Source organism: Bombina bombina, chromosome 8 (assembly GCF_027579735.1).
Source record: "Bombina bombina isolate aBomBom1 chromosome 8, aBomBom1.pri, whole genome shotgun sequence".
In the NCBI taxonomy this organism is placed as follows: Eukaryota; Metazoa; Chordata; class Amphibia; order Anura; family Bombinatoridae; genus Bombina; species Bombina bombina.
The window spans coordinates 130,316,228-130,460,406 of NC_069506.1; the positions used below are offsets into that span (position 1 = coordinate 130,316,228).

At 38.9% G+C, this 144,179-nt stretch overlaps 1 protein-coding gene across 1 annotated transcript; it reads left to right on the forward strand.

Annotated features, from left to right (window-relative positions):
- The first annotated feature begins 19,172 nt into the window (after window positions 1–19,172).
- LOC128638551 (zinc finger and BTB domain-containing protein 40) lies at window positions 19,173–97,220 on the forward strand. Its single transcript, XM_053690577.1, has 18 exons — window positions 19,173–19,280; window positions 23,439–24,490; window positions 29,674–29,807; window positions 34,689–34,869; window positions 41,213–41,355; window positions 42,997–43,189; window positions 45,266–45,402; window positions 48,492–48,690; window positions 48,794–48,924; window positions 70,226–70,394; window positions 71,561–72,022; window positions 74,519–74,725; window positions 74,894–75,058; window positions 78,942–79,156; window positions 79,254–79,413; window positions 80,886–80,972; window positions 82,865–83,091; window positions 96,912–97,220. The coding sequence occupies exons 2-18, from the start codon at window positions 23,500–23,502 to the stop codon at window positions 97,125–97,127; spliced, it is 4,017 nt and encodes a 1,338-aa protein (XP_053546552.1). The 5' UTR covers window positions 19,173–19,280; window positions 23,439–23,499; the 3' UTR covers window positions 97,128–97,220.
- The last annotated feature ends 46,959 nt before the right edge of the window (window positions 97,221–144,179 follow it).

Here is a 144,179-nt window from a genome sequence, read left to right on the forward strand (position 1 = left end):
CAAAATCATTACTATTGAGATAGTCAACAAAGGAAATATATTGTTGCTCTGATCCTGTCCAAACAAAAATCAAATCATCAATATACCGTTTGTACATTGAGATATACTGTTTGAATGTATTTTCCTCTGCAAAGATGTGGGACAGCTCCCACCACCCCATAAAGAGGTTGGCATAAGAGGGGGCAAATTTCTCCCCCATAGCTGTCCCACACCTCTGCAGAAAGAAAGATCCATCAAATTCAAAATAATTATGGGTAAGCAAAAATTCTAAAGCATATACAATAAATTCTGAAAGCTCCAGGGAATAGTTAGAGAACTTGCTGAGGAAGAACCTGATGGCATCAATCCCTTATTTGTGGGGAATGGATGTATACAGGCTTGTTACATCTACTGTCAGCCACGACATATTAGTGGTCCAAATGATGTTTTCAGTAAAGGAAAGAAGATGTTTGGTATCACACAGGTAAGATGGAAGTAATTTAACTCATGGTTTTATCACTGAATCAATCCAATTGGATAGGTTTTCAAAAATAGAGCCAATACCTGCTACTATAGGTCTACCAGTGACATTAATGAGCGATTTATGGACTTTTGGAAAAAGATGAAAAATTGGGACTACTGGAGACTGCACATATAGATACTCAAAAGTAGACTGGTCAATAATATTAAGGTAAACGGCTTCATCTAGTACATTAAGTAACTCTTTCTGATATTTTATTGTTGGGTCATTTGGTAGTGCGACATAGGCCTCATTATCATTTAGCTGTCTAAGTGCCTCAGTAATATAGTCAGTTTTGTTCATTATGACTATAGAGCCACCCTAATTAGGCTGTCGTATCACCAAATGGTTCTTTTTAAGCAAAGATTGGATAGCATCTTTTTCAACTTTCGTAAGATTAGAAGGGGTAATGGTAGGTTGCTCTGAGAGTGATATTAAATCTTGTTCTACTCGAACAGCCAAGGGGGTCACATCCCTGCTCTGTACGTGTGTTACTGGCAACCAAGGGGATAAAATAACTGCTAAGTTGTAAAAATATATGTGGTGGGATCAAGGGTGGGGCCTAAGGTTGAGCTTTTGTGGAGATATAGGGGCTGATCAGGGGGTGTCAATCAACCCGATTGTAAGAGATCGGGCGGATTGATGTCCACCACCTCAGAGGAGGCATACGGGTGAAGGAGCAGCTGTCTTCTTCTTAACTCCATTTAGGCTGTGATAAATTGGCCCCATTGTGTGAACCCAGCTTTATCCCATATCCAATCACCTATAGGTCGTCAGAATTTTTATGAAGCACAGCTGGCAACCCTAGTATGGATGCATATTACATAAAATAAAACATGTATGAAAAACATGTAAGATCTTGTATATTTGCGTGAAAACAATATTGTATGCACGTAGGACATTGTGAGAAAAAACCAAGGCCACTGTTTCTTGCAATATTTGATGCTCCTGGGGAAGTCATGTGACACTAGCCACGTGTTTATTTTGCTATAACGCAAGATTCTAAATGGTGGGTGCCGATATTTTAATAATTTTCACTCATATTTCCCTTTGTGTTTGATTTTAAATAGTGCTGATAGTGTTAAAGGGATGTGAAACACAACATGTTTCAGATAAAGAATACAATTTTAAACAACATTCCAATTTACTTCTTTTATCTAATTTGCCTCATTCTTTAGATATCCTTTCTTGAAGAAATAGCAATGCACATGGGTGAGCCAATCACACAAGGAATCTATGTGCAGCCACCAATAAGCAGCTGCTGAGCCTATTTAGATATGCTTTTCAACAAAGGATATCAAGATAATGACTCAAATTACATAATAGAAGTAAATTGGAAAGTTGATTAATGCTTATTCTAAAGCATAAAAGAAAAACAAAATTGTGTTTCATGACCCTTTAAAGGGACAGTCAAGTCCCAAATAAACTTTCATGATTCAAATAGGGTATGTAATTTTAAACAACTTTCTAATTTACTTTTATCACCAATTTTGCTTTGTTCTCTTAGTATTCTTAGTTGAAAGCTAAACCTAGGTAGGCTCATATGCTAATTTCTCAGACCTTGAAGGCCGCCTCTAATCTGAATGCATTTTGACTGTTTTTCACCACTAGAGGGCATTAGTTCATGTGTGTCATATAGAAAACATTGAGCTCACTCACTTGAAGTTTACCTAGGAGTCACTGATTGGCTAAAATGCAAGTCTGTCAAAAGAACTGAAATAAGGGGGCAGTTTGCAGAGGCATAGATACAAGGTAATTACAGAGGTAAAATGTGTATAATTATAACTGTGTTGATTATAATAGGTAATAAATGGATTATCTATCTTTTTAAACAACAAAAATGCAGGTGTTGACTGTCCCTTTAAGAATAGGGGGGTAAAGTAAAATTGAATTCACTCTAAAATGTTTAATTACTTCAAATTCACAAAAAGATGATTGTTTTATCACCTCAGCCCCCCCCCCCCCCCAAATTAAAATTTTAAAACAAACTTCATTCATTTGGTTAGATCTTTGTTTAGATCAGGTTTGATCAATTGTTGTTTTCGTTAGATCTAGCATACAAGGAGCGGTATTAAAGGGACAGTCTACACCAGAATTTTTATTATTTAAAAAGATAGATAATCCCTTTATTACCCATTCCCTAGTTTTGCACAACCAACACAGTTATATAAATACACTTTTTACCTCTGTGATTACCTTGTATCTAAGCCTCTGCAAACCGCCTCCTTATTTCAGTTCTTTTGACAGACATCAATTGTAGCCAATCAGAGCTGGCTCACCTGAACTCCACGTGCATGAGCACAGTGTTATCTATATGACACACATGAACTAACACCCTCTAGTGGTGAAAAACTGTCAAAATGCCCTGAGAGAAGAGGCGGCCTTCAAAGGCTTAGAAATTAGCATATGAACCTCCTAGGTTTAGCTTTTAACTAAGAATACCAAGATAACAAAGCACAATTGGTCATAAAAGTAAATTGGAAAATTGTTTAAAATTACATTCTCTATCTGAATCATGAAAGTTTATTTTGGACTAGACTGTCCCTTTAACAATTTATTTGGAGGGGGAGCTAACCTGTCATCAGCCCCCCCCCCCCTTATCAAAAAATTGGACAACATTGTATTTAATTTGAAAGAAATTTGCTAGATCAGATATAATCAGCGATTTGTTTTGTTAGATCTAATATAATTACAAAGATATTATGTATTAACTTAGTGGGGGGCTGCCCCCTCCAAATCAAAGTTTCATTCAAAAAATAATTTAGACTAATAGATATTTGTTAGATCAGGTTTGAGCAAGTTTTTCTAAAGTTAGATCTAACAAACTAAAGCTGGTATTAACAATTATTTGGAAGGGGGGCTAACCCGTCATCAGCCCCCCCCCCTTTAACAAAAATTGGATGAAAAGTTATTTAAAGGGACAGTAAACCTAGCAAATAATGCTTTATAATTCTGCACATAGTGCAGAATTATATAACATTAGCTTAGCACCAGCTTTCTAAAGCAAAGGGTTAGAGAGATATTTTACTACGAAAACAGAACACTGGCTCCTGACTCTACTGAGCGGGTGTTTTTTTCACCTAAGCGCATCGCAGCACGCTGTCTAATCACAGCTGGCCCAATCATGCTATTAAACTCAATGTAGCTCCCTCTGGTCTGGTAGCGGGAGTAAGCTACATTTAGTTTAATAGGGCGATCGGGCGTGCTGTGATTAGACAGCATGCCCGCGATGCGCTTAGGAGAAAATAACAGACCCGCTCAGCTGAGCCAGGAGCGGCGTTCTGCTTTCGTAGTAAAATATCTCTCTAACCCTTTGCTTTAGAAAGCTGGCGCTAAGCTAATGTTATATAATTCTGCACTATGTGCAGAATTATTTAAATTAAAATAGTTCTTTATTGAAAATTTTTACCATGTACATATAAGGTGAATTTATCATTACATTCTCATTACCTCTGAAACAAAGGCATTCAAGTCACATTAGTAGATAATACTCCTGTATGAATACCTTCTTGAATATCCATTATTTTCAGTGTGGAACTGATACATCCTAGCGTATTTGCCGTTTAAATTTTATCATACTTCACACACCAAAAAACAACGTAATTGTGGGATGAGTTGTAATAAGATTAAACACAACAAATTGCAATCCAAACAGAACAGAAGTCTCTCAGTCCTCAAGTTCTGGTAACGAAAACACAAAACAACAAAAACAAAAAAGGAAAAGAAACAGAACTCCCCCCCCCCCCCCACACACACACACACACATACAAAACAGTGGCTCTTTTTGTGGATCGTACAATACCTGATAAATAAAGACACTTGTTCCACGGCGCACCCCTACCATCCCAGAATCGGCTCCAGCTAAGTTAAAGGGACATTATACACTCAAAACAAGATGGGGTATTTCAATAAAGGATATAAAGATAATAAACTTTGTCATTGACATGTATTATCAATTTTGCCTCTAAAGCTGCTAAAAATGATAATAAAGTTGGAAGTTAGGTAACTACATAAGAATATGTCCGTAATACGGCTAGGCTATTGAGCAAACATTTGTCCCTCACTCCCTAACAAGTACAAGCCCTGCAGGGACAGCTGTGAGCTGAGCGCTATACGTGATTCATAGGGATAATAAAAGCCTATACCTATATGTAATGTGTGGGACTGACACATCGCACCGAGCAGCAGTTTACAGTGCAGTATAGGGCTATATTATGTGCGCTCTAACTATCCCAGCATAACGCTCACAGCTCTCCCTGCAGGGCTTGTACATGCCTCTGCTTTATCGCCAGCGTCTCCCTAAGCGGGTTGTCTGCTCTCACTAGGCGGGAGCTCGGCTGCACCGCCATCAATCAGCTGGGATTAGCTTGCTTGCCCATGCTGTGTTCTGTGTATGCTCAATTATTTTATAGGTTATTTGTACAGCCTGGGATTTTACATCTGCAACGGTAAATGCTGGTTGGGCTGATGATGGATTCTGCAATAGTGTTATGAAATGACGTAACAAACACAAACCAATGGCTATGTTTTCACTTTCAAGACGGACTAAAAAAACTATAATTTTTCAGCTCAGACTTTGAACTATTTGCAGGATGGAATTACGTGATTGCATTAGTATGACGTTTCAACAATATCCTGCAACTAGTTCATAGTCTGAGCTGAAAAATTATAGTTTTTTTTTAGTCCGTCTTGAAAGTGAAAACATAGCCATTGGTTTGTGTTTATTACTTCATTTCATAACACTATTGCAGAATCCATCATCAGCCGCAACCAGCATTTACCGTTGCAGATGTAAAATCCCTGTACAAATAGCCTATAAAATAATTGAGCATACACAGAACACAGCATGGGCAAGCAAGCTAATCCCAGCTGATTGATGGCGGTGGAGCCGAGCTCCCGCCTAGTGAGAGCAGACAACCCGCTTAGGGAGACGCTGGCGATAAAGCAGAGGCATGTACATGCCCTGCAGGGAGAGCTGTGAGCGTTATGCTGGGATATTTAGAGCGCACATAATATAGCCCTATACTGCACTGTAAACTGCTGCTCGGTGCGATGTGTCAGTCCCACACATTACATATAGGTATAGGCTTTTATTATCCCTATGAATCACGTATAGCGCTCAGCTCACAGCTGTCCCTGCAGGGCTTGTACTTGTTAGGGAGTGAGGGACAAATGCTTGCTCAATAGCCTAGCCGTATTACGGACGTATTCTTATGTAGTTACCTTACTTTCAACTTTATTATCATTTTTAGCAGCTTTAGAGGCAAAATTGATAATACATGTCAATGACAAAGTTTATTATCTTTATATCCTTTATTGAAATACCCCATCTTGTTTTGAGTGTATAATGTCCCTTTAAGACCCTAGATGATTGTTCCTGTCTACTTATCCAATAGAACCATACCTTTTGCATTGCCTCCCTATTATTTAGAATTCCTGCTGCTTCTTCATACATAGTATATGTGAGTTGTATTTTATTGTATATCTCCGTCCATGTTGGGGCCCCTATTTTCCAGTATCTCACGATACATATTCTGGTAAATGTACATAGAATTCTAATGAAGGTGTTCAAGTGTCTATGGTAAATTTCTATGGGTTCGTGTAGCAATGCCTGTTGTATGGTGAGGGTAAACTCCTCCTCCACCAATTGACCTATAAATGATGAGAGCCTTCTCCACACCTCTTGGATAACCCCACAATCCCACCACATGTGTTTGTATGTACCTCTCTTTCCACAACCTCTGTAACATAGGTTGCTTCCCTGAGGGTTCATATGAGAGGTCCTGACTCGGGTTAAATACCATCGGAAAGCTGTTTTCAGTGTGTTTTCCTTCAGATCAACGCTTAATAAGCCCTTATCTCCCGATTGGAATATTGTTTCCCATTCCTGTCTATCTTTTACTATGCCTAGTTCCCGTTCCCATGCTAACATTATGTGAGTTTTAGGCGCATTTGGGGGGGATTGAATGGCCACATAGAGCCTGGATATAGAGTGTTTGGGCCTATGTGGGCTGATGCTGGAGACTTCTAAAACCGTGGACACTCTGCCTGGTGCATTTTTGAGAAATTCTCGAAGAGAGGACTGCAGCTGTAAATATATAAACCAGTGTAGCTTGAGGGGTGCAATCCTCTCTTGTAAGTGAGAGAACGACAAGATTGTTCCACTCTCTAGAATGTCTGCCACTCTATAGAGGCCCTTATTTTCCCATTTCTTTAAATGTTTACGTGTATCCCCCTGCAAAAGGTACCTAATGGGCATCAACAAGGAGTTTTGTGGAAAAATATCTTCTCTCTTCCTCATTTTCAACCATAAATTAATTGTAAGGTCTCTTGTGTGTGTATCTGGGTAATGGTCATTAGCTCTAGTCTGTTGTGTGTTCCACAAAATGGAGTCCAAATATACCCTCCCTTCTAGTTCTGCCTCTAAGGCGTTCCAAATGGTTTCCTCCTTTTTCTTCAGTAACATTGCATCCTGCGCTTTTCTAGCAGCCTTGTAATAGTCCATCAAATTAGGACTCCCTACCCCTCCTAGTGATCTATGTCAGTGTACTAAGGACTTAGAAATCCTAGCTGATTTTGTCCCTCTAATAAAAGCTGATAGATCTGTCTACAGCCTTTCTATATCTGCTTTGATAATTGTTATTGGCAATGCTCTGAATAGATAAAGTAACCAGGGTAAAATTGTCATTTTGACTGCTGCCAGCCTTCCCAACCAAGAGAAGTTGTGTTTACTCCATTATGTAATGTCTTGTCTAATTTTTCGGAATAAAGGAGGATAATTGTATTTGTACAAATGTTGTATCTGTTGTGGAAGGTTAATCCCCAGGTATTTAAGTGTATGTTTGACCCACTTGAAGTCAAAGTTTAACTCCAATAGTTTCTGAGTTTGATAGGGAATGGCAATGGGAAGAACTTCACATTTATCCAAATTAATTTTATAGCCTGAGATGTCCGAGAAAGAGGCTAACACCGCATAATTGGGTAAGGATATGAGAGGTTTTGTAATTGTTAATAGAATACCATCTGCAAACAGGGCAAGTTTGTATTCTGATTGTGCTATTTTAACTCCCTCTATGTCTAGGTGTGTTCTTATTCTAGCTGCCAGTGGCTCGATACAGAGCGCGAATAACAGAGGCGACAGGGGGCACCCCTGTCTCGTGCCATTGAGTATGGGGAAGGTGGCCGACCTATAGCCTCCCGCAGTTACTTGGGCCTGGGGCATCGAGTAGATTGCGCAAATAGCTGTCATAAAGGAACCGTCAAAGCCCATCTTTTGTAAAATCAAGATCATGTATCTCCAGTCAATTATATCGAACGCCTTCTCTGCATCCAGCGACAATAACAGAGAAGGTGTCCTCTGTCTCTCTAGATGATGAATAAGGTTAGTAATTCTATGTATATTGTCTGGGGCTTCCCTATCTTTAATAAATCCCACCTGATCTGGGTGTATCAAGCTAGGGAGAATTTCCTTAAGTCTATTTGCCAATACCTTAGTAAAAAGTTTCAAATCCTGATTTATTAATGAAATTGGTCGGTAGTTTTTACATCTTTTATGATCTCTCTCGGGTTTGGGGATTACCGCTATTTTTGCTAGCAGCAGCTCTCTCGGGATAGGATTCCCTTCCAGGATATAGTTACAAAATTTGGTCAGATGTGGAATTAAGGTGCCACAAAACAATTTATAGTATTCTCCCGAAAAGCCGTCAGGGCCTGCTGCTTTACCGGGTTTAAGGTCCCTCACTGCTCTCAACACTTCCAGGTTGGTAATTGGGGCATTAAGGCTATTAGTTTGGTCTTTAGTAAGTAATGATAAGGGGCAATTTGCGAGGAACTTGTAGGTGCGTTTGTCTGTCTCTGTACTATGGATAACTTTTTGTCCGTCGTATAATTTGCTGTAAAAAGTTGCAAATGTGTCCACTATCGTTTGTGGGTCGGACGTCAGTGTCCCCTGTTCTGTCTCTATAAGAGGGATAGATGAAGCTTTGCATCTCTCCCTAATTTTGTAACCCATATATTTATCCGGCTTGTTAGCGTAAATTAAATAGTGTGCTTTCAATTTTTGGATTGCTCTCGCAGCTTGAGAATTTAGTATCTTTGCTAGCATGGCCTTCTTAGTCTGAAGAGCCTGCAGTATCGCCCCCCTCCCTGTCAGTTTGTGTTGTCTCTCCAGTTTTTCTATCTCTTCATGTAAATGTCCTAATTGATTTCTGTGTTGTCGATTTAGTCTGGCTTTCTCCTGTATAAGCCGTCCCCATATTACCACTTTATGTGCTGCCCAGGTGTTTATAGGGTTGGTTGTAGTGTCCATATTTATCCCCCAGAACTCAACTAATGACTGCAAAATGTTATCATGGCTCTGTGGATTTTTCACCAGAGTTGGATCAAAAGTCCATGTCCTAGTACGTTGAGTATCTTGCATCCCACTCAATCGCAATGATAAGACAGAGTGGTTCGACCATATGCAAGTGTGTATAGTGGAGCCTTGTAGCAATGGATAAAGAGTCTGGCTAACATAAATATAGTCCAACCGTGTGTAAGTTTTATGTGCTGCAGAGTAAAACATTCGTCACCCCATACAGTGTGTGCCAGGTGTCAATCATAGCATGTGGCGCAAGAGAGTCTTGTATCGACTTGACTAACCGATTATGCCTGTGTTGTTTACTGGATAAGGGAGCATTGTTAACCGCTGCATGTGGGGCTATAGTTATATTAAAGTCTCCCGCTAGTATAATTTTAGTTTGAGACCATTGAGTTAAAAGATGGGAAATGTGTCTGAAGAAATCATGTTGATTTTCATTGGGGGCGTAGATATTGCATAAGGTAACCTCGGTATCCAGCATCCGCCCTCTCACTATTAGGTATTGGCCTCCCGGGTCCGCTATGGTGTTTTCATGTGTGAAGTGAATATAGGAATGAATTAGAATTGAGACCCCTCTTTTTTTTGTATCCGTTGTGGCGTGGTAGTGTGTGTTAAAATGCTTTGCCCAGTATTTAGGAATGTTAGTTTTAAGGAGGTGTGTCTCCTGCAAGAACAGAATATTGGCGTTTAGGCGTGTGTACTGGGACATAGCTACCCTCCCTTTGGTATCAGTGTTGAGTCCTCTGACATTATGTGATACTAAATGTATGTTAGTGGGCATTGTCATCTTCACTTTCTCTCGTCCCTGCTCTGGATGTGTTATAAATATAGGTATTTACCCTTAGATGAGAAGTCTTACTCGTTGTGTTGCTAGTCTTCGGAGCCTGGATCTTGCAGGAGTGCACCGTGGAGATGCCACTGGGAAGAAAAAAAACATTTGGGGGAGGAAAACATATCACACTAGTGGGAACAATAACCAAAACCTTATCCCCAACATTGGAGTAATACATTTGAAAAGAATAACTTGTTAACTTTTGCATTTTCCCTATTTATCCCTTTATAAAGGGGAGGGCTGGGAGAGCCCGTCTAGACATATCAACATTATCCTAATAGAAAAGCATTAGAAAACATTAGTCGTATAACAATAACATAAACATTGCCTATAGAATCCAGAGTAAACATCTGTATAATAATTTGCCTATATCTCTACAATGTCAGTTGTGAATTATAGATAGCCTGGTTCACTTCTTTCATTATCTTCTTCCACTTATTTGTCCCGGAGTTAGAGCCCAGTTGGAAAAGTCTCTTTCCCCTGAGTTCCCGGGGGGACAAGGAGAAGTCTTTAGTTAGAGTTCTTTATCTCTGGGCTCTTTCGTCTTCAACTTCTTGTGTCTTGGTTTGTGCTACTTTGATTGGTCTTCTGTTCATGTAGATGTCAGCCTCTGTGCTGAAATTGGTTCTTTCTCAGGTAGCGGAGGGGTCTCCAAACTCAACATCTCACACACTTCAGGGATATCTTTTGGTTCCTTGATAGTTATGACTTTAGTGTCTTTTGTTATAAATAGTGCAAAAGGGAAACCCCATCTGTATTGTATCTGCTGTTTCCTTTAACAAAGAGGTAAGGGGTCATAGGGCACTTCGCCTTTGCAAAGTCCGAAGGCTCAGGTCTTGGTAGAATTGGATCACATTGCCTTGAAATTTCAAAGTGGGTTGTTTTCTAGCAGCCTGGAGGATCCTCTCTTTGTCCGGAAAGAAAGACATTTTAATCACTATATCTCTTGGCAGGAGGCCAGCCTTTGGTTCGGCTTTTAGAGCTCTATGAGCCCTCTCGACATGGAAGGTATAATCTGAAGGCGATCTTGTAATCTGGGTGAAAAGTTGCGCTAGATATGTTGGTAACTCCGTAGTGGTTATTTCTTCTGGGACTCCTTTCAACCTGAGATTATTCCTCCTGCTCCTATTCTCCAGGTCATCTAGCTTATCCTGGAATTCCAGTAGTTGTTTTTGTTGTGTTGAGACCGCCTGCGATATTTCATCCACATTCTCCACCATGGAATCTTTCTGGTCCTCAAGTATATCTATCCTATTCCCCATATCTGTCAAATCAGATTTAATCTCAGACAGGCTGTTGGTAACTGAGGAATGAATGGAATTAATTTTCTCCCATAATTTCTCAAAGTTGTCGGCAATGTCTTTTTTTGAAACCAGGGTCCGCAAGTCAGCTTTAGTTAATGGAGTGTTATCTTCTTTTTTTTTTTTTTTAAATGAATTTTTTATTGATTTTTAAACATACAAATAATATTGACAAAACTAAACCGGTATATACAAGATAATAAATAATAATAAGAAAAAAAAAAAAAAAAAAAAAAAAAAAAGGGGCAATTTTGAGATATCATGCTTATTCTTGCATAAGAATGATTACAAACAATACACATGTTCCTATGTATTCGTCAACACAAGCATACATAGTTACCTTCCTTAATCCCTTACAAATTTATACAGCAAATACACTTTAAGTCTCGCTACCAGATTTGCCGTTTAATTCACCTTCTCTTGTATCACTACGGCAGAGAGAAGGAAAAAAAAAAAAAAGGGAAAAAAAAAATCCCCTCTCCTCTCACTCCCCGTCTCCTCTCCCCCACCAAAACCCTGCAATAACTTCTTATATTTGTTTATGCTTAGATTAAGCATTACATTGGTTATTTATTTCCCTTTCCTCCTCTGTCTACATTGCCAGTCAATACCATTCAGTTGGAAAGACATTTGACAGAATCAAAGTCTCAAAAAATTCCGTTCTACGGAAATTACGAATAAGGAGAAATTGAATAGCCAGTGGATAAGTTAAAATAACTCTTAGCCATTTCAGAAAGAAATCTTTGATCTTTTTCTCCTCTTGGGGGGGTATATTCATTTGTTCAAAAATTATCTGGGCGTATATGGCATTTATAAAACATGGCAGTGTAGGGGCTTTTTTATTCTTCCAGTCTTTTAATATGAGGTTACGACCAAGCATAATTACAGTATTAATAAGATTGGTATTAGCTCTGTTCTGCTCTGTATTAAGAAGAAAAAAAATATGTTTGGAGTAAATTTTTAATCTAAAGTCTAATACCTTGTTAAGCCAGAATTCTACTTTGCTCCAAAACTGATTTATTTTAGGGCAATTCCAGAAACAGTGAATTATATCTGCACGTGAGTTATTACATCTTGGACACTTATCTACAGAGTTCGTATACCATTTGGCTATTTTCCAGGGTGTCAGGTACGCATTGTTAAGTAATTTTATGTGTGATTCTTTCCAAACTGTAGAGATATTCGCTCCCTGGACCCATTTGAAACTTGCAATCAAAGTTTCTGGTGAGATATCCGTAAAGTAGGGGTTCCAATTCTGGATTAGGTTATCCCTTAGCAGTTGGCCCTGCTTTGCCAGCATAATTTTATATAAAAGAGCTATACTGTGTTTACCTAACTTATAGCTTGTTATATATTTTTCGATTTCCCCCCATCCGATCCTATCTGAGTTTGTTTTTTTAATTCCTGTAATAAAATGTCTGACCTGAAGGTAAGCAAAATTTTTTTTATTAGGAAGGCAAAATTCTCCAGCAATGTCCTCAAAAGTTCTTATTTGGGACATATTATTTAGACATTGATGTACATAAAGCAAACCTTTTTGCATCCAACTTTTATAAATTTCATGGCATAGACCAGGGATAAATTTTGGGTTACCTCGTATCGGAAGAAATGGAGAGATCTCAAAATTAACTTTAAACATTATATTAAGTTTTTGCCATGCCTCAATAGTATTAAATAATGTCTTTATATTTTTAATATGGCTTGGTAATTGTGATGATGGACAATGTAACAAGGCTTTCAGTGAAAATGGTGCAATCAAGTATTCCTCCATTGATAGGAGTGTGAGATGGTTGGCTTCTGTTAGCCAGTCAACTGCAAAACGGGCTAAAATAGCGATATTATACTTTTTGATATCTGGAAAAGATAGACCTCCTTCGTCTAATCTAGATGTTAATTTTGCTATAGAAAGCATGTGTGTTTTATTGTTCCAAAGGAATTTGGCACACTCTACATTAAAACCTTTAATATCTTGACTCAATATAAACAGTGGAATATTTTGCATAATATACATCAATTGTGGGAATAGAGTAAATTTAATGATCATTACTTTAGCAGAAAGAGAGATGGGGAAGGTACTCCATCGTTGTAATTTTTCTGTTGCTTTTTTAAAAAAAGCAGTGTAATTTAATCTGTACTATTGTTTTGGATCAGCATGAAAATATATTCCTAAATATTTAATGCTAGGGGACTCTAGAAAAGGGTGTTCTTGTAGGCTATTTTTATTTTTATGTATCCATAAGATTTCAGATTTGTTGGCATTAATTTTATAGCCCGAAAAGTAACTAAACACATCAATAATATTTAGGGCCTGAGGTATATTTTTCTTGGTATTATTAACAAATAGTAGCAAATCATCTGCATATAAGGATAGTACTAATTTTTGTTCCCCAAATCGGATTCCTTGTAACTCTTGACGTAACATTATAGCAAGAGGCTCTATAGCCACATTAAATAATAGCGGGGAGAGTGGGCATCCTTGCCTCGTCCCCCTATATAATGTTAGATTCGCAGTATAGCTACCATTTATTAGTATGTTGGACCTCGGATGGTTGTATATAATTTTGATGAATTGAAGAAAATGCCCTGTAAAGCCAAATTGGTTTAATGCAGAGACCAGATGGTCCCAGATTATGGCATCAAATGCCTTTTCAGCATCGATTGTGATTAGCGCAAAATCCTGCTTAATTGTTATTTTTTCAGAGAATTTATTCCGGAAATATTCTAGTACTAAAGCTACCTTCCGTATATTTTTAGTTGAGGATCTCCGGTGCATAAATCCCGACTGATCAAGGTGTATAATGGAGTCTAGACATGGTTTCAATCGATTGGAAATAATATGAGTTAATAGCTTATAGTCTACATTAAGCAATGAGATAGGTCTGTATGACTTAGGATCTAATGCACATTTCCCTTTTTTCAATATCAGTGATATAGTAGACTCAGAAAAATATTTTGACATATTTTTGCCATCAATAAAATATCCATTAAACAATTGTACTAGAACATCGACTAACTCTATTTTGAGTATTTTGTACATTTCAGCAGGTATCTGGTCCGGACCAGGGGCTTTATTAGACTTGGCATTTTTAATAGCTTCCAATACTTCCTCTCTAGTTATTGGCCTATTTAGGTCATTAACCATTTCTTGCGAGATCTTAGGGAGTGTGATTTTATGTCAAAAATTGGTCTTGTTATCAGTGTTGATTTCTTTAGCCGAATATAACTTTTGATAATATTCTAAAAAAACGCTTTTAATTTTGGCTTGGTCAGTAACTCTATCTGTCCCATGGAGTGTTATCTTCTATTTGTGGTGTAGAGTCGTGATCCGAATCCCCCTCTGTCTCCATATCTTTGTTGGATTTGTTAGATTGCGAAGACTTAAAGAAGGAGGACACTGTAGAAGGTTTATTAGCTGGCTTATCTCCCTTCACTACTCTCCTAGAGGCCATTTTATTGTCAAGGGGTATGTACAATCCCTTTGTAGTAGATGTTTAGGACCCACCTGCGAGAGAGCTTAATTAGTATCTTGGTCGGTTGGTCCTTTGCTAGTGGCGATAATTGGAGAGACAGTAGTTAGTGGTTATTGTGGCATCACAATATCTCTAATCTTCCTTGTTGTGGTCACATATTGTGGTGTTGTGGAGTGAGGGAGGGTACCATCATCCCATAGGCTGGGAAAGTTCAGTTTGTTCTGCTTATTGGCTTGCTAGACGGACTTCCCCATGTGGCTCCGCCATGCAGACTACATGCCAGCACTCACATTCGGAGGTGTGGGTTAAGTGGTGTTGTGGAGTCGCCTTTATTTGTGAGTCTGAGATATCCTATAAGCAAAGTTTGTAAACTGTATGGCTCCTGATATGTCCCTCTCACTACCTTTAAGGCCCAATGTTCTGGAAATACCCTTCTCCCCAGGGCAGTTGTCCTCACAGGACGATCACGGGAAAAGGTGTAGGGGATATGACCTGTCGCCCCTAAAGGCTGGCAGGAAAAGGAAGGGGAGAGAGTATTAAGAGCGGTCTTTACTGTAGTGTTTGGGTTGTGTTAAGCTGTATTGCTGGCCCAGACTGTTTTTCTGTTCCCTATGGGAACTATATCACTGCTGTGCGAAGGAGGGACTGAGTATAATGTCCATTCAAACCTCCTCTCCCAGTCTGCTGGTGTGTTTTTAACAGCTATTTCCCAGCCCCACACTCAGTGGTAATCTGCAATGATTTTTGTATGTACCACTCTGTGGGTGCTAAGGTGGATGGGCAATCTCCTTTTGATTGTGGGTCCCTGATAAAGTGCCAACCTGCTTTCTGCTTCACATATAGAATTCCCCTGTTGTCACAATAGGTCAGCCATTTCTTCTACCGTACGTAATGTTTTTATGGCCTAACTTAAAGGTAAATATGGCCCAACACCCTCCTAGGGCAGGGAGCAGTCTTTCTCTATGACCCCTGTGTAGCGGTGAGGTCTGGGGCCACTATTATTGGGTTATATAGCCAGCGCTGCAGATTGTATGTATGGTGCTTTTTACCCTGACGCACTTACAATTGAGGCAAGATGGCGGCGCTTTCCCGGGAGGATCACAAGATAGCGGGTCCCTCTGAGGTATGTCTGTGTCCTCACTTGGTTGTCGAGAGCTCCGGGCACTGCTAGGTCTGTCCTCACACCGGGGGGTTTATCACTGCAGTACAAGTGTGACCCGCTGTTTGTTTGTCCGATAATGGTGTTTGCAGGTGTTATGGCACTTCGCCATCTGTGGTGGCTCCCGGGTAGCTCCCTCGTTTGTTCCGTCTCCTCTTGAGTCTCTCACAGCCCACAGAGATTGATAGTGGGTCCCGGTTAGTGTAAGGGAAGGACTCCCAGTCGCGATTTAAGGTGTAGGCCTCTGTCAGCCACCGCCACTATCCAGCCTGTTGCGGGCATACAACTGTCCGGTCTCCAAAGTTGTGTTGCTCTGGCCCCAGCTGCACTCTTAGGTTATTGTCCCAGTTCTTATGGGCCATTTTTAGTTATTTTATCTAGCATATACACTTTTTTATGTTAACATTTTACGGAGCTTAGCTCTGGCACGTCTGCTCTCACTGATCTCTAGCTCCGCTTCCAATGTGCAGAATTATTTAAAGGGACACTAAAACCAATTTATTTCTTTTGTGATTCAGATAGAGCATGCAATTTTAAGCAACTTTCTAATTTACTTCTTTTATCAATTTTTCTTTCTTGTCTTGCTATCTTTATTTGAAAAAGAATGCATCTAAGCTTTTTTTTTTGTTTAGTACTCTGGACAGCACTTTTTTATTGGTGGATGATTTTATCCACCAATCAGCAAGAACAACCCAGGTTGTTCACCAAAAATGGGCCAGCATCTAAACTTACATTCTTGCATTTCAAATAAAGATACTAAGAGAATGAAGAAAATTTGATATTAGGAGTAAATTAGAAAGTTGCTTAAAATTTCATACTCAGGATCAGGAAAGAAAAATGTTGGGTTCAGTGTCCATTTAACATTATTTGCTAGGTTTACTGCCCCTTTAATTTGATATTTATTAGATCAGGTATGATCAGTCAGTTGATTTGTTAGATCTAACATAATTGCAGTGATATTATATACTACATTAGGGGGGCTGATAGATATTTGTTAGATCAGTTTAGTTTAAAGGGACACTGAACCCAAATTTTTTTCTTTCGTGATTCAGATAGAGCATGAAATTTTGAGCAACTATTATCCTATTATCAAATTTTCTTTGTTTTCTTGCTATCTTTATTTGAAATGCAGGAATGTAAGTTTAGATGCCGGCCCATTTTTGGTGAACAACCTGGGTTGTCCTTGCTGATTGGTGGATAAATTCATCCACCAATAAAAAAAATTGCTGTCCAGAGGTCTGAACCAAAAAAAAAGTTTAGATGCCTTCTTTTTCAAATAAAGATAGCAAGAGAACTAAGAAAAAAATATAATAGGAGTAAATTAGAAAGTTGGATAAAATTGCATGCTCTATCTGAATCACGAAAGGAAAATTCTGGGTTCAGTGTCCCTTTAAGTGTTTAAAGTGTTAGATCTAACTTGCAAAAAGTGGTATTAATAATCATATAATGGGAGCTTCGGTGCGCGATAATTAACCAGCCATTACAAGCATCTTTATTTTTTAATAAAATAACTGCACTAGGCAGTATTTTGGGGGTAAAGTTGGTGGGAGTGGGGTATTAGAAAAAAAGACAGTACTGAAAAGTGCCTTTACATTGCGGTCTATGGGAACTGTTTGATGCCAGTAAATATGTAATTGTATATGCTTATATACATATATATTTATTTGTTATACGTGTATTAATACATATTAATACATAAAAGTATACAGTATGTATATAAGCATATACATATATACAGGTATACCTCACTTTACACGCTTCACTTTACAGTGCTTCGCTAATACAGCGCTTTGTGGGGCTGAAGTTCAACCTCCAAGGATTTTGAAACAGTGCTGTAATCATCATGAGATTGCAAGAAAAGTGACTGGCACCATTTTGTTATGCGCAGTTCACTCTGTTTACAGTATTACAGTGCAATCTGTGTCTCAGTGCTATAGTCTGGCAAATTTCACTACTAATTGAGAACTTCTTGCCTCTTGGATGAAGACTTCTCCCGGCTTTGTTGAGGATGGATTTTGATAGGGCTATTAGATTAGGTGTAATTAGTTTAAATATTTGATCATTTCTTTTTTATTTTGTGTAATTTAGCGTTTTTTTTCTTTCTAATTTAGTTAATTGTATTTAATTAATGTAATTTATTTAATTGTAGTGTAAGGTTAGGTGTTAGTGTAACTCAGGTTAGGTTTTATTTTACAGGTAAATTTGTATTTATTTTAGCTAGGTAGTTAGTAAATAGTTAATAACTATTTACTAACTAGTCTACCTAGTTAAAATAAATACAAACTTGCCTGTGAAATAAAAATAAAACCTAAGATAGGTACAATGTAACTATTAGTTATATTGTAGCTAGCTTAGGGTTTATTTTACAGGTAAGTATTTAGTCTTAAATAGGAATTATTTAGTTAATGATAGTAATTTTTATTTAGATTTCTTTTAATTATATTAAAGTTAGTGGGTGTTAGGGTTAGAGGTTTATAACTTTAGTATAGTGGCGGCGATTTTGGGGGCAGCAGATTAGGGGTTAATAATATTTAACTAGTGTTTGCGATGCGGGAGTACGGCGGAATAGAGGTTAATAATTTATTTTAGTGGCGGCGATGTCCGGAGCGGCAGATTAGGGGTTAATAATTTTATTTTAGTGTTTGCGATGCGGGGGGGTCTCGGTTTAGGGGTTAATAGGTAGTTTATGGGTGTTAGTGTAATTTGTAGCACTTTAGTTATGTTTTATGCTACAGCTTTGTAGCACGAAACCCATAACTACAGACTTTCACTTTACGGTACGGATCTTGACGGTATAGGCTGTACTGCTCACTTTTTTGGCAGACAGGCGAACGCGTAATACCGGCGATGTGGAAGTCCCATTGAAAAAGGACTTTTTGAAAGCTGCGGTAGTTACGTTGCGTTACGGCCAAAAAAGTGTGCGGTACAGATATACCTGCAAGACTCATAATACCAGCGGTAGTGAAAAAGAGCCATAACGCTGCTTTTTCACCTATAACGCAAAACTCGTAATCTAGCCTGTTTGTTAGCAATAGTGTGTCAAAGGTTAGCTGCAAAAGTAAAGCAGACAGGTAGTATCTGATGACACCACATATGCAACTATGCAAAATATTGTTCTATTTCTCCAAGGGGCAAACATCTAGATCTCAGCAAAGTATTCTGCACTAAGTTTTACTACACAATAGTGTTGTACGACAAAGTAACTTATTTAAAACGTAAAATAAGATTTTTGTGTATAAAACAATGAACAACAAACACGTAGAACGCGATTAAATAGCAAATGAGCGTTAATTTGTGTTTATATAACCGGAAATAAAGGTAATCCGCGCACAAATATCAACCCGTAACTGTAATGCACTAATACACAATAGAATAGATCAGATGGAAACATTCTAAGCTAGCTTCGGTCCCTTATAAGAAAATGCTTTTTTTTTTTTTTTTTTTTTTTTTTTTAACCCAACTTTATTTATAACAGTGTAGACCACAATTGTCACAGCTTTGCGTCCCATTGGAGCATGCGCGGAAGAGTTCAGTACGTAGGCTTGACGGCCTCTGAGGTCGAAGGGAAGGTACGGAGGCTTTAGGCCTAGGATTAAAATGGGGGAAACATAAGGAAACACAGTTACACACTATAATAATAAAAGTAATTGCACACAACTGGTAAGTGGGTTAACCAGCAGCGTACATGATTTGGTACACAGCAGGATGTGACAATGAACCATTTTGCTCCCAGGACGTCCGGCAGATGATGTGCAGGGCTCATTTAGCAGCAAATGGGTTTAACTGTGGTAATTGTGGTTTTGCCTTTATCTTGCTATGTGTAGCTGTAAGCAGGATCGTTCCGGTAACGGTGTTTGTGTGTGTAGTTTACTTCTGAAGCATTAGTTGTCGGTATCCCGTGAAAGTAAAGTGTGTGATCTAATGTTGTGACAGGATGAGCGACATCATACACTAGCTTTACGATATCTGTGGCGTGTGCTTCATATGAAGGCATGTTTGTCACAAGCAGTACAACATTGATTGTCTTTAAATAATACCTAAACAAAAAGCAGGGGAGGCTGTATTACTATTTTTCCAGTGTGTGTAGGTTTCTTCACTCTTTTTGCCCAATTCTTGCTAAGGAGTTTGCCAGCAACCACATAGAGAATTGATTTGATGCAAATTAGTTTTGGCATGACGAACCTTATTTGTTTTAGCAATTCACACAATATATAATACGCCTGCCAGAGATGAAATAAATGCAAGCTTATATTGTTCCCTGCAACAGTGTACATGGCTGGGAAAGTGTTACACAGGTCTGTTATATATGCTACTTTGCATGATTTTGAATAGGGCTGAGGTGCGTATATATATGTGTGTACCATAGCTTAGGAGCGAAGTGGATATTTGTTGTAGACAGATGCTATAGGACAGTGCATACGAAATCCCTGGGCTTCTCAATCCTTTATGGCTTATTCTTCATATACTATCATTGGCTTCCAAGTTTATATAACATTTCCCTAAATTTGTTATTCCCCACAATTGTAATTAGAGATATAGTGCAATAAAGAGACATTCTAGTTTAATGATAAATTACTCTAAATACTTAAAGGGACAGTATACACCAATTTTAATTTAACTGCATGTAATAGACACTACTATAAAGAATGATATACACAGATGCTGATCTAAAAATCAAGTATAAAACCGTTTAAAAACTCTTAGAAGCTCCCAGTTTAGCACTGTTAAAAAAGTTAGCTGGAACACCCACTGCAAGTGGTGCTATAGCAAAAAATAAAGCAGACACCCCCTTTCTCTGCATATGAAGAGACTCTTTACACAAACAGGAGCAAGCTGGAGTAGGTATACACCAGGATTCTCTTAAAACTTTGGGGCTTGGTTAGGAGTCTGAAAATAAGCACAATGTTATTTAAAAATAAGCAAAACTATACTAAAAAAAAAAAAAAGCTGTATAGGCTATATAAATGGATCATCTACAAACATTTATGCAAAGAAAAATCTAGTGTATAATGTTCCTTTAAAGTAAGGGTTGCTTACCTATAGCACAGGTGCCTAAATTTGCTGGCACTGCTTTTCTGGGTCACCAACAAACCACTTGGTTTCATTTGCTGCAATTGTAGTACTTAAAGGGACAGATCAAAATTGAAATGTGCATTATTATTATTATTCTTTATTTATAAAGCGCCTACAGATTCCGCAGCGCTGCCCATGGGTACAAGGATAAAAGTACAATGGAGAAACAATACAATAAAAGACAAAATTTTACAGACAGAAACGGGGAATTGAGGGCCCTATTCCCGTGGGAACTTACAATCTAGATGGGTAGGAGGATGGGAAACAGGAGGTGGGGACTGCAAAGGTGGGAGATGAGGGCAACTGTTAGGTTAGTGAAGTTCATTTGTTAATCAGTCGGGTGATAGGCTTCCCTGAACAAAAAGGTCTTTAGGGAACGTTTAAAGGAGAGGTTAGGAGCAAGTCTGACAGCTCGAGGAAGTGTGTTCCAGAGGGTTGGTGCCGGACGAGAGAAGTCATGTAGTCTATCATGAAAGGAGGTGATGGTAGAGGACGCAAGGAGCAGGTCATTGTTGGATCTTAGGGGGCGGGCTGGAGTATATTTGTTGATGAGTGAGGACAGGTAGGTTGGGGCAGCATTGGTGAGGGCTTTGTAGGTCAGGGTGAGAATTTTGTATTTAATTCTGCTGTGAATGGGGAGCCAGTGAAGGGGCTCACATTGAGGTGCAGCAGAAACGGAGTGTCGAGAGTGGTGTATTAGCATGGCGGATGGATTAAAGGGGAGAGAGGGAGGCCAGTTATTAAGTTATTGCAGTAGTCAAGTCGGGAAATTACCAGGGAGTGGATAAGTAGTTTCGTCACTCAGAAACAAACGCATTGTGGAGATATTGCGCAGGTGGTTGCTGCAGGATGAAGAGAGCAGTTTAATGTGGGGAATGAAGGACAGATTTGAGTCAAGTGTGACTCCGAGGCAGCGAACTTGGGGTGATGGGGAGGTAGTAGTGCCGCCAACAGAGATGGAAAAATTAGAAACTGTAGTAGAGTTTGAGGGGGGGATTTGAAGTAGTTCGGGCATGTTTATTTTTAGGTGGTGAGAGGCCATCCAGGAGAAAATGCAAGATAAGCAGTCGCTGATGTGAGAATTGACAGAAGGTTAGAGTGCAAGGGTGGAAAGGTAGATCTGGGTATCATCAGCATAGAGGTGGTAGTTGAAGCCATAGCTGTTGATAAGTTTACCCAGTAAAGAAGTGTAAATAGAGAAGAGTAGAGGACCCAGGACAGAGCCTTAATGTGCATGGGTACATTTTGATTTTTAGATAAGCATTTTTGCAATATACTTCAGTTGGGGGGGGTTGTATTTTGTTCCTGTGAAGATTTAATTTGTGTCATACAAGCCACAACTGACTCTCTGTGAAGGAGTGGTGTATGAATACTGGGGCACGGACCCCACTGACTCTACAAAGAGTGGTGTATGAACATTGGGGCACCGGGCCATACAGCATATGTGTGTATGCTTCTGAAAAACCGTGGTAACTTTTACTAGTTCTATTTTTCCTTATGGAAATATATTGCTAAAATGTTTTTAGCTTTCAACTGAAAACTCAATTTTAGCGGTACTCTTATAAGCAGTGTGCCCACTTTCTCCTAGTGGAAACAGCCACTTACTTGATCACTCAGCAGTATTAATCACACAAGCCACTGCTGATTGGCTCAGCATCAGTTTCTGCTTGGGACCAGCAGCTTTCTGAGGATTTGTAGTGATAAATTGACATGCTTGAACAAATAAGAGCGTCATTATTTTTTTTTTTTTTGCTATAATGGGACTTAAACACTGTTGTTGCCTGCAGTCTTCGCTGTAGTTTGATTAAAGAAAGACTGAAGTAAAGTGCAAAATGTCTTTTATTTAAAGTGGCACAAAATAAAGTGAAAGTCTGGTATATGTGGCTTGTAATTCCATGCCTTTTTATTAAAGGGACATGAAACCCCAAATTTTTGTTTCATGATTCAGATACAGCATGGAATTATAAACCGCTTTCTAATTTATTTTTATTTTTGTTCACTCGGGAATCATTTGTTGAAAAGCAGGGACATAAGCTCAGGTGTGTTCATGTGTCTGGAGCACTTGGCAGCAGTTGTGCAAGAATTGTATACATTATCAAGCGCACTATTTCCTACTAAGCAGTGCTCCAGATACCTACATAGGTAACTCTTCAACCATAGAAACAAAGCACATTTGGTAATAGAAGTAAATTGGAAACTTTTTAAAAATTGTATGCTCCGTCTGGATCACAAAAGAAAATGTCTGAGTTTCATATCCTTTTAGGAGATAGCACACTAGTTCATAGCATTAAAAAAGTTGTATGATTTTAAACTGGATAATCTCCCAGCTGCTACTATAGTTGTGTGCAATATAACATAAAGCAGTTATTGGCACAGTATATTTTATTTAATTTAGAATAAAGATGTTAGAAATGATTAAGCATTTAAACTAACAACATAAGTTCTCAATGGTCAGACTTTATTAGTAAGGAAATAGTAACTATGTGTTTATACCAGGGCTCTACAAACCTGTTTAAAATGTAGGAGCCAGTAAGAATATTTAGGAGCCAGGCACACTTTTAGGAGCCAAAGAGTGCCATTTGTATATAGATATATGGAGAATAACCCAAAAACCTAGGAGCCAGGGGTACAATTCTAGGAGCCAGTGGCTCTCAGGCTCCTGGGTTTGTCGAGCCCTGGTTTATACAGAGCACTAACATCAGGTAAAGGCACAATGTAATATTTATTTTTTCTGTTTTGTTCCAGTGCCCCTGTTCTGGTCTACTGAAAACGGCTTCAGAAATTAATATATTACAATTTATAAGGGATGGAGCTCCCAAACTACAGCAGACAGGTCTTACAGCAGTTGCACACATTGTGCAAGGAGCAACATTTTTGTGACTGTACTATTTTCATAGGTTCATTGCAGTTTCGAGCACACAAGCTTGTGTTGGCAGCTGCAAGTTTACTTTTCAAATCTTTACTTGAAAATACAGAGGCTATATCTATTGATGCTTCTGTCGTAACTCCAGAGGAGTTTTCCCTTCTTCTGGAAATGATGTATTCAGGAAAGCTGCCACCTGGAAAACACAATTTAACTAAAATTATTTCTGTGGCAGACAGCTTGCAAATGTTTGATGTGGCTGTCAGCTGTAAAAATCTTTTGACTGAACTAATGAATCACTCTACTGCGAGTCAGAAATTAAAAGATGCTGCAGTTCAGCCTGTACCCCCAAATAAAACCGAAATTATTAAAAAACATGACATTGTAAATCCCAGAAATGAGATATCAAATGAAACTACAGCTACTGAAAAATTGGTGTCTCCCATCAAAACGGTACCACCTGTTGATTCGACCAATGATGGATCAGTATCGAATGCAAGCGGGGAAGCCCACCCTGTTGCCAAACCGCTGGAAAGTGCTGTAAACTTGCTATCTACAAAAAGTGTTTTACCTGACTCTACTGCAGAAAACCTTAATATGTTGGAAAATTCTGAAAGTACAGTGGATTTAAAAGATCTGAAGACGATGGTTTCACCTCCCGATACAGAAACGCACGGTGATCTTGCAAAATTAGATACAGTTGATAACACTGAAGCAACTGAGAAAGTAGCCAGTCCTCTTAAAACTGCAACAGAAGAAAGCGTTCAGGCAATACAGGAAGATAGTTCTCAGGAAGAGGTAGAACAAGAGGCTGAAGTGTCAGAGGATACTTGTGTAACACCTACACCGTGCACCTTTCCACAGCCTGAAGCATTTGGTGACAAAGAGGAGAACGCTGAGCCGGCTTCGAAGAAAAGAAGACTTGAAGAATACGGTAAGTAATATGATTTTTATTATTGTTTCAAATTAAAATCAGTGCTGTTTAAGGGGACACAACTGTTATTAGAAAATGTTGTAAAGCTTTAAAACATTTTCTAATGGCACTATTGCTTGCTCATAATTCTGTGTTAAACCCGTGGAAGAGTTAAACACATAAATAAAGTCCGCTTCTAACCAGCAATGCACCACAGGTCCAGAGTTGAAAATACAGAGCCAATCAGGATCAACATATGTAAGAAGATACCAATTACTGTCTGTGTTCATATCAGCTTTGGCAGTGTATTGCAGAATCAGAGATTTTAACTATGTGTTTAACTCTACTTGCGGGGGTTAAACACAGTTTTCTGCACGTAGCAGTGCTGTAAGAAAATGTTCTAATGCACTGCAGCATTTTAATTACTGATTTATGTCAAGTTAATGCAGGAATTGACAGATCCTTTGAGCAAAAGAGAAAATAATGTCTACAAGTTTTCTTTTTCCGAATTATTAGGATTATTCTGTGTTAAAAAAATACAAATTGCTGGATGGTTCCTCAGTGTTCCTTTAAAGTAAAAATTTCAACCCCTGGAATAAGTAAACCAGAAATTATTTGAAACGTTTCTGAATGTTTGCAAATAATGGATAAGGTTAAATATTTCTGATCCACTGTATTGTTTCTATTGTGCAAACAAGAAAACTGTTTCATAACACCATCTTATCCAGCATAATTAGCATCAAAATATATTTAAAATAACATAGATTTTAGTCCAATGCTTAAAGGGACATGAAACCCAAAAATGTTCTTTCATGATTTAGGTAGAACCATACAATTTTAAACAACTTTCCAGTTTATTTCTATTGTCAAATTTGCTTCATTCTTTTGATATGCTTTGTTAAAGGAGCAGCAATGCACTACTGGTTTCTAACTGAACACATAGTTGAGCTAATGACAATCGGTGTATATAAATGCAGCCACCAATCAGCAGATAGATCCTAGGTTCTCTGCTGCTCCTGAGCTTTCCTTGATAAACCTTTTGGCAAAAGATAACAAGTGAAGGAAGCAAATAAAATAATAGAAGTAAGTTGGAAAGTTGTTTAAAATTGTATGTTCTACCTAAATCATGAAAGAAAATGTTTGGGTTTCATGTCCCTTTAACCCTTTGAGTGCTAAGCACTTTCCCACCTGGGTGCTAAGGTGATCTAAGGTTTGTTTTATTATTTATTTAAATTTTTTTTTTTTTTTTTTTACAGATCCCCAAGACTTAAACCATTGGAAAGGTTAGGCGATTACCTTTCCAACGGTGGGTCTTGGGGGTCTGTAACTGCTTAGATTCCTGAGTTACAGGCTTCTAAGCAGCATACCTCCTTTCCCTATTCTTGTCATTGCCTTTCACTATACAGGCCTGATCACCGGGGTAGGAGCGAGTGGGAGCCCCCAGATCTCCCTCAAGGTGGGAGAGTGCTAGTGACGGCTCTGAGTGAGAAACTCTGCGACGGCTCAGAGCCGTCGATAGCACTGACAGGGTTAAGGGACATGAAACCCAATATGTTTCTTTCATAATTCAGATGGAACATACAATTTTAAACAACTTTCCAATTTACTTCTATCATCTAATTTTCCTCATTCTCTTAGTATCCTTTGTTGAAGGAGAGACAATGCACTACTGTGAGCTAGCTGAATGCATTGTGTAAGTCAATAGCATGTCATGTGTAGTCACTAATCAGCAGCTCCTGAGCCTACCTAGGTATCTCTTTCAACAAAGAATACCAATAGAACAAAACAAATTGGATAATAGAAGTAAATTGAAAAGTTGTTTAAAATCACATGCTCTATCTGAATCATGAAAAAAATAATAGAGTTTTATGCCCATTAAGTTGTTTAAGAAATCCCATAGACAACAATTTCTCAATTAGTTTATGTGCTGGGCAAAGCAGGTGAAATACGAAAAAGTGATGGCACTACTAAAGATAATCAATGGAGAAGGGCTTATAATAATATTCATTTGGCCTTATACTGTTTGAAGAAAGCCCATAGGTGCTGTGTATGGACAGAAACTGAAATACTTAATTGTTGTAAATAAGAATACACTTATAGCACTCTATTCTCCTAAATTATTGTAATGGTGTAGGAGTTTAATCATAAACCGTTAAATAAAACTTTATTAGAATTTATTAAAAATGGGTACTTAAAATCACTTGCAGATATAAGATGTGTACAGTGCTCAAAAGAGCTTTATGTCTGATAGGCACATTGCATAAATGAATTCGTCAATTTGACCGAGACTGGGGGGCTCTTGTACAGATATCCCTCATTCAGTCATTGTGAAGTGTCATAAACAATACTCTGACTTAGTATGTTCACTAAAAGCTAAATAATCTCAAATTGATCCCTAATACAATACAAGGGAGTAATTAGGAAACCGGTCTTATTTATTATATCAATGATAGATATAGTTATGAAGTAATTTGTGCGATAATGTTACAGATATGAGCACATTGATAAAGCAATTTGTTCCTCTATATACATTACTGTGAATCACATAGTGTGTGTAACAGTCAATGTATCATCATGGTTTGTATAGAAACTCTATGAATTTATGATTGAATTATATATATATATATATATATATATATATATATATATATATATATATATATATATATATATATATATATATATATATATATGGGTAGTATTGTATAACTAATGATAGAAAAGGAACAGAAAACTGAATCACTTCATAACGATCCCTTGTTGGGATTATTAGAGGTAAAATTATTAGATTAATTCACTGTAGTATTGCACAAATCTATTACAACCTATCTAAGAGGAAACTCTAATAGTTATTGGTAGCAGTAACCATTTTGGAGTGGTGAGCGTTAATGAATGTGTAAACTTGTACATATATATTTGGTGAAATCACCGTAAAAGGCTAAATATCCAAGTGATCATTAAACACTCTCCCACTAATAGTTATCGATCTTCACTGTTGTGGGGCTATATACTAATATGCTATCCCAATTATAACATGCATTAATAGTATACAAAACCTGTTGAAACCAAGTATAAATATGCGTTAGTAGTTACTGCATATCTAGGTATCAAGCAGGAGTTATAGTGCTTAGCTTAAAATACCCCATCAAATATGAAGATCCTCTGATGTATCTAGGTTTGATTGTATGTGAAAATTACTGCAACCTAAGCGGACCAAGTATCTCCTGAGAGTATAGTTGTGAATATCAGTTATACAACCTAAATACACGGCACTAATGAAACTAACCGTTTCTGTCCGTTAGTTGTATCTTGAATGTATTGCTTACTAACAAAGTCTGAGTATATACAAGTGTCAGCTGAGACATCAATAATTATAGGACTTCTACTGCATTTAGAACATTAAAATTGGAGGGTCCCAAGAGCCCTTTCCTCTAACATGTTTCGCCGACAACTCCGGCTTTTTCAAAGGCCCTAACATTATCGAAAAAAATTACTTCATAACTATATCTATCATTGATATAATAAATAAGACCGGTTTCCTAATTACTCCCTTGTATTGTATTAGGGATCCATTTGAGATTATTTAGTTTTTAGTGAACATACAAAGTCAGAGTATTGTTTATGACACTTCACAATGACTGAATGAGGGATATCTGTACAAGAGCCCCCCAGTCTCGGTCAAATTGACAAATTAATTTATACAATGTGCCTATCAGACATCAAGCTCTTCTGGGCAAAGCAGGGTCAAAGGAGTGATTTTAGAAGCTTGTGATCTTGCAGAACTATACACTGATTTGTATTGGTGGGACTGAACTGTCCCCCTTATTCGTACAAACAATATCTGTAACTCCTAAAGGACCCCTAAATACAGTAGAATGGAATAATAAACATAAACAATAATAAGACAATGCAATCACACTTTTAAATTTGAAATAAGCAGAAGAATATTTTCTGGCAAATTTCAAAGTTAATCTAATTTTCCCTCCCCCTGTATCATGTGACAGCCATCAGCCAATCACATAATGCATATATACACACACTCTCTCACACACACACACACACACACACACTGTGCACTTTTGCACATGCTCAGTAGGCTGCTAACAAACGATTATTTAAAAGTTTCATGTACTACTTACAAGCTTATAGATGTGGAACCCTTTGCAAGATGCTTGTTTGGTATGTAACAATAAGTAATAAAGAATAAGTACCGGGTCTAGATTGTCCCTTTAAAGGATACCATACACAGCCAGATAGTCAAGTTTATGTAACAGCAAAAGTAACATATTTAAAGGGACATTCTAGTGCAAACATGGCATGCTCTTATTTGTAAGACCATGTAATGTCTTGCATTACTGACTCTAGATAACTGTGCGTAAGCCACCAGTCATGTTAAACACATAGGTAAAGTATTGTAGGAGCTGCAGTGCTTTCTTATTTTTTAGTTGAACTTTACCTATGAGCTCATCCCTTTGTGGGGGTAAATAGTTATCTAGGATTATTAAACCCAAAATTCAATGCTCTAACAAATTATGTATGTTTTTTTTTTTGCATTATAATGTTGCTTTGTGGAAAGAATACAGGTAGAAAATCCTTTATCCAAACAGTTTGAGACCGAAAAGGATTGTTTTGTTTTTTTTGGAATAGTTTGGATTTTGGAATATTTGCATCTTTAAAACGGGACAGTTTGTAGATGGGATTTCGGAATAAGTTTGGACTTTAGTATTCCAGATTTGGGGATTTGTGCCTGTATAATATTAAAAATAATTGCCTGGACTCCTAAAATGTATCTTGTCTCTTCTCTACGTATTCATACTATTCCGTCTGAATGCGGAAGAATATGGCCCCTTCGTGATGTTCGGCTATTTTCGGAGCAAAGTTTATGCTTGTGAAACAGCAACACGCTAAAATCTGTGCAAATCCAGATTTTCCTGGGGTGCTGTTTTACAAGTATAAATGTGGCTCTAAAAATAGCGGAACAGCACGATGGGCCGCCACCTTCCGTATTCGGAGGTTTCGTATTCGTACTGCTACCATCCCTGACCTTTTTTAAATATATTGAATTGTTATACAGTCATACAATATCCTCTGCTAATTGTAATCAGTTACTTGTTGCTTTTCCATTGTTTGTAAAATATAGCACAGTCACTTATTAAATATCTGCTTTGAGATGCTTTGATTATATTTTCCTTTTTCATGTGTAGAAACTAAAAGTAATTCCAGTGAGTTGGATTTTCTTATCCGTTATGAAAGTATCTTCAGTGAAGCCCTTTCAGATCCTCAGAGTGTGTTAGAAAATCTTGAAAAATGCAGGCAGATCAAAGAAACTGAAAAACAGGTGAGTAATATACAATTCATGTGCCTTTAACAAGGAAACAAGGATGCCTTAAAAAAGTTTTGTCAAAGTTAGGTAGTGGGTGTTTCATGTCTTTTTTTTTTTTTTTTTTTTTTTTTCTCATGTGCAGGGTTTCCTATCTAGATATAGATATAGATATAGATATATATATATATATATATATATATATATATATATATATATATATATATATATATATATATATATATATAAACAAGAAGCACTCCAGAAGTCTTTCAATAATTTCACCTTTAATTAGTGAACGTTTTCGGGCAATAAACTGCCCGTCCTCAAACTTACAAGGTTTACAGAAAACTTACCACCCAGCTGTGTTATAAACCGCCACCAGAGAAAAGTGCGCCACGCTCTCCGCGGTAGATGCGCCGCCCCTACCGAGTGACGTCATCGCCCGCGGCAACGTGTGGAGACTGAATAAAGAAAAACAACAAAGAAACAGCATAATTATACAAGCACCAAACAAGCGCTAAGCATACAAAAGTAAGAACATAGGCAATATTGACAAAAATGGGAATATGTATTATATCGCTATATAGTAGTACACATACGGTTGCCATAGCAACCAGGTAACAGACGCCATATATGGCAAGTCAGCAAATAGCGAACAAAAAAACAAGCCAAATAGCACCAAATATCAAACCGTGTGACTCCAGAGAACAGAACATGGCAACAGAAATTAGGTACAACCACAGGGGCCAAAACTGAAATGTGGAGTCACACAATAGGATAAACAAAAGGCCAACAAACTAGAAATATTACAGATATCAAGGATACTCAAATGGAACATGTCTCTCATAAAATTGTGTACAGTAATTAGAATGACCATGGACTCCCAAAAAGGTATGCATGACCCCTATGTTCCAAAGCAAATGACAGCTAATGGAACGGGATCATAGGAACACCTGCCAATCTAGCTGTGTATTAAGCCCATAAGGCACGAGAGTGTTCAATTCAAATGTCCATTTTGCTTCTTTTTGGAGAAGCAGTCGGTTCCTATCACCTCCTCTTGACAACGGTGGCACATGGTCTATGATCGTGTACTTAAGGTCCATAACACTGTGTTTGTATTCCAAAAAGTGTCTGGCCACCGGTTGTTCTGATGTGCCGTTTTAATAGCAGATCGGTGATTTGCCATACGTGTACGCAGGTCATCGCTGGTCTTTCCTACATAATTCAGCCCGCAAATGCAGTGTAATAAGTATATTATATGTGTAGTAGTACACGTAAGGCGGAATTTGTGTTTATAAACTTTACGTTTGTGTGGATGAGTAAAGCTAGGACCAGTAATAAGACCCCCACATGTTGTGCAGCCAAGACATCGGAAGACCCCTGGTTTTTTAACATCCAACCATGTTGAAGTTCTATAACTACGTATCGGATCGGTTTTAATTAGGAGTTATCCTGTCAAACTACTGAATGAACAGCGGGATCAGGTCTGCAAGGCCAGGGATTTGGCACCCAAAAAGGAGGATAAAAGGATGACATTTATCACAACTTTTACAGGTGACAAGGGCCCCTTAAAGGACATTCTTAACAAGCATTGGGAGATCATTAACACGGACAGATCGTTACCCTTACATAAAGCTGAACCACCAAGGGTGGGCTACAAGAGGTCCAGGTCACTGCGGGACTTATTAATTAAAACCGATCCGATACGTAGTTATAGAACTTCAACATGGTTGGATGTTAAAAAACCAGGGGTCTTCCGATGTCTTGGCTGCACAACATGTGGGGGTCTTATTACTGGTCCTAGCTTTACTCATCCACACAAACGTAAAGTTTATAAACACAAATTCCGCCTTACGTGTACTACTACACATATAATATACTTATTACACTGCATTTGCGGGCTGAATTATGTAGGAAAGACCAGCGATGACCTGCGTACACGTATGGCAAATCACCGATCTGCTATTAAAACGGCACTTAATAAAGGCACATCAGAACAACCGGTGGCCAGACACCTTTTGGAATACAAACACGGTGTTATGGACCTTAAGTACACGATCATAGACCATGTGCCACCGTTGTCAAGAGGAGGTGATAGGAACCGACTGCTTCTCCAAAAAGAAGCAAAATGGACATTTGAATTGAACACTCTCGTGCCTTATGGGCTTAATACACAGCTAGATTGGCAGGTGTTCCTATGATCCCGTTCCATTAGCTGTCATTTGCTTTGGAACATAGGGGTCATGCATACCTTTTTGGGAGTCCATGGTCATTCTAATTACTGTACACAATTTTATGAGAGACATGTTCCATTTGAGTATCCTTGATATCTGTAATATTTCTAGTTTGTTGGCCTTTTGTTTATCCTATCGTGTGACTCCACATTTCAGTTTTGGCCCCTGTGGTTGTACCTAATTTCTGTTGCCATGTTCTGTTCTCTGGAGTCACAAGGTTTGATATTTGGTGCTATTTGGCTTGTTTTTTTGTTCGCTATTTGCTGACTTGCCATATATGGCGTCTGTTACCTGGTTGCTATGGCAACCGTATGTGTACTACTATATAGCGATATAATAAATATTCCCATTTTTGTCTCTATTGCCTATGTTCTTACTTTTGTATGCTTAGCGCTTGTTTGGTGCTTGTATAATTATGCTGTTTCTTTGTTGTTTTTCTTTATTCAGTCTCCACACGTTGCCGCGGGCGATGACGTCACTCGGCAGGGGCGGCGCATCTACCGCGGAGAGCGTGGCGCACTTTTCTCTGGTGGCGGTTTATAACACAGCTGGGTGGTAAGTTTTCTGTAAACCTTGTAAGTTTGAGGACGGCAGTTTATTGCCCGAAAACGTTCACTAATTAAAGGTGAAATTATTGAAAGACTTCTGGAGTGCTTCTTTTTTTCTGGTTATGTTTAGGTCTTGACTAGCACCCGAAGCCATTGTTATTCAGGATCTGGAGTGCACTTTGCGTGTGTGTGTGTATGTATGTATGTATATATATATATATATATATATATATATATATATATATATATATATATATATATATATATATATATATATATATATATATATATATATATATATATATATATATATATATATATATATATATATATATATATATATATATATATATATACATACATACATACATACATACATACATACATACATACATACATACATACATACATACATACATACATACATACATACATACATACATACATACATACATACATACATACATACATACAAGGGAACTGCACTCTCATACCGGACCGGGTACACATCCCATGACCCTGCAACATGCTCAGCCCTGGGTGCCCTTGTTTTCAGTTTGTTTGGATTTGAAAGCTTGCATTGTGTGGCTGTTTTAGGGTCTCAGGTATTGGAGAGGACCTTGACGTGGTACCTGAGCTTGTCCCATTTGGCCAGATGCGGTGACTAACCTTTCCATTTTTGCTTTTAAATCTTAGCTGAGAGCTTGTAAGTGAGTGCTGGGTTTTCTCTGTGTGTTGTATTAATTTGTTTTGTAATTTTCCCTATGGTTCTTGCACCCAGACCTGTCTGGGGTTAACTGCTTGTGGCTCTGGGGACAGCACAGCTTCCTGTGAGTGCCAGTGGCACCCAGGGCTGAGCATGTTGCAGGGTCATAGGATGTGTACCCGGTCCGGTATGAGAGTGCAGTTCCCTTCCGTGTTTTGTATATATATATATGTATGTATGTATGTATGTATATATATATATATATATATATATTTTGTGTGTGAGCTTTTCAGTTCCTGTTATAAATGGAAGTGCAGAACACTGTTATATTCCACAGTCATTGGGTGCACACTCTAGTGACCTATTTATACCTGTCCCTAATTGGCTACAGCAGAGAAGGTAACCTAAGTTACAACATGGCAGCTCCCATTGTTTTATTGACACTAAAACTTTACATTTATTTTCTCAATATTTAAACACCTAATGAAACTTTAAAAAATACATCTACATGTTATTCTCAGACTAATCTTTTCTATGAAAGCATCATTCTATCTAGCATTTGTATAGTGTTTAATATCCCTTTTAAAGTGAAACTAGGGATACCCCTTAAAAAAAAAGCGTTAAAAAGGTTCAAGTTGCACATTACGTTTTTATAGTTTTACCTCATTGTAAAATGCCACTATCTTTCAAGAATCAATTACTAGCATTTTATTGCTGCACAGTGGTGGTGTGTTTTTTTTTTTTTTTTTTAAACTTTGCATAATTAAACATTTTATGCAAAATAAGATGTAAAATGAAACTGATCTAATGCTATCTAATATTAAAGAGGAGGAAAAGTAAAAGTTAAACATTCACGATTCAGATAGACCGTGCAATTTTAAAACAACTTTTCCAGTTACCCCTTTTATCTAATTTGCTTTGTTCTCTTGATATTCAATGTTTTAAAGTATACCCAGCTAGGCTCAGGAACTGCTGATTGGTGACTGCACATAATACATGTTATTGGCTCCCCAGATGTGTTCAGCTGACTCTCTCAGTAGTGCATTTTCTCCTTCAACAAAGGATACCAAGAGAATGAAGCAAATCTGATAATTGAAGTAAATTATAGAACTTTGGTACTGTATACTCTCTGGATCCTGAAAGAATATAATTGGGTTTCATGTCCCTTTTTAAAGGCTCATTTATATTTAAATACCTTCATGTTTTGTATCATAACATAGGCTATTTATTGGCATTTCTTGAAAATCTGTAATTATTGTGTATTGTCCTCTGTGTTGTATAGATGCATAAACAAGGTTAATCTGCATCGAATGTTATTTTATTTTTTAATTTGTTCAGGATATTCAGGATTTCCTATTAAGTTATTCAAAAACCTGTTCCCATTTGATTTCTCTTTTCTTCCTTGTAGGCAGTAATGGAGTGTTGTCAAGCTGAAGAGGGGAGCTCAACATTCACCAAACTTTTAGAAAAGGTTAAAGATGGACAGAGCATTGTAGTGGAGACCGTTCTGGCTTTGCTTAAGTTGTGCAGGCACTCCAATCCTAATGTAAATAAAGTATTGCTTGAAAAGGAACCTCCAGATGAACCAGGTAATGTTCCTCAAAAAAACAATTAGAATGTGAAAAGGAATAGATGGTGGGTACAGTTTTCAACCCTACTCCAAAATATTTCTTTCCACAATTTTATTCCAATTACTAGTGGGAATTCAACTCCTGGCCAGCAGGAGGCAGCAAAGAGCACCCCAGCAGAGCTGTTAAAGGGACAGTAAACCTTAAAAATGTTATATAATTCTGCACATAGTGCAGAATTATATAACATTATAGTAGCCAAACATTAAAAAACATAATTGTACCCTATTAATTTAAAAAAACAAACGCTGTTTCACAGACCCACTCTCTGCTGAGCGGAGCGGGTCTGTGAAACAGCGTTTGTTTTTTTAAATTAATAGGGTACAATTATGTTTTTTAATGTTTGGCTACTATGTTATATAATTCTGCACTATGTGCAGAATTATATAACATTATTTTTAAGGTTTACTGTCCCTTTAAGTGTCACTTCCCTTACCCATAACCCCCAGTCATTCTTTGCTTCTAACATCGGGATGATGTGCGAAGATGGTGTCTGAAGATAATTTAATCCTTTAATGGGTACTTTTCCCTGCAAGCAAGGTTTGGGGCTATGCTGTGTCCATCTTTATAGTAAGAGTAATTGTGGCCTTTAGCAGTTGGTAGACGGCGGGGTAGTCCTTGCTTATCTTCCAACATTTATTATACCCCTACATGGAAAACCAGGGTTGGTTACTCTGTTTTTCTTTTTCTCCAGGTTCCTGTCTGAGGCCATCTGGATCTTTCATACCTGGGATACATTTCCTGCCCTGAAGCTCCAAGGTTCCTGTCAGGATGAGGATTTTTCTGGCAGACCACGGGCTACTGAGAAAGCTGCTAGACTGGTGAGTCCCTGGATTCCCTTACCCCTCAATAGCTTGTGGTCTAAGTAAGGGGGGCTTAATAGCTCAAGATGGGGGACTTTTGCCTTTTTAATTTATCTGTGAGGGCAGATTCTAATGGAGTACCCTTGTGGCATTTATTATTATGAAGCAGTTAGTATACAGCTTCTTAATGCCAGTAGGTTTCCTATGTCAGCGACAGCACCTCTGTTTACAGGAAGAGGTCATTGCACACTGTTTTCCGTGAGTGCAATTGAAATTAAGAAAACGAATGCTGCATTTAACGGACCTCTGAGCACTCATTATGGGATATGTGAGTAACAGAGTTTTTGGCTATGGCTTGAGCTGAATTATGTTTAGGGTTTTTTAAACGTAAGCCCTTATTCAGTTTTACAATTTCCCTTCAAGGGTCTGGCATCGGACTTAATTTCTGTGTGTTTAGCGCAATATGCGCACTTTAAATTTCTACTATGTGGCGGCGCCATTTTAAGTCAGATACAGTTTGCAGTTTGCGGACTGTTAGTGTAACACATGGATTTAATGATGAAATCATTTAAATAAGTGATTTAAATGAAGAGCGTGAAGTGCTGAGCCTGAGTCCGTGATGGCGGTAATAATAAAATCAGTGATGTTTTACAATTTCCCTTCAAGGGTCTGGCATCAGACTTAATTTCTGTGTGTTTAGCGCGATATACGCACTTTAAATTTCCACTATGAGACGGCCCCATTTTAAGGCAGATACAGTTTGCAGACTGTTTGTGTAACACATGGATTTAATGATGAAATAATTTAAATAAGTGATTTAAATGAAGAGCGTAAAGCGCTGAGCCTGAGTCCGTGATGGCGGTAATAATAAAATCAGTGATGTTTTGCACAGTTTTACAATTTATCTGATGTAATTAATCAGATTCAGAGTATTTAATATTTTAATGCAAGGAGGTGAGGGGCTCAATTTTCTTGTGGGTATGACTGGATTTTTTTTTTATTTGTTTAAATAAAACTGGTCTCTCTGTTTTCATAGCGTCCATGGATGTTTGCTGCTATCTAGTGACAATCTTTAGAAACTACTACTTGTGAAACTAGTTTTCTGTATTTTCATCTAGAGGTGGATATGTTTCCTCTTATGATGGCTTATGTGTGACCAATGATGTTTATATAGGTTCTATCTAAGGGTCATTTTCAGATATGATGTTTGCATTATCAAGGTCATTTACAGCTTATAGTAGTTTTTCTACTGCAGATATTTTTCTTCCTTTTATTATGGAAGAAATATTCTGGATATGTTAAGTCTTTGCTGGCTGTACATTCTAAATAGATATTTAGGAATTTTAAGGATATTATCCCTATTCTTTTGCAGTAGACATTTATCGGAGGATTATATAAGCCTGGTCTACGTATTGCCTTATCTCTTGTCTGCTTGACAAATTATTGTATGTGTGGGAACGGATAGTTCCTCTTTCAAAGCTTTAAGCTTAAGACAGATTTTTTTTTCATTTGTGTTTACAATGCCTCACACAAGGCACTTGTTCTTTATCAAACCAGGTGAAGAGAGAAACCTCCTTAACTTGCATTAAGGACCTATTTACTCTGGGAGGGTTGTCCCAGTACAGGTAGCAGAAAAGGGTCAAGGATTCAACTCAATCCTCTTTGTGGCTCCCAAAAAGGGAGGGACTTTTCGACCTATTTTGGACCTCAAGTGTCTCAAAAAATGTTCATGGTTCCATCATCCAAGATGGAGACTATATGCTCCATTCTACCCTTAATTCATGAGGGTCCGTTTATGTCTTCCATAGACCTGAAGGATGCATATCTTCATGTCCTTTTTCACAAGGATCATCACCTATTTCCTGGGGTTTGCCTTTCTAGACAAACTCTTACTATTTGTTGCTCTCCCTTTGGCCTTGTCACGGCTCCTTGGATCTTTACAACGGTTCTAGGGGTCCTTTAGGTGGTGGTCAGATCTCAGGAGATAGCGGTGGCGCCATACTTGGACGATTTTTTGGTTCAGGCGCCTTCTTTTCTCTTAGCAATATTTCATACAGACACTTTGTAATAGCCTTATGATTAGCTTAGCTGCCTAGCAATTAGAAGGCTTGCAATTTGATTCCTGCTGTAGATTCTTTCAACTTGAACGTGTGTTCACAAGCTGTTTAATGGATAAATCTGGAAAAGAGTTCCCTGGTGCCAAACTCCAGAATGTGACTTTTGGGATTGATCATTGACTCTCTGGCCTTGAAGATTTTTCTGACAGAGGTCAAAAAATCCAAAAATATTGGTCTTATTGTCGGTCTCTTTAGTCTTTTCTCTGTCCATCGGTGGCTCAATGTATGGAGGTATATGGTCCAATGGTTAGTTCTATGGACATTATTCCTTTTGCTCGTCTCCATCTGAGACCTCTATAGTTATGCATGCTCAGACTAAGAACAGAGACCTCTCAGATCTTTTGCAGAGGATAATTCTAGATCCTCTATCAGGAGTCTCTCTACCTTTGTGGATTTTGCAGGACCATCTGTCTCAGGGTACATGCTTCCTGAGGCTGTCCTGGGTGATTGTGACTTTGGATGCCAGCCTTTCAGGCTGAGGAGCAGTTTGGGGTACTTTCAAGGCTCAGGGTCTTTGGACTTGAGGAGTCTTCTCTTCCCATAAACACTCTATAGTTGAGAGCAATTTACATTGCTTTAACAGCCTGACCTCAACTATCTTCGGTCCGTTTTATCCGATTTCAATCGGACAACATCTCCTCATGGCATTCATTAACCACCAGGTAGGGTTTCGGTGTGCATTAGCCATAAAGGAGGTGACTCGTATTCTCTTGTGGGCTCTTCACCCAGAGGTTTTCACAATGATAACCCTCAAGTGGGGGACTCCGGAGTTGGATCTGGTGGCGTCACGTCTAAACGCAAAACTTCCAAAGTTCGGTTCAATATCAAGAGATCCACAAGTCGCTCTGATAGATGCTCTGGCGGTGCCTTAGAACTTTAGTGTGACGTACCTGTTCCCCCCCCGTTTGTTCTCCTTCGAGTCATTGCTCGAATCAAGCAGGAGAGGGCGTCTGTGAACCTAATAGCTCCTGTCTGGCCTTGCAGGATCTGATTCGCAGATCTGGTGAAGATGTCGTCTCTTCCCCCTTGGAGGTTGCCTCTGTGGTTTTTCTGAGGTCATTGGTACTAGGCTTCAGGCTTGTAATCCTGTTAAGATTTACCATAAGGTATGGTGCATATACCTGTATTGGTGCAAATCTAAAGGTTTTCTCTTGGAGTCAGGTGAGGATTCCTCGCATTTTATCCTTTCTTCAAGATGGTCTGGAAAAAGGTTTGTCAGTACTCTGAAGGTTCAGATTTCTGCACTGTCTATTCTTTTTCACAAGTGTCTGCCAGATGTTCAATCCTTTGTGCAGGCCTTGGTAAGAATCAGGCCTATGCTTAAACTTGTTGCTCTTTCTTGGAGCCTTAATCTCGTTCTTAAAGTTCTGCAGCAGGCTCCGTTTGAGCCTATGCTTTCAGTGATATTTATTTGTTCTTTTGGGAAGTTTTTATTTCTCCTTGCTAATTCTTCTACTTCAGAGTTTCCGAACTTTGAGCCCTGCAGTGTGATACCCCTTACCTTATTTTTCATGCGGATAAGGCCGTTCTTCGTACTTAACTGGGATTTCTTTCCAAGGTAGTATTGGATCACAATGTCAATCAGGAAATTGTTTTTCCTTCTTTTTGTCCTAATCTTTCTCAGAAGAAATGCCTGTTGCATAACCTGGATGTTGTGCGTGCTCTAAAGTTTTACCTTCAAGCAACTAGTTTTTAGGCAATCCTCTACCCTGTTCGTTGTGTTCTCTGGTACGCAAAAGGGTCAGAAGGCCACTTCTACTACTCTTTCTCTCTGGTTGAGAAGTGTTATCAGGTTGGCTTATGAGACAGCAGCCCCCTGAGAGAATTACGGCTCATTCCACAAGGTCTGTCTCTTCTTCCTGGGCTTTCAAAAGAAGCTTCTGTGGAGCAAATTTGCAAGGTGGCAACCTGGTCCTCATTGCATACTTTTTCCAAATTCTACAAATCTGATACTTTTTACTTCGGTTGAGGCTTCCTTTGGGAGAAACGTTCTTCAAGCGGTGGTGCCTTCTGTTTAGGTTCGCCTGTTTTGTTTTCCCTCCCTTTCATTCTGTGTCCTCTAGCTTGGGTATTAATTCCCACTAGTAATTGGAATTAAATTGTGGACTCTCCATGCTATTGGAAAGAAAACAAACAAAATTTATGCTTATATGAAACATTTCTTACTTTCCTGGCATGGAGAGTCCACGACCCGCCCTTAATTGTTTAAGACGGCAGTTTTTTTTTTTTTATATAAACCTCAGGCACCTCTATTCTCTTGTGTCATCTTCTTTTTCCATTTTCCTTCAGCCAAATGACTGGGGGTTATGGGTAAGGGAAGTGACACTTAACAGCTCTGTTGGGGTGCTCTTTGCCTCCTCCTGCTGGCCAGGAGTTGAATTTCTACTAGTCATTGGAATGAAATTGTGGACTCTCCATGCCAGGAAAGAAAGAAATGTATCAGGTAAGCATAAATTTTGTTATTCTCCACCTCACTTTCTCATCAAGTGACATTTTCAGCTGTATTTCTTTTGCGACATACATAAGGTTTATGCTTTGTTTTGGGGTTTTTCTACCACTTTACTTATAATACTTTTTTTTTTTTTTTTAATGTTTGTTTTATTTTTTGGAAACATTTGTCTTGTTCTACATAAGCTAAGGTTGAGAGATTTGTCCCTCTCCACAAATAAAGATGCCAGTGCTGTCAGCCATTGAGTATTAGTAGCAAAAACATAAATTATGCTGCAGTATTACAATTAATCAACTTTTTTCTTGCGTACATTTTTTTTCGAAAATGCTTACATGCTGCTCTTTCATATTTTTTATGTTAAAGTAATTGTAAAGTTAAGCTATACTCTAAACAATATATGTAATACAAAGTAAATGAAGGGCTAAAATATATAAATAATCACTCTTTCATTTTCTTATTCATTCCGCAATTACTTCGCCCACACCGCTTAGTCTATTTCAGTGTAAAGTGAAGCATCGCGCTGTAGCCAATTGTAACGCATCCTGCGTGATTCGTCATTTTACACTGAAATAGACCGTGTGTTGGCGGAGGAACAGCGAAATGTATAAGAAAATGAAAGGCTGGTTATTTATTTTAGTGTCTACAATGATTCTAATCAATTAAAGTGCCCTTCATTTTCTTTTTTTATTACAGATATTAAGCATATAGCTTAACTTTACAATCACTTTAAAACATGCTTGAGTACAATGCTTCTCTAACATGGACAGCATACACAAATAGACTTTTAGCGGTTATGTGTCCTGCATCTCTTATAGATTCTTTTGCTATATAAAGTATTGTTACTGCTTTATTTACATGTAGAATTGAGCTAAACATGATTTTTTTTTTTTTTTTTTTTTTTTTTTTTTTTTTTTTTTTATCCTGCACTTTTCTAGAAGCAAAGAAAAATGAGAAAAGCTTATTTGACCTTCTGCTGGAACATAAAGAGGAGCTCATTCAATCCATTACAGAGCTGAGCCCTATTATTGAGTGTTTGGATACAGCAGAAGAAGGCTTTCTAACAAACCGGGAGAAGCAGGTGCATTATATTTTTTAAATAATAATTTATAACAGAAAACAATTAGAAATATAAGGACAAGTACTTGACCGATAGTTGTGACGAGTCAGAATAGTGTTATTTATATTACAGCTTTTGACAAAGTAAAAGCAACAAATTAAATTTCTAAATAACAATATTTAATCTCTACAGTACGGAGGACATAGAGGTTGTCTTCCTCTTACTTGCTCAGTGTAAAACAAAATCTTCCTGCATCCTTTGCATTTTCAATTGTTCTCCATCATTGGGGCACAACAAGACAGGGTAGAAGATTTCTTCTCATTATGTTGTCAGTAATTGATGAAGTGTGATGACTTTGTGGTAAATGATCTGTCATGCAAAGGGGAAGTATCTAACGGCAGAGTTACGTGCTCTTCGCTTACACTTTAGCATGACTGAGTCTCTTACAGAGCACATAGCAGTTAGTGGCATGTGACCTTTCGTTTCAAAGAGGGGAGCTTTGAAGGTAAGGGCCCACATACGTTGTCAACATGAGTTGCATTTCATAACCAACTTGAGTTAGTGAAGCAACCTGAATTTTGTCTATGGTATAAAAGGAAATCTGGTTAAATGTTTAAAAAAAAAAAAAAAAAAAAAAGTAAAAAAAAATAATTTCATTAAAGCATTTTATTTTTTTTAAAAAATTCCTTTATTTTACCTTTACAAATGTATTGGCTATATAGGTAGTGTTGCACTGTTATGCCTCTTCAGTTGAGGGTACATCTGATTAGCAAATTAGAGGCAAACATATATGCGTGTGCTGCAAGCCTTGGCTGTATCCTTACCTGGAGCAAAATGGGGTTCTAGGAGGAGTCCAATTATTTAAAAAGTGATGGTAAACTTTCACTTTTGTATAAACAGATCTGGAATGTTAGCGATAGTTTAATTCAACAGTGGTAATGAAGATGTGCTTCAAAGGAACAGTCAACACAAGATTTTTGTTTAGTTAGATAGATAATCCCTTTATTACCCATGCCCCAGTTTTGCATAATAAACACAATTTATAATAATACACTTTTTAGCTCTGTGATTAACTTGTATCTAAGCCTCTGCAAACTTTTCCCTCATTTCATTTCTTTTGATAGACCTGCATTTAAGCCAATCAGTGCTCACTCATAGGTAACTTCACGTGCATGAGCTCAATGTTATCTATATGAAACACATGAACTAACTCCCTCTAGTGGTGAAAAACTGTCAAAATGCATTTAGATTAGAGGCCTTCAAGGTCTAAGAAATTAGCATATGACCTCCTAGGTTTAGCTTTTAACTAAGAATACCAAGAGAACAAAGCAAAATTGGTGATAAAAGTAAATTGGAAAGTTATTTAAAATTACATGCCCTATTTGAATCATGAAAGTTTAATTTTGACTTGACTGTCCCTTTAATTTACTTTTTAATGTAACACTGAAATTATAGTGCCCCACGCTCCAGCTGCCCACTTCAAAAGTAATTGGTAATTATTATTTTTTGTGAATGAACAGTTTGCACTGTTCTCCAATCGGCGCTTTTATTCATGTCTCTTTAACATAATACACTTGTTTATTTTCAACTTAGTCTCCCTCAAAGGGAATTATCATGCTGTATATCAAGGTTGATTTCTTTATTTCTTTTCTTATGTTTTAGGTTATTATTCAGTGCTGTGAAGGTGGGTCACATAAAGAGGCCATGGCCAAACTTGTGGACAAAGTTACAGAAGCAAAGCTGCTAAGCCCAGATTCTTTTGTAAAGCTCTTACAAGCGGTCAGGGAAGCATTTCCTGATCTTCACAGTTTGTTAGACATGTTGGAGCCACAAACTAAAAATTCATGCAATCCAGGTAAAAATAATTTTTTGCAAAGAATAAAATGTTTAAATTAAAACCCATATAAGATATATAATCATATTTCCAATTAAAAATGAAATGTGTTACTTATTGAAATATCTAGGCAAATGGACTCACAGAAATCTTCAGACTACGTTGTTTCTGCTGCAAGAAGGGATTCAGGGCAGAGACCAGGACTATGCATTCTGAGGTTTTGGATGCCCCCCAGGATGTGAAGTGGCCGCTCGCTGCTTTCGGCTATTTTTGGAGTCAAATTTCTGCTTGTGAAAGTGCAACACTCTACGATCTGGAATTACGAGCAGCCGCTGCATTCGGCAGCATCCGAATCCTCTGAATGCACAGGCCTAGTAGGGACATTCAGATGAGGTCCTCCCATATCTCTCTCTCACTCACACACACACACACACACACACAGCAATATGTAGTAGCCGGTAGGGGGCATTGTTATATTATCATTTTCAGCTATCCAAAGCACAAATTATTTGCATAATTTAACATAAATGCACAGACTGAGAACAGTGTTCACAAATATATATATATATATATATATATATATATATATATATATATATATATATATATATATATATACTAATAGTCTAGGCACCCATTCTCAGAATACTGAATGTTTGACAGATTATCAGTTTTTGTGTCAGTTTGGGGGGGCGGAGATAGATCGATATATATATATATATAGTAAAACTTGGAAATGAAGGGCACTCTCAGGACATTTTAGAGAACCACAATAGACTTTTTATTCAAAATATGAACAAGATTTTGAATAAAAGTCTTTTGTGCTTCTCTGAAACGTCCTGAGAGTGCCCTTCATTTCAAAGTTTTACTCTATATGAAATTTGAGGATTGCACCCAGGTGGTTGATACAGTGCCAAAGTTGGAGTGCTAGGACACCTGATATATATACTTGAATATATACACAATATATATACTTGAATATATACACACACAACTTTTTAACTTTTGGGGAGGTGAAAAGTGAGTTTTTAAAATACTCCACTAAGCAAAAAATATAAAGAAAATATAATGTTGTACAAAATATGCTAATGCAATGTTGTACAAGACAATCTTAAAAGCATAGCACCGGATAGACAATTGGAATACCTAAGCCACACTTCTAACTCTGCTAAGTTTATAAACTTGCCCAGCAGTTAATTTCTAACTTTTCTGGATATGTGAATTTTTTTATTCTATACGATTTGTTTTTACTCCCCAAAGCATATTTTGATGCTGGCTAAGTTTCAGAATAACTTTTTTGTTTATTTTTGCTAATAATGTGATTTTATTACCTGTATGAAATACAAGCTGTGAATATTAAAGCAATGCATTTTTCTTTTAACTTGGAATAACATAAATTACTTGCTCTTATCCATTAGTGATTGTAATTTAAAGACTATCGACCTTAACCACGGCAAAAGGGGTTAAGCACACAGTAGAAATATCACTTGGGACTCGCAGAGCACTGCTGGTCTCAAGAGGAAAACACTGCTGATCAAATCAACTAAGCTCAGATGTGGAACTAGCACTACAGATTGGATTAGCAGCATTTTGTGCTTGGGACCAGCAGTGCTCTGCGAGTCCCGAGCGGTATTTCCTTTACGGGAGTTAAACACACAGTAGTCTAGGGCAGTGATTTTTAACCTTTTTTTTGCAGTTGCACACTTTTTTACATAAAAAAAATCCTGTGGCACACCACTATCCAAAAATTAAAAAAAAATAACACTTTGTAGCCTAATACAGCATATATATATACACATACACACAAACACACACATACTGTATGTATTGTGCTGTTATGCCATGCCTCCTACAAACTACCCCTGCACTGGGAGTAAAAAACAAGCAAAGTTTAAAAAATATGTCACACTGTTGTCAGTCTGCCGTGGCACACCTGAGGATCTCTCACGGCACACTAGTGTGCCACGGCAGACTGGTTGAAAAACACTGGTCTAGGGTGAATAGTCTTACAATTACATTCTCTAATGTCATTTTATTTTACTATGGCCCTTTAAAAAACAGTTGTATTTAATCTTTCATTATCATGTTTCCTTAAAGGTTTGCAGAGTCCAAATGACTATGGGACAGAACTTCTGAAACAATATTATGAAAATATTTCTGAGGTTGTTACCAATGCTGAGAGCATGTTAAACAGCATTATGTCCACTTCTACTTTAACTGCTTATGAATCTGAGGTATGGAAAATCTTACTGCTAGTAAATCGTTTTTAATGATGTATTTATAAGTTTGCCATCACTAGGGATATTGTGGTACAGACTTGAAATAAATATTTCTGGTGCACATAAACCTGGCTATGGTAATATTATTCTTTTAGATTACAAATAATATTTTATAAAGTTTGGAACTATTTAAAGCTTATTTGCAATTTACTATAGAAGAGCCAAAACAGTCTGCAGGAGTCTATTAAAAATGTGTATAACAAAACCTTGTAAAAAAAGGATTTGGCTTGGTTTTGTGCATACAGTTTTCCTGATGCTCCAGGCACCTCTTCATACGTCTGTATGCAGTTCTAGACTGATAAAGCACACTGTGTCCTACACATGCACTGTAACAAGAAAGAGCAACAGGGATTTCCTTTAAAGTGATACAAACAATAGGGCACTTTTGATAAGAGGATCAACTATTGTTTGAAGCTGAATGGCAGGGTACTGTTTGTCCCTTGTAAGTAACGTACCATTGTTTTACTGCTGCATAAAACAGGACTCAACATAGCTGGGGTAGTAGCTCCTAGAAGTGTACTTCAAGCTCTAAACATACTAGATTTACATATATTTAGGTAAAAACATAATTTTTTAGCTTCTGTAATTTGTGTGGCTGGCTCCTCTGCATTCTTCCTGCTCCTATATTTGATATTGAATATGCCAATCCTTGTTTAAAGTGTTGTCACTTTGTAAATATAACAATAAACCTGTTGCTCTTCTTAAATTGCAAAAATATTCTTCCCTTTTTAGAAAATTAAATTCAGCACTTACCTAATGTAAATCTGCCTGGCAGCAGGGCAGCTCACTAGTTTTGAGAGGCATTCTCCCTCACATGGACCTGTGGAAAAAAAGAGAGACTGAGTAATCTTACTCAGGCTTTCCGGTTAGGGCAGCAAACTATTTGGGAGGCACAGTGAGGATTATACCCCACAAGTTCCCAATTGCTTAAAAGCCACCACTGCTCTACTGAAGAGACTGACATGGGCTACGGCTACACCCCAGGCAGGAGCAGCACAAACTTGCTCTGCTGTAAAAATAAAAAAATCTTGATTGAAGAATCTTCTTTCAGACACCTAAACTTTACCACCTCCTTGCTTTTAACGTAGGCAAAGAGAATAACTGGGGTTGGAGGGAAGGGAGGTGATATTTAACAGCTTTGCGTGGTGCTCTTTGCCTCCTCCTGCTGGCCAGGAGTGATATTCCCAATAGTAATTAGAGATGATCCGTGGACTTGCAGTGTCATTAGAAAGAAAAATAGTATATATTCACTATCAAAACAAAGTCGTTAATTTATGATTGTTAAAGGGATAGTAAACCCCAAAAAAATATTTTATGATTCAGACATTTAATTTTAATCAACTTTCAAATTTACTTCTATTATCAAATTTGCTTCATTCTCTTGTTATCCATTGCTGAAAGAACAGCATTGCACTACTGGCAGCTTGCTGATCACATCTAGTTAGCCAATCACAAGAGACAAATGTGTGCAGGAACCAATTAGCAGCAGCTCCCACTGGTGTATATGTGTGTATTCTTTTTTAACAAGGGATACTAAGAGAACGAAGCAGATGTAAAAATATAAGTGAATTTTAAAGTCTTAAAATTACATACTCTATCAGAATCATGCAAGTTTAACTTTGACTTTCCTATCCCTTTAAGTTTAAAACTAAGATATGATATAGTTTTGTCTTGCTGTATGCTTATCTTATAGTGCTTGCAATGTATTTCTCCTTCTTCCTACCATAAAGTAGGTTCACTAAAGCAGACTTTTAATTATCTAAATAATATGAACAAAACTCAGTTACTTTTTCTTTGTCCTTATTTTATTTCTATTCACCATTTTCAGAAAGAACATGCCATTTTTAACAATTTCCCAACTGACTTCTCTTATCTACTTTGCTTTGTTCTCTTGGTAACCATTGTTGAAAAGCCTGCATAGGTAGGCTCAGAAGTAATACACTACTGTGAGCTAGCTGCTTGTCATTGTCTCATCCAATGTATTCAGCTAGGCCCCAGCAGAGCATTGCTCTTCTACAACAAAGGATTCCAAGAGTATGCAAATCTGATAATAGAAGTAAAACCATTTAAATAAAAAATAAAAAAATCACAACAAAAAACAAACATGGAGCAATGCAAGAAAAAAATAGGTAAAACTCCACTTTACATAGTATGCAGATTCTTGGGTATATAGGTTTCTTGCAGACAGATATGCAAGACGAGTCTTCAGTTTTCTATGGTAGTGATGGCTTCATATTTCATAAAATAGAGATAATCTCTTGATAATATTGCAAAAAATGTGCTCTATATGAACTTCTCTCTGATTGTACCCCTAAAGGCTCTTTCTCTGTAGATGGTGAGTGAATTAACCCTTAAATCGACAGTCTAGTATAAATTAAACTTTCATTATTGAGATAGGACTTTTAATTTTAATCAACTTTCCAATTTACTTTTATCATCAAATTTGCTTTTTTTCTCTTGGTATTCTTAGTTTAAACTAAACATAGGTAGGCTCATATGCTAATTTCTAAGCCTTTGAGGGCTGCCTCTTATCACATGCTTTTTAAATCTCTTTTCAACACAAAGAGACTGGAAGTACACGTGGGCCATATAGATAACACTCTGTTCAGGCACAGGGGGTTATTTAAGATTTAGCACAAAACAATGCTAAATTTAAGACAATAGATAATAAACAGTCACAGTCATGTGATCAGGGGGCTGGAAGAAGGTTCCTAGATACAAGGTAATCAGAGGTAAAAAGTATATTAATTATAACTGTGTTGGTTATGCAAAACTGGGGAATGGGTAATAAAGGGATTATCTACATTTTAAAACAATAACAATTCTATGGTAGACTGTCCCTTTTAAGGACACCGCTTCAGTTTGCTCAATTGTTTCATGACAGATTCAGTCATTGGTCCTTAAGGGGTTAATGTTTGGATTACACTTTCAATGTACTTGAACAGTCTCAGCCGTCACCAGTGAATATATCCTATACAGTATTATTTCAAAAGTTCATGTTGGCTATACAACTCTAATTGCCATGAATTCATTATACTTTTTAGGTTATGGAACAAATTGTAAAGAAGAATTCCAGCTCAAGAATTTTTAGCACTTTGATGGCCTCCATTTTAGAAGAACAATCTCTAACATCAATGCCTGTTTGGCAACTTCTCTTTTCAATGCAAGAATCCAACGTAGCTCTAAAATCCATAATTGAAGAGATTCGCAAAGATCCAGGAGCTGAACACTTCTTTCATATCGGTAATACATGCACGCACACTATCTTAAAATCTTGTTTTGTTAATTATATTTAGTGTGACTAATGCGTTCTGTTTTTAGTAATCAATATGCCTTCTGTTTTTAGTAATCAATCGAAAAATTGAAGCTACAGAAATAATTCTTTGCTACAGTGAGATAGTTGCACAAGCATTGCAGCAGTGTGATCTAAAGTCCATATCCCCAGAAAATGAAGCTTTGACTGGACTTGTTAAAGAGGTACTTATTCTATTATTGTCTACTAGTAATTTTTAATTGGGCTTTTTAGTTTTTGTTAAAAAAATGAGAAAAGGTCAACCTATGGAAGAAATTTTTGTTTTTTTAAGGGGCAGCATATGGAAATATTAGTCTAACAATACACATTTCCACTGAAATTTAGTTTGTGTTTTATACGTGAAATCTGTTTCAGCCTTAATTGGGTATGGAATTGGCTATAAAATATTTTAGGCACTGAATAGAGTGCTTCACAACATGTTTGTCAAAATAGATACATATTTAAGTTAACAGAATTGTAATTCTTTTTTAAAAAAAAATAAAAATATATGCTTTGTTTGTAGGTTTATGAAGTGTTATATCTAATGAGCTTTGATATCATTTTGGCAGATTAGCTGGACAGATTATTGTAAAACCAGTGCTTTTGTATGCTGTATAAAACAGACCCCCCCCCCCCTCCCAACAGAAGTAAAAACAAAACCATTAAGTGCCACAACAGTGCTGTATATGTTGAACTGTCTCAAGACTAGGGGAACCATGGCTCCTAGAATTTAACCAATGTTTAGCTTATTGGACATGTTGATATACACAGACACCATTGCCTTGCCTTTATGTTTAAATCTTTTTATTATAACATTTTGATTAATATAACAATATGAGATACATATATTCAGAGGGTACACTATATGTTATTTCTCCTTTTGCATAATTTTGACCTTAACATCTATAATTAGTTATATTTGCCAGGTGAAGGGTTGTTCACCCTGAGTGTCCAACGTCTCTTAATGAGTCCACAGCAATTTGTATTAGGCTCCAATTCCAGTCTCTGGTAGAATCCCTTGAGTCACATAGAAAAAATGAGTAAAGTCAATTCACCTTGCAGGGTGGCTATATTTTGTGTACTCCTCTCCCACAAAAAAAAACAACAAAAATAATTGAAACGTAAGTTCAAAGAAATGAACAAAAATTAAAAATGAGATACCGAGAGCACTGAAATGTAACATATTGTCGCTAAGGAAGGGAAAAAGGAATCCTTTAACTTGACTTGTAGGTGACCCTGAAATTTTGGTATTGTATATTTAGGCTTTAATGGGGGTACCATCTTTTAGAGTTATTGGTATGCCTTAATTGTGATTCCCTCTTAGAAGCCAATAGAACAAGATATTATGGACCAGTTCCTTGGTATCTAAAATCCATGCTGCGGAATCATAGATTGTGTATGTTAGAGATATCTTATTCCTTATCTCTGCCCATGTGTCTGTGCTACTTGTATGTGGTCATCTAATAGAGTGCTAAGTAGGGATGATAGTTTTTCCCAGATCGGTCTGTGTTCGCAATCCCACCACATATGACGGTACGAGCCTAGTTGTCTGCAACCTCAGTAGCATAATCTACTGTTAGATGAAGAAAAGTGTAAAGTTTTTAAGGGTGTTGAGTACCATCTAAATATGATTTTGGTTGTGTTTTCCCTTAAATCAGCGCTCGTGTTAAAGATATCATCCCAGTATTTATTTTCCTGTGTGGTGCCTAAGTCTCTCTCCCAGTTTAAGATTGAGTATTTAGTGTTATTAGGTGTCTATTGAATCGATATGTATAGTCTGGATATGGTCTGTTTGGGCCTGTGTGGTGATCGCCATTTGTTTTCTATGATTGTAGACTCTGGGTTCTGTGGCTTTCAAAGATATTGTTGAATAGATGAGAAAATCTGAAGATATTGGTACCAATGTAGCTTCAAGGGAATTAGAATATTATGAATTTGGTTAAAGGTCATAAGTTTCCTGTTCACTAAGATGTCTGCCACTCTATAAAGACCTTTGTTTGTCAATTTATCTACTATCTTCTCTATGTCAGTTGGAAGGAGGGACCTAAGTGGTGTCATCTGTGAATGGGTTGGAAATTGGCCCCCTAGTTGCTGAGGACCAGGTAGAGATGGTGGAATCCGAAGTGGGTGGTCTGTAAAGTTTTGGGTTTCTACTCTGGAATTGTTTGTCCCATAGAATTGCATCTGGGTATCTGGAACCATTAAGGTTGGCTTCTAGAGACATCCAAAGAATTTCTCAAGAATTTCTACCTGACAGAGTCGTTTGTTAAAGTCTCAAGGCTTTATAATAATCAATTAGGTTAGGGGCTCCCCCCCCAACATTTTATGTCTAGTTATAATTGAGGAAGGGATCCTAGCTACTGTTTTCCCCCTTAGTAAAGCTACTAGCTCTGATTGTAAGGTCGCTAGATCTGGGGTTGAGACTCTAATAGGGAGAGCTCTAAATAAGTATAATAGACGGGGTAGAATATTCATTTTGACTGCTGACAATCTGCCTAGCCACACGAACGTATGTGTCCTCCATTTGTTAATGCCCTTTTTAATTTCTTTGTATATAGGTATATAGTTGTGTTTGTAAAGCTGATTGAATTGTGTGATGAGGAGAATCCCTAAGTATTTGAGAGAGTGTTTGGCCCAATTTAAATCAAAGTTAGTATCCTGATATTTTGGAGAATTGGTTTAATAGGTCGTAGAGGTTGGGTAATGAGATGAGGGGTTTGGTTAAAGTTAGTAATATGTCATCAGTGAAAAGCGTTTATAGTGTTTATAGTCGTGGTTCACTATTTTTGCGTCTGTGATATCGGGAGAGATTCTGATTTTTGCTGCTGAAGTTTTGATACAGAGAGCAAAGATAAGGGGGAAAGGGAGCACCCCTGCCTTGTGCCATTTAGTATGGGAAATATTTTGGATTTATATCCTGAAGCTGAGATTTGAGCTGTTGGTGATGAGTAAATAGTTTTAATGGCTCTAGTAAAAGTACCTTCAAATCCCATATAGTCCAGAACTGCCTGCATATAACCTCAATCTATCCTGTCGAATGCATTCTCCGCATCCAGATAAAAAAAGCAGAGAAGGCACCCAAGTCTCACCGAGATAGGCTATTATGTTAATCATCCATCTGATATTATCAGGGTGCTTCTCTATTTTTAATGAAGCCCACCTGGTCTGGGTGTATCAGTGAGGGGATTATAGGTTTTAGTCTGTTGGTCAGAATTTTAGTTAGAATTTTGAGATCCTGGTTTATTAGGGATATGGGGCAGTAATTGGAACAGAGTTTGGTGTTTTTTCCTGACTTTGGAATGACTACTATTTTTGCTTGCAATAACTCAGGGGGGATTGTCTGGCCCTCCATAATGTGGTTCCAGAAGTTGTTAAGGTGGGGTGGTAGGATATCTTTAAATGTTTTGTACTATTCGCTTGCAAAGCTGACAGGTCCCGCCGCATTTCCTATCTTAAGATCTTTTATGACTACTGTGACCTCCCCCATCGTGATGGGAGCATTGAGAGCTGCACTATCTTCTTTAGAAATGGATCTTAACTTGGCTTCTTCTAGGAATTTTTTTAACAAGAATTTTTTGCCATCATATAGATTCCTATAGAAGTCGGCAAACGCGTCTACAATTTGTTGTGGATGTGTGGTCAATGTGCCGTTTAGTAGAAGTATGGAGGGAATAGTCGATGCTTTGCATCTTTCTTGCAGTTTGTGTGCTAAAAATTTATCAGGCTTGTTAGCGTAGATATAATATTGTGTTCTTCATTTTTGAATAGCTCTAGCAGATTGTGTGTTCAAAAGAGTAGCTAGTGATTGTCGTTTTTTTTTTTTTTTTTTTTTTTTTTTTTTTAATATGGTCAGAATAGCAGATTCTAAGTTGATTTTCCAATATTTCAATTTCCTGATGTAGTTGTACTTTTTGAGTTCTATTTTGTTTGATTTGAAATGCTTTACTTTGTATGAGTAGACCCCGTATGTATGTTTTGTGTGCGGCCTATGGTAAGATTGGGTTGGTTGGTAGTGGAGGTGAGGTTGATGTTTTAGCATTCAATCAGTGATTGTGTGAGTTTGCTCTGTCTCAGAGGGTCTTTAAGATAGAGTTGTATGTCCATGTCTTGGTTCTCTTAGGGTCTTTAACCCCATCTAAATGTAGAGCGATAATGGAGTGGTCTGACCACACACATGTATGAATTGCTGTTGATATTAGTAGAGGTTGTAGGATCTGACTTGTATAGATATAATCTAGTCTGGTATAGTTTTTTTGAGCCGGTGAGTAGTAAGTTGTGTCATTTGTAATCCCATACAGGGTGAACCAAGTATCTATGAGTGTATGAGGTGCTAGCGAGTCCTGTACAGAGTTGACCACCCGGTTGTGTCTTTGGCGTTTAGTTTGGACTGGGCTTATTTGATATGCCAGCTTTGTCATTGTGATGTTGAAGTCTCCCGCTAGTATAATCTAATCTTTTGACCAGTTGGTTAGTAGGTTTGAGATATTGCGGAAAAATATGTTGTTTCTCATTGGGAGCATAAACATTAGAGGATAATATCTGAATCCAAGATTTGTCCCTTGACTATCAGGTACCTGTCTTCCTTATCAGCTATTGTGGATTCATGTTTGAATGCTAGATTGGAATGTATTAATATGGATACTCTCTTTTTTCTTATCTGTGGTCGCATGATAGTGATGGGTGTAATTTTTAGACCAGTATCTAGGGATCTGTGATTTAGTGAAGTGGGTCTCCTGAAGGAAGAGGATGTTGGCCCCACTAGCCCCAGTTGGGGTCTGTATAAACTAGTACCAGACACCTATATTACCCATATTTTACCGCTAACAAGTTTTTTTAAAATAACAATTGAGCTCCCATTAGCTCACTCCCTCCCTCCCTTCTTTACAGTGAGTATTGTGATATCTCAAGTCCATTATTAACCAGCAAGATCTTTACAGTGAGTATTGTGATATCTCAAGTCCATTATTAACCAGCAAGTTAGCGGTAAAATATGGGTAATATAGGTGTCTGGTACTAGTTTATACAGACCCCAACTGGGGCTAGTGGTTAACGTAAATCTATTCGCCAGATACTTGATTAATAGTTGTGTACCGAAGCAAAGCTAAAATCACCTGGTCTCTTGCTGGTTAATAATGTACTTGAGATATCACAATACTCACTGTAAAGACACTGTTGCCGAGTCAATGACTGTTTAAATTATTAGTATAATTGACTGGTGTTACTAAAATAACGAAGCGATCAGGCTATATATACATTAAGGTGCTAAGGTATCATTAAAGTGATGGTAAACTCTTTTACTTATCAATTTCATATTTACACTGCTATAGGTATGTATGATCAAACCGCATAGTTATTTTTTTTAATTTAGTATTTAATTTCTAAACAATTTTCCTAATCTTTTGTAAGCTGTTTGCTCCGCATCTCCCCGCCTCGCTCCGCCCCTCTTACATGCCTGTAACCACACTCTGTCCTTAGTCCTCTCTCCACCCTCTCCTTACGTCAACCCTCATTGCTCGTTCATGATATTCTAATTGTTGACGCATGCGCATCAATTATGATTGCTATGAATAATATCTGGATTGCATTACAGCTATCTCAATAATTAATGAGTAACACAAAGGTTTTCTTAAACAATTTTTTGGTAAACAAACATATTGACAATCGAAATTAGTATGACGTACTTACTGGCACTACTCCAAGTAAGGAATGTATTCTAAAATAATAGTATACAATACAGTGCTTACTTTCGAGTGCCGTGTGAAAAAAAAACCTGAAGACGTATGCGTGAAATCGATCGTGCACGCGCAAATTCTTTGACGTATTTTGATGAAGTTGATTGGGTGTTAGGATTGTTGGGACTTATCGTTAGGGTGCATGCGCAAAAATTGTAATGCAAAGAGCCTGTCTAGCGACTGGATAGAGGATTGGACACAGGCAGGGTAAATCCATGTGACGTCACGGTGGGCTGGCGATTTTATGGAACGGATATATTATTGATTTGGAAATTGTAAGTAAATGGCTATTTCATGTTTATAGCGAAATTTCAGTTGACAGTTTAATACGATTTGATAATACCTATAACATATTCACCCTATACTGAGTTTACCATCCCTTTAAGTATAGCGTACTATCCAGCTATTCAGAGCTGATAATACAAACGTCAATAATAACTTTATTATTAGATAACTGACACGCTCGAATATTCTATTTTACAAAAGCGACAATTTGACAATGTAAAGAATAACTCTCAAACTCTATATTCATTGAGTGTCACTTATAGAATCAGTGAGAAAGTGTGCATTGGCCTTTTACCTGATATATAACAGGCTGACAAATAATAATACGCTTGCTCTTAGCACAGACGCATAGCAGGATCTGTGCTGAGATGCACATTCCAGCCCAATAACTCTCAACCTAATAATAGTAAATCGATACAATATATCAACATATACTATGATACAAATCTAACATAAGATTTACTACTGAGTGGGCAATTAGTACTATTAACAGTACAAACCAGTTGAATTATTTATTTATTTATTTTTCTCATAAGCAGACCGGCACTTTTGTCTACAATAACAAAATTATATGTGATTTATTAATACAGTCTGCCATATTCGAATCCTGAGAGCAGACAGCAACTAGTACTACTCTAATCAGGTGGTCTAATATTTGACCCCCAGTACAATATTTAAGTTGCTCTTCTAGATAAACACTCAGAGAACCAGTGATATGAGGCTTATTAAGTAAATATAATAAAGTGTACACCAAACACGTTTCAATACACTCCAACTGCTATGAAATTGGGACTCCATTAATCAGGTGGCAAGCTGTTATTTAAATCAGACAACACAATATTTGTGTATACTGTTCAACAAATGTTAAAATTGAACAAGTAAATTTAAATCTGATTTTTATGTTATATATTTGATCTGACTTTTAATTTAGTGAATTATCTAGTTCTCCGTTCTAATTTGTCCATAAAGTCTTAGGAGTGCTAACATAGTATCCTTGTATTCAATTCTCTATTGAATTTAAGTTAATATAACTTTGATACTAAGCACCACACCTCAGCTATATAATATAGTTTTAGACCAATTTGCCCTGATCTATGATGGTAAGACTTTAAATATTTATTCATAGTGGTGCCATCATTTACTTCTTTCTAGTAGTTGAAAGCATTGGTCATATAGAGAAATTGTTACTGAATACTGCTAACAGGTCTTTTATTAAGTTGATGCACTGTTAGGGGAAGAGTCTTGTGTGAGGCTGCTACGTATCTATTTTATTTGCTTATGTTAATTATGTAAGTTACTTTTCATATCCATTCCCTGTATAGTTTCAAGGGCAGAGTTGCCATTAATAGGGTGTTAATTGTGGCAATCGCCCCTTATGTAGGTCATCAGACCTTAGACTTAAGTGGAGTTCATGTTATGTGCCACTGCGATAAGTGTGATCGCTATTGCGGCCTACCGTAACTTTCCAGCATGAACTGAGTAGGAGGATAAGCGGATCCCTGCAGTGACAACATGCGGCTTCAGGCTCTCCAAGGTTCGCATGTGTATCTCCCAGGCTAGTCCAGTATTGCAGGTATCTTTGATGTGATCTCTGGTAATATTTAGATCTGCGCTCCATTATTTGCCCACTATGTCGTGGGGATTGGTCCTTTGAACGCACCTCTCCGCTGTCTCGTTTAGGTGCCTCTAACCATGTATCTTTGGTGAAGTTTTGGTTCACCTAGTATGTGGCTTTTACTAATGTTACTACTTGTTAATGTTGTAGCCCGGAGCTCAGAGATCAGACGTCCATCTCTGAGCGTATTTAGAAGCCGCCTCCTGCCTTTAAAGGGGCAGTTCATATCAATTTCTTACTAACTTTATTCAGAACTGTGTGTAAACTTTTGAACTTCTTTTGTCTCCATTGTGTATTGTAATGTGGACCCCAAACTCCTCCTAATCCCTTCCTTCCATATTAAGCTTCTTTTTTTTTTTATTAAACATTAAATACCCTAAAATTTCCTGTGCATTGTTTATACAAAAAATGTTAATTTATCTGAATAGAAAGTAGTGATAAAAAATGCATTTACTAATCTTAAATTTCTTGTACCGATCTATACCTGCATACACATAAGGATATGGTTGTTGTTGCCCCCCCCCCCCCCCCAAATGTCTTTATATGTAACTTTTATGCTTTTGAGACAGAATGTATGTGAAGTCATCTCGTACAGAACAGTCTAGAACTGGAACTCACAGGGCTGCAGTACTTTTGACAAGTTACTAGCAATTCGCCATGCACTCAGATACAGAATGCAGGGATAACTCTTCATACCTAACATCAATTTCACTGTATGCGCTATGGGAGAAAGTTCAGGTGAAAAATTGTAAATGAGCATACTTAAAGGGAAAGTAAAGTCAAAATTCAACTTAATTTAAATGATAAGAGCATGAGATTTTAAGCAACTTTCCAATGTACTTGTAAAATCAATTTTGCTTCTTTTGATATTCTTTATTAAAGAGTAACCCCTATGTGAGCTCAGGAGTGTGCATATGTGTCTTTAGCTATATGGCAGCAGTGTGAGACTGAGCAGTAATGTTTATTGCAATGTTATACATAGTTACAAACAGTGCTACCACAGAATGCTAAAGACGTGCACACTCCTAAGCTCATATTAGCCTACCTAGCTTTACTCTTCAACAAAGGATACAAAGAGACCATAGCAAATTTGATAATATAAGTAAATTGTTTAAAATTGTTTGGGCAATTTGAATAATACGTCTATTTTTTACTTCATAGGGACTGTAAAAACCTTGAGATTTTAAAATAAATTGTTTAGATGTATAGTAAAACAACTTTGCAATACACTTCAATAATTTTTCCCCCTTTCCATATATTGAAACCCTGAAAATTGTAGCTTCTTTAAATCTCAGACCTGGAAAAGCACTGTGCAGACTTCTCACCGTGAACACTGCTACATATCTGTTCCTAATTAGCTTTAACAAACAATTTGCTTTATATTAAACAATATTACAGTGGCTAGCATTGTTGTTTGCAGACTAAAGCCTGGATTGTCTCCTCCAAATAAGGCAAATGAAGGGTAGAGTTTGGCTATTCAGAAACAAATGCTGCAAACACAATATTAACTTGACTTAAAAATGTTTAGATTTGGGGGATATGTTATTCCAAGACAAGAGAAATAGCTAGTAATTTACAATGCATTTAATGTCCCTTTATTGTCACTTTAAGTATATTATGCAGACCCCTAGTAAATGACAAAGATATGCACAAAACACTTAAAAGCAAGAAACCCTTTTAGTTATCACATATTTAGTGCAACCTTGTTAGAGATATCTTTTAAGGGACAGTTATTTCTTCTATAAAGTTCCTTGTGGGATATTATCCTTCCTAACAGGAAGTGGCAAAGAGCACCACAGCAGAGCTGTCTATATAGCTCCTCCCTTAGCTCCACCCCCCAGTCATTCTCTTTGCCTACTCTAAGTACTAGGAAGGGTAAAGTGAAAGAGGTGATACAATATTAGTTTCTCCAACATAGGTGTGTCCGGTCCACGGCGTCATCCTTACTTGTGGGATATTCTCTTCCCCAACAGGAAATGGCAAAGAGCCCAGCAAAGCTGGTCACATGATCCCCCCTAGGCTCCGCCTTCCCCAGTCATTCTCTTTGCCGTTGCACAGGCAACATCTCCACGGAGATGGTTAAGAGTTTTTTGGTGTTTAAATGTAGTTTTATTCTTCAATCAAGAGTTTGTTATTTTAAAATAGTGCTGGTATGTACTATTTACTCTGAAACAGAAAATAGATGAAGATTTCTGTTTGTAAGAGGAAGATGATTTTAGCAACCGTTACTAAAATCGATGGCTGTTTCCACACAGGACTGTTGAGATGAAGTAACTTCAGTTGGGGGGAACAGTGTGCAGACTTTTGCTGCTTGAAGTATGACACATTTCTAACAAGACTTGGTAATGCTGGAAGCTGTCATTTTCCCTATGGGATCCGGTAAGCCATTTTATTAACAAGATATAAAGGGCTTCACAAGGGCTTTAAAGACTGGTAGACATTTTTCTGGGCTAAAACGATTATTTTATAAGCATGTTTAATGGTTTATAGCTTTGAGGAGTTATTTTAATCTTGGGAATTTTGTTAAAAAAAAACGGCAGGCACTGTATTGGACACCTTTTTCACTGGGGGCCTTCTCTAATCATAGGCAGAGCCTCATTTTCGCGCCACTAATGCGCAGTTGTTTTTGGGAAGCAAGGCATGCAGATGCATGTGTGAGGAGCTCAGATACACAGAAAAAGCTTGCTGAAGGCGTCATTTGGTATCGTATTCCCCTCTGGGCTTGGTTGGGTCTCAGCAAAGCAGATACCAGGGACTGTATAGGGGTTAAATATAAAAACGGCTCCGGTTCCGTTATTTTAAGAGTTAAAGCTTTCAAATTTGGTGTGCAATACTTTTAAAGCTTTAAGACACTGTGGTGAAATTTTGGTGAATTTTGAACAATTCCTTCATACTTTTTCGCATATTCAGTAATAAAGTGTGTTCAGTTTAAAATTTAAAGTGACAGTAACGGTTTTATTTTAAAAAGTTTTTTGTACTTTGTTATCAAGTTTATGCCTGTTTAACATGTCTGAACTATCAGATAGACTATGTTCTGTATGTGAGGAAGCCAAGGTTCCTTCTCATTTAAATAGATGTGATGCATGTGACAAACAATTTAGAGAAAATGATGCCCAAGATGATTCCTCAAGTGAGGGGAGTAAGCATGGTACTGCATCATCCCCTTCTGTGTCTACACCAGTCTTGCCCACACAAGAGGCCCCTAGTACATCTAGTGCGCCAATTCTTCTTACTATGCAACAATTAACGGCTGTAATGGATAATTCTATTAAAAACATTTTAGCCAAAATGCCCACTTATCAGCGAAAGCGTGACTGCTCTGTTTTAGATACTGAAGAGCATGAGGGCGCTGATGATAATGGTTCTGACATGCCCTTACACCAGTCTGAAGGGGCCAGGGAGGTTTTGTCTGAGGGAGAAATTTCAGATTCAGGAAAAATTTCTCAACAAGCTGAACCTGATGTTATTACATTCAAATTTAAATTGGAACATCTCCGCGCTCTGCTTAAGGAGGTGTTATCTACTCTGGATGATTGTGACAATTTGGTCATCCCAGAGAAATTATGTAAGATGGACAAGTTCCTAGAGGTCCCGGTGCCCCCCGAAGCTTTTCCTATACCCAAGCGGGTGGCGGATATTGTAAACAAAGAATGGGAAAGGCCCGGCATACCTTTTGTCCCTCCCCCTATATTTAAGAAATTGTTTCCTATAGTCGACCCCAGAAAGGACTTATGGCAGACAGTCCCTAAGGTCGAGGGGGCGGTCTCTACTCTAATCAAACGCACTACTATCCCTATAGAAGATAGTTGTGCTTTCAAAGATCCTATGGATAAAAAGTTAGAAGGTTTGCTTAAAAAGATGTTTGTTCAGCAAGGTTACCTTCTACAGCCAATTTCATGCATTGTTCCTGTCACTACAGCAGCGTGTTTCTGGTTCGATGAACTAGAAAAGTCGCTAGATAAAGATTCTTCTTATGAGGAGATTATGGACAGAATTCACGCTCTTAAATTGGCTAACTCTTTTACTTTAGACGCTACCTTGCAATTAGCTAGATTAGCGGCGAAAAATTCAGGGTTTGCTATTGTGGCGCGCAGAGCGCTTTGGCTAAAGTCTTGGTCAGCGGATGCGTCTTCCAAGAACAAATTGCTTAACATACCTTTCAAGGGGAAAACGCTGTTTGGCCCTGACTTGAAAGAGATTATTTCAGATATCACTGGGGGAAAGGGCCACGCCCTTCCTCAGGATAGGTCTTTCAAGGCCAAAAATAAACCTAATTTTCGTCCCTTTCGCAGAAACGGACCAGCCTCAAGTTCTACATCCTCTAAGCAAGAGGGTAATACTTCTCAAACCAAGCCAGCCTGGAGGCCAATGCAAGGCTGGAACAAAGGTAAGCAGGCCAAGAAACCTGCCACTGCTACCAAGACAGCATGAGATGTTGGCCCCCGATCCGGGACCGGATCTGGTGGGGGGCAGACTTTCTCTCTTCGCTCAGGCTTGGGCAAGAGATGTTCTGGATCCTTGGGCCCTAGAAATAGTCTCCCAAGGTTATCTTCTGGAATTCAAGGAGCTACCCCCAAGGGGAAGGTTCCACAGGTCTCAATTGTCTTCAGACCACATAAAAAGACAGGCATTCTTACATTGTGTAGAAGACCTGTTAAAAATGGGAGTGATTCATCCTGTTCCATTAAGAGAACAAGGGATGGGATTCTACTCCAATCTGTTCATAGTTCCCAAAAAAGAGGGAACATTCAGACCAATCTTAGATCTCAAGATCCTAAACAAATTTCTCAGGGTTCCATCGTTCAAAATGGAAACCATTCGAACAATTCTTCCTACCATCCAGGAAGGTCAATTCATGACCACGGTGGATTTAAAGGATGCGTATCTACATATTCCTATCCACAAGGAACATCATCGGTTCCTAAGGTTCGCCTTTCTGGACAAACATTACCAGTTCGTGGCACTTCCATTCGGATTAGCCACTGCCCCAAGAATTTTCACAAAGGTACTAGGGTCCCTTCTAGCGGTGCTAAGACCAAGGGGCATTGCAGTAGTACCTTACTTGGACGACATACTGATTCAAGCGTCGTCTCTGCCACAAGCAAAGGCTCATACGGACATTGTCCTAGCCTTTCTCAGATCTCACGGGTGGAAAGTGAACGTAGAAAAAAGTTCTCTTTCTCCGTCAACAAGAGTTCCCTTCTTGGGAACAATAATAGACTCCTTAGAAATGAAGATTTTTCTGACAGAGGCCAGAAAATCAAAACTTCTAAGCTCTTGTCAAGTACTTCATTCTGTTCTTCTTCCTTCCATAGCGCAGTGCATGGAAGTAATAGGTTTGATGGTTGCGGCAATGGACATAGTTCCTTTTGCGCGAATTCATCTAAGACCATTACAACTGTGCATGCTCAAACAGTGGAATGGGGATTATACAGACTTGTCTCCGACGATACAAGTAGATCAGAGGACCAGAGATTCACTCCGTTGGTGGCTGACCCTGGACAACCTGTCACAAGGGATGAGCTTCCGCAGACCAGAGTGGGTCATTGTCAAGACCGACGCCAGTCTGGTGGGCTGGGGCGCGGTCTGGGAACCCCTGAAAGCTCAGGGTCTTTGGTCTCGGGAAGAATCTCTTCTACCGATAAACATTCTGGAACTGAGAGCGATATTCAATGCTCTCAAGGCTTGGCCTCAGCTTGCAAAGGCCAAATTCATAAGGTTTCAATCAGACAACATGACGACTGTTGCGTATATCAACCATCAGGGGGGAACAAGGAGTTCCCTGGCGATGGAAGAAGTGACCAAAATAATTCAATGGGCGGAGAATCACTCCTGCCACTTGTCTGCAATCCACATCCCAGGAGTGGAAAATTGGGAAGCGGATTTTCTGAGTCGTCAGACATTTCATCCGGGGGAGTGGGAACTCCATCCGGAAATTTTTGCCCAAATAATTCAATTGTGGGGCATTTCAGACATGGATCTGATGGCGTCTCGTCAGAACTTCAAGGTTCCTTGCTACGGGTCCAGATCCAGGGATCCCAAGGCGACTCTAGTGGATGCACTAGTAGCACCTTGGACCTTCAACCTAGCTTATGTGTTCCCACCATTTCCTCTCATTCCCAGGCTGGTAGCCAGGATCAAACAGGAGAGGGTATCGGTGATCTTGATAGCTCCTGCGTGGCCACGCAGGACTTGGTATGCAGACCTGGTGAATATGTCATCGGCTCCACCATGGAAGCTACCTTTGAGACAGGACCTTCTTGTTCAAGGTCCGTTCCAACATCCGAATCTGGCCTCACTCCAACTGACTGCTTGGAGATTGAACGCTTGATTTTATCAAAGCGAGGGTTCTCAGATTCTGTCATTGATACTCTTGTTCAGGCTAGAAAGCCTGTAACTAGAAAAATCTACCATAAAATATGGAAAAAATATATCTGTTGGTGTGAATCTAAAGGATTCCCATGGAACAAGATAAAAATTCCTAGGATTCTATCCTTTCTTCAAGAGGGTTTGGAGAAAGGATTATCTGCAAGTTCTTTGAAGGGACAGATTTCTGCTTTATCTGTTTTACTTCACAAAAAGCTGGCGGCTGTGCCAGATGTTCAAGCTTTTGTTCAGGCTCTGGTTAGAATCAAGCCTGTTTACAAACCTTTGACTCCTCCCTGGAGTCTCAATTTAGTTCTTTCAGTTCTTCAGGGGGTTCCGTTTGAACCCCTACATTCCGTTGATATAAAGTTATTATCTTGGAAAGTTTTGTTTTTGGTTGCAATTTCTTCTGCAAGAAGAGTTTCAGAGTTATCTGCTCTGCAGTGTTCTCCTCCATATCTGGTGTTCCATGCAGATAAGGTGGTTTTGCGTACTAAACCTGGTTTTCTTCCGAAAGTTGTTTCTAACAAAAATATTAACCAGGAGATAGTTGTGCCTTCTTTGTGTCCAAATCCAGTGTCAAAGAAGGAACGTTTATTGCACAATTTGGATGTAGTTCGTGCTCTAAAATTCTACTTAGAAGCTACAAAGGATTTCAGACAAACATCTTCCTTGTTTGTTGTTTATTCTGGTAAAAGGAGAGGTCAAAAAGCAACTTCTACCTCTCTCTCTTTCTGGCTTAAAAGCATCATCCGATTGGCTTATGAGACTGCCGGACGGCAGCCTCCTGAAAGAATCACAGCTCACTCCACTAGGGCCGTGGCTTCCACATGGGCCTTCAAGAACGAGGCTTCTGTTGATCAGATATGTAAGGCAGCGACTTGGTCTTCACTGCACACTTTTACCAAATTCTACAAATTTGATACTTTTGCTTCATCTGAGGCTATTTTTGGGAGAAAGGTTTTGCAAGCCGTGGTGCCTTCCATCTAGGCGACCTGATTTGCTCCCTCCCATCATCCGTGTCCTAAAGCTTTGGTATTGGTTCCCACAAGTAAGGATGACGCCGTGGACCGGACACACCTATGTTGGAGAAAACAGAATTTATGCTTACCTGATAAATTACTTTCTCCAACGGTGTGTCCGGTCCACGGCCCGCCCTGGTTTTTTAATCAGGTCTGATGAATTATTTTCTCTAACTACAGTCACCACGGTATCATATGATTTCTCCTATGCATATTCCTCCTTTACGTCGGTCGAATGACTGGGGAAGGCGGAGCCTAGGGGGGATCATGTGACCAGCTTTGCTGGGCTCTTTGCCATTTCCTGTTGGGGAAGAGAATATCCCACAAGTAAGGATGACGCCGTGGACCGGACACACCGTTGGAGAAAGTAATTTATCAGGTAAGCATAAATTCTGTTTTTTAATTTCTTCAAGCAAGAGTTTATTTTAAATGGTACCGGTGTGTACTATTTACTCTCAGGCAGCAGATGGATGAAGACTGCTGCCTGGAGGATGATGATCTTAGCATTTGTAACTAAGGTCCATTGCTGTTCCCACAGAGGCTGAGGAGTACAGGAAACTTCAGTGTTAGGAACGGTTTCATGCTATGCAGCAGTGAGGTATGTTTAGTCATATTTTTCTGGAGAGACTGTGTATTTCAGAAAGGCTGACATTATACCCAGGAGGGTAAGGGTAAGCAGTAATCCTAGAGCTAAAAGAAGGGCATTACTTAGCTTGCACATGGGGCCAATTCTAATATGGTTGACACTGAATTGCAAATGTTGGGAGTGCTTTAACGTTTTTGTGGGCAATAATGTTTTGGGCAAACTTTATTAAGGGCACACATGGCTTAACTTTTGGGTCTCAAAACCCACATGGCTAGTTATAACCGCTCTGGTGCGGTTCTTTAAGGCTGAGGAGACATCGAGTGAGATGGGCGGGGCCTATTTTCGCAGCTCAGATGCGCAGTTAGTTTTAGCAGCAAGCAGCAATCTCTAACTCTTGAGAGCCCTGGTGTATGTTTTGGGCCAAATCAAGGATTTTACCCCACATGTTCGATCCCTGAGGGCAGGTAGGGCCACAGCAGGGCTGTGACAAGGTGCTGGGGGTGTTTTTTCCGGATCTGGGCCTATTTTCGATCCGGTTCGCATATTAAGGAGTTAATTGTTAAAAAGTTTTGTGGTGCAATCTTAACTATCTATGTTGTGTCTACATACAACATTTTGAAAAATTTGGTGCATGTTTAGGCTGTTTTGCAGAACGTGTATGCTTTTTTTTCCTCTTAAAGGCGCAGTACCGTTTTTTAAGATTGTTATTTTTTTCACTAAATAAAGTGTTTTCATGCTTGTTTGTAGTAATTACTAGCCTGTTCAACATGTCTGACATTGAGGAAAGTCAATGTTCAATATGTTTAGAAGCCATTGTGGAACCTCCACTTAGAATGTGTCCCTCATGCACTGAAAGGTCAATAAATTGTAAAGAACATATTTTGGCTATTAAAAGTATGTCACAGGATGATTCTCAGTCAGAAGAGAATCAGGTTTTGCCATCTAATTCTCCCCAAGTGTCACAACCGTTAACGCCCGCACAAGCGACGCCAAGTTCTTCTAGTGCGTCTAATTCTTTCACCCTTCAAGATATGGCCGCAGTTATGAATACTACCCTCACAGAGGTTTTATCTAAGCTGCCTGGGTTGCAGGGGAAGCGCAGTAGGTCTGGGGTGAGAACAAACGCTGAGCCCTCTGACGCTTTATTAGCCATATCCGATGTACCCTCACAATGTTCTGAAGTGAGGGATTTGCTGGCTGAGGGAGAGATTTCTGATTTGTTCCCTCAGACAGATTCAGATATGACGGCTTTTAAATTTAAACTAGAACACCTCCGCTTATTGCTCAGGGAGGTTTTAGCGACTCTGGATGATTGTGACCCTATTTGAGTTCCAGAGAAATTGTGTAAAATGGACAGATTCCTAGAGGTTCCTGCCTACACTGATGTTTTTCCGGTCCCTAAGAGGATTTCGGAAATTGTTACTAAGGAGTGGGATAGACCAGGTATTCCGTTCGCTCCCCCTCCTACTTTTAAGAAAATGTTTCCCATATCAGACGCCGTGCGGGACTCGTGGCAGACGGTCCCTAAGGTGGAGGGAGCTATTTCTACCCTGGCTAAGCGTACAACTATACCTATCGAGGACAGTTGTGCTTTCAAAGATCCTATGGATAAAAAATTAGAGGGTCTTCTGAAGAAAATGTTTGTTCACCAAGGTTTTCTTCTCCAACCTATAGCGTGCATTGTTCCTGTAACTACTGCAGCGTCCTTTTGGTTCGAGGCTCTGGAAGAGGCTCTTCAGGTTGAGACCCTGTTAGATGATATTCTGGATAGAATTAGGGCTCTCAAGCTAGCTAATTCTTTCATTACAGATGCTGCTTTTCAATTGGCTAAATTAGCGGCAAAGAATTCAGGTTTTGCCATTTTAGTGCGTAGAGCGTTATGGCTTAAATCCTGGTCTGCTGACGTGTCATCAAAAGCTAAGCTTTTAGCCATCCCTATTCCGGCCTGAACTGAGAGAGATCATCTCTGACATCACTGGAGGGAAAGGCCATGCCCTTCCTCAGGATAAGACGAATAAGATGAGGACCAAACAAAATAATTTTCGTTCCTTTCGGAACTTCAAAGGTAGTCCCTCTTCCCCTGCCGCAGAGCAAGAGGGGAATTTTGCTCAGTCCAAGTCAGTCTGGACTAATCAGACTTGGAACAAGGGTAAACAGGCTAAGAAGCCAGCTGCTGCCACCAAGACAGCATGAAGGGGTAGCCCCCAATCCGGGACCGGATCTAGTAGGGGACAGACTCTCTCTTTGCTCAGGCTTGGGCAAGAGACGTTCAGGACTCCTGGGCTTTAGAAATAGTAACCCAGGGGTATCTTCTAGATTTCAAAGATTCTCCCCCAAGGGGGAGATTCCATCTTTCTCAATTGTCTGTAAACCAGACAAAAAGAGAGGCGTTCTTACGCTGTGTAGAAGAAACAGAACAGGGGCAGGGGTTCTACTCCAATCTGTTTGTGGTTCCCAAAAAAGAGGGAACCTTCAGACCAATTTTGGATCTCAAGATCCTAAACATATTCCTCAGTCCAATCCTTCAAGATGGAGACCATTCGGACTATTTTGCCAATGATCCAGGAGGGTCAATATATGACCACCGTGGACTTAAAGGATGCATATCTACACATTCCTATCCACAAAGATCACCAGTTCCTCAGGTTCGCCTTTCTGAACAAGCATTACCAGTTTGTGGCTCTTCCCTTCGGGTTGGCCACAGCTCCTAGAATTTTCACAAAGGTGCTAGGGTCCCTTCTGGCGGTATCTGGATTAATCCAGACGTCAACTTTCCAACTAACCAAGTCTCACACGGGCATCGTGGTGGCTTTTCTAAGATCTCACGGGTGGAAGATGAACATAGAAAAGAGTTCACTTATCCCTCTCACAAGAGTTCCTTTCCTGGGAACTCTGATAGATTCAGTGGACATGAAATTTTTTCTGACAGAGGTCAGGAAATCAAAAATTCTCTCCATCTGCCGAGCTCTTCATTCCATTCCACGCCCGTCAGTGGCTCAGTGTATGGAGGTAATCGGCTTAATGGTAGCGGCAATGGACATAGTTCCGTTTGCTCGCTTGCATCTCAGACCACTGCAACTTTGCATGCTCAAACAGTGGAATGGGGATTATGCAGATTTATCTCCTCGGATAAATCTGAACCAAGAGACCAGAGACTCTCTTCTTTAGTGGTTGTCACAGGATCATCTGTCCAAGGGAATGTGTTTCCGCAGGCCAGCGTGGGTCATAGTGACGACGGACGCCAGCCTATTGGGCTGAGGTGCAGTCTGGAATTCCCTGAAAGCACAGGGATTGTGGTCTCAGGAGGAGGCTCTCCTCCCGATAAATATTCTAGAACTGAGAGCGATATTAAACGCGCTTCAGGCGTGGCCTCAACTGGCATCGGCCAGATTCATAAGATTCCAGTCGGACAATATCATGACTGTAGCATATATCAAATCATCAGGGGGGAACAAAGAGTTCTCTAGCGATGATGGAGGTTACCAAAATAATTTGATGGGCAGAGACTCACTCTTGCCATCTATCAGCAATCTATATGCCAGGAGTGGAGAACTGGGAAGAGGATTTTCTAAGTCGTCAGACTTTTCATCCGGGGGAGTGGGAACTCCATCCGGAGGTGTTTGCAATGCAGACCTGGTGGACATGTCATCTCTTCCACCATGGTCTCTGCCACTGAGACAGGACCTTCTGACTCAAGGTCCGTTCCAGCATCCAAATCTAGTTTCTCTGCGGCTGACTGCTTGGAGATACAACGCTTGATCTTATCCAAGCGGGGTTTCTCGGAGTCGGTCATAGATACCTTGATTCAGGCTCGAAAGCCTGTCACCAGGAAAATTTATCATAAGATATGGCGTAAATATCTTTATTGGTGCGAATCCAAAGGCTTCTCATGGAGTAAGGTCAGGATTCCTAGGATTTTGTCCTTTCTCCAAGAAGGATTGGAGAAGGGGCTATCAGCTAGTTCCTTAAAGGGACAGATATCTGCTTTATCAATTCTACTGCACAAACGTCTGGCAGATATTCCAGACGTTCAGTCATTCTGTCAGGCTTTAGTTAGAATCAAGCCTGTGTTTAGACCTGTTGCTCCGCCATGGAGTTTGAATTTAGTTCTTAAAGTTCTTCAAGGGGTTCTGTTTGAACCTATGCATTCCATAGATATTAAGCTTCTATCTTGGAAAGTTCTGTTTTTAGTTGCTATCTCTTCGGCTCGAAGAGTTTCTGAAATATCTGCATTGCAATGCGACTCGCCTTATCTCGTTTTCCATGCTGATAAGGTGGTTTTGCGTACCAAACCTGGATTCCTTCCTAAGGTTGTTACTAATAGGAATATCAATCAGGAAATTGTTGTTCCTTCTCTGTGCCCTAATCCTTCCTCTCAGAAGGAGCGTCTGTTGCACAACTTGGATGTGGTTCGTGCTTTGAAGTTTTACTTGCACGCGACCAATGATTTCCGTCAAACATCTTCTTTGTTTGTTGTCTGTTCTGGAAAACATAGAGGTCAAAAAGCTACGGCTACCTCTCTTGCCTTTTGGCTGAAAAGCATCATCCGTTTGGCATACAAGACTGCTGGACAGCAGCCTCCTGAAAGAATTACAGCTCACTCTACCAGAGCGGTGGCTTCCACATGGGCTTTTAAAAATGATGCTTCTGTTGAACAGATTTGTAAGGCTGCGACTTGGGCTTCGCTTCGTACCTTTTACAAATTTTACAAATTTGATACCTTTGCTTCTTCGGAGGCTATTTTTGGGAGAAAAGTTCTTCAAGCAGTGGTGCCTTCTGGTTAACCATCTGTCTTGTCCTTCCCGTTCATCCGTGTCCTGTAGCTTTGGTATTGTTTCCCACAAGTAAGGATGAATCCGTGGACTTGTCTTACCTTTATAGAAGAAAAGTAAATTTATGCTTACCTGATAAATTAATTTCTAATATGGTAAGACGAGTCCACCGCCCGCCCTGTCACTTTGAGTTTAAATCAAAAAAATATAATCTGTCTTAAAGTGACAGGGCGGGCCGTGGACTCGTCTTACCATAGAAGAAATTAATTTATCAGGTAAGCATAAATTTACTTTTTTCTGCTTAGTAAGGGAATTAAAAGTATTGGTTTTAGATGCGGTTTTAAAGGGGCTGTAAACCTAGCAAATAATGTTATATAATTTTGCACATAGTGCAGGATTATTTAACATTAACTTAGCGCCAGCTTCCTAAAGCAAAGGGTTAGAAAGATATTTTACTACGAAAAACAGAACGCCACTCCTGGCTCTACTGAGCGGGCACGCTGTCTAATCACAATGTGCTCGATCGCTCTATTAAACTCAATGTAGTTTGCTCCCGCTCTGGTCTGGTAGCGGGAGCGAGATACGTTGAGTTTAATAGCACGATCGGGTCGGCTGTCAAGTCAATGTTTCAGTACGGCCATAATTCTGTACTGTCTGTTCAAATCAATTCATTTAGATTTTGGTAAAGAGAAGTAGGGAAACAATGCAGCAAATACTGCAAATAAAATCTGTTAATAAAAATATTTTTTGCTTTTGTACCTTCTGCAGCCATTAATTAAATTGAGACCCTGAATATAGAATTAACTTTATGGGCAGTTGGGGAAACTTGAAAATATGCTCATACAGGGGCAAAAATAAAGAATAAAGATAATGTTTTAAAGACCTGTGGGAGCTATTATGAAGCTCAATAGAAACCAGTAAGTAAAACTGTATAAAAAAATGTTTACTGTCTATTTAAATGTTACCTTGCGCATAGACGATTCATTTTAGAAAGGACGTTTTTGATCCTGTCCTATTCGCTCAGGAGTAGTAACTGCTTTTGTATAATGCTGCCGTATATTATAAAAAGAAAATTATAATAAATATCAATTCAAACTTTTGTTTTCAGCTTTCAAATATACCCAATCAGAAAGAAGATAGTGAGTTGCCTTCCAAACAGATTATAAGCTCTGCACTGAAAGACTCTGTTCCTGTCATGCTACTGTGTGATTTGCTCAGCACTATCCAGGACTCTGTACCAGACTTGCAACCAGCCATAAAAGAACTGGAACTACTGGGTGAGACAAACACTTCTGTAAAAAGCTAAAAGTATATTGCAACTACCTTATGTTGTCTATTTCATATTAAGTGAATTGTATTTTGATTTGATTAAAATAAATTACTTTGTATTTTCATGAATACAATTTTTTTCAATGTAAATGGCACATTGTAAAATTAGTTTTCCTTTAATATGTTTCAGACAACTTGTTCTGCCAGTTGCAGATTTTTTTGGTAATTGAAACCACAACCCATTTAAATGGATTGATCTTGCAGGGGAAGCAGGCCTACTTACATTTCTCTTTATTCACAAGTCTCATTGTTTTACCTCTTACTGTATACACAAATTTCAATACTTAATGCAATTTAAATATAACATTTAGTACCTATCTCCCCACATTGGAAATGATTATAGATGAAACCTTGTTTATATAGCTGCACTATAGAGAATACCGAAGTATTCATATTGTCAGTATAGGTGGTTTCAACAAGTAGCTGCAGCCATTTCAAATGACAAAATAAAGGTAAAGCAGAGAGAGATAATAAATATATATATATATATATATTCATGTAAACAAAAACCCTTAAAATGTTAGCACCAGTATAATCAATGCTTTCCTGTATATTCATGTAACCCCTCCCTTTTTAGAAAATAAATTTTACCTGTTGATTGTCTTTTCACTGTAAGAGCAATCAAATTGTGGAACTCATTACCTTAGGAGGTAGTAAATACCAAACCTTAGATACATTTAAAAATTGTTTAGATTCATTTTTGTCTAAAAACAGAATTCAGGGATATGATTGTTTGTATTAAATGGGCGACTTTTTTTAATGGGATTAATTTAAACTCATCTGGTGCTTTTATTGTAAGTATATTAAGATTTGTAAAGGTTGAACTTGATGGACCTCTGTCTTTTTTCCACCTCATCTACTATGTTACAAAGGTTTACATAATGTAGAGAAAAACAGGGGGACATTCATACAGGAGGAGATATATCAACATTTTCTAATGCCTGTAATACAAATGCTTTACCACAGGAAACTGGTTCTTTTTGCCTCCCTCCCAAAATGCATATGAAGCTATTTTTATGGTTATTTTCATGAAGTGAATATCCTAATTTACCATTATTTCTATGAAATTCAATTATAAATCCTTTAAAATCTGTACCCATTGTATGTCTTTCAGGATTAATTTTCGGCAGCAAAGATGATTTACAGACCATTAATAAGTGGCATGTAGACAATGAGAGTCAGATAGTGATCATGGAGTTTGATAGTGTAAAAAGTCAGATGGATGGGGAATCAAAAGATGGTGAAAATGAGGAGGGAAGTGCTGTCAAAGAGAACATTGCTTCAACAAAAGACAGCGAATCCACACAGTCAAATAAAAAAAGTTATATTTGCAAGTCATGTGACAAGATATTTCTGTTTCGCTGCCGCCTAGAGGTTCACATGAAGCGATGTCGAATGGCAAAGAAAAATCCTTTAGAATGTAAGGATTGTAATGAGGTTCAAGCCTCTAAAAAAGAACTAGACCAACATCGAGAAGAAGTGCATGGTTGTGTGATTTCTCCACGTTCTCATAAAATGAAAAGGCGCCATTTTGTTACATGTGACATTTGTGGTAAAGAATTTGCTCATCCCTCAGGTAATTTTTAAAATGTTGTATTTATTTCTTTTTTTTTTTTCTCTTAAAGTCTAAAACTTAATTCTATATTGTTGTAATGTTTGTGGTTCCCTGAGACTGAAGTGAAATCATTGTGCATATGCCAGAATTTTCGCTATAGGGAGAGAGTCTCTGTAGCACGTTGACACTTCTGATATGGCTTTCTTTTGCCAAAAGGGCATTACTGATTGAAACTGGAATTTTCATGTGAAAAACTGGATACAAGGAGTGTTCTATTTAAGAGAAAAAATGGGGACCCCTCATTCAAATTATGTTTCTACTGTATTAAACGATTTGTTTTGCTTTGTTAAAGAGACACAAAAGCCGAGCATTCAATTTTATACAATTTACTTATATTATTATTTAATTTTTCTTTGTACTTTTTGGTATCTTTGCTTGAACAGCAGTAACATATGCTCAGGAGTGTGCACGTGTCTGAAGCACTAGATGGCAGCACTATTTCCTGCTATATAGTGCTCCAGACCTCTACTTTGGTAACTCTTCCACAAAGAATACCATGGGAACAAAGCAAAATTGAGAATAGATCTTAATTGGAAACTTATTTTAAAATGGTATGCGCTGTCTGAATCACAAAAGAACATTTTTGGATTTCATATCCCTTTTTAAAGTTTTTTTTTTTTTTTTAGCTAGGTCTCTTATTTTCTGAAATGAGTGTTTATATATAACATTGTGGTGACATTGCTGGGTGGATTAATTTTGTATATAAAATATTGGTTTGTGCTTACAAAAAGCATATTGTTTTATATTTACTTAACAATAATAGGACTATAATCCTGAACATCTTATTGTGTTGTGACAATACATATAGCAAACCTCTTGATGTTGGTTAATTTGTCTCTCACTCAGTCTGGTTAGTGGAAGGTATATTACTAAAGAAGGTCTTGTGTGGCTGCATCCCTTCATAACTAGATGTGCATATATTTGGAATTCAGCATTTGTTTCTCAAACGAATGCAGAGTATGGCTGTGGACAGCGACATTCTGCTATTTTCAGATCAATAAACAGGTAGAAAACTGATTATCCTAACTATGTGGAACCGGAAGAGATTTGGATTTCGGAATATGATTGTGACTTACTGGGCAGGGGTAAAATGGTAATTTTTTTTATTATGTTAATTTAAAAAAAATATATATGAATGAAGAAGTCTGGATTTCAAAATAATTCTGGATTTGGGGATTTGTACCTGTAATGTTAAAGTACAACACACACATCTATGCAAATCCAAATGTCTGTATTCCGAATTTATTCACATGCATATTCATAACACCACCTCTGTCTAAACTTTTGTATTCAAATAGTTTGTTTTTTTTTCTGTTCAAGAGCAATGAGGATTCTGGGTTGTGTCTTTATTACTAGTGAGCATTGCTATAAGTTGACTTAGTTTAGCATGCATTAACATACTTAGGTGTGTTTGATTGCTTATGGTTTATGCTATATTTACTATATTTGTCTGAACCCAGTTACATCTGAAGGATAAATCTTTGAGGTTCTGAAAGCTTATGGAATATTTCATTGATTTAATAACATATATAAATGTGATAGTCAATTTAAAGTTATCACAATCTACTAAAATGAATACTATCCTGGGGTCAGTAAATAACATTTTCTTGTTCATACTCAAGCAGAAACAAATTCACTCTACTTCACAAGCTGAATGATACATGGAGGTGCTTTAAAGGGACAGTCAAGTCAAAATGAAACTTTCAAGATTCATAAAGGGCAATTTAAAAACGAAAACAAAAAAAAAACCTTTCCATTTTACTTTTAAAATTAACTTTGCTTTGTTCTTTTGTTATTCTCTGTTGAAAGTTAAACATAGGTAGGCTCATATGCAAATTTATTTTAAAGGGGCAAAAAAAATCACACACATATATAGTATTGGATAGGGTGGGCAAAAATAGGTAAATATTCTTGGCCAAAAACATTATATATATATATATATATATATATATATATATATATATATATATATATATATATATATATATATATATATATATATATATATATATATATATATATATATATATGTGTGTGTGTGTGTACAATGTTTTTGGCCAAGAATATTTACCTATTTTTGCCCACCCTATCCAATACTTACCTGAACAGGAATTAAGCATGTTACCGTTTATAACCATATTACCTGCCTTTCCACCTTCATTCCTAGTTCTCAGTCTGAAAGCACCACTTGGGGGGGAGACAAATGAAATACAGGTGCCCAGTACAGGCACCCGTTGTGGGAAATAGAAAAAATACTTCTTTACTATTCTTACTGTTACATTTTATGTGTGATTTTAAAGATGTTTATTCTCCCTTTAACTTTGTTTTTTATTTCTTTTAAACATTTAAAAATCAAATGCTATAAAGCCGGAGAATTCCTTGTTTAACAACAAATTCTACATTTATAATATATTTAGTAAACGTGGTATGATTTTTATTTGTGCTTTTGTTCATCAGGATTGCAGTATCACAAGCGGACAGAGCATTTTGATGAGAAACCATTTTCATGTAATGAATGTGGGGCCAAGTTTGCTGCCAACTCCACACTTAAGAATCATCAGCGTCTTCACACAGGAGAACGGCCTTTTGTGTGCAAGCACTGCCATATGACTTTTACTCAGGCTGCTGCCCTCTCGTACCATACAAAGAAGAAGCACTCTGAAGGTATAACTTGACCTCCATTCAATGCTTATTATTTATAGAACAGTTCTAGAAGCACAGATATACAGTGAACATCTAATGTATGGTATATGAGGTCATTAATTAGAGATTTATCAAAATACCAGTGTGCAATTCACATTTTTATCTTGTAACTATGTCATTTCTTTTTAGGAAAGATGTATGTCTGCCAGTATTGCGATGCTGTCTTTGCACAGTCAATTGAACTAACTAGGCACGTGCGAACTCACACAGGAGACAAGCCATATGTCTGTAGGGAATGTGGGAAAGGATTTAGTCAGGCCAATGGTCTGTCAATTCATTTACGAACATTTCATAGTAAGTAATATTATGAGTTCCTAGACTTGTTTTATCATGCCAACAGCTGTTCCCTAAAATGTAAAGGGAGATGATGGTTATTTTTCATTCACAACAGGAAGTTCAGCAGTATAAAATATGCTAAACCAATAATAAAAGACCTCTGGTATATGGCATTTTTTCCATTATAAAAAAAAAAAAGCTTTATAATTAACTGAAAGAGATATGAAACCCAAAATTATTTTTCTCCTGTTAAGTGTAGTCAGTCCACGGGTCATCCATTACTTATGAAATATTTCTCTTCCTAACAGGAAACTGCAAGAGAATTACCCAGCAGAGCTTGCTATATAGCTCCTCCCCTCACCTGTCATACTCAGTCATTCTCTTGCAGCCTAACTAGATTGCAGTAAATTATTTTCTGAGGAATGGAATTGACTGAGAAAATACTGCTGATGCCATTGTAAAGTAAGTTCAGCCTTAAATGCAGCGATAGCGACTGGTATCAGGCTGATGTGTGTGTGTGTGTGTGTGTGCACTGAATGTATTTTCTAAGGAATGGAATTGACTCTGAAAATACTGTTAATACTGAAATAATGTATGAGCCTTAACTGCAGTAAAAGCGACTGGAGCAGGCTTATTAATAATAATACATAACTTTCAAATGTATGTTTAAAACGTTTACTGGCATGTTAATCGTTTTTTGTGAGGTACTTGGTGATAAAACTTATTGGGGCTTGATTTTTACCACATGGCCATTTTTGTTTTCTGCTGCTAAGTCACTGGAACGGGGATTACTCAAATTTGTCCCCCCTACTAAATCTGGATCAAGAGACCAGAGATTCTCTTCTATGGTGGCTCTCTCGGCCACATCTGTCCAAGGGGATGACCTTTCGCAGGCCAGATTGGACGATTGTAACAACAGACGCCAGCCTTCTAAGCTGGGGAGCAGTCTGGAATTCCCTGAAAGCTCAGGGATTATGGACTCAGGAGGAGAAACTCCTCCCAATAAATATTCTGGAGTTAAGAGCAATATTCAATGCTCTCCTAGCTTGGCCTCAGTTAGCAACTCTGAGGTTCATCAGATTTCAGTCGGACAACATCACGACTGTGGCTTATATCAAACATCAAGGGGGAACCAGAAGTTCCCTAGCGATGTTGGAAGTCTCGAAGATAATTCGCTGGGCAGAGTCTCACTCTTGCCACCTGTCAGCGATCTACATCCCAGGCGTGGAGAACTGGGAGGCGGATTTTCTAAGTCGCCAGACTTTTCATCCGGGAGAGTGGGAACTTCATCCGGAGGTCTTTGCTCAACTGGTTCGTCGTTGGGGCAAACCAGATCTGGATCTCATGGCGTCTCGTCAGAACGCCAAGCTTCCTTGTTACGGATCCAGGTCCAGGGACCCGGGAGCGGTGCTGATAGATGCTCTGACAGCCCCTTGGGTCTTCAACATGGCTTATGTGTTTCCACCATTCCCAATGCTTCCTCGTTTGATTGCCAAGATCAAACAGGAGAGAGCTTCGGTGATTCTGATAGCGCCTGCGTGGCCACGCAGGACCTGGTATGCAGACCTAGTGGACATGTCGTCCTGTCCACCGTGGTCTCTGCCTCTGAGACAGGACCTTCTAATTCAGGGTCCTTTCAAACATCCAAATCTAATTTCTCTGAGGCTGACTGCATGGAGATTGAACGCTTGATTCTATCAAAGCGTGGTTTCTCGGAGTCGGTTATTGATACCTTAATACAGGCTAGGAAGCCTGTTACCAGAAAAATTTACCATAAAATATGGCGTAAATATTTACATTGGTGCGAATCCAAGAGTTACTCATGGAGTAAGGTTAGGATTCCTAGGATATTGTCCTTTCTACAAGAGGGTTTAGAAAAGGGCTTATCTACTAGTTCGTTAAAGGGACAGATTTCTGCTCTGTCTATTCTTCTACACAAATGTCTGGCTGAAGTCCCAGACGTTCAGGCTTTCTGTCAGGCTTTAACTAGGATTAAGCCTGTGTTTAAGTCTGTTGCTCCGCCGTGGAGCTTAAACTTAGTTCTTAATGTTCTTCAAGGCGTTCCATTTGAACCCCTTCATTCCATTGATATCAAGTTGTTATCTTGGAAAGTTCTGTTTTTGATGGCTATTTCCTCGGCTCGGAGAGTCTCTGAGTTATCTGCCTTACATTGTGATTCTCCTTATCTGATTTTCCATTCAGACAAGGTAGTTCTGCGTACTAAACCTGGGTTCTTACCTAAGGTAGTTACTAACAAGAATATCAATCAAGAGATTGTTGTTCCATCTCTGTGTCCTAACCCTTCTTCAAAGAAGGAACGACTTTTGCATAATCTGGACGTAGTCCGTGCCCTGAAATTCTATTTGCAGGCAACTAAGGATTTTCGTCAAACTTCTTCCCTGTTTGTCGTTTACTCTGGACAGAGGAGAGGTCAAAAGGCTTCGGCTACCTCTCTCTCTTTTTGGCTTCGTAGCATAATACGATTAGCCTATGAGACTGCTGGAAAGCAGCCTCCTGAAAGGATTACAGCTCATTCTACTAGAGCTGTGGCTTCCACCTGGGCCTTTAAAAATGAGGCCTCTGTTGAACAGATTTGCAAGGCTGCGACTTGGTCTTCGCTTCACACTTTTTCAAAATTTTACAAATTTGACACTTTTGCTTCCTCGGAGGCTGTGTTTGGGAGAAAGGTACTTCAGGCAGTGGTTCCTTCTGTTTAATGTTCCTGCCTTGTCCCTCCCTTCATCCGTGTACTTTAGCTTTGGTATTGGTATTCCATAAGTAATGGATGACCCGTGGACTGACTACACTTAACAGGAGAAAACATAATTTATGCTTACCTGATAAATTCCTTTCTCCTGTAGTGTAGTCAGTCCACGGCCCGCCCTGTTTTTACGGCAGGTCTAAATTTTAATTGAACTCCAGTCACCACTGTACCCTATGGTTCCTCCTTTCTCCTATGCTTGGTCGAATGACTGAGTATGACAGGTGAGGGGAGGAGCTATATAGCAAGCTCTGCTGGGTAATTCTCTTGCAGTTTCCTGTTAGGAAGAGAAATATTCCATAAGTAATGGATGACCCGTGGACTGACTACACTACAGGAGAAAGGAATTTATCAGGTAAGCATAAATTATGTTTTTTTTTATGATTCAGACAGAAAATGCAATTTTAAAAATACTTAGGTAGGTATCTGAAGCACTACGTGGTAGGAAACTGCTGCCATATAGTGCTCCAAACATGAGCATGCTCCTGAGCTTATGTCCCTGCTTTTCAACAAAAGAAGTAAATTAGAAAGTTGTTAAAAATGGCTTGCTCTATCTGAATCATGAAAGATTTTTTGGGGGGGGGGTTTATGTCCCTTTAAAACGTGACCAAAATAGTAGATAAGTGGTCACAAGGTAACAATATTTTTGATAAACTATTTTAAGAAGGTTAATAAAATGGTTGTAGACTGTATATTATAAAAGATCATTCTGCTACCTTCTACTTGTCACCCTCCTCTTCCTGTTAACTGTGGCTCTGCCTTTTTGAAGTTACAGGCAAGGAGATTTGGTATTTTACTCATGGAGAATGAGGAACTTTGATTTCTAGTACAGAATACTCGCTAATGCAAGAATCCACTTTTGCAAGACTACTGCCTAGGGAAATGCATTTTTACCCCTGCACTGAGTTTAGAAACCTCTTCAAACTGGTTTGAGGGGTTCAACCTACCCCTGGAGCAGTGCTTTTTATGGTTTAGATGTGAAGAAATGTATTTGTTTATATCTGTACATTATTGTTTTATGTACTTAATGTGCCTAATATTTATACCTTTTTTGTTTTTTTATTTTAATATAATTAAAAATGATGTAAAAATATTTTTAATTAATTAGTCCTTTTTTTTTGTTTGGGTGGAATTTACTAGATATTGAAGATCCCTATGACTGTCAAAAGTGCAGAATGAGCTTTCCCACTCTGGAAGAACACCGGCAGCATATACAAGTAGTACACTCCAAGGAATATCATCCCTGTCCCACATGTGAAAAGATATTCAGTGCTCCCTCACTCTTAGAGCGCCACATTGTTACCCATGTGGGTGGGAAGCCTTACAATTGTGAGATATGTGACAAAGCTTACCAGGTAAATGATACACCTAATATAACTAAAATGTTTCCATGCTGTGGTTTTTTTTCTTGAAGGTTTTTATGTTAACTTGTAGTATCATGATATTCCCTAGCAATTGTCTGGCTTATGGTATCACAACCGTACCCATCATCCCGATTTGTTTGCGGCTCAGAATCATCGCTCACCTAAATTTTCTTTACAATGTACTTCCTGTGACCAGTCCTTTTCTAACACATCCATGCTTCAGAAACAAGCAAAGGGTGAACACACTGGTGAGTGTTTTATAAGTCCTGCTGATTATTCAACTATTGTTTTTTGTTTTTATTTCTAAATATATACTGCTATTCTTAAACTGTCCGCTTTCTATACACACACCTACACCTACTTAAAGGGACAGTATACACCAATTTCCATATAACTGCATGTAATAGACAACACTATAAAGAAGAATGTGCACAGATATGGAAATAGAAATCCAGTATAAAACCTTTTGAAAACTTACTTAGAAGCTCCCAGTTAAGCACTGTTAGGCTGGGACACCCACTGAAAGGGGCTGAGAAAGCAGGAAGAGCGGGCACTCCCCTTCCCATGCATATGAAGACTGATTACTCAAGCTGTAGAGACCAGTATACATGTATAACTTTGGGGCTTGGTTAGGAATCTGAAAATCAGTACAAAATTATTTAAAACTAAGCAATACTTTTTTACAAAAACACCCCCAGATGGGCTATATAAATAAATCATTAAAAAACATTTATGCAAAGAAAAATCTAGTATACAATCTCCCTTTAAGTAGACTAATATGTTTTCTTGCAATCTGCATACATTTCTTAATTCCTTTTTTTAAACTCTCTCTAAACAGTAATTGTTTCTTGTGTTATTCGAATGGCTAAATCAATCAATCAATCAATCAATAAACAATTCATAATTATCGTAGCATCCAAATCCCCAAAAAAGTAAAAAGATTCTGCATTTGATTTGGAAGAATTCAAGAAGAAAGAATTGGATTTCCAATCCTTAAATCCTGTCAATGATTATTGTACCTGATTTTTTTATGGATATTGCTTTATAAAGTCTGAGCTAAGTCTAGATTTGATAAAGCATTAACTATTATATTTTACTAAGATTATAATTGAGATATATATATATATATATATATATATATATATATATATATATATATATATATATATATATATATATATATATATATGTATAACCCGCTCATACAGCGGGTTAGGGACCGGAGCCCCGCCTTAAAGTAAAACAAGGCAGTTTTAGCTTTCTTTTCACTTGCCAGTATGTTTAAAAACTTGAAATCATGTTTGAACTAACATATATTAGGGGTGCAATAGTGCTACGTTTAGTTTAACACTAGCACAGCACAGTATTCAATTAGTATTCAATAAAAACTGTACCTGTAAAATAGTGACAATTACTGTAGTAAAATTTGCCAGACTATAGCACTGAGACACAGATCGCACTGTAATGATGTAAACAGAGTGAACTGCGCATAACAAAATGGTGCCAGTCACTTTTCTCGCAAACAATGATTACAGCTCTGTTTCAAAATCCTTGGAGGTTGAACTTCAGCTCCACAAAGTGCTGTATTAGCGAAGCGTTGTAAAGTGAAGCGCTGTAAAGTGAGGTATACCTGTGTGTGTGTGTGTGTGTGTGTATATATATATATATATATTATATTTCCTTTTGTATTGTAATCTATATGTCTCATAACTGTTTTCAGATGACAAACTTTTTGTGTGTGAGAAATGCAAGCAGACATACCCAACATTTGCAGCACTACAAGTACACGTAAAATGCAAGCACTCAGGTAAAGTATGGGGAACCAGTATATTAATATACATGTATATTATGCTATAGCACACAAATGCCGGTACTTACTTCCCTACAGAAAATATAATTATATAATCTCATATAAAAATGAGCTACACTATTCCGGAGTTTAGTTACAAAATCAGTAAAGAGAGGAGAGACATAACTGCATCTACAACTGTAATAAAAAATATTATTTGTCCAAACAAATTTAGTATTATATGATAGATAAGGCACAATCAGGATTAAAAAAAATCCCATAATCTTATATTTGGTAATGGGATAAAAGGAGGTTGGTTTGTTTTCTAGATTAATAGCAGTTTACTAAATTTAAAAAAAAACCATCATTAAAACTTTTATTTAAATGGAATATGTAGCGGTTCCTATTAAGTATGTCAACCACAGCTTGTTTGCTTGCCCTGCAACCTTTTTGCCTGAATGCTGTCTTATGCGTAAGTGTAGACACACAGAAGAAAGTTTTAGGTTTTTTAATCTATGTAAAATGAATAAAGCTTGGAAAGTTAAATTCTGTTATGAGCTATATCTTCTAGATAGGCTTGAATGAAATGCATACATTTGAATGAGATAGTCCAGAAAGAACACATTTAAATTTGTGTAAGAGATTTTGCTTGATATTTTAATTAAATTGATTTTATGTAAATACCTTCAGCGTCATTATCATAGTTATCACTGAAGTGCCCATCAGAGTATATCTACCTTAGATTCAAAGGCTTCTGAATGACTATGTCAGAAAAGTGAATATAATAGTGCGACACAGAGAGACTGGACTTTTGTCCAAATAGCAGGCAAGCTTATATTATAATACAAAATCTTATATGCGTACATAAATGTGGTTACATCCGAGGGACGGGAAGTGATGCATTAACATTTATGTATCTCTTTCATGTAAGTCAGAGTGTGCAAGTATAGATTTTCAGTTGAATGTTTACGCATATATCAGGTTTTGAGCTTACTGCTGAGGCCAAGGGTTCAGATATAACCATTGTTGGCATCCTTACCTAGTTTTACCATTTAGTGCCTGACAATTACAACTGTAAATGTGTGTTTATAAAGTCCCGTGGTAGTTTTATAAATGATGCATCATAACCATAAAATGTAAAATTACGTTTAAATTCATTTTATCAAGAATTTTTTGTTGGAGATACCTAGGTAGGGGTCATAAGCACTGCATGGCAGGAAATAGTGCTGCCATCTAGTGGATTACACTTGCAAAACTGCTGCCATATAATGCCTCAGACACAGGCACCCCTCAACAAAATATATCAAGAGAATGAAGACTGTTTGCTAATAGATTAAAATTAGAACGTTTTTTATAAATTACAAGCTCTATTTGAATCATGAAATAAAGATTTTGGGATTCATGTCCCTTTAACTTACACCTGTTTAACAATGCTTATTGGGGAGGAAGTTTTAAAATGTATAATGCTAAGGAACCAATAATTAAGTAGATATAAAGTGTACAAATAAAATACTGTAATGCATTAGTGTTTTATTATTGCTCTATTGTTACATATAACTATGTCTTTACCGCTGTAAAGGGAAAAAAACATAATTAGTGAGCACCAGAATAGCAATGCACTACTGAGCCAATAACACATGTGGTCACCACTAGAATTACTGCTCCTGAGCTTATCATGATATGCCTTTTGAATAAGGGATACCAAAAGAACAAAGTAAATCAGATAATAAAAATAAATAGAAGTCTGAAAATTGCACGCTGTATCTGAACCGTGAAAGTTTCATTGGACGTGTGCCTTTAATATACTGTCACTTTGAATGTAAAGGAATTTGTCATAGGTATAAAAAAAAGTCATAAGTATAACACTTTTTAAATTAATTTTTATTGTGTGAAATGTTTTTGGTTTTCAGGGTCCCAGCCGTTCCAGTGTCTTTATTGCAATGAGTCATTTCAGTTTCCAGGAGCTTTGCAGCATCATGTTGCCACAGAGCATTTCAGTGAAACAGACAATACTTTTGGATGTGAATTGTGTGGGGAGCTTTTCACTGCCCAGCCCCAGCTTGAGAAACACTATGAAACAGACCATCCTGAAATCTTATTTGCAGATGCTCCATCTACAGAGACTCAAGTGGTGCAGGTATTTTTCTTTTCACTTAATTTAATTTGCATATATGCGTGTGAAGTTGCAATATTTTGTTAGATACGTGCACATTAAATCTTACCTTGCATATTTTTTTTATCTCAACAAAACTAACCATGTATTTATCTTAGAGGCTACTCGAATACAGTAAATTGTTTCAATTTCTTTGAAATATCATGCCAACATTATTACTATTAGTTATTTTTTGTAAAATACTACAACTGTTTTCTTGGCTTACCCTTGAGTACTCACCAATTAACATATGCTACCTATTGAATGCCCCCCCCCCCCCCAAAAAAAAAGCAGCACCTGTTCAGGTTTTATAAGTTTCATTTCATTTCTCTACCAAACTTTTTTATATTACATTTAAGTCTCTATTATTTTGCTTTTTCTGTCTTGATTGTCCCATTTTTTTATTTTTGTAATTTTCTTTGGACAGCCTTTTTATTTTTCCCGTTTACACTCTTAGAAACATATTAGGTGGTGTTGGCATTTTGTTAACCTTGGCTTGGGATAGGTAGAGACCTCTCAAAAGCCTACCTGCTTTCTATCCCAATATACCCCTTCCTGTTGGTGTAAGTTAGCTTCTTTTGTTTTTGGCATTTGCAATCGTGCTATTTTTTTTTAGGAAATTAATGTCAAATATGGCCACCGCCAGCAGCATTCGGCTATTTTCAGAGTCAGATTTTTACTTGTGAAAGTGCAACATACTAAGATCTGTGCAACTTTAGATCTTGGCGTGTTGCACATTTACAAGAAGAAATCTGGCTCAGAAAATAGCCGAACTCTGCTTTCAGCGTCCATATTTGGCATTAATTTCCTATTGAATAGTCTGAAAGCAAAAGCCTAGCTGGCCAGCAGGAGGCGGGAAAGAGCACCCCAGCAAAGCTGTTAAGTATCACTTCCCTTACCCATAGCCCCCAGTCATTCTATTTCCCTTGATCACGGAAGGATGGTGAAGGTGTCTGAAGATATTAATCCTTTAATGGGTACTTTTCCCTGCAAGCAAAGATTTGGGGCTATGCTGTGTCCACATCAATCTCCTTGGTAGGAGTAATGGTGACTTTAAGCAGTTAAAAGGTAATGAGGTGGTCCTTGTCTTATTTCTTACACTTATGCTACCACTTTAAAAGAAAACCAGAGTTGGTTACTCTGTTTTTCTTTTTCTACAGGTCCCTGACAGATGTTGGTTACCTCAGTCAGTCTGAGGATATAGAGGTAGCGTGTGGTGAGTTACCTCAGTCAGTCTGAGGATATAGAGGTAGCGTTTTTACTTCTGATCTCATTCTGCAGTGGGGTATTGTACTTCTATTTTCTAATTTGTTTATTCTGTGAAAATTTTCAAATACTTTTTGCTACTATGGGCACTGAACAAGATGTTGCAGCTACCTTAGTTAAATGTTTACTTTGTTTAGAGGCTCAGATTATGCCTCCTATGTAATTGTGTTCCACATGTTTAGATAAGACTTTACATTTTAAAAATAAAATGTATCCTGAGCATGTCTCTCAGGATAATGCTGTCCAGGCCGTGCCTCAGTTACCTCCTCAAACGTCCCATTCTATTTCACATGAAGTGCCCTGCGGTTTTAGCTTGCAGAGCTCTGTCGTTAAAATCTTGGTCTGCAGATGCTACATCCAAGTCTAAGCTTTTATCTTTGCCTTATAATAGCAAAACCTTGTTTGGTCCAGGTCTGGCTGAGATTATTTCTGACATTACAGTTGGAAAGGGTTCTTTCTTACCTCAGGATAAGAAGAATAGACCTAAGGGTCCTCAGAGTTCTAATTTTCGTTCCTTTCGTAACTTTAAGGGACAAAAGTCTTCCTCTTCCAAATCGTATCTATCCAAGTCCTCTTGTTGGTCCAGTCAGCCTTGAAATAGGGGGAAGCAAACCAAGAAGTCTTCCACTGATTCCAAATCAATATGATGGGGCCTCCCCTGATCCTGTAATGGATCAGGTGGGGGGTAGGCTTTCTTTTTTTCCGGCAGGCTTGGATACGAGATGTCCTGGATCCTTGGGCCATAGATATAGTATCCCACGGTTACAGAATAGGATTCAAATCTTGTACTCCCAGGGGCAGGTTCCACCTGTCAAGGTTATCTGCGAACCAAATAAAGAGAGAGGCCTTCTTAAATTGCATAAAAAGGACCTATCATCCATAGGAGGAACAGAGTCTAGGATTCTATTCAAATCTTTTTGTAGTTTCCAAAAAAGAGGGCACTTTCCATCCCATTTTGGACCTAAAGTGTTTAAACCAATTTCTCAGGGTTCCATCCTTAAAAATGGAAACCATCCGATCCATTCTTCCTTTGGTTCAAGAGAGTCAATTCATGACGACTATAGATCTGAAGGATGCATATCTTCATGTTCCCATTTACAGGGATCATTACCAGTATTTGAGGTTTGCCTTCCTAAACAAACATTTCCAGTTTGTTGCCCTTCCATTTGGCCTTGTTCCGGCTCCCAAAATTTTCACAAAGGTTCTGGGGGCTCTTTTGGCAGTGATCAGGTCTCAGGGCATTGCTGTGGCGCAATCTTTTTATCTAGCTAAATCTTATACAGAGAGGTTATCTATTCTACATTCCCATGGGTGAAAAGTGAATCTGGGGAAGAATTCCCTTGTTCCAGATACAAGGGTATGTTTCTTGGGAACAATTATAGATTCTCTGTCAATGAAGATTTTTCTGATGGATGTCAGAAAATCAAAACTTCTTGCTTCATGCCTTTCTCTCCAGTCTGTGATCCATCCATCAGAAGCTCAATGCATGGAGGTGATTGGTCTGATGGTAGCTTCTATCGACATCATTCCTTATGCTCGGTTTCATCTGAGACCGTTGCATGCTCAGACAATGGAATGGAGACCATTCAAATCTTTTGCAGAGGATAGTTCTGGATCCGCTAAAAAGAGACTCTCTCTTGTGGTAGATGTCTCAGGATCATCTGTCTCGGGCACGTGTTTCCAGAGACCTTCCTGGGTGATTGTGTCCACGGATGCCAGTCTTTTAGGCTGGAGAGAAGTTTGGGGCTCATTAAAGGTGCAGCAGGGTCTGTTGACTCAGGAAGAGTCTTCTCTTCCTGTAAACATTTTGGAATTGAGAGCAATCTTCAATGCTTTTGACAGTTTGGCCTCAACTAGCCTTGCTCCGGTTTATCAGATTTCAGTCGGACAATATCACTTCAGTGGCCTACATCAATCACCAGGGAGGAACTCGGAGTTCCTTAGCAATGAAGGCGGTGACTCACATTCTTTAGTGGGCGGAATCTCTAGATTGTCATCTCTCTGCCATCTACATCCTAGGGGTAGACAACTGGGAAACCGATTTTCTGAGCAGGCAGGCTTTTCATCTAGAAGAGTGGGCTCTCCATCCAGAGGTTTTCACAATTATAACCTTCAAGTGGGGGGTTCCAGAGTTGGATCTGATGGCGTCACGCCAAACTTCCAAGGTACGGTTCAAGGTCAAGGGATCCTCGAGCCATTTTGATAGACGCTCTGGTGGTTCCTTGGATCTTCAATCTAGCATACCTATTTGCTCCATTTGCTCTTCTTCCACAAGTCATCGTTCGTGTCAAACAGGAGAGAGCATCTGTGATCCTAATAGCTCCTGCATGGCCTCGCAGGATCTGGTTCGCAGATCTGATAAGGATGTCATCTCTTCCACCGTGGAGGTTGCCACTGAGGAAGGACCTTCTAATTCAGGGCCCTTTCCTTCATCCAAATCTAGATTCTCTGAAGCTGACTGCTTGGAGATTGAATGCCTAGTTTTGGACAGACGTGGTTTTTCTGAGAAAGTCATAAATACTATGCTTCAGGCTCGTAAACCTGTTACTCGTAAGATTTACTATAAGGTCTGAGTTCCATTTCCTCCTCGCAATATTCTGTCGGTTAGAGGGGTAGACAAGGTGTTATAAGCCGGCAGTGAAAGGCCATTTCTCGGTGAGAAATATCACAGGTGAAATGTGGACAGGTAAGTACTTTGCACCTTCACTTTACAATTTTTCACCACTTACTTGAACAGTGCCTTATGTTTATGGTTACTGTTTACCTCTTGAGGGTTAATCAGTTTTACATTGTGCTTTTCCTTCCCTCCAGGCTTAACTATTTTAAAAAAATAGGCGGTATAAACACTGTCTATCTCTGACACTTAAACAGTTTCCTTACTGGTAGTAATGGAGCAAATTTGTGCAGCTCAGGCCTCTGTACTCTTAACTGATAATCTAGAAGGGAGATCCTCTGTCACTTTTCCAGTTTGTGTTTACTTTGTATGGATCCTCAGGTGTGTCCCCTTTGGCATTTAGCTCACCAGGGACTTCCCTTAGCGACAGATGCTCTGTTACCCAATGATGATAGGGGTTTCTCTTACTCTGAGGACTTATTCCGATGATAGGTTCTGAGTCTCAGGACCCTTTCCTTCCATAAGGCAGGGAGAGTCCACAACTTCCTTCCTTACTGTTGGGAAAATACAACACCTGGCCACCAGGAGGAGGCAAAGACACCCCAGCCAAAGACTTTAATATCCCTCCCACTTCCCCTATCACCCAGTCATTCTTTGCCTTTTGTCACTATAGGAAGGCTCAGTTTGAGCCTATGCATACTGTTAACATTAAATTGTTATCTTGGTAGGTTCTTTCTTTGCTGGCAAGGTCAGGAGAGGGATGGTGTAACTGTGAGGCAACCAGATCAGGAGAGAGATGGTGTAACTGTGTGAGGCCACAAGGTCAGGAGAGGGATGGTGTAACTGTGAGACAACAATATCAGGAGAGAGATGGTGTAACTGTGTGAGACAACAAGATCAGTAGAGTTCTAAATACTATGCTTCAGGCTCGTAAACCTGTTACTCGTAAGATTTACTATAAGGTTCTGAGTCTCAGGACCCTTTCCTTCCATAAGGCAGGGAGAGTCCACAACTTAATTCCTTACTGTTGGGAAAATACAACACCTGGCCACCAGGAGGAGGCAAAGACACCCCAGCCAAAGACTTTAATATCCCTCCCACTTCTCCTATCACCCAGTCATTCTTTGCCTTTTGTCACTATAGGAAGGCTCAGTTTGAGCCTATGCATACTGTTAACATTAAATTGCTGCTTAGCTTATGAGACAGCGGGGCGACAGCCTCCTGAGAGGATAATGGCTCATTCCACTAGAGCAGTGGCTTCTTCCTGGGCTTTTAAGAACGAAGCCTCTATGCATCAGATTTGTAAGGCGGCTACCTGGTCCTCCTTACACACTTTTTCTAAATTTTACAAGTTTGATGTGTTTGCTTCGGCTGAAGCAGCTTTCGGGAGAAAAGTTTTGCAGGCTGTGGTGCCCTCAGAATAGGGTCCGCCTCCCCTTTTTTTTTCCCCTTCCATTATTCATTCAGTGTCCTCTGGAACTTGGGTATAGTTTTTCCAAATGTAAGCAATGAAGTTGTGGACTCTCCCTGCCTTATGGATGGAAAACATAATTTATGCTTACCAGATAAATTCCTTTCTCTTGTAAGATGTATCGAGTCCACAGATTCATTCTTACTTGTGGGATATTCTCCTTCCCAACAGGAAGTGGCAAAGAGAGCACCCACAGCAGAGCTGTCTATATAGCTCCCCCCTTAGCTCCACCCCCCAGTCATTCTCTTTGCCTACTCTAAGAAACTAGGAAGGGCAGAGCGAGTGTGGTGACAAAAATGTTAGTTTTTTATTTCTCAAGCAAAAGTTTATTTTAAATGGTACCGGTGTGTACTATTTACTCTCTGGCAGAAAAGGGATGACGATTTCTGCAAGGAAGATTATGATCTTAGCACTTTGTAACTAAGATCCACTGCTGTTCTCACAAGGGCTGAAGAGTACAGTAAAACTTCAGTTGGGGGAACGGTTTGCATGCTAAGCTGCATATGAGGTATGTTCAGTCTATATTTTTTCTAGACAGACTGTGTTAATTCTAGAAAAGGCTGGCAATATCCCCATGAGGGAAGGGTAAGCTGTATTCAGACACTTGGATAGGAATTTCAGCTTGCTTGAAGGGCTCATAAGTTACTGGTGACACTGTTAGGAAAAAACGTTTTTGTTTGTTCAGTAAATGATGCAATTATAAAGTTTTTTTGAAGGGACTAAAGGGGTCATTGTGGCTGTTTTAGTTTTTTTTTAACCCACATGGTTAATTAAGAGACACTCATGTGTTTTTCTAATAGGCCTCAAAACATTGAGTGAGGTGGGAGGGGCCTATTTTTGCGCCTCAGTTGCGCAGTTTATTTTCCTTAGAGACATCCAACTGCTTCTCCAGTGGTTCCTGCTGTGTTTGAGGGCTGTAAAGGAGGTTTGTTTCCCCACAAATCGTTCTGAAGGGCAGGTAGGCGCCACTGCAGAGCTGTGGCAAGGTAATGAAAGTCTTTTTTACTGGTTTTGACGTTTTTTCAATCCGGTTTTGCCATTAAGGGGTTAATTGTTTATTTGCATAGCTGTGCAAAGTTACTAAGGCTGTAAGATACTACTGTAAAAATTTCGTTAAGTTTACTGCTTTTTTACACTGTTTTGCAGAACTTGTGAAGCTTTTTTTCTCAAAGTCACAGTACCGTTTTATTTCTAAGTGTTATTTACTTTGATTACAGTGTTTTCCAAGCTTGCTTGTTACATTACTAGCCTGTTTTACATGTCTGACACCAAGGAAAATCCTTGTTCAATATGTTTGGAAGCCATTGTGGAACCCCCTCTTAAAATGTGTCCCAATTGTACTGATATGTCTATAAATTATAAAGAACATATATTAGCACTTAAAAATAGAGCAATAGATGATTCTCAGTCAGAAGTAAATGAGGGTTCGCCATCTAGCTCTCCCCAAGTGTCACAACCAGTAACGCCCGCACAAGTGACGCCAAATACCTCTAGTGCGTTGAATTCATTTACTTTACAAGACATGGCCACAGTTATGAATACAACCCTCACAGAGGTTATATCCAAACTGCCTGGTTTACAAGGAAAGCGGGACAGCTCTGCGTTAAGGAAAAATGCTGAGCCGTCTCATGCTTTAGTAGCCGTATCTGATATGCCCTCACAATGCTCTGAAGGGGTGAGGAATTTATCTGAGGGAGAAATTTCTGATTCAGGAAAGACGCTTCCTCAGACAGATTCTGATATGACGGCCTTTAAATTTAAGCTTGAACACCTCCGCTTATTGCTTAGGGAGGTATTAGCAACTCTAGATGATTGTGACCCTATAGTGGTCCCAGAGAAATTGTGTAAAATGGATAGATACTTAGAGGTTCCTGTTTACACTGATGTTTTTCCAATCCCTAAGAGGATTGTGAATATTATTGCTAAGGAGTGGGATAGACCAGGTATTCCGTTCACTCCCCCTCCTGTTTTTAACCTGACACCATAAGGGACTCATGGCAGACAGTTCCTAAGGTGGAGGGAGCTATTTCTACTCTGTCTAAGCGTACAACTATACCTATCAAAGACAGTTGTGCTTTCAAAGATCCTATGGATAAAAAATTAGAGGGTCTCTTGAAGAAAATTTTTGTTCATCAAGGTTTTTCTCTCCAACCTATTACGTGCATTGTTCCTGTAACAACTGCAGCTGCTTTCTGGTTTGAGGCTCTAGAGGAGGCTCTTCAAATGGAGACTCCATTAGAGGAGATTATGGACAGAATTAAGGCCCTTAAGTTGGCTAATTCTTTTATTACAGATGCCGCATTTCAACTGTCTAAATTAGCGGCAAAGAATTCAGGTTTTGCCATTTTAGCATGCAGGGCGTTATGGCTTAAGTCCTGGTCTGCTGATGTGTCATCTAAATCTAAACTTTTGAACATTCCTTTCAAAGGTAAGACCCTATTCGGGCCTGAACTGAAAGAGATTATTTCAGACATCACTGGAGGGAAAGGTCATGCCCTCCCTCAGGATAGATCAAGTAAGATGAGGACCAAACAGAATAATTTTCGTTCCTTTCGGAACTTTAAGAGTGGTCCCGCTTCAGCTTCCTCTACTGCAAAGCAAGAGGGGAATTTTGCCCAATCCAAGTCAGTCTGGAGACCTAACCAGGCTTGGAACAAGGGTAAACAGGCCAAGAAGCCTGCAGCTGCTTCTAAAACAGCATGAAGGGGTAGCCCCCGATCCGGGACCGGATCTAGTAGGGTGCAGACTCTCTTCGCTCAGGCTTGGGCGAGAGATGTTCACGATCCCTGGGCTTTAGAAATTGTGTCCCAGGGGGGTATCTTCTGGAATTCAAAGACTCCCTTCCAAGGGGGAGATTTCACATTTCTCGAATGTCAGTAAACCAGACAAAGAGAGAGGCATTCTTACCCTGTGTAGAAAACCTACTTACCATGGGGGTGATCCGCCCAGTCCCAATAGAGGAACAGGGGCTAGGGTTTTATTCAAACCTGTTTGTGGTTCCCAAAAAAGAGTGAACTTTCAGACCAATCTTGGATCTCAAAATTCTAAACAAGTTCCTCAAGGTTCCATCATTCAAGATGGAGACTATTCAGACTATTCTACCTCTGATCCAGGAGGGTCAATATATAACAACCGTGGACTTAAAGGATGCGTATCTACACATCCCTATTCACAGAGATCATCATCAATTTCTCAGATTTGCCTTTCTAAACAGGCATTACTAGTTTGTGGCCCTTCCCTTCGGGTTGGCCACAGCTCCCAGAATTTTCACAAAAGTGTTAGGGTCCCTTCTGGCGGTTCTGCGACCACGGGGCATAGCAGTGGCGCCTTACCTAGACGACATCTTAATTCAGGCGTCGACTTTCCAGCTAGCCAAGTCTCACACGGACATCGTATTGGCTTTTCTGAGAGCTCACGGGTGGAAGGTGAACATAAAAAAAGAGTTCTCTCTTCCCTCTTACAAGAGTTTCCTTCCTAGGGACTCTGATAGACTCGGTAGAAATGAAAATATTTCAGACGGAGGTCAGAAAATTAAAACTCTTAACTACTTGCCGAGCTCTTCATTCCATTCCTCGGCCATCAGTGGCTCAGTGTATGGAGGTAATCGGACTCAAGGTAGCGGCAATGGACACAGTTCCTTTTGCCCGCCTACACCTCAGACCACTGCAACTATGCATGCTCAAACAGTGGAATGGGGATTATGCAGATTTATCTCCTCAACTGCATCTGGACCAGGGGACCAGAGACTCTCTTCTCTGGTGGTTGTCTCAGGACCATCTGTCTCAGGGAATGTGTTTCCGCAGGCCAGAGTGGCTCATTGTAACGACAGATGCCAGCCTGCTAGGCTGGGGTGCAGTCTGGAACTCCCTGAAAGCACAGGGCTTATGGTCTCGGGAGGAAGATCTCCTCCCGATAAACATTCTAGAACTGAGAGCGATATTCAATGCAAATTCATTAGATTTCAGTCGGACAACATCATGACTGTAGCTTATATCAATCATCAAGGAGGAACAAGGAGTCCTCTAGCGATGATGGAGGTAACCAAAATAATCCGGTGGGCAGAGGATCACTCTTGCCATCTCTCAGCAATCCACATCCCAGGGGTAGAGAACTGGGAGGCGGATTTTCTAAGTCGTCAGACTTTTCATCCGGGGGAGTGGGAACTCCATCCGGAGTTATTTGCCCAGCTGATTCAGCTATGGGGCACACCAGAATTGGATCTGATGGCGTCTCGTCAGAATGCCAAACTTCCTTGTTACGGGTCCAGGTCCCGGGATCCCAAGGCGGTACTGATAGATGCTCTAGCAGTGCCTTGGTCCTTCAATCTGGCCTATGTATTTCCACCGTTTCCTCTCCTCCCACGTCTGGTTGCCAGAATCAAGCAGGAGAGAGCTTAGGTAATTCTGATAGCACCTGCGTGGCCACGCAGGATTTGGTATGCAGACCTAGTGGACATGTCCTCTGTTCCACCGTGGACTCTGCCAATGAGGCGGGACCTTCTAATCCAAGGTCCGTTCACGCATCCAAATCTAATTTCTCTGCGTCTGACTGCTTGGAGATTGAACGCCTGATTCTATCAAAGCGTGGTTTCTCTGAGTCGGTCATTGATACCCTGATTCAGGCTAGAAACCCTGTCACCAGGAAGATCTATCATAAGATTTGGCGCAAATATCTTTATTGGTGTGAATCCAAAGGTTACTCGTGGAGCTTCTATCTTGGAAAGTTTTGTTTTTAGTAGCTATCTCTTCGGCTCGAAGAGTTTCTGAGCTATCTGCTTTACAATGCGATTCCCCTTACCTTGTTTTCCATGCAGATAAGGTGGTTTTGCGTACCAAACCTGGGTTTCTTCCTAAGGTTGTTTCTAATAAGAATATCAATCAAGAGATTGTTGTTCCTTGTCTGTGTCCTAATCCTTTATCAAAGAAGGAACGTCTGTTACACAATCTTGATGTGGTTCGTGCTTTAAAGTTCTACTTACAAGCAACTAAAGATTTCCGTCAAACATCTTCATTATTTGTTGTTTATTCTGGTAAACGGAGAGGTCAAAGGGCTACGGCTACCTATCTTTCCTTTTGGCTGAAAAGCATCATCCGTTTGGCCTATGAGACTGCTGGACAGCAGCCTCCTGGAAGAATTACTGCTCATTCTACTAGAGCTGTGGCTTCCACATGGGCTTTTAAAAATGAGGCTTCTGTTGAACAGATTTGTAAGGCGGCGACTTGGTCTTCGCTTCATACTTTTTCCAAATTTTACAAATTCGATACTTTTGCTTCTTCGGAGGCTATTTTTGGGAGAAAGGTTCTACAAGCGGTGGTGCCTTCCGTTTAAGGTCCCTGTCTTGTCCCTCCCTTCATCCGTGTCCTAAAGCTTTGGTATTGGTGTCCCACAAGTAAGGATGAATCCGTGGACTCGATACATCTTACAAGAGAAAACATAATTTATGCTTACCTGATAAATTATTTTCTCTTGTTATGTATCGAGTCCACGGCCCGCCCTGTTTTTTAAGACAGGCATATATATTTTTATTTTAAAACTTTGTCACCACTGCACCCTATAGTTTCTCCTTTTTCTTCCTAGCCTTCGGTCGAATGACTGGGGGGTGGAGCTAAGGGGGAGCTATATAGACAGCTCTGCTGTGGGTGCTCTCTTTGCCACTTCCTGTTGGGAAGGAGAATATCCCACAAGTAAGGATGAATCCGTGGACTCGATACATCACAAGAGAAATAAATTTATCAGGTAATCATAAATTAGGTTTTCCTTCCTGGCATGGAGAGTCCACATCCCCACCCGTAATTTATTAAAGTGGTTATTCATCCAGTTTCTCCTCTTTGGAATCTTTATCTAGTTTTGAGGGTTCTTAAAACTCTTCATTTTAAGACAATGCATGGTTTAGACCTTCAGCTTTTATCAGCTTTTTGGTCTGTCATAATGGACTGACTCTCCCACTCACAAAGATGGACACCCCCTTGATTTGATTTTTAGCTATCAATTCAATCTCTCAAAACTCATAAATTTCCACTTTCCTCTTTCTAGCCATCACCTCCTCACTTGCAACAACACAGCACTCTCTACAACTCTCCCTCCTCCATCTAACCCTCACACCAAACTCCACAGAAGCATTGATTCAGATAGAGCATGCAATTTGAAACAACGTTCCAATTTACTTTCTGTAACAAAATCTGCACCTGAGTTACCAGCTCATACTGAGCATGTGCAAGAATTCACAGAATATACATATATACATTTGTGATTGGCTGATGGCTGTCACAAGATACAGAAGAAGTGGAAATAGATTTAACTGAAATAGTAAAAAAAAAATCTACTAATTTTAAATTCAGACTAAGTGCCATTGCATTGTCTTTTTATCATGCATTTGTTGATTATGCAAATCTATTGTAATTACTGGTATTTTAAGTCACTCGATCAGAAACATCTCTCAACCTCTGCTCTCTTCCATTTTCTCTGCCTTCCTGCCCTGATTAATCTGTTTCTACAGTTCCACTCTTACGTTGGTCCTTGACAATTTGGTCCCTCCTACCATAGAAGTCACACACTCATCATCAGCCCTTGCATACTCCTCTGATACGTTACCTACGCAGATATCCCTGCCGTGCTGAACAACAAAATCTGTGTTCCGCTGACTTTCTTCACTACAAGTTCACCTTGAACTCCTATTATTCTGCCCTTAACCTCTCTCTAAGCAAGATTACTTCTCTACTCTTACCTCTACTCTTTCTTCAAACTCAAAACCTCTGTTCTCCTCTTTCAATAGCCTTCTCCATCCACTCACAACTCCTATTACCACTTCTCTCTCAGCTCAGGATGCAGCGTCACAGCCTCCCTCTTCCCCCACGGAGGTTACAACAAATAAATTACACAGATAATAGTGCCTGCAGAAAACGGCTTTTCTTAAAACATAAAACTTGTGGGCAGTTTGAAGTTTTAACTGTGGGGGGAGTTAGAAACACAAATACACAGTACTTAATAATCATTTTATTTAAGTTAAGATGCATATGATGTGTATTATACATACATGGCTAAATCTAATACATTTAACCTCTAATAAATATCTTTCTTCAGTCACAGCAGCTCACACAGATGTGATCCTCTAAGTATACTGTATGTAATATAGCCGTGTGTGTCACTTGACTACATCATGAGCATGTGACTTCTGTGCCCCTGCCAGCAGTGTGCGTTGCAATATGGCAGCTTACATAGGAGAATCCAGCAGTTGATCAGTTTTGTACTTTAAAACAATATCCTTCAACAGTTTGGGGTAAGAGAAGCATATAAAATAGTCAGCAGTGATTATTTTATTTTTATTAATAAGAAAAAGTAGGTTTTAGGGATTTTCATCAGGTGTTAAATGTCCCTTTAAGGTATCTACAGATATTTATTAATCATGAAATTGTGGTTCCTTCTTTTTGTCCAGCTCCTAGGAATTCTAAGGAGGGTCATCTTCACAGTTAGGACGTTGTGAGAGCTCTTATATATTATGTGGAAGCCACAAACGTTTTCAGACTTTCTTTTCTTTTTTTTTCTTCTTTTTTTTTTTTTGAGACTTGCAAGGGTCAGAAAGCTACAGCTCTGACTTTAGTAGCTTGGCTTAAAGCCTTAATTCACAAGGATTGGATGGAAACTCCCCCTTGAATGAGTTACTGCTCATTCTACAAGTCCAGTTGCTATTTCTTGGGCCTTTTATAATTAGGCTTCAGATTTGCAAGGCAGATACTTGGACTTCTTTGCACACTTTTTTTTTAAGTTTATCATTTTGCTTCTTCTGAGACTGCTTTTGGGCGTTCTTTAGGCTGTAGTGCCTGGTCAGTAACGTCCTGCCGTCACGGTTTGTCCGCCCTTATTTCATTGTGGTCTCATGGACTTAACTGCTTGGGTATAGATTCTCACACATGACGACTCGTATACTGTCTCACCATCTGATGAAATAAAAATAATTAATGCTGCAGAAGCCATTACCATAAATTTATTTTGTTCATAAAAGTGAGAGTACATTGTTATTATAATCGGTTATTTGTAGAACGCCAGCAGATTCCGCAGCACATGAGCCCCAACCTTTCTTTTTGTTCAGGTAGTGGCAGTACTTGTTTTGAACTTTTTTGCCCCACTTTATCTTTACTTCCTTTCTTTTTTCCCCTATGTACTTGGCTACATGTATAACTCAGGGTCATGGGGAGTGGGAGGGATTAAAATGTCTGGCGTTAGGGTGTCTTTTGCCTCCTCTCAGTGGTCAGGATGTGGATTCCCACATATGACTTGTGGACTCATGATCATGAAAGAAATTAATTTATCCGGTAGACATACATTTTTGTTTGTTAGCCATGCATACATTGTGTTTTCCCTATATCACTAGTTTGCATGTAACCTGTATCTGTGATATGGCCCTTTATTAATTGAATAAAAAATAACTAATACATAACAAATATTTAATATTTCTAGGTTATTCAGGATCAAGTAACATCTGCTGAGCAGGTAATAACCTTAGATGAATCTCAACTGTCAAGCTCCCAAGTAATTGTGGCATTACCAGATTCTCAGACCAATCAGGCAGCTACAGAACTGGTGGCAGTCAGTATGGAGGATTTATTGGATGGGACAGTTACTCTTATTTGTGGAGACTCAGTAACTGGAGTAACACAAAGAACTCAAAGCTAGATTGGCAACCAGCGCAGAGATGACATTTCTTCAAAATCCTTTCTTCACACTTGGATTTTCATTTTGGTTGTATAGGAAAACGTTTGTTTTGTTTTTTTACCATTTGCAAAAATGATTGCAATTTCTATTCTATGGTTTTGTTTTTTTTGTATTTTAATTAAATTTCCAAATTTTTGGACTTTCAGTTTTCTGGGGGGAGGGGGGTTTCTCCCTTTTTCCAGACCTCTGCTCAATTAATTTTTGTATTGCAAGACATTATTTTCAGTCACCTTTTTTTTATACCTAAGTTCATCATAATAAATTGTTTTCCGATTTTACTGATATATATATATATATTTTTTTTATGCAGCATAGTTTAAGTAGTCATAATATAATAGTGATCAAGCAAAATACCAGAGAGCATAATATTTATTTCCAAAACTACAAGGAGATGTTAAATATCTATGGAGCAATCTGTAAAATAGAATTCCAGTCTTCTATGCATAAATGTGCATAATTTAATTTAGAGCTGTTTAAAACAAAAATCTAAACCCACTAATTGTTAAATTATTACAGCATGAGCCTTCACAATAGTAAATTGCATTAAATGTTTTGCATACAGTTTGATTTTCTACTTTTTTCTATACGTTGAAAACGTTTTCTCTAGCTTCTTCCTATGGAAGAACTGCCTGCTAAAAATATTCTACCATTGCTAATTCAGGTATACTTTATAATTTAAGATTCACTTTGAACTCCAAATTTGTAAATATTTCATTTATCATATGCTTATCACATATTGTTAGTTTCTATTGCAGTTAACCTCATAGGTCTGCAATTAAAGCTTCTAATTTTAAATAGTGTATTTTTTTTTCTTTGGAAAATCACAAGCAAATAAAATAAATTAGGTCTACATTTATGGTGAGTACAGGAGTAAGTTTTGCACACAAAAATATTTCTTTCCTAAGAGTTTATTGTAATTTCAGTTGCATAATCTGATGTAATGTGTTTGTATATTACTAGAATGTGGTAAAGGATGTATTACTCCAATTGTATCGTTTGTTACCAATTCAAAGATCAGAATCTTTGAATTCATTAGGTATAAAAAAAATCACTTTTGCAAATCTAAAAAAATCTTTTCTCTTTTTTTTTTTCAGTACAGGAAAATTGTAAACACTTTTTCCTATTTTTTGTTTCTCAAACTGTCTGTGTGGAAGAAAATATCTGTTAGACTTATTAATTAGGAACACACCGAAAGTCAGTGTTTCCCCCAGGACCTTTTTAACTGATGCACCAACTAGCTGATTTTACTGATTACCCGGCTAAAATTAGCTAATATTTTTCATTACTTATTGCTCAGATTATCATTAAATAAATTTATGTTAAATTTATGCAATTTGTGCTTTAGTTGCAGAAAATGTTAAAATATTAGAAAGTATTACACTGCCCCTTCCTGGCTACTTCACAGTGCTATCCGGCTGGCAAAATGTTCTGTGGTAAACACTGATTTTTTTTTTTTTTTTTTGTTATAAATACTAAAACATAAACATATATGTATTCACACAGTAACAATATCTTTTAGGAAACTGAAATGCTATGTTCAAACATATTCCTTGGACCAGTACTGTTGTGTCGTTACACACATACAATACGTGCCCTGTTTGCCCTGAACTGATTGACCTAATTGCTTTACTAATATTGTACTTTAACTTATTAAAGTTTATATGTTTTCAAAGAACTTTTGCTCCACTGTATAATTGTTTTTTTGGGGGTTTTTTTTTAATAGAGAATGTTTTTTTTTATTAAAGATGTTTGATATTGATAAAAGGAAAGTAAAATAGATTACGATGAACCATAAATTTAGAGCCCTTGCCTTGAAACATTGCCTAAACCTGTACCAATGCTGGATGTGAGATCTAGGAGACCATACCTGGTTGCTGTGTTGTATGTACGTCGTTCTGCATTTGCACCCTTTTGGGCTATGTGGAGCAGGTTTGCATAAGTGAGCCTGCTACCACATATTTAAAGGAATAGTATAGTCAAAATTAAACGTTTATGATTCAGATAGAGCATGCTATTTTAACCAACTTTCTAATTTATTCTTATCAATTTTACTTTGTTGTCATGGTTTCTTTAATTGAATTTAAGCTTAGGAGCCGGCCCATTTTTGGTTCAGAATCTGGGTAGCGCTTGCTGATTGGTGGTTTCTTTTAGACACCCAATCAGAAAGTGCTACCCAGGTGCTGAACCAAAAATGGGCCTGCTCCTATGCTTACATTCTTGCTTTTTCAAATAGATACCAAGAGAATGAAGAATAATTGATAATAGGAGTAAATTAGAACGTTGCTTAAAATTGCATGCTCTATCTGAATCATGAAAGTTTAATTTTGACTAGACTATTCCTTTAAGAAGCGGGAACTACTTATTTTTTTCCTCTCCACCACCTTAGAGGTGCCGAGATCAATCACCTTGACACTCACTCGTTCAGGGTGATTGACATACCCTGCTCTAGCGCAATTAATTGCGCCAATGGTAGGGGGCGACATTGCACAAAAATCTTCTTTTGCATTGTTACATTTTGCTGTGCGATGCAACAACGCAAGTGGCGATTGCATTGAACAGCTTTACTACTTGTGAAACTGTACTTCTTAAAGGCACAGTCAAGTCAAAATTAAAATTTCATGATTCAAAAAGGGAAAACACTTCATTGTTGAAAGCTAAACCTAGTTAGGCTCATATGCTTATTTCTAAGCCCTTTTAGGCCTCCTCTAATCTCAGTGCATCTTGACAGTTTTTCACAGCTAGACAGCATTTGTCCATGTGTGCCATATAGATAACACTGTGCTCACTCCTGTAGAGTTACTTATGAGTCATCACTGATTGGCTAAAACGCAAGTCTGTCAAAAGAACTGAAATAAGGGGACAGTCTGCAGAGGCTTAAATACTAGGTAATCACAGAGGTAAAAAAGTATATTAATATAAATATGTTGGTAATGCAAAGCTGGGGAATGGGTAATAAAGGGATTATCTATCTTTATAAACAAATTCTGGAGTTGACTGTCCCTTTAATCTGTTAGTTCCACAAAATTTATTGTAAAACCTGTAACTGCAACGAGGACTTATTAAAGGAAATAGTAATTGCGACATTTCTGTTGTGTTGCTATAGAATAACATCTCAGCCAAGTCTTACATTTTTTAAAACAATTGTTTTTCAATAGCCATTCACTATTTGCCTTATTTGGAGGAGCTGATCTGAGCTTTAGTCCGCAGACTAAGGCTAGGCACAGTCATAAAGTTGTTATAAATTGCATTTTAAAAAAAATTCTCTGATAAAGCCAATTAAGCACAGATATGTTGCAAATAAATAATGAAAATTTATTACAAAGTTGTTTTATTATGCACAACTAAACATTTTATATAAAAATATCAAGGTGTTTTATTTTTATCTCTTTTCTAATGACACAGTGAGTCCACGGATCATCTTAATTACTGTTAGGAATAAACTGGCCTTCTCAAACCTAGTGAGCTGCCGTGCTGCCTGGCAGAAGTCTAAAGGTAAGTGCTAACTTTATTTTTTTTCTCTGACACGTTGCAGAAAATAAAAGGATGGCACTTTACATTATAATTGTGAGACAAGAGACATTCACCTATTATTTGGGGGATCATTTTATTGGCAGCAATAGCAGGCACTGGTGACGAGGATAGATGGCTCAGAGGTGGTGTTTTGATTATTACTTTACTCCCTGCGGCTTTGGTAATACTTTTAGCCGATTGGTGGGTTAATGTTATAACACCCACGATGGGCGTGGTTAGCTGAGGCAGCATTTTCTGTTGCGCGCCTTTTTCCCCTTCACTTCCTGCGTCACATACATTAGCTGAATAACAGTTACCGGTCTTCACTTTCAGAAAGAATAGCAGTTGAGTCAGGATTTTATAGCAGGATAATCACTCCGTTTTCAGTCAGGCAGGTAAGCACCTCAGCAAAAATGAGGTGTAGAGGTTTGTCTGAAGTGGTTTTTGTGCTACTTTATATTTTTGCCACAGAAAAATAAAGCAGTTTCATTTTAAAATTTAATGGAAAAGTAACGTTTTTTTTGTGGGGTATTTTCTAAATAAAATATCAGTTTTGTTTATTTATCCTGTTTATAAGTGAATGAATATGGACCAAGAGGCCCTGAAAGATGTTACCTGTACTTTGTTTTAATGCTAATGTGGAACCACCAATCCCTTTCTGTTCCTCATGTATTGAGAGGACTTTACATTTCAGGGATAGACTTTTTCCTGAGCCAACATTGTCTAAGGCGGATGCTGTTCAGGAGTCTTCATATCTGTTCATGATATGCCGCAGCTTTCTCCTAAAGTGTCCCAAAACTTAGCGTACATACAGCCCGTGCCCTGCTCTTCCTCTATTACTCCACCTGGAGTTACCTTGCAAGACATCGCTTCCCTAATGTCCTCAGCAGTATCTGATGCGTTGTCTGCTTTTCCCATGCTGCAGGGAAAGTGCAAGAGGAAATGTAAACAATCGGTGAATAAGGTTGCTGACAAAGTAGTGGCTATTTCAAAAATCCCTTCCCAGAAATCTGAGGAGGAGGATACTTCGGTAGCATCTGAGGGTGAAATCTCAGACAGTGTAATTCCTTTGGCTGATACTGAAGTTGTTTGTTTCAGGTTTAAGATCGAACACCTCCGTTTATTACTTAAGGAGGTTTTAGCTACCCTGGACGACTCAGACACTACTGTCGTAGTCCACCCTAAGAAGTCTAGTAAACTAAACAAGTATTTTGATATTCCTTCCATGGTGGTTTTTCCTGTACCAGATTGAGCTACAGAGATTATTGCTAGGGAATGGGAGAGACCGGGTATCCCTTTTTCTCCATCCCCTATATTTAAGAAGATGTTTCCTATAGCAGACTCTATCAAGGAGTCTTGGCAGACGGTACCCAAGGTGGAATGAGCAATTTCAATGCTAAGAGGACCACTATTCCCATAGAAGATAGTTGTTCCTTTAAGGATCCTATGGGCAAGAAATTAGAGGGGTTACTCAAGAAAATGTATGTACACCAGGGTTTACAATGGTAACCTGCGGTGTGTATTGCTACCGTCGCTAGTGCAGCAGCATACTGGTTTGATGTGTTGTCTGATTCTATTCGGACAGACACTCCCTTCGAATAGATCCAGGATAGGATTAAGGCCCTTAAGTTGGCCAATTTTTTTGTTACGGATGCCTCCCTACAGGAGCAAAAATGTCTGGCTTTGCCATATTGGCTCGCAGTGCCTTATGGTTGAAATCCCGGTCTGCAGATGTGTTATCTAAGTCTAAGCTTTTGGCGATCCCTTACAAGGGAAAGACCTTGTTTGGGCCAGGTCTGGCTGAGATAATTTCCGACATTATTGGAGGAAAAGGTAATTTCCTCCCTCAGGATAAGAGGAATAAGCAGAAGGGACATCAGAGTAATTTTCGTTCCTTTCGAAACTTCTAGGGCAAACCTTCCACTCCCTCTACAAAACAAGAACAGTCCAAGCCTTCCTGGAGGTCCAACCAGTCGTGGAACAAGGGAAAGCAAGCTAAGATGCCAGCCAATGACTCAAAGTCAACATGAAGGGTCTGCCCCTGATCCAGGACCAGATCTTGTGGGGGGCAGACTATCCTTCACTCAGGCCTGGGTTCGGGATGTTCAGAATCCCTGGGTGGTGGACATCATGTCCCAGGGATTCAAACAAGTTCAAAACTGTTCCTCCCAGGGGTAGTTTTCTCTTAAAATTATCTGTAGACCAGATAAAGAGAGACGTTCGTACATTGTGTTCAAGATCTTTCTGACCTGGGAGTGATAGTTCCTGTTCCAATGCAGGATCAGGGTCTGGGATTTTACTCCAATCTGTTAGTGGTTCCCAAAAAAGAGGGAATGTTCAGACCAATTTTAGATCTCAAAAGTCTAAACAAATTCCTCAGAGTACCATCATTCAAGATGGAAACTATTTGTTCCATTCTTCCCTTGGTTCAAGAGGGTCAATTTATGACGACGGTAGATTTAATGGACACGTACCTGCATGTTCCCATCCACAGGGACCATCACAAGTTTCTGAGGTTTGCATTTCTAGACAAACACTTCCAGTTTGTGGCTCTTCCATTCGGCCTTGCCACAGCTCCCAGAATTTTCTCAAAGGTTCTGGGATCCCTGTTGGCGGTGCTCGGATTGCGGGGCATTGCAGTGGCGCCTTATCTGGATGACATTCTGGTTCAGGCGCCATCCTTTCAACAAGCAAGATCCCACACGGAAATGTTGTTATCCTTCCTACGATCTCATGGATAGAAGATGAAGATTTTCGATTCCTGTCTAGCGCTTCAGTACTCTCCTCGGCCATCAGTGGCTCAATGCATGGAGGTAATGGGTCTGATGGTAGCAGTCATGGACATAATCCCATTTACCCGTTTCCACCTCAGGCATCTGCAGTTGTGCATGCTCAGGCAGTGGAACAGAGATTATGCCAATCTGTCTCCACAAGTACATTTGGATCAGGAGACAAGGGATTCTCTCATTTTGGTGGTTGTTTCAGGAATATCTCTCCCAGGGAACCTGCTTCTGCAGACCCACCTGGGTGATTGTGACAACGGACGCCAGCCTACTGGGATGGGGAGCTGTGTGGGGCTCTCTAAAGGTTCATGGGACATGGACTCGGTCTGAGTCTGTTTTACCCATAAACATTCTGGAGCTGAGAGCAATCTTCAATGCTCTTCTGGCCTGGCCTCAGTTGGCTTCGACCCGGTATATCAGGTTCCAGTCGGACAACATAACTTCAGTGGCTTACATCAACCATCAGGGGGAAAACTCAGAGTTCCTTGGCTATGGCAGAGGTAGCCAAGGTAATTCAGTGGGCGGAGTCCCACAACTGCTGCCTGTGAGCGATCCACATCCCAGGAGTGGACAACTGGAAGGCGGATTTTCTGAGCAGACAGACATTTCACCCGGGGGAGTGGGAACTCCATCCGGAAGTGTTTTCCAGCTTAATTCTCAAATAGAGACAACCAGAGCTGGATCTCATGGCATCTCGGCAAAATGCCAAGCTTCTGAAGTATGGGTCGAGGTCAAGGGATCCTCTAGCGTTAACTTGGAATTTCAGTCTTGCATACCTATTTCCCCCATTCTCTCTCCTCCCTCGAGTCATTGCTCAAATCAAACAGGAGAGGGTGTCAGTTATCCTCATAGCACCGGTGTGGCCTCGCAGGATCTGGTATGCAGACCTGGTGCAGATGTCGTCTTGTCCACCTTGGAGACTTCCATTGAGAAAGGACCTTCTACTTCAGGGGCCCTTCCTTCATCCAAATTTAGTTCCTCTGAAGCCGACTGCTTGGAGATTAAACACTTTATTTTATCTATTTTTTATCTATTTTCAGAGTCGGTCATCGTGTAAGCTTGTGACTAGAAAGATTTACCATAAGATATGGCGTAAATATCTGCATTGGTGTGAATCCAAAGGCTACTCTTGGAGTAGAGTTCGAATTCCTAGAATTTTGTCTTTTCTCCAAGAGGGCTTGGAGAAGGGTTTATCGGCAAGCCCCCTAAAGGGTCAAATATCTGCCTTGTCTATTTTGTTACATAAACGTCTGGCGGATGTACCAGACGTGCAATCGTTCTGTCAGGCCTTGGTCAGAATCAGGCCTGTGTTTAAGCCGGTTACTCCTCCCTGGAGTCTTAAAATCTAGTTCTTAAAGTTCATTAACAGGCTCCGTTTGAGCCTATGCATTCTTTAGATATTAAGTTATTATCTTGGAAGGTTTTGTTTCTGGTTGCTATTTCATCTGCTCGTAGAGTTTCAGAGCTCTCTGCATTACAGTATGAGTCTCCTTACCTTATTTTTCATTCGGATAAGATAGTTTTGCGTACTAAGTTAGGGTTTCTCCCTAAAGTGGTTTCAGATCGGAACATTAATCAGGAGATTGTTGTTCCTCCCTTGTGTCCTAACCCTTCTTCTCAGAAGGAACTTCTGCTGCACAATCTGGATGTGGTGCGTGCATTGAATTTTTTTTTTTTAATTTAAATAAAGCTTTATTGAAACAAAGTGGGTTCTTGACAACATAAATTGGATGGATACATTGCTTTTCATCATCAACACATAAACATATGTCATATCGTCTAGTTCTAACATTGATCATTTCTACACAGTTATTCACATATCTTTAACCTTTTCGTTACCATGGGGGTTGATAAATATGTTCAATTGTCCCCTGTCTTTTCCCCTGATAGTTCAGAATTGACCTCTCTTAGGTCTCGAGTATCGGCACAGCAATAATAGTAGTGTGGTTATTTCATGTTCTATCAGTATATTGCTAGTTTATCCCTATTTGGCGTTTAATGTGTGAAATATATGTGTGAAGAGGTTGTCCCGCCACATCTCTGCCCCATGTCTCCTATTCTATTGTCCAACTCAGCATATTTAGTCTTATCTTCTTGTAGCCGGCCAGCTACCTAGCCGTTCCATGTTAATGTTATGCTGTTTCTATTTCATCACCATTAATTCATGTGTTTCCACTGTGCCTGCCCTTAGGTGGTGGTATCTTTCCATTGTTAGTAAGTATTCTACCTGAGCCCTCCATTCTGTCGCTGTGGGCACCGTGGCGGATTTGCAATGTCTTGGGATCAGTATTTTAGCACTATTAATGAGCAATACCAGCAATGCTTTTGTTACACTATTAGTCAGTTTGGGAAGTGCTATGTAGAAGAGAATTAGCGGGTCATTGGGTATCTGTTTCCCAGCTATGTCTGTCATTTGTTTTATTATCTCCACCCAATATGTATCAAATCTGTCACACTTCCACCATATATGTGTGGGAGTCCCTATCTCGCCGCACCCTCTCCAGCACATTTTACTTGTTGTCTTGTAAATCTTATGCAGTCTGCTGGGGGTGAGGTACCATCTTGTTAGAAATTTGTAATTTGTTTCTAATATCCTCGTAGATATTGATGATTTTTTGATGGTTAGGAAGGCTTTACGCCAATCCTTATTGTCAATGTTAATGCCCAGCTCTGTCTCCCATGCTTTAGTGTATGCTGGTAGTTGGGGATCGTCTTCTACTAGCAGTTGTTTGTACAGTATGGATATCGCGTGTCTTGTTGTGTTATTCTGGCAGCATAAGCTCTCATATGGCATGAACTGTCTTGTTAGTTGTCTTTTGTGTGGGTGGGTGTCTATGAAGTGTCTCAACTGTGTGTGTGAGAACCAGCTCAAACCTATTTCCGGGTGACTTTCAACAATGTCCTCCAGCTGTCTCATCTCACTGTTCTGTAGTAGTGTTGCAATGACCTTAGTTTTTATATGGCTGCCGTGCTCTGTGTAAGTATCTTTAATACTCCATGGCAATGTTTTGTTGTTACAGATCGGGGACATCGGGGAATGTGTGCCTGATATGTTCGTGAAGGTGGCTATCAATCTATCACATGTCGTAAAAAATTCAGTCATAATAGGGTAATTTTGAATCACATCTGGTCTTTGTCTGTGGGGAGTCCAAGCAGCTATTCCTGCATTGTTTAGACCTAGTATGTGTCTGACCAGCTGTACCCATTGTTTGTGTGTGTTGTTTGTGCACCAATCCACTAATCTATGTAGGGATACAGCTATCTTGTATGTTTCTATATTTGGGACCCCTAGACATCCTCTGTCTCTAGGTAGGTACATTGTTTGCTTCGCTATCCTTGGCCTGATGCCCTGCCATATGAATTGTTCCAGTAACGACTGTATCTTGCTTATGTATGAGAGTGGTAAATGTATGGGTGTTGTCTGTAGTAAATAAAGTATCCTCGGGAGGGCATTCATCTTTATTACATTAATTCGACCTATCCACAAAATGGACTTATTTTTCCAGCTAGATAAGTATGCTAATTGCTCTTCAAATTTTTTGTAGTTTGCTTGAAAGACCGTTTTTGTGTCTGCCGCTAAGTATATGCCTAGGTATTTTAGTTTTTGATTTTGCCTTTTTAAGTGACATTCAGGTATTAATTGCTCTAGCGCAGTCTCATCGTATGTCATGTTCATTATTTCTGATTTAGTGATATTAAAGGGATACTGAACCCAAAATTTATTTCATGATTCAGATAGAGCATGTAATTTTAAGCAACTTTCTAATTTACTTCTATTATCAATTTTTCTTCGTTCTCTTGCTATCTTTATTTTAAAAAGAAGGCATCTAAGCTAAGGAGTCAGCAAATTTTTGATTCAGGACCATGGACAGCACTTTTTTATTGGAGCTGTCCAATCAGCAAAGACAACCCAGGTTGTTTACCAAAATGGGCCGGCATCTAAACTTACATTCTTGCTTTTCAAATAAACATACCAAGAGAATAAAGAAAATTTGATAATAGGAGTTAATTAGAAAGTTGCTTAAAATTGCATGCTCTATCTGAATTTTGGGTACAGTGTCCCTTTAACTAGTGGAGGCTCCTCCATTTGTGCACAGTCGCACGTGAAACCCCTGGGGCAAGAGGAGCAAAGAGGGAAAAAAAAAATTGAGCAAAAAAAAAAAAAAATTAGAAAAAAAAAAGCCAAAAAAAAATTATATAATTTTATTTTTTATTATCATTATAATTGTGTCATAAATAATCATTTCATCATTACTAGTTGCAAACTTGCACATAATGTAGTTATAAAGTTAGTAAGGCAGGCTCTCAGACAGGCTATGTATAATATAATCATGTATTTAACTCAAACAGGAGGGGAGCTAGGACCGGGCGGACGCCGGACGACAGAGCAGAGCCCAGACTGCTGCACTGACGTCACCACCAGGCAGACCCACACCGCGTCAGTCAGTCTCCTCCTCCTGATTTCTCCCGACTAGCCAGCCCATCCCCAGGCACTGTGGCTGCTGTCTCTTGTGCGCCACGCGCCGTCACGCCCACGCCGGTCGTTTTGCACGTGCAAACAGAGAGCCCCTATCCTGCACAGTGATCTCTATGCATCACTGTGCAGGCGTAGCTCCTCCCAGCCCGGCATCTGTAATAGAGCCTTAACCGCACAGGCTGAAGTGTGCGATTCACTTCAGCCTGTGCTCTGCCTCCTCCCACAGTCTGCCTGAGCTCGCCTCTGATACGCTGCTGCGTACATGTGACAGCCCCCACAAGGCTCCTCCCCTTCAAAGGCACGAAAATCGCATTGAGGAGATAGCCGTTGAGCGGATAGGAGCCTTGTTTAAGAGCTCTGTGTACAACTTGCCTCTCTTCTTCTGTAAAACAATAACAAACGAAAAAACGACAATCTGAATCTACTACTAACTATAAGAGAATTATAATTTCTACAGTGGTTACTGCAGTGCTGCCTCACTGAGTCTGTGACTATTGTTGACTCGCAGAGACTGAGTTAGTTAGATCAGACATTAGATAGGGAAGGAAGGCCAAGGTCAGGGACAGAGTCAGACAGGGTAGGGAGGTCCGAGGAATCTTGCCTTAAAAAAAAAATATTTTGCTGCAGGCCTGCACCTTATTAGTTTGTGTGTGAAAAAAAAAGTTAATTTTTATTTTTACTTAAAAAAAACAGATACAGTCTCTCAGACAGTCAGATTAGAGTACTTAGGTAGGGAGTTCTTTAGTTGACTAGTGGAGTAATTTGGGAATTATAAAATAATATTTTTTAGCAGATTTTATCAGATTGCAATTAGAAGTTTTGTAAAAAAAAGTTAAAAGTTTTTTTTACAAAAAAAAGCAGTTAACGTCTGCTGTGCTGCTGATACTAGTTGTGACCGTTGACGGCTGTCACGGTTTCTTATTCTTACCATTAATACATTTAAGTATTTTAGCAGATTAATTAATTAGCAGATTGCAATTAGAAGTTTTGCAAAAAAAGGTAAAAGTTTTTTGAAAAAAAAGCAGTTAACTGCTGTGCTGCTGCTGATACTAGTTGTTGACCGTTGACGGCTGTCACGGTTGCTTACCATTAATACATTTAATTTAAGTATTTTAGCAGATTAATTAGCAGATTGCAATTAGAAGTTTTGCAAAAAAAGGTAAAAGTTTTTGTTTTTTTTAAAAAACTGCTGTGCTGCTGCTGATACTAAAATTAGGCAGTAAACCAACATATTTAACCTTTTTTTTTTATCTCTAGTGAGCTATATTATTATAAGATATTACCTATTAGTTGTAGTTGATATTTTCTAACAGCTGCAATATATTTTATAACAACCGGCACCGCAAACTACTTGCCAGTGCCTACTAGTGTTGTGTTGTATTGTATGCAGAGCTACCTACCTACAAGTTATATATTACATAACAACCGCCAAACTATTAAACTTTTAATATATTTTCTAACAGCTGCAGAGCATCAGAGCTACCTACCTACAAGTTATATATTACATAACAACCACAAAACTATTAAACTTTTAATATATTTTCTAACACCTGCAGAGCTACCTACCTACAAGTTATATATTACATAACAACCGCCAAACTATTAAACTCTTAATATATTTTCTACAAGTGGGATTTGTTCACTTAGCGCCTACTGCTAGTAAACCCTTGGCTCTGATAAATGACCCCTAGCGGTCAAACAATGTGGAAAATCAGAAAATAATATATCAAAGCGCCAAATATAGGCAGGGTTCAGAATAAAACCAAAATTGCTTTCAGCTTAATATTAAAAAGTTTTATTAAAAACAATCTGTATTCTAAAGATGGTAGATTCCGCTATCTTAGACAGGTACCATACAAATTCTGGTATACATACAATAAAAACAATTTCTGCTGATCATACGATAAAAACACTTTTTAACATACAATAAATCGACTTACATGGATCCACGTATTACAATATAAAATCCTAAGCAAAGACAAAGAATTAAATTTAGTGTCCTTGAACAGTTAGAAATAAAAATTGAAACAACAGATTTAGACCGGATTGGTAAAAATCTGACTTGTATTCTGAGGTAGTGATCCCTTCTGAGGTTCCCTGCTGTTAGTGTGTATGACGTGTTTTGAGCGAGTGGATCTTAGCTAATATTAATATGGTATTCCCTTACCGATTCCCTGTATAATGTGTATGTTGCTGTGGCTAAGATAATATCCTTAGCTTGTTAAAATCCCTTATATTTTTGTATATCTCTTCCGAGGTTCGGTGGAGAAGTTTCGCTGCCGGAATGAGAAACAATAGTTAATGTCCTAGTATGGCAGTGTGTGAGAGGTAGGTGTTCTCTTATGGTGTCAATCCAAATTGCAAAGTGATATTAATAAAGGTAAAAACAATCCGGAAGGATACTATAAAGATCTAAGCGTGATTCGTGCTTGTCTACAATAAGTCGGTACTTTAGAAAAACTGGTGCACAAGGTTCCTAAAACTAACAAATAAAACACAAAAACAAAGCAACAGTATATGCTCACATATATCCGCGTGTGTGAAAAAAGGAGAAAGTAGTGACAGATCCTCAAACTTCACTAGTGACCAGCATGATTACAGCCGAATAAACAAATACACAGTGCAACAAACAAATCAATGGTTAAAAACAAGTCAATGGGAAAAAATAAGTGTTGTGGTGCATCAAATAAAGTGTAGATTTATATCCTTTTTCAGTGATTCAGATAAGTCTATGTGCGGTATTAATCCTTGTGGTGCGGATTGGGCTTCAACGTTAATGAACAGTTAACAGCTCCAGCGTAACCCGGGTGTTAAATCCTTCTGCCGAAAGAAATATAAAATAGTGCAGATTGTTTTCAGCAGATGAAAAGATTAGACTACTACTTACCAGTCACTGGACTGGTAAGTAGTAGTCTAATCTTTTCATCTGCTGAAAACAATGCAGAGCTACCTACCTACAAGTTATATATTACATAACAACCGCCAAACTATTAAACTATTACTTCAAGTTGAGTTGTATATTTTCTAACAGCTGCAGAGCTACCTACATACAAGTTATATATTAGATAAGGGCAAAGGACTGTTCTTTGTGTGTAAACTAACAGTTAAGATGGCACTTAGTAAAATTAGTGTGTCTGAGCTAAAGCAATTACATTTTTCAACGTTGCCCATTGAAAGAAAAATTGAAATTAAAATGTTCAGGCCAACACCTATGCTTAACCTTACCCAGGTGACAAAATGTAAAACTAGAGATTACAAAAGAGAATTCAAACCCGAGGAATATGATAAATATCCATGGATTTGTGGTTGTGAATTATCTAACAGGCTCTTTTGTTTTTATTGTCTATTGTTTGCAAAACAAAGTGGGGATTCAAGCTGGGGGAGTTATGGTGTCGCCGATTTATCACATTTAAGTCAAAAAACAAACATAATTGCTCCCAATCACATTTAAACTCCACATTAGAGTTTAATTTGCTAGAAAGGGTTGATATTCGGCAACAACTTGACAGTGCATATCGCTTGAATATTAAAAAAACATAATGAGCAAGTAACGAAAAATCGATATGTTCTTTCCAAAATAATTAATTGTATTTTATTTTGCGGCGCATTTGAGCTTGCACTTCGAGGACATGACGAATGCGATGATTCATTAAATCCAGGCATTTTCAGAGGTCTTATAAACTTCTCAGCAGAGCTTGATGCATCTCTAAAAGAACATCTCGCTAGTGCCACTGTTTTTAAAGGAACGTCAAAAGAAATTCAAAACGATTTATTAGACTGTATGCTTACTGTTTGCCAGAACCAAATAAAGAAGGAAATCTCAAATGCAAGTTTTGTAGCAGTGATAGCAGATGAAACTAATGATGTTTCATCTGCCTTCCAATTGGTTGTTGTTTTTAGATACATTATAGGTAACGGACAACCGGTTGAGAGATTCTGGGAATTTACTAATCCAGCTGGACATGATGCAGAATCTTTAGCTACGTGTATTCAAGCTACTTTGGAAAAAGTTATAGACAACCCAGAGAAACTGATATAGCAGAGTTACGACGGTGCAAGCATGATGAGTGGTCAGCATGCAGGCATTCAGGCTATAATTAAACGTACGTACAAGAATGCACATTTTGTGCATTGCTACGCACATCAGCTCAATTTAATTGTCAGCCAAGAAAGCAGTCAAAATCAACAAGTTTGAGTATTTTTTTCAAATCTAAGTGACATTACTAACATTTTTAGTAACTCACCACAAAGGATAGCTATTCTAGATGAAACTGTTAGAAGAAGGATACCTCATGGTTCAGCCACCAGGTGGAATTTCAAGAGTCGAACCGTCAATACAGTTTTTGAAAACAGGGAACAGTTAATTGAGTGCATGGAAAAAATAGAGTCAACATCGAAAAAAGAAATAGCTATAAATCAAGCAGGGGCTATTCGGCGTATGTTACAAGACTCTGTATTCGTGTTTTAGCTTACAGTTTTCCACAATATTATGCCACATGTAGATGTGTTATACAACCAACTTCAGAAAACACAAACAGATGCGGCACTTATTAGAAAACATATTAACACTTTCCAGCAGACAATGGAAAACGAAAGGAATAGAATGGACACAGTAACCATGATGATATCAGAAACAGAGGAAACATCTAGGAAAAGGAAGAGAGAATATATTCACATTGCTCAGACTGTGGCAGCTAAAGAGATATGCGATGTTATCACAAATCAAGTAAAAGATAGATTTTCTTTAATAACTCACTACTCGGCTGTTTCTCTCCTCCAAGCGGAAAAATTTGCGGATTACGAGAAAAATTTTCCAAATCAGCTTCTTGACTAAACATCAGCTGTTTATCACACATTACAGAAAGATCGCCTGAAAACTGAACTAGGAGTAATTTACAGAAGACCAGATTTCAGAAACATGAATGGTGCCATTAGTCTTCTACAGTTTATAATTGAAAATAACTTGGACAGTACTTTCTCGGAGACCTACAAACTGTTGCAAATTATTTCAACTATTCCTGTGACAACTGCTGAGGCTGAGAGATGTTTCTCAACTTTAAAACGAGTTAAGACATTTCTAAGGAGCACCATGACTGAGGAAAGACTGACCGCTCTAGCCATGCTGACAATTGAAAAACAATTGATAAATGACATTCCTAAATTCAACGAAAATGTTATTGATTTATTTTCCTCAAAAAAAGACAGGCGGATTGACTTGATTTACAAAACTTGTACTTGAGTTATAAACATTGTTTTAATGTTTACCTTTGAAGTTAATTATTAAGCACTAGTGTAATAGAAAAAAATCTTCTTTTGTACTTGAAAGTAAAATGTTGGTGTATTTATCTTCATGTTGCCAAGGCCTTTGGTTGCATTGCCTAATATCAAACACTGGGGGCTGGGGCAACAGTCATTGAAATGTGGTTGTATTTCTCTATAAAGCGGAAGGTTCTTTAAATCCAGAAATATATATTTTTTCATAAATGTACATTCAATATTCTTATTATTTTGCAGCTTTAATTAATCATTTGGTTAATATATATATATATATATATATATATATATATATATATATATATGTTGTTATATAATTTAACTGAGCACCATCATGTATATTTTAAGACTAGACATGGGCAGGTAGTGTAGGCTCCTCCTTTTGTGCACTGCCGCACGTGAACATGGCTGTACTGAAGAGTATGCATTCATAGATTTAAGATGTCTGTGTCCACTGTGAGGAACACAGTGAGCTATGCATGGTGAGGATATGGAAGACCACAGGCACAGTTCTTGTTAAGGCCAGAAGTGGCAGTGCAAGTAAAATATCAGAGAGGGCCAGAGGCAAAGGCAAAGAATGTTGAGAACGGTCAAAAACAGCCCACAGACCACCTCCAAAGACCTGTACTACTGGTAATATTGTTGAGGGTCTCATGGATTCCACTCAATATCAGCAGATACTTGAGAATAATGTTGAGGAATCGGTCACAAACTTCAGTTGAAGTTACCCCCAGGCCGTGGCTGGATATTTCAAGAAGACGATGACCAAAAGCACTGCTGGTTGAAATTGGTGGGGCCATTTGAGGGGCGTGACTTTCGCAAAGGGGTGTGGCTTTTAAAAATGGATGTGGCTTGTTAAAAGGGGCGTGGTTTTTAAAAAGGGGTGTGGCTTTCTAATACGGGCAGGGTCTTGTGCACTCCCATCCTAAAAATTCACCAGCCACCACTGCCTTTAACTAGGAAGTTGGACACCTGGCCAAATTCCTGAAACGATTCTAGCGCTCTTGGTAAGGATTTTTCTACATTTGTCAGCAGAAGCAGGACATCGTCCGCATATAGTGCTAGTTTGTATTCCTTGTCTCCTACCGTGACCCCTGTTATCTGTGTGTCAAGTCTTATCTTCTGCACCAATGCCTCTATTGCCAGTGCAAAGAGCAGAGGAGAAAGTGGGCACCCCTGCCTTGTACCGTTCCCTATATGTAGGCTGTCTGATAGGAGACCATTTACCTTTACTTTAGCCGTGGGATGCGAATATAATGAAAAAATTTGAGTTAAAAATTTGGAGCCAAATTTCATTTTTTGCAATATTGCTTTTAGGAATTGCCAATTTACCCTATCAAATGCTTTTTCCGCATCTGTAGAGATTATAACCATTGGGATGTTATTTGCTTTGACGTAAGAGATAATCTATTGGGCCTTTTAAGGTGTTATCATGCGCCTCCCTTCCCGGTACAAACTCCACTTGATCTGTGTTTATCAGTTTATGCAGATATCTGTTTATCCTAGTGGCTAGAATTTTTGCAAAGATCTTGATATCCGAATTTAATAAGGATATCGGGCGGAAGTGTTCTGGCCTGTCTGGCTGCTTACCCGGCTTCGGTAATACTGTGATATGTGCCTCTAACATGTTTGTCGTAAACCCTGACTCGGAAGTAAATGAGTTAAATAATTTTGCTAAGGGTGTTGCCAGTTGATCTAAGTATTTTTTGTAGTACTTCATATCCAGGCCATCTGGGCCCGGGCTCTTACCGCTCGGCATTGCCTGTATAGCTTTTTTAATTTCGTCTGTGGTAATGGGGAGGTCCAGCGTGTCCGCTTCTTCTCTGTCTAAAGTAGTCAAGTTCTGTGAGGTATGTCCCTATTGTGTGAGGCGTAGCCTTGTCTTGTATGTTATATGATGTTGTGTAGTACTGCCAAAACACTTCGGCTATGCTCTTACTGTCTTTACAGATTTGCCCTTGCTTGTCTGATATGGAGTGTACATATGTATTCAGTTGCCTTCTTCTAAGGGCTCTAGCTAGTGATGTTCCCGGTTTGTCCTGTGTCTCAAAATATTTCTGTTTTAGTAGTGCTGATTTAATCTGATGTTCTTTTGTGAGGTCATTTTTGCGGATTGTCTAAGTCGCTTTAATGATGCTAGTATGGTGGTATCCTGTGGGTTTGCTTTGTGTCTTTTCTCCCAATATCCCAATTGAGCCAACGTGGAATTCAAATATTGCCTCTTTTCTTTTTTGTCCCTAGCCTTGAGTTCCATTAACTCCCCCCGTATCACACATTTGTGTGCCTCCCATATATGGTTGGAGCAATTCCCTCGTTATCATTTTCTTTGAAGTAGTTGTGTAGTGCTGTACCTACCGCCTCCTTTATTAGAGGGTTTTCTAACATGTGTTCTTCCAATCTCCAAATGTAAGGTCTATGTGGTATGTCTGGCCATTCAACACTGCATTGCACAGGTGCATGATCTGACCAAGTAATCTGTAATATTTTGGTGTCAGTAACCATGGCTAATCCTACTTGGTCCATGAGAATGTAATCTATTCCGGAGTATGAACAATGTGGATGGGAAAAGAATGTGTAATCCTGTGCGCTTGGGTTGAGTGCTCTCCATGCATCGTGAAGTCTTAACTGCTGTATGTTATTATTCACAGACCTAATCACTTTTTTAGATGTACTGGTGGATCCCGTAGATGTGTCAATATTGGGGTCTAGTGGTAGGTTGAAGTCCCCTCCCACAAATAAAGTGCCCTTGGCATGTACCAACAGTGCTTGGAATATGGTTCTGAATGTGTGATGTTGATCTTTGTTTGGTAGGTACACATTTGCAAATGTGACCGGTTTATTATATAGCAGGCCCACTATGATCAAGTACCTCCCTCCCTTGTCCCTCTCTATATGTGTCGCCTGAAACTGTAGTGAATTTTTAAAAAGAATTCCTACCCCTCCTTTCTTGGAGTTTCCTGAGGCTAAATATGCTGTTCTATATTTGTGGCTTAATATCTTCGGTTCCCTGCCTTTTTTAAAATGCGTCTCTTGGATTAATATGACATCTCCCATTGTTTTATAAAGGTCCCTAAATACCATTGACCTTTTTTCCGGGCTATTCATTCCCCTGACATTCACTGTAGTGAGGGTGATAGTGAAAAACAGTTAAGAGTGAGTGCACCTATTGGATTGAGACAGCTCAACCCTGATAAACAGCTGTTCCTTCAAACAACTGTGAGGGATCGATGGGGTAAAAAACAAGTGAGGGGAGCTGTGTGTATTTCAATACATAAATAATATGTGTTACCGTGACCTTTAAATGAGCTTCTCGTATTGGTTTCAAAATACAATCATAATATATATTGCGCTGTGATAAGGTAAACAAATAGGTGAAAATTGGGTGAAAAATAGTGAAAATATGACTACAAGAGGTTAAAAAACAAAATATTTAATTGTTGCCATACAAAACAATATTGGACTAGATAATATATTCTGATAGGATAATAAGTGGTAAAGAGCTCTATTACCTTGCGTATATTATATATTAAAATTCCTTAATCAAAAGTTAAAATTGACAATAAATTCACAATGAATTCATGCTATAGTGTTCAAAGCATATGATAAAAACAGATTAAGTTAAAATAATTAACGTAGGAGGTGGAAATAAATGTTCATCTGATGAATTGCAAGTATCTTTTGATGTGACTTTAAATGTGACTTTTAGTTGGAAATGAAATTACTCACAGTTTGCATGAAATAGTTTTTCCAGGTGTCTGGTTGAAACAGACAAGCCTTTATGTGAATAAAATAATTTTTCGCTGTAGTTAAAACTTGTAGATCGAAATTGTAGATGAAGATAACAACTACTGGATGGTAAAGATGCTGAAACTGTTTACCTAAACTGGGTTTGCAGGAGTTTCAGTTGTTGATAAAACTTGGTTCTGTATATTTAAACTGTTATCTAAGACTTAGTTTGCAGGAGTTTCAGTTGTTGGTATGACTTAATTATAGAAACTCTTTACCTTGTATTTATTTGCTGGAGTTTCTATTTTTCTGGTTGCGTGAGGTGTTTGAACGCTTCTCTTTGTAGGTGTCTGTTTGTAGCTGAAACTATATACCCTCCCAGGGTTTGCTGGAGTTTCAGTGATTGATGGTTGATCTGTAGTGAAACTGTTTACCTTGGAAAGGTTTGCAGGAGTTTCAGACCACCTGTTGGTCTTGATAAAGGCTGAAGCCGAAACACGTAGATTTGCCCCTAGTGTGCACTCCAACAACTCAAGTCTGCATCTGAGACTACCCAGGACTGAACACGAAAAAATCAGTTACCGGTGATTGCTATACACCGAGCACCACAAGACTTAAAGTGGACACTCACCAGACCTGAAGCTCCAGCAAACCTTGAAAAAGGTATACAGCTCCAGCAACTCTTAAGAAAAGATTTTTATAACCAACAGGTGGTCTGAAACTCCTGCAAACCTTTCCAAGGTAAACAGTTTCACTACAGATCAACCATCAATCACTGAAACTCCAGCAAACCCTGAGAGGGTATATAGTTTCAGCTACAAACAGACACCTACAAAGAGAAGCATTCAAACACCTCACGCAACCAGAAAAATAGAAACTCCAGCAAATAAATACAAGGTAAACAGTTCCTTAATTAAGTCATACCAACAACTGAAACTCCTGCAAACCAAGTCTTAGATAACAGTTTAAATATACAGAACCAAGTTTTATCAACAACTGAAACTCCTGCAAACCTAGTTTAGGTAAACAGTTTCAGCATCTTTACCATCCATTAGTTGTTATCTTCATCTACAATTTCGATCTACAAGTTTTAACTACAGCGGAAAAATGATTTTATTCACATAAAGGCTTGTCTGTTTCAACCAATCAGACACCTGGAAAAATTATTTCATGCAAACTGTGAGTAATTTCATTTCCAACTAAAAGTCACATCTAAAGTCACATCAAAAGATACTTGCAATTCATCAGATGAACATTTATTTCCACCTCCCACGTTACATACAGAACCAAGTTTTATCAACAACTGAAACTCCTGCAAACCCAGTTTAGGTAAACAGTTTCAGCATCTTTACCATCCAGTAGTTGTTATCTTCATCTACAATTTCTATCTACAAGTTTTAACTACAGCGGAAAAATTATTTTATTCACATAAAGGCTTGTCTGTTTCAACCAACCAGACACCTGGAAAAATTATTTCATGCAAACTGTGAGTAATTTCATTTCCAACTAAAAGTCACATCTAAAGTCACATCAAAAGATACTTGCAATTCATCAGATGAACATTTATTTCCACCTCTTACGTTACATACAGAACCAAGTTTTATCAACAACTGAAACTCCTGCAAACCCAGTTTAGGTAAACAGTTTCAGCATCTTTACCATCCAGTAGTTGTTATCTTCATCTACAATTTCGATCTACAAGTTTTAACTACAGCAAAAAATTATTTTATTCACATAAAGACTTGTCTCAACCAATCAGACACCTGGAAAAACTATTTCATGCAAACTGTGAGTAATTTCATTTCCAACTAAAAGTCACATTTAAAGTCACAACAAAAGATACTTGCAATTCATCAGATGAACATTTATTTCCACCTCCTACGTTAATTATTTTAACTTAATCTGTTTTTATCATATGCTTTGAAAACTATAGCATGAATTTATTGTGAATTTATTGTCAATTTTAACTTTTGATTAAGGAATTTTAATATATAATATACGCAAGGTAATAGAGCTCTTTACCACTTATTATCCTATCAGAATATATTATCTAGTCCAATATTGTTTTGTATGGCAACAATTAAATATTTTGTTTTTTAACCTCTTGTAGTCATATTTTCACTATTTTTCACCCAATTTTCACCTATTTGTTTACCTTATCACAGCGCAATATATATTATGATTGAATTTTGAAACCAATACGAGAAGCTCATTTAAAGGTCACGGTAACACATATTATTTATGTATTGAAATACACACAGCTCCCCTCACTTGTTTTTTACCCCTGTAGTGAGGGTGATGTTATGGGTGCTGGTTGCCATTGTGAGTGTGCCCCCGTTGTACTCGGTACGGTGTAAGTTTATCTAGAGTGTGAATGATTTTCAGCTGTAAAACTGCAAACAAAACGTTGACATAAAAATGCATTGAACAACAAAGCTTCATTCAAACAAATGTAAGTATTCAAATTAGTATTTAACTGTATAATACAATTTGTATTATTGCCTACTCAACCTTTGACGATGTAACGTACTAACACAAGTAACAGTCAGTGGTTAGATTCTAAACACTATAACAATGAGTTCTATTCTAAGGGTAGTATCCCCACTACCAGACCTATAACGTAATGTCTTTTAAGTAGATTATCTTAACATACAACCTGTTTCTTTCTTCTCTGCATTTTGTACTGTCGACATAGCCCATCTGTTGAGGAAGCCAATTGGTTATCTGTGGGGGCTGCTTCTTGAGAGTCTTTATCTGAGTGAGCTCTTGTGGTCTCACTTTGTAAGTCCTTCTGTTTATTCCTTGGTTTGTAGTGTTCTATGTTATGTTGTCCTTCATCTGGATCTGCTATGTTGATCTTTAGTGTCTCATTGAAGTGAGGCAAATCATCCAAATTCTTGTATACCACAGTGGTGCCTCCTTTCAGAGCTATAATGCTCACCGGGAAACCCCATCTATATTGTATATTCTGCTCCCTGAGAACTGACGTTATGAACTGTAATTCTCTCCTTTTCTGTAGTGTTGTAGAGCTTAGGTCTGCGAAGACTTGGATGTGGTTCCTTGCATGCATTATTTTTTGCTTCTGTCTCGCATGTCTGAGAATGTCTTCCTTGACTTTATAGTTTAGTCGTTTCAGGATTATATCCCTTGGTGGTGCTTTAGGCGGTGGCCCTTAGCGCCCTGTGTGCTTTTTCAATTTTAACTTCTTGTGCGCTATTTGTGCCCTTGATAGTCCTGCAAACAGCCCTCTATAGCAGATGGTAAAACTGATTCAGGGATGCCGCGAATGCGTAAATTGTTGCGCCTACCCCTGTTATCCAGATCTTCCACTTTATCCAGTAGATGGTGTATTGTTTCTTGTTGGTCATATACCATTTTTGATATATGTTGAACATTATTGCTGGTTGTATTGTGGAATTCATCTAAAGCAGTGACTCTATTGTTTACCTTCGTGATATCTTTTTTCAGCTCTCCATACCATGTTTTTACTTCCCCCATTATTTCTTTAATATCTTCTTTGGTTCATAATGAATTAATATCTTCTTTGGTCAACAATTGGGGGGTATTCGGTGTGGTGGTTGGTTGCTGCGTGTCTATTTGCTCTATACTCTTTGTGGGGTCCATCTTCTGTATATTGCTAGCTGAGTTCTGTGTTTTTAAGTACTGTTGTATTAGCTTGGTCTTGCCGTGTGTTTCGGGCCTGTTTGTTCTGCAGCCTGGCAAGACCCTCACATGGGGTTTTGTAGTATCTTTTCCTGCTTGCTTTTATTTAGTGGATTATATTCCGTGTGTGGCCCTTATTTCTTTAGTTAGCTTAAAGAGACACTGTACCCAATTTTTTTCTTTTGTAATTCAGAAAGAGCATGCAATTTTAAGCAACTTTCTAATTTACTCCTATTATCAATTTTTCTTCGTTCTCTTGCTATCATTATTTGAAAAAGAAGGCATCTAAGCATTTTTTTGGTTTCAGTCCTCTGGACAGCACTTTTTTATTGGTGGATGAATTTATCCACCAATCAGCAAGGACAACCCAGGTTGTTCACCAAAAATGGGCCGGCATCTAAACTTACATTCTTGCATTTCAAATAAAGATACCAAGAGAATGAAGAAAATTTGATAATAGGAGTAAATTAGAAAGTTGCTTAAAATTTCATGCTCAATGTGAATCACGAAAGAAAATATTTGGGTACAGTGTCCCTTTAATGTATATGCCCAGAGGTTTCCCAGCACTATTATAAGAGGCCTTTTTTGCATTTACAATCCCTATTAGTCTCTGCTGTCTCTCCACGTGTCTGTATGATTTTGTTTGTGTATTTTTATAGCCTGCTCACACAGAGAGATTCCGTTTTTACGAGGGCTATTTTCCTGCGTGTTTGTTCTGTAAGTATCACTGTCCTTGCTGTGTCTCAGTGCTGCTTTTTGTGCAGCGTGTCCCTCTTTTTATGTTAGTGGCCCCTTTCTGATAGATTGAGCACTCTCTTTTATGCCCAGTGTAATTGTTTAGTCGGTGTGTCTTATCTTTGCCCCTTTTTTTAAAATTTTTTAGACTTTTGGCTTGCTTCTGTTTTTATGTGCGCACCTGCGCGTGGATGATGGCTCCTAGCTGCCTTGCGGTCCCCCGGTCTGTCTTGCCTGCTCTCCTCTATGAGTCCGCACATGTGATGGACCCAGCTTGTTAGCCCTACTTGCAGTGTTTTACCCGCATGTGTAAAGCAGTGTTGCGGTACCAACAGGATACCAAGGGTTAATACCAGGGATCCTCGATCAGTTTCCCTGCAAACATGAGACCAAGCTCCACATTTCAGGTTTAAAAAAGAATATATTTATTAAAGGCTGAATGCCTAGTATTTATACAGGTTTTGACCCCAGATGGGGGGGTTGAATATAACCCTGGCTTCAGGTTACAGAGGGCATTGGTTAAACAGTAAAGCAAACATATGAACAATGCATCAAACCTCTAAGAATTGTCTATTCACAGGTAAAACAGATTAACATATTAAGTACTCAGACAATCTGATGTTGGGCAGTCTAGTTAACATAATCACACAAAACCCAATCAGTTTACCTACACAGACTCCTGAGACACAATCAGATCTTAAACATACATAAAATACATCTTATTACAGAATATAGGAACAGTTCTTATTAGCTATAAAGTCTTTTATGCCCACTTGGCTTATAGAGTCACAATTGCTCCCACAAGGGGCACTCACACCCTGTACCCATCCTGTATTTATGGATACAGGGTGACATAGACATAAGACAGAGTTATGAAAGTACATGGGGTGTCCAGCATATAAAATTCCATATTTCCATGCAGTCTCTGGGTATCCTTAAGCCCATGTACCTCCAGCCCAAAGAATGTTCCATAACAGGCCCTCCAATGTACAGTGGCGAGATTGGTTTTGTCACATCTCTCCCCTTTTCCAAACAGACTAACAGGGTATCTGACCTCCTGCCGGTCAGTGCCCTGGTTAGTCCAGCAACCCACCCATAAAACACAATTAGTAGTACAGCCCACCCATAATAAATGGTTACTACACCTGAGTACGGGGAAAACTTGTCCATGTCCAGGTGCCTCACCACAGCTGTGTGGGGGACTGGTACGCTGAATTGGTGGGTTGCGAGGTGGGCAGAGACCAGCTGTACTCTGCCCGGGTGCCAGCACTACCATGGAAGTAGCCTGGTGGGAGCCTGGTTGCTGGAGGGGGAGACCGACTGTCTCCCCTTTGGATACATAGCTGTGCTGCTGGAGGGGGAGACCAATCGTCTCCCCTTTGGCTAAACAGCCGTGTTGCTGGGGGACAGGACCAACTGTCCCTACCCCTTGTAACGCAGCCTGCCGCTGGGGAATGGAGTCTGGGCTCCCAATTCCCTGTATATTCCTCTGCTGCTGGGGGACAGGACCAACTGTCTCTGCCCCCTGTAACTCAGCCTGCCGCTGGGGAATGGAGTCTGGATCTGGGTCTTTCACCTTGCTGTCCTGCTGAGCCTTCCCAATGGAGTGGAAGAGATCTCGGTAGTCCTGCTCCAGTTCCCACTCCAGGGCTGCTAAGTGAGCCAGGTCTGGCTCTACTTCATGGGGGTCAGCCCAGTCATGCCTAGCCTCCCTCTGGTTTGTCATGCTCAGCTGTCCATGGTATATACTGTGCCATATACCACCAGAGCGCCTGGTAGGCATGTCAGTTTGCTGGGACAATCCATCTGTATTCCCGTTATGAGAGAGAATTCCTGTCCATACAAACAAGGGTTCATATTCCTCAGTGCCCAGACCAGGGCCAAACAGTCCTTCAAAATCCCATCAGCTTCTTTACGAGTTTTCTGTACCTGCTCTTTATAGGTATCCACAATCCCTTCATACTGACATAGGGTGCCCTTGAGTTGCTGCACCTCACTATGAGCCAGCGTCAGCTTCTCCTCAAGTGTCGCTAAGTTTGTCTTTAAGGTTTCATGTCCCACTCTCAAGCTGGTGTTTTCTGCAGTCTGTCGGTGCAGCTTGTCTAGCAGAGATTCACGTTCTAAACGTGCTTTTTCCTCTGCGCTCCTCTTCTCCTTCATCAGCGCATTGTAACGGGACCTCCACATATCAATAGCGGATAGAGATTTACTGAGCTCAGCGTCCTGGGGCTTAGCAGCAGGTGGGTCAGTCTCTGCTGCACGGATCTGGGCATGGGTAGTCACAGAGTTAACATCAGCGGGACCCATAGGAGCGTAGGCAGAAACAAGGGGGGCCAAGTCATTTCCAAGAAGAACATCAGCAGGTAAGTCCTTCTTGACCCCCACATTCACAGGTCTAGCGCCCACTCCCCAATCCAAATGTACCCTGGCAACAGGTAGGCTGAACACATCGCCCCCTGCTACCCTCACAGCCACAGTGTCTCCAGTGTACTGTTTCTCAGACACCAAGTTCTTTTGAAGCAAGGTCATGGTAGCACCAGTATCCCGTAGACCACTGACCTTCTTCCCATTCACTTTAACCAGTTGCCGGTTATTCCGGTGGGCAGCTTGCACAAGGTCTGCCTCATGTAGGATGCTCCAGCATTCTTGCGCCTCTACGTAGCAGGCCGCAGGCTGAGGATTACGTGGGATTCCGCCGGCGGGTCTTCTCCAGGACTGCGCTTGGTTCGCTGCGTTTAGGGGACACTCTGGTCTTTTGTGCCCTAGTTGCTTACATCTAAAGCACCGAATAGGTTGTGAGTAGCACCGCAAATTGAACAGGGCTCTCTGAGGGTAGTTCGTGGCCGGAGGCCGTGTGGTATAGTGGTGCGCCGGGGTTTGGTAACTGGCAGCTGCTGGGGTGGCTGGGGGTCTGTACTCCACTCTAGCAGGGGGCTTAGTGGTAGCAGTGTCCAGTTTGCGGGCATCCGTATACTCATCTGCCAAGCGAGCCGCTTCCTGCAGGGTGGAGGGTTTACGGTCCCGAACCCACTCTCGAACTCCTGCGGGTAACTTGTCGAAGCAATGTTCCAACAGGAATAGCTGCAGCACCTCTTCCCCAGATATGGCTTGGCACCCCGCTATCCAGTGAGCTGCTGTGCGGTGCACCTTACATGCCCACTCAAGGTAGGAATCTCCAGATAATTTAACAGTGTCTCTGAACCGCCTCCGGTATGCCTCCGGTGTAACCGCATACCTGGAGAGCAGAGCCTCTTTTACAGTATTATAATCCCTGACTTCCTCATCTGGAATGGCCCGAAAAGCCTCTCTGGCCCGGCCGGATAATTTTCCAGATAATATCGTGACCCAGTCCTCTGCGGGTACCTTGTGTAGTGCACATTGCCTCTCAAAATCCGCAAGGTACCCATCAATCTCTCCTTCTGTTTCCAGGAAGTTTTTAAAAGCTGCAAAATTTACTTTTCTCTTTTCCATCTTAGTCAGTATTGTAATAATCCCCCTCTTCCTGAGGTTACTGGCTTGTGTAGTTGCTCTTCTGGGCGATAAGGTTCATTCCGTCGCTTGCCACCAATTGTTGCGGTACCAACAGGTTACCAAGGGTTAATACCAGGGAACAATGTCCTGCATACAGAATCAGCACTTCACAACCTCGATCAGTTTCCCTGCAAACATGAGACCAAGCTCCACATTTCAGGTTTAAAAAAGAATATATTTATTAAAGGCTGAATGCCTAGTATTTATACAGGTTTTGACCCCAGATGGGGGGGTTGAATATAACCCTGGCTTCAGGTTACAGAGGGCATTGGTTAAACAGTAAAGCAAACATATGAACAATGCATCAAACCTCTAAGAATTGTCTATTCACAGGTAAAACAGATTAACATATTAAGTACTCAGACAATCTGATGTTGGGCAGTCTAGTAAACATAATCACACAAAACCCAATCAGTTTACCTAGACAGACTCCTGAGACACAATCAGATCTTAAACATACATATAATACATCTTATTACAGAATATAGGAACAGTTCTTATTAGCTATAAAGTCTTTTATGCCCACTTGGCTTATAGAGTCACAATTGCTCCCACAAGGGGAACTCACACCCTGTACCCATCCTGTATTTATGGATACAGGGTGACATAGACATAAGACAGAGTTATGAAAGTACATGGGGTGTCCAGCATATAAAATTCCATATTTCCATGCAGTCTCTGGGTATCCTTAAGCCCATGTACCTCCAGCCCAAAGAATGTTCCATAACAGGCCCTCCAATGTACAGTGGCGAGATTGGTTTTGTCACAAGCAGGCTCACTCACCTCTGCTCTGAGCGATCTTCTCTTTCTCAACGGGGTGTTTGATGATTTTTCAGGCTTCTCTTTCAGCGATACTGGTCTCTGGTATTTGAGCACCTCAGTGGTGATTACATTGGGCTATGTCTGTATATTTGTTTGGCCATATTTATTAGGTCTGAATAGTGGGGCCTAGGAGCTGTTAATTCAGTCAGCCATCTCCCTGTGCGGCGAAGCTCCGCCCCTCGCGTGCATTGAAATTCTATTTACAGGCGACTAAGGATTTTCGTCAGTCTCCTGCTCTGTTTGTAATTTTCTCTGGAAAAAGTAAGGGGCAGAAAGCTACGGCTACTTCTCTTTCTTTGTGGCTGAAGAGTATCATTCTCTTGGCTTATGAAACTGCTGGACAGCACGCTACTGAGAGAGTTACTGCTCATTCTACGAGGGCTGTTTCCTCTTCCTGAGCATTCAAAAATGAAGGTTCTGTGGAACAGATTTGCAAGGCTGCAACTTGGTCCTCTGTTCACACTTTTTTAAAATTCTATAAATTTTATACTTTTGCCTCGGCTGAGACTTCTTTTGGGAGAAAGGTTTTTCAAGCAGTGGTGCCTTCCATTTAGGTTCCCTTTCTTGTCCCACCCTTATCTGTGTCCTCTAGCTTGGGTATTGATTCCCAATAGTAATTCGATGATCCGTGGGCTCACCGTGTCATTAGAAAGAAAACAAAATTTATGCTTACCTGATAAATTTCTTATTTTCTTGACACGGTGAGTCCACGGCCCGCCCTGTTTTCTTAAGGACAGGGATTTTTGTTCTAAACGTCAGACACCTCTGCACCTTGTTGCTTCCTTTCTCTCCTTTGCTTCGATCGAATGACTGGGGTTGGAGGGAAGGGTGATATTTAACAGCTTTGCTGTGGTGCTCTTTGCCGCCTTCTGCTGGGCAGGAGTGATATTCCCATTTGTGAACTTGTGGGGTATAATCCCCACTGGGCCTCCCAAATAGTTTCATGCTGCCCTTTGTTGAAAGTTTGAGTAAGTTTACTCAGCCTTTTCTTTTCTCCACAGGTCCATGTGAGGTAGGAAGCCCCTCTCATACCAAGTGAACTGTCCTGCTGCTGGACAGATTTTTGAGGTAAGTGTCTATTTCTTTCCCTGTTTTGATATAGGAGAATTTGGCACTTTGGCAGTTAATATCGTCTAAATATACAATCAGCCTTCTAGGTTAACGGTTTATTGTATGGCAGTTTTGTAGGCACTGATGATGTTTGGAGGCTCAGTTTATTATGTTTTCACTTTGGTGTACATGTTTTTTGTTTGTGTATTAATGGCTACCGGGAGGTTTGTTAGGCCATGCCCACAACAGGCGGGCTTATCTGAGATAGCAAGGACATTTTTGACGCCCTTTTAGCGGTTTCCTGTTGTTCCTGGATGTTGCAGCTCTGTTGCATAGCTCCTCAGAGGTTGTTCAGTGTTCTCTCCGGTGCGGCTGTGTGGGGGTCTGGATCATTTTCTGACTTTGTTTCCGGCAGCAAGGAGGTCAGGTAGGCACCTCAGCAGAGCTTGCTGAGGTGTGGAGGTTGCCTGTTGTCTTTCTGTGGGGCTGCTGCTCTGTTTATATTTAAGTTTCTGTCTGAATTTCAGGGACTATAACGTTAGTGTCTCTTTTTGCATTCATTTTGTGAAAAATTGTTGTTGCAAGATTTATTGTGCAGTTTATTTAAGGATTTTTTATTCGGGGGAAAAAAGTCTGTTTAAAATTTAAAGGGACAGTAACGTTTTTTGTTTCATTAAAATTCTGATTTGAACTTTTTTTTTAATTGATTAAGGTTTTTTCCTTTGCAATAAGATGGACCAAGAGGCCCTGCAAGCTGTTGTTGAGCCTCCTATCCCTTTTTGTTCCTCTTGTATTGAGAGAACATTACATTACAAGGATAGACTTTTTTGATTCTGAGCCTTCATTGTCTAGGGCGGATGTTGTTCAGGAGTCTCCTGTTCAGGCTAATACGCAGCTTTCTCCTCAAACGTCCCCATCTTCGGCAGTGCCCTGTCTTTCATCTCAGGTTGGTTTTTCCTTGCACAATATGGCTACTCATATATCCTTGGCAGTATCTGAGGCTTTGTCTGCTTTTCCTATGTTGCAGGGGAAGTTCAAGAGGAAGTATAAGGTTTCTGATGCTGTTGCAATTGTGTCTAGTGTTTCTTCTCATAAGTCTGAGGAGAAAGATACTTCAGTAGCATCTGAGGGTGAGATCTCTGATTCTGATAGTGTAAATCCTTCTTCTGAACCTGAGGTTGTTTCCTTTAGGTTTAAGCTAGAGCACCTCCGTTTGTTACTCAAGGAGGTTTTGGCTACCTTGGATGACTCTGAGGCGTCAGTCATGGTTATTCCTAAGAAATCTAGTAAACATAATAAGTTTTTTGATGTCCCTTCCTCTATGGAAGTTTTTTCTATACTATATCGTGTTTCAGATATTATTGCACGAGAATGGGAGAAGCCTGTGATTCCTTTTTCCCCTTCTCCAATTTTTAGGAAGATGTTTCCTATTGCTGTTTCTATTAAGGAATCTTGGCAGATGGTTCCCAAGGTGGAGGGAGCAGTTTCCACTCTGACCAAGAGGACCACTATTCCTATTGAGGACAGCTGTACCTTTAAAGATCCTATGGATAAGAAGTTGGAAGCTTTGCTTAAAAAGATTTATGTTCACCAGGGGTATCAATGGCACCCGGCTGCATGTATTGCTACTATTCTATACTCTGATTCTATTCAGCAAGATACTCCTCTTGAAGAAATTCAAGATAGAATCAAGGCTTTGAAGTTGGCTAATTCCTTTATTGCAGATGCTTCTCTACAGGTCATCAAGTTGGGAGCTAAAATTTCTGGTTTTTAGCTCGATGAACTTTATGGTTAAAATCCTGGTCTGTGGATGTGTCCTCTAAGTCTAAGCTTTTGTCTATTCCTTACAAGGGTAAGACCTTGTTTGGTTGATATTATTTCTGATATTATTGGAGGAAAGGGGAATTCTTTTCCTCAGGATAAAATAAATAAAAAGAAGGGTCGGCAGAGTAATTTTCGTTCCTTTCGTAACTTCTCTGTTAAATCTTCCTCTTCTTCCTCCAAGCCATCTTGGAAGTCAAATTAGTCTTGGAATAAGGGGAAGCAGTCCAAGAAGCCTGTTGCTGACTCAAAATCAGCATGAAGGGTCTGCCCCCCATCTGGGAATGGATCTTTTGGGGGGCAGACTCTTTCTTTGCTCAAGCTTGAGATGTTCAGGATCCCTGGGTGGTAGATATCGTGTCCCAGGGTTACAAACTAGAGTTCAATAATTTTTCCTCCCAGAGGCAGGTTTCTTCTCTCCAGGTTATCTGTAAACCAGATAAAAGGAGAGGCGTTCTTACGTTGTGTTCAGAATCTTTCTGACATGGGAGTGATAGTTCCTGTTCTGGTTCAGGAACAGGGTCTGGGTTTTTATTCCAATCTCTTTGTCGTTCCCAAAAAGGAGGAAACTTTCAGACCTATTTTAGATCTCAAGAGTGTGACCACAGTGGATCTAAAGGATGCGTATCTGCATATTCATATTCACAGGGATCATCAAAGGTTCCTAAGATTTGCATTTTCAGTTTGTAGCTCTTCCTTTTGGTCTGGCAACAGATTCCAGAATTTTTTCAAAGGTCCTGGGAGCATTGTTGGCGGTGCTTCATTTGAAGGGTGTTGCAGTGCCTCCTTATCTGGACAACATTCTAGTTCAGGCTCCATCTTTTCAACTAGCAAACTCCCACACTGAGTTGTTGTCTTTTCTGTGCTCCCACGGTTGGAAGGGGAATTTAGGAAAAAGTTCCTTGATTCCGGCTACAAGAGTGGTATTTTTGGTGACCATTATAGATTCTCTAGAGATGAAGATTTTTCTGACAGATGCAAGAAAGTCAAAGATTTTCAATACGTGTTTTGCTCTTCAGTCCCTTCTTCAGCCGTCAGTGGCTCAGTGCATGGAGGTTATTGGTCTGATGGTTTCAGTCATGGACATCATTCCGTTTGCTCAGCTCCATCTCAGACCTCTGCAGTTATGTTTGCTCAGGCAGTGGAACGGGGATTATGCGGATCTATCTTTAAAGATTGTTCTAGATCAGATGTCCAGAGATTCTCTTCCATAATGGTTGTCTCAGGATCTTCTCTTTCATGGAACTTGCTTTCGCAGACCTGCCTGGGTGATTGTGACCACGGATGCCAGTTTGCTGGGTTGGGGTGCTGTCTGGGGCTCATTAAAGGCTCAAGGTCTATGGACTCGGGAGGAGTCGGTTCTTCCAATAAATGTTTTGGAACTGAGAGCAATTTTCAATACATCTCATCAGAATGCCAAGCTCCCGATGTATGGGTCGAGGTCAAAGGATCCTCAGGCTGTTCTGATAGATGCTCTGGCAGTTCCTTGGACTTTCAGTCTGGCATATGTGTTCTCTCAATTTGCTCTTCTTCCTCGGGTCATTGCTTGGATCAAACAAGAGAGGGCACCGGTGATTCTCATTGCTCCAGCGTGGCCTCGCAGAATCTGGTTTGCAGATCTGGTGGAGATGTCTTCTCTTCCACCTTGGCGTCTTCCATTAAGTAAGGACCTTCTTCTGCAGGGTCCCTTCCTTCATCCAAATCTCGTTTTTCTGAAACTGACTGCTTGGAGATTGAATGCTTAATTCTTTCTAAGCGTGGTTTTTCTGAGTCAGTCATTGAGACTATGATTCAGGCTCGTAAGTCTGTGTCTAGGAAGATTTATTATAAGATTTGGCATAAATATTTCTATTGGTGTGAATCCAAAGGCTACTCGTGGAGTAGAGTTAGGGTTCCTATGATTTTGTCTTTTCTCCAGGAGGGTTTGGAGAAAGGTTCATCTGCTAGTACCCTGAAGGGTCAAATTTCTGCTTTATCTATTTTATTGCATAAGCGACTGGCGGATGTGCCAGATGTTCATTCTTTTTGTCATGCCTTGGTTAGAATCTGGCCTGTGTTTAAGTTTGCTACTCCACCTTGGAGTCTTAATTTGGTTCTTAGAGTCCTTCAACAGGCTCCGTTTGAACCTATGCATTCTTTGGATATTAAGATGTTATCTTTGAAGGTTTTGTTTATGGGGGCTATTTCTTTGGCTCGAAAAGTTTTGGAGCTTTCAGCCTTACAGTATGAATTGCCTTTTCTTATTTTTCACTCTGATAAGGTGGTTCTGCGTACTGCTTTGGGTTTTCTTCCCAAGGTTTTTTCTGATAAGAATATTAATCAAGAGATTGTTGTTCCTTCTTTGTGTCCTAATCCTTCTTCTCATAAGGAGCGTTTGTTACACAACCTGGATGTGGTTCGTGCATTGAAATATTATTTGCAGGCGACTAAGGTTTTTCTCCAGTCTTCTTCTTTATTTGTTTTTTTTTTTCTGGGAAGCGTAAGGGCAAGAAAGCTACGGCTACTTCTCTCTCTTGTTGGTTGAGGAGTGTTTTTCGCTTGGCATATGAGACTGCTGGTCAGCAGCCTCTTGAGAAAATCACGGCTCATTCCACGAGGGCTGTTTCATCTTCATGGGCTTTCAAAAATGGAGCTTCCGTAGATCATCTTTGCAAGGCTGCGACTTGGTCATCTTTGCATATTTTCTTCTACAAGATACGACGAGCCCACGGATTTCATCCTTGTGGGATATTAACTTCCTGCTAACAGGAAGTGGCAAAGAGCACCACAGCAGAGCTGTATATATAGCTCCTCCCTTCCCTCCACCCCCAGTCATTCTCTTTGCCTGTGTTAGTAATAGGAAGAGGTAAAGCCAGGTGTTAGTTTTAGATTCTTTAATCAAGAAGTTTTTTATTTTAAATGGTACCGGTGAGTACTATTTTCCTCAGGGAGATATGAGAAGATTTCTGCCCTGAGGTTGATAATCTTAGCAAATGTAACTAAGGTCCTTGTTGGTTCCCACAGAACTTCTGAAGGTAGTGCAAGAGAAATCTTCAGTGTGGAGAACGGTGTCATGCTACAAGCAGCATTGAGGTATGTTCAGTCTTTTATTCTGAGGAGACTTGGTATATCAGAGCTGGCTGACATTTGTTTCGCTGCAAGGGAAGGGGTAAGCAGTAGACCTGTACAATGAGGGTGTTACTGAGAGACCTATGTTTATTCATATTGCCTAACATATAACGTTATACTATAAGGGGCTTGACACTGGGAGAGGCAGCTTGAGAATTATAGATTATTAACAAGGGCTGCAAGTTTATTTATTTTCAAAGGGACCAAATGGCTTGTTTTCAGACCGCTTCCCATGCGGTTGTTCAGACTATTAGCACGACGTCCATGAGGGGCGCGCAGTTGACTCTGACTGAGAAGGCAGCAGGCATTTGCTCCGGTGGGGCCTAAACTTCTGTTCTGTTCACAAGATCGTTGTAGAGTCTTTTTGCAGTACCCTGGGGGCAGGTAGGAGCCACAGCAGAGCTGTGGCGAGGTGCAGGGGTCATTTTTTCATTCAAACATATTGTTTTTGCTTAAAAATGTCTCTTAGGTGGGCGGAGTTAACCGCTGAATGAAGAGGTTGTGCGGCTGAGAAGCTCTGAGACATTAGAAGGCAAATTAATATTAAAAACCTATCATAATAGAAAATTTTACTTGCCTTTAATCCCTGTTAGCTTGGAGAAGCGTAAGGAGTGCTAACAGGTGACTTTGCAGACCGGGTTCGCCTTCTGAAGTTCCGCAAACTCTGATCCCTGCTATATAGTGCAGCCACAGCGGAACAGCAAGCCAACAACACAGCCACACTTTGTAAGTGCCTGCTTCACACCTGGAGGGTTGGGGATCCGCTCTTGTGGTCACCTGCTGCAGAACTGAGAGACTCTTAAGCCACACTGACTGGTCCCAAGCTAAGAAGTGACGGTCCACCGACGCCCGCTATTGATCCCAGCTATGAGTGATGGGAGCACTGAGGAGGCTCAGTTTCTAGGTAAGACCTCAGTATAGAAGCTCCGGTGGCTAAGGAGGTTCAGGGGTTACAGTGGCCTCAATTGATTTGCTATATACAGTGTGTTGCTGACTGATCTGGGCCCCGTAATCTACAGAAAGTAATACTGAGGTGGGAGCCTTCCATATAATACATACATCTGCTTTGACACTTGGGGAAAGTTCAGAATAAGCTCTACAGAGAGTGATCCCACTATACTAAGTTTGAGCAGGTCTGGGGACAATCAAATCCACTACATAGGATTTGGCGCGAAGATCCGCCATTTTAGCTGTCTTGTTGCGCAGCTCCCTTGATCCACTTGCCGCTGGAATGTGCTGCAGACAGATTAGCTAAAGGAAGCTCAGAATACACTTAACCCTACATAGGAACTTACAAGGTATTAAAATACCTGTACCAGTACAGCCCTAAAAAACTGCAACAAATATATCTGAGGGTAGTGTTTTGAGAAACTATACTGCACACCACACAGTTGAATCCTATCCCTGATTTAAAGACACAGAGTTGAAAATTCTGGACATTTCCCGTCTTGGTCCAGTGAGGACACTGTCCCCGAGGAGCTGCACCAAACAGAAATTATCTGATGTAGGTGCATTATTGTCATTTCTCTCTCTGACATCCTTAAGATTAAAGTGGTCATAGCTCTGGCCTTAATAAATAGAGAATCCTAAACCATGATCTCACATTAGAACCCTTTGATGGGGGAGAAGTGGGGGTACTAGGCAACGACAGCAACACTCGGAGCTTGTTCTAGCAGTCAGAACAGGGGATACTACCCACCAAAGGGACCAATTGGTCAGAAAATAGTTACAAGGTGTAGCATCACCAAATTGTCTACAATCCTATTAGCAGAGAAATCTCCAATTGCTGGTTCAAAATGGCACATTCTAATAAGAAAAAGCATCAACAAAGAAATGGAGAAGGTCCCAAACGCAACAGTAGCGGACCATTTTAATAGTAGAATGCTCTCTGACAGAGATGGATCAGATTTAGAATCCAGGGATTCGCACACCTCATATAAGGAGACGTCAGACCTAGAGACTCAAGCTAAGGGGAAACCATCTCAACCTGATTCTAAGGTCCTGGAGTCAATTAATGCCCTATCGTCAAAGATAGACACCCACTACACCTCCCTCAGGAGTGAAATCCGGAACACTGTAGCGGACTTAAGAAGAGACCTTAACACACAAAACGAAAGAACAGAAGCTTTGGAGAGGAAACAAGAGGACGATATATTTTTCTAGTATGCAAGCTCAATAATATCCTTTTTACTCTGGTCAATATATATGCCCCCAATGTAAAACAGACGCAATTTCTTAACAAAGTCCTTAGGCAAGTAACATCCATCAGACAAGGGGAACTCTATGTGGGCGGGGATTTTAACCTTACCTGGGACCCTGATATAGATAAATTGGTGCCTCTTACAACCAGATCTTCACAGTCCAAAGCAAGTGCATTCCGGATTCCAATTATATGACGCTTGGCGGGCATATAATACATCAGTGCGAGATTATACCTTTTATTCGAACCCTCATGGGTCGTTCTCTAGAATAGACACCTTTTTTGTCACAGCTAAACTCTTGGATAAAGTGGAGAGATCCAACCTCTTGGTCTGATCATCACTCAGTGACACTAGAGATAGGTCCGATTATTACTAACGAAGGTTATGTGTGGAGGTTAGCAGATTGGCTGATTCAGTCACCTCCGGATGTACAAAACTCTACCGAGACCATAATAGAATTTTTTAAATTAAATGATGATGGCCAAACAAGCTCTCAAAATCTGTGGCAACTCTCAAAGTGTATATGAGAGGCCACTATATTAAATCAGCAGCTAAAGCGAAAAGAATAAGAGGGGGTACATTGGCTGAATTAACGTGTAAACTAAGAGACTGTCAGCTTAAAATCTCCAGGGCTTATTCTATTGAGGTTAATAGCCAGATACAAACCTTAAAAAACCAGATTAGACAGCTAGAACTTTTGAGAGTCCAGAGGACTCTAGATAAGTTCAGACAGAAATTTTATTATTGTAATAACAAACCTACTACATTCCTAGCAAATAAATTACGCAACAGAGCAGCTCAAAAACGAATAGCGTCTATTAATAGGGGCGATGCTAATGCTAATGTCACCTCTCCAAAAGAAATTGGTCTAGCCTTTTGTGAATTCTACAGGTCGCTATATAATATTCAATACAAACTCATTGAAAGATGCAATTGGGTCTTTCTTGAAAAATTTGGAGCTCCCCACTTTGTCAGAGGATAACGCAAAATTCCTAAGAGGTCAAATATCGACTGAAGAGATTAAACTAGCAATTAGGCAACTTAAGATAGGGAAAGCTCCTGGCCCAGATGGTTACACAGGCCTTCACACATCTAATTATACCTATATTACATCGATTTTTCAATGAGATTATGCAACAAGATATTAGACTCCAAGATATTAGCCAATCGTTTAGCTAAAGTGGTGCCAACATTGATACACGGGGACCAGGTTGGGTTCATACCAGGCCGGGAGGGACCAGATAATGCCAGAAGATTAGTCCATATAATGTCAGAGGCCAAGAGAAGAAAGGTTCCCCTCCTCGCCCTGTCACTTGACGCAGAAAAGGCTTTTGACAGGGTGAGGTGGGATTACTTATGGGAAACACTAGGGGGTTTTGGTATTCCAACCCAATTCACAAAGGCAGTGAGGACCTTATATTCTTGCCCTACAGCGGTGGTGAGAGGAGTGGGATTTCAATCGGAAAAATTTGTGGTGTCTAACGGAACCAGACAGGGGTACCATTTGTCACCCTTATTGTTCGCACTGGCTATAGAACCGCTAGCCCAAGCCATTAGAAGAAACAAAAGAATAGAGGGCATCACCTTTAGAGACTCTACACATAAAACCGCGCTTTTCGCAGATGACATCACTCTTGTATTGACCTCCCCAAAGACCTTTTTACCTTCCCTTATGGAAGTCATCAGATTATTTGGAGAACTAAGCTTCTATAAGTTGAACTTGTCTAAAACCGAAGCGTTATCAATTGATATCAGTAGTTTCAGACATTAAATGTAGATACAATTTCAACTGGATGGAAAACAGCATAAAACACTTGGGGGTACATCTAAGTCCTGATATGCCCACAATGGTAAATAGAAACTTCACTGATAGAATGCAAGAGTTTAAAAAGATTTTGGAGTTGTGGGAGTACTCGGAAATTTCGTGGACAGGTAGAATTGCCTCAATAAAAATGTAATTTCTACCAAAAATCACATATCTTTTCCGCTGTATTCCTATCCAAATACCCAGATCGATAATTAATCGATTGCAAAGTATGATATCAGCATATATCTGGAGAGGCAAGAAACCGAGGGTTTCAGGAAGTATTCTGCAAAGAGCGATTAAACAAGGAGGCTTGGCGTTACCAAGCATCCTAGCATATCATGATGCGGCTAGGTTCTCTCACATTTTGGGGTGGAGTACTGCTGACTTCAATCTCAGATGGCAAGAAGTGGAAAGAGATACTTTGCCGTTGAACATGAAACTGACTGATCTGATCTGGATTCCTGTCCACTACCAGAATAAGTTAGGAATAACACAGCCAGTTATTTTGGATGCCCTCAAGTTTTGGGACAAAAACAGACATAGGCCACATATAGCCCCGCATCCGTCTCCCATCCATCCTGTTGTTAGCGTAGCTTGGTGTCTTCAAGAAACTCACATGAATATATGGCTAGAACTTGGAGATATGTTAGTTGAGGATATTCGTGAAGGTGCAGATCACTTTTCACTTAATTCCTTTATGTCAAAATAACATATCCCTAAAATTTTTTGTTTTGAAACACTTCGACTACTCGGTTTTTTGAGGAGCTGGGGATTACAAAATAGTAAGTGGAGGGAAAGAACTAAATGGGAAACATGTTGGTCTTCTGGTCATAAACCTAAGTGTCTGATGTCCTTTCTCTACTCTTTATTAATTGGGGAACAGGCACTAACGAAAACCATAACTCCGCTGGCTTGGGAGAGGGACTTGTATGAGACTTTTGTCCTAAGAGATTGGCACAGAGAGATGGTGATTGCCAGGAGGTATCTTCATTGTTCTACTATCTGGGAAATCCACTATAAAATAGTCTACAGATGGCATCTGGTACCTAAGCGTGTACATCAATTTTATCCCACTTCTTCTCCAGTTTGTTGGAGGAATTGCAGTCAGATAGGTACCTGGATGCATGTGTGATGGGAGTGCCCCAAGATTAGGCAGTTTTGGCGGACTTGTATGAAACTTTTGGGAGATTTACATTACAATCTTCCTTTTTCGCCCACTCTCAGTTTACTGCATCTGAACTCTCCTAGAATGCCCCTGCTGAGAAAGATTTTTTAAATTTATTTTCTTACAGCTGCCAAATTAATAATTGCTAGGAAATGGAAACAGACAGCACCTCCTTCCATTCAGAATGTAGTAGAACAACTCAAATATATGAAACAAATGGAAAAATACGTATATAACCTTACGGGGAAGACTGACCTACATATTATGGTGTGGGAGGGATGGACGGACCTCTTTGGCGAATGACTAAGAGAGGCTAACAGGTAGTTGAGAATAGTGACTCCGATAGTATGCACAACAGTTAAAGCAGACCGTTTCAACATTTCCCCCTCCCCCCTACTCCCCCCCTTTTTTTCCCTCTTCTTTTACGAACTAAAAGAGAAATATTTATGGCCTTGATAGTCATGCCATTAATCCACTGGTGGTTGAAAAAATGATACTTTTTGACTTGCCTTCTAATATTATATGTCAAGTAGGAGCAACTTGTTATGACTTCCTATATTATGCAATATACTAGATAATAAATACGTTCTTATTATACTTAGTTTATCATTCTATAAGCTGTATAAGTTTTTCTGGATGTAAAAAATTATGGAAAGTTTATTGTGCTTTAACATAGGAAACAAAGTAAAAAAAGAGGTAACACTAGATTGTGAATATTTTACTTTGTATTCGCATACAATCTCTCTAATTCTTCTTCCGTTCTGTAATTGGGGAGAGTTGAATATGAGATATTTATATTAAGTTCTCTTTGCTGATTATTATTTTTCACTGTCACATGGATAAGTGTTGTTTTGTATGCCAAATTTACCAAAATGATACAAAATGTATGTTTCTTGTATTGCCTCAATAAAAAACTTTGATTTAAAAAAAAAAAAAAAAAAAAAAAATGTCTCTTAGAGGGTAAATTTCCATTTTCCTTACAGGGTGCAATAATTTTTGGGCCAATTGAATATAAATATTTAATTGTGTAACTTTTATTAACGTTTTTGTCAATCTGAGAAAAATTGTGCGCTTTTTATTTCTTAAAGGCGCAGTACACATTTTTCAAAAAGTGTTTTAAATCAATAAATAAGGTGATTTACGACTATTGTGGTTATTGCTAATCTGTCAACATGTCTGACATTGAGGAAACGAATTGCTCTATGTGTTTAGAAGCCATTGTGGTACCCCCTCTTACTTCGTGTACCTCTTGTATTGAAAGGGCCTTACAATGTAAAAAGCATATTTTAGGTAATGAAAGTGTGCCTAAGGATGATTCTCAGTCTGAAGAGAATCAGGATATGCCATCTAATTCTCCCCAAGTGTCACAACCTTTAACGCTCACACAAGCGACGCCAAGTACATCAAGTGCGTCTAATTCTTTTACTCTGCAGGATATGGCTGCAGTTATGTCAACTACCCTTACAGAGGTATTATCTAAATTACCAGTGTTACAGGGTAAACGCAGTAGGTCAGGTATTAATGTACATACTGAATCCTCTGATGCTTTGTTGGCTATTTCCGATATACCCTCAGAGGGCTCTGAGTTGGGGTCAGGGAATTATTGTCTGAGGGAGAAATTTCAGACCCAGGAAGTATGTTACCTCAGACATATTCGGACGTCATGTCTTTTAAATTTAAGCTTGAACACCTTCACCTGTTACTTAGGGAGGTTTTAGTGACTCTGGATGATTGTGACCCTATTGTAATCCCACCAGAGAAATTGTGTAAAATGGACAAATATTTGGAGGTACCTACTTACACTGATGTTTTTCTGGTTCCTAAAAGAATTTCGAAAATTATAAAAAAGGAATGGGACAGACCGGGTATAACGTTCTCTCCTCCCCCTAATTTCAAGAAAATGTATCCCATATCAGACACCATTCGGGACTCTTGGCAGTCGGTCCCTAAGGTGGAGGGAGCTATTTCTACCCTGGCTAAGCGTACAACTATACCTATTGAAGACAGTTCAAAGACCCTATGGATAAGAAGTTAGAGGGTCTTCTAAAGAAATTATTTATTCATCAGGGTTTCCTTTTACAACCAACAGCTTGCATTGTCCCAGTCACTACTGGAGCAGCTTTTTGGTTCGATGCTCTAGAAGAATCTCTAAAGGTTGAAACTCCTTTACAAGATATTTTAGATAGAATTAAGGCTCTCAAGCTAGCTAATTCTTTTATTACAGATGCCGCATTTCAAATTGCTAAGTTAGCGGCGAAAAATGCAGGATTTGCCATTTTAGCGCGTAGAGCGCTATGGCTCAAATCGTGGTCTGCTGATGTGTCATCAAAATCTAAGCTTTTAGCTATTCCTTTCAAGGGTAAGATCCTATTCGGGCCTGAATTGAAGGAAATCATTTCTGACATTACGGGAGGTAAAAGCCACACTCTACCTCAGGATAAGTCCGTTAAGATGAGGGGAAAACAAAATTATTTTCGTTCCTTTCTAAATTTTAAAGGAGTACCCTCTGCTTCCTCTTCCTCCACAAAGCAGGAAGGGAATTTTGCTCAATTCAAGTCCGTCTGGAGACCCAACCAGGCTTGGAATAAAGGTAAACAATCCAAGAAGCCCGCTGCTGCTACAAAGACAGCATGAAGGGGCGGCCCCTGATCCAGGACCCAATCTAGTAGGGAGCAGACTTTCTTTCTTTGTTGTCAGGGTACAGGTAAATGATATATATATATATATATATATATATATATATATATATATATATATATATATTATATATATATGTAAATAGGACAGGTGAATGTGTTTATGTATGAAACCATATTTTTATCAGATATTTCTAAAATAGGGTTGCAATTCTGATGTCAGTATTTGATTCAAAACCCACATGATTTGAATACACATCTCAAGACTTAAATACAGGCAGGATGTCTAAAGAAATTTCAAAAGGCAACATTTGCTCCTTAATTAGGAAGTGCAAACTTCAGAGCCCTCTTTACCCCATGCAGTGAGTGAAGACGAAGTGTCTGGAAATTTTCTTTAAGGTAGGATGAGATTTGGGGGAAGGAGCAGTGTTGGTTGAAGAAATGACTGTTAACAGCCATGTGTAAATTATCTAATGTGAAGTCTCCATGTGCAGGGAACAAACAAATTAACATTTACAATTCCTGTATAGCATAAATAAAAATATATTATTCTTGAAAAAGGAATAATGCAAATATTTCATGTGTGTGTTTGAAATAATTCAAATAACCCATATATGTATATATAATGAGCCGGGACATATTATATTAAAGGGGTAATTGCTGTATTGAATATATATATATATATGAAAAATAAATTCAAACCTGTAATAAATTGAATGGAAACTGTAATAATCCCATGTTTTTCTGTTTTTTCAGATGGAGCTAAAAGATGATAAATACAAGATACTGCATAGAAATGAATGTGTGTGTATATATATATATATATATATATATATATATATATATTTTTTTTTTTTTTTTTTTTTTGAAAGCACAAAACGGCTTAGCCTCTATGTTTTTAAAAAAATATTTATGGACCTAAAAAGAAATGATTAATAACACTTATTTTTATTTCAGATGGACCATAGACAAGAATTTGTTGAAGATGTAGAACATGCTGTATTTGTGTGAATACATATATAACAGATGTATAAATGCCATTAATTTCAGAATAATTAGCAGTATTAATTTGCTTTAATATAGTATGATGTTGGGGACACATGATGTTTCATATTGAAATAATCAAAGAGATGACATGATGCTGCCCCATCTATAATTAATATTGTGAGTGATTGATGCAGGAAGTTATGGTCTAATGAATAACCATTTCATAGAAATAATGAATTGTTAAAAATGTTGGATAGTAAATGTATTGCTGTGTTTGTCACACTGCCCCCCAGTGTTATGATGCGAGAATTACAGCCAGAAGGCTTTTTGGCTGTTAAAAATGAAATTCCCAAGTAACCAATGGGATGATCAGCTCTGTAAGGGCCAATAACAAAGCAGGTTTTCCAACAAGGGCCTCCCATATTCTCACCCATGATGGAAAAACATATAAGCTTAATGCAAGATAGGAGAAGGACAGATTCTGCTGAGCTGACTTGTAACTGGTTTGTTGGGCGTGAAATACCATTACTCTAGCAAAGCTGGTCTACCTTTTCTCATTGATTGCAAAATATACTTATTGGAATTCTGAGGTGAGATTAAACCTGTTGAGAGATATTGGATATTGATTGGTGTTCATCTTGGTAAAGTATTAAAAGATTGTTGATAGATTAAAGAGAGCAGTTTATATTTCAAGCTAGTATTTCATAGCCTGTGTATTGTTAAACATATATCCTTGATGCTAAATAATTCATCTGTGCAAAATATAGAATATATATATATATATATATATATATATATATATATATATATATATATATATATATATATTTATATATCTTAGAATTTATTTTAATTATAAGTAACTAAAAATTTGTTCTAGTTTAAATAAATAGACATTTTAAAGTAACGGTTTACAGTAAGAATATATGTATTTTTAGTATCCTAATTAGAATTGTATTAGAATCAATTGCAGCTAAATAGCTGAGTATATATATATATTGTCCTATTGTTTATTAGCACTGTTATTTGTATTGCTGAATATTAGTAGCTGTTATTTTAAGTCTCACTGTGATATTTTAAATGCAACTCTGAATGAAAGACTATTGTGAATAAGGCCAGTTCTAAAGATAAACGTGTATGAACTCTGCATAGCATATTTTAATAGTTTTTAAACATGTATAGTATTGACTCACATTCTGAGCCATACAAATATATTCCAATGTGTTCATAGGTATTAACTAATAAAAATAATTCAGGTATTTATATTAATTTTGTGGTTTCTAGTAGATGCATATTGATTGAGGGTTTATATTTTAAAGGATAATTATTAAATATATTGTATTATAACCCTGCCATAGACTGACATATTATTTGGGGAGCACTACTGAGATTCTTATAAATATACTGACATATTATATGGAGGCACTTGCATGAGATATTATTAATATTATTCATATTGATATAATATATTTGTAGTAAATAGAAATTATTATAAAAGAGAAAAAAAATCATATTTCGAAATTAATATTTTGAAAATAATTTTTTTTGAAGATTGAAATATTGATGTTCATATTTCGAGATTGATATTGATATTTTGAAATATTGTTAAAGATTAATTTTTGAAAAATTAATAAAAATATAAATTTTTCATATTTCAAAATTAATCAAAAATATTAATTTCTCATATTTCAACATTCATAAAAATATAAATTTTTCATATTTCAAAATTCATAAAAATTTTAATTTTTCATATTCCAAAATTCATAAAAATATACATTTTTCATATTTCAAAATTAATATTAATTTTTTTTAAAAAATATTTTTTTCTTTTTATTGGAAAAAATTGCATTAGCATTTTATTTTAACTAAATACTAAACCAATATAATAATGTCTGTAGCCAGAAGTGAATCATTTAATTCTGTACATAGCGTTGAAAATGGTCCCCTGACAATACCCCTTACTCGAGGTCAGGTCCTGAAGAAGGACATTATAGGCCACAATAAAGAGAGGCTTAATATTGCGGGTGAATTAAATAATTTTATGGATATGCTTGAAATTAGGGCTAAAAATATTACTGTTGATAATAATATGTGGAATGAAAACAATTAATTATTCCAAGAATTATTAATGATTAATCAATGCAAGGCTCTCAAAAAGCGAGACAAACTAATACTAAAATCTTGGCCCCTTGTGATATGCGTTATTGACTAAATGTTGCTTTGTGTCATAGACAAAGAATTGCAAATACAGGAGCTAGAAAGTAGTATTCGTTCCCCACGCAGATGCAAAGAGGATTTAAAAATAGCCAAAAATAAAATGGATGAGTTTGCCCAAAACCTAACCATCTTAGATAAGCATAACATAGACTTATTAGCACAGATATAAGAGTTAAATAAACAGCTTGTGCAAAGCCAGAGAGAACTAAGTGATTTAAAAAGGTCATATCACCATAATGAAAACCCCTTTGTTAACAGTAAGAATAATGCAGATAATGCTAATTCCCGTAGAGAACACGTCAGGGACGAGGTGCAGAAATATATGGAAGAGTGTAGACAAATGACCCCTATTGGGTCAGAAATAGATTTCCCAAATAGACAATCACCTCATGATGTAAATCCAGGGAACTGCTGTAACTCAGCTGGTGCGGGTGAGGGAAACTCTAATAAGGAGTCCCAAAGCACATCTAATAAGGTGTATGACTCCCATAAAATAATTACTTTCCTAAAGGGTGCTGTACCTGTATTCTCCAACAAGGGAACACACTCTATAATTGATCACTTCGAGGCCTTTGAAAATGCATTAGCTATAAATGTTACAAGTGAGAAATTAAAAATTAAACTTCTGCCCTGGGTATTTGACGATAAACATCACAAATTCTTTACTTCACTAAAGGATATGAATATTCATTCCTGGAGTGAAATAAAACGACAATGCAGAAAAGAATTTGGGCAACATCGCACTAAAACCGTGGCGAAAATAGCTGTATATGGTTCCATCGAGTTCCTTTCTGTATTGAAAAATGCTTACAGTATGGCTGAAGATAATCCCATATTTGATTGCTCAGAATTTGTAAATTTATTTTTTGAAGCACTGCCTACACCCATCAAAATTAATTTAGCTAGAGATTTTGATGAGGACTGCTCATTGGAGTGGCTGATCAAAGAGAGTACAATGTTATACTCTATTCAGCAGTCCAGTGAACAGGGGGTTAAAAAGGAATCAAAACCCAAAATTGTGGCAGAAACTAGGGTGTCACTTAGCCCCCTCAATTTGGAGTATAAAAAGAAAACCTACGCGGAGGTGGCCAGTCAAAACAGGCCATCTCCACAGAGGTTTAACTCTACCCCTTCCCTAACACGGGCTGAGGCGCAGAGAGACTATAATCAAAAGGGGGGACATAATCAGGTGAATAATTACTCACAAAGAGAATACTCACCAAATAATTATTATCCGCGCAAGGGTAGATACAATAGATGGCGAAGATATTCTCAGGGTAACCAGACACCCCAAGTATATAATGCTCCCCAAAGTACTAATAATGAACAAGCTGAACCCCAGGGGCAACCACGCCAGAATAGAAGTAGCAGCCCTGATTCTGAGGGAACCCAATGGTCCAGGAATCATTATTATGGGGCATCAAGAGATAGGCCCAGGGGTAGAGGTAACTTGTACAATCAGGTAGATATGCTTTTTACCTAGTTAAATTGGTTGAGCGA

What these genes read in the sequence shown, in the direction of transcription:
- LOC128638551 (XM_053690577.1), top strand. Translation starts at nt 23,500, where the DNA reads ATGGAGCTCCCAAACTACAGCAGACAGGTCTTACAGCAGTTGCACACA. An exon ending in TGAACACTTCTTTCATATCG is followed by an intron (nt 48,691 to 48,793) that starts GTAATACATGCA and finishes TTCTGTTTTTAG; the next exon opens with TAATCAATCGAAAAATTGAA. An exon ending in CGTAAAATGCAAGCACTCAG is followed by an intron (nt 80,973 to 82,864) that starts GTAAAGTATGGG and finishes TTTGGTTTTCAG; the next exon opens with GGTCCCAGCCGTTCCAGTGT.